The 144,179-nt window shown below is 38.1% G+C and overlaps 2 protein-coding genes across 6 annotated transcripts; both read right to left on the bottom strand.

The window, feature by feature from the left end:
* Positions 1-3,128: 3,128 nt before the first annotated feature.
* Positions 3,129-22,952, bottom strand: cdca2 (cell division cycle associated 2). 3 transcript variants are annotated; one of them, XM_065250864.1, is made up of 13 exons: positions 22,762-22,952; positions 22,260-22,442; positions 21,485-21,615; positions 21,203-21,365; positions 15,111-15,265; positions 14,839-14,950; positions 14,443-14,747; positions 14,217-14,277; positions 11,764-11,916; positions 11,005-11,102; positions 8,611-8,685; positions 7,948-8,113; positions 3,129-4,309 (listed from the first exon to the last, which is right to left on the bottom strand). In XM_065250864.1, exons 2-13 carry the CDS (start codon positions 22,411-22,413, stop codon positions 3,447-3,449), a joined length of 2,436 nt encoding a protein of 811 aa, XP_065106936.1. In that variant the 5' UTR covers positions 22,414-22,442; positions 22,762-22,952; the 3' UTR covers positions 3,129-3,446. The 3 variants fall into 3 exon arrangements, with proteins under 3 accessions (XP_065106936.1, XP_065106937.1, XP_065106938.1); XM_065250865.1 differs by having other exon boundaries at positions 7,948-8,110; XM_065250866.1 differs by having other exon boundaries at positions 11,005-11,096.
* An 8,357-nt stretch (positions 22,953-31,309) lies between these two features.
* On the bottom strand, positions 31,310-102,186 carry sema4c (sema domain, immunoglobulin domain (Ig), transmembrane domain (TM) and short cytoplasmic domain, (semaphorin) 4C). Of its 3 annotated transcripts, XR_010526788.2 has the most exons (17): positions 101,713-102,186; positions 84,502-84,616; positions 58,599-58,784; positions 45,573-45,727; positions 45,253-45,315; positions 45,052-45,150; positions 44,687-44,783; positions 44,171-44,290; positions 41,608-41,759; positions 41,150-41,325; positions 40,761-40,905; positions 38,406-38,619; positions 36,281-36,396; positions 34,835-34,992; positions 34,491-34,582; positions 32,439-34,397; positions 31,310-32,316 (listed from the first exon to the last, which is right to left on the bottom strand). XR_010526788.2 is itself a non-coding variant. In XM_065250863.1 (15 exons), the coding sequence occupies exons 2-15, from the start codon at positions 58,699-58,701 to the stop codon at positions 33,496-33,498; spliced, it is 2,592 nt and encodes an 863-aa protein (XP_065106935.1). In that variant the 5' UTR covers positions 58,702-58,784; positions 101,713-102,186; the 3' UTR covers positions 31,310-33,495. The 3 variants fall into 3 exon arrangements, 1 of the variants encoding a protein (XP_065106935.1); XR_010526787.1 differs by lacking the exon at positions 84,502-84,616; XM_065250863.1 differs by lacking the exon at positions 84,502-84,616 and having other exon boundaries at positions 31,310-34,397.
* Positions 102,187-144,179: the final 41,993 nt, after the last annotated feature.

Genomic DNA, 144,179 nt, shown 5'->3' with positions numbered 1-144,179 from the left:
GCCGTGGAAAACACGCAAATTGAAAAATCGGAACTTTGGAGGATATTCACGCCACGTTAACCAATCAGGAGCTTGCTCTAGTAGTGACATGATTACAGGGGTCGAGTAGAGTCGCAAAAGCCCCTCCCATGATATGAATTTTCGCGTCAATGTTTCGAATTTCACGCGTGAATGACTTGAGTAAACTCAAAATGTTCAAGCATTCAACTACGCGCAAATAGAGCGTTTTTTCCGCCTGTACCACGGCTGGTGTGAACACACTGTAACAAATTGTTTTGTTTTATGCTATTTAACACCTTTTGAGTTATTTTAATACATTATGTGTTATTTCGTGTTGATTTTGTGCTCAAATAAATAAAACAAACAAAGTGTGTGTTGTTCCAAAATTAACGGATTTAACACTTTTTTAAGAGTGTACCTTTATTCTGAAACTATATCGATTTTATCTGGATTTTACATGTCTCATAAAGGTATAAACATCTTTAAAAATCAATTTTAGGGGGCACATGCGTTTAAAAACCAATCAGATTTAGCGTGTAATGTCATTTCACATGCTTTCAAATAAGCAAATAATCTTGAGCTCCACGGGGAGAAATTAAATTTGTGATAAAAAAAGAAATCGATCATATGCAGCACAGATGTCCAGGGTCCATGTTCAAATAAAACCTGAGGAAATCCGAAACTGAAATTGGAGTCTGACAACAGGTCATGAATATTTAAACGCTGCTGAGATGCCGTTTCTCTCAGAGATACACTTCAGCGTCAATGCTGAGAAGTGATTCATGTGCATAACAGTAAACAACCTGATTTCAGACTGTTTTAGACAGTACTTTTGGAGTGTTTATGTATTGGCAGTTTTGTGTATTATTATTTTTCTATTATGTGGAACGGTTCGACTGCTAGATTTACTGGGGCCCTAATGCATTTCATTCACTAAGAGCATTTTTAGCTCTAAATTTCCCACTGGCTTTAAATACGCTTGGCTTTTTGCAGCATGAACTGCAATTACATGAGTGATGTCAAAACAGTCCCAGTTTAACCTCGCTGAGCGAATTGGGATTTATGCTCGGAAACGTTTGAGTAACGGTCTACTGCGACTTAACTCAGACACTGACATTGATTATATGAATTTTTCATGGTATCAACAAAAGCCTGAATGACTCACATCAAAGTCGTTCAAATATTTCAGCCAAATGTTTCAATGTGGGTGAATCATGTTAAGAACATGCAAGATGCAATTTATGTCGAAATCAAAAGAATACATACTGATATGGCTGCACGATATTGAATATGAATGCGGTATTCAATAACTGTCTAAATCATGCTATATACGATGCTTACCATTATAAAATCCATTATCCAAGTTTTAATTATTACAGTAAAAAGTAATCTAATGAGAACCGATTATTATTATAAAAGAAATAATTTACCATACCGAACATATCTTAAAAATGAATTGAAAATAAAGGGATAGATTTTCGTAAATTTATGGTAAAGGTGCATAGTGTAACTTTTAGAAAGATCTCTTGACAGTAATGCAATATAATATACATAACTAAATTGACAGTGGTGTATAAAGAATTTAAATAATGAACTGTATTGTTTTTATAACCTTAGAATAAGACTTTTTTATCTATGTACTATGTATGTCCTCTTCCATGGAAGTCGCCATTTTGCACCACCTTGTTTCTAAAGTAACCCTAAATGGACAAACTGCTCTATACAGCGCGTTTTGTCACTACGTTGTCTCAGACGACAACATGTTTGTCATGTGATGCTACCGTAGCTTTTCTATGCATTTCGAGAGGATGGGGTGCGCTGTGCGACGCGTCCGAAAACTCTTAAATGCTGCCTTTATAGGAAAGGCTTCCTGTGAAGGCTGTCCGAATGCGTTTTCAGGGGCTGCCTTCATACACCCAAAGTCATTGCCTCATGAGGTAGCGAGGCAACAAGTCAGTTGCCTAAGGTTTTGGATGCAGACGTGGACTGAATCATTGGTTGAAATTCACAATCCCACCGCTTGATGCAGAAAACTGATTTTTGAGTAAAATAAGATCCAGTCCTGGCTTACATATTAATAGATGTAGGGGCGGTTTCTCGGACAGAGAATAGACTAGTCCTAAAATAAAATCAATGGAAGAGCGGTCCAAACTGAAAACAACTTGCACTGACACATCTTAACATACATCGATGCCCTTAGTTTTGCCTCAAAATGCACACTAGTAATATTTTTAGTAAGGCATGTTTGATCAAACTTTTTATATTCCCTTATTAAACTAAGCCCTAGTTCTGGCTTAAATGGACACTCAACTTTTTTGGGAAAATATGCTCATTTTCCAGCTCCCCTAGAGTTAAACATTTGATTTTTACCGTTTTGGAATCCATTCAGCTGATCTCCGGGTCTGGCGCTAGCACTTTTAGCATAGTTTAGCATAATCCATTGAATCGGATTAGACCATAAGCATCACGCAAAAAAAATAACGAAAGAGTTTCAGTATTTTTAAAAGTTGCGATTTTCTAGGCAGATACGTCTAGGAACTATACTCTCATTCTGGCGTAATAATCAAGGACTTTGCTGCTGTGACATGGCAGCAGGAGGCGCAATGATATTACGCAGCTGCCGAAAGTAGTCCCCTTAGTAACTTCCAATGGCAGGGGACTATTTTCGGGCATTGCGTAATATCATTGCGCCTCCAGCAGCCATGTTACAGTAGCCTGGTCCAAGCAGACTCTCGTACATTCATTTCATTTGTACAGAGAGTCTGGCTATGCTCCATTGCAAAGCGTTACTTCCGTTAAGGAGGGTCCATTGTTAAAGTTTAAAACTATTGGATCTGCCCAGAGTCACTCAGGATCTGCCAAAGCCAATCGCTAACGTGTGGTCGTGACGTATACCATGCACCGAAACCGTCCGGAAACAACAAGTCAGAATAATCAGACAAACAAAACTTAGCAAACCTGGTTCTTGCTCCGGCTTTAACTTCTGTATATTCGGCAGTTTTGCAACAGATTTAAGATAATCCCTGTCTGGAAAACCACCCCATTATATTTAAAGTATGCGTTTAACTTGCAGCTTTTTTTGTAAATGACAAATAATTCCAATAGAAAGCATGCAGAGACGTTTTACAGTAGATGTCAACATTGTATTACACTTTAAAAATATAAAGCAGATAAATATACAGCAAAAGAAATTCATTGTTCATTAAACCAGCATTGTCATTTATGTGAAATAACATGAGATTATCACAGTAAAATCATCTCAAAACATCCACACATCACAACTGTGAAGATTTAATGAGCATTCTAGAAGTTACGCAATCTTCTTAATAAGAGGTCAAATTAGTCCATCCATACTGATTAAAATAATCCCACAAATGAAAACAATACAGAGTAACATTTTAGCAGAAAGTTCATTTAACAAACGGACACAATAACTTTGATGTTAATTATTCCTCCAGGTTTGGTGTTGGTTCTTCAGAGACCAGAGTCACAGATGGCTCTGATACTCCGCTGAGTCTGCTACGCCGCCTTCTACCCACCTTACCTAATTCTGGGGAGGTGTGGTCCACCCACGCCAGGCCCACAGCTTGGAGGTCCACGCTCCTCCGGTTCCTCAGGCTGCGTCGTACCGAACCCCGACTCTTCGCCACAGGCTTCAGGATGTCATCGATGTTAAAGTCATCCTGTTGCCAGGGGGCCAAAATGGGTTCTGCAGGTACAGCTTCACAGTCTGAAAACTCAATCCTCTCATCAGTTTCTACCACAACATTAATGTCAACACAAGATTTCAGGACTGTTTGGACCCGTCCACGTCTTTTAAAGCTTGGTGTCTTCTGTGCGGACTTCTCGTTGGTCACGCAATCTCCATTTAGCACCACGGTTGGAGTTTTACAGCTTACTGAAGCCTCAGGCTCCTTGTGCTCTGGACCATCAGGATAGTTTTGGTTTAAACTTGTAGCATCGTGTTGGTTATCAGTATCTTGTTCCTCACTTTTACCTTCCAATACACCAGTTGAGACAATAGCTGGGCGGCTAAGCTTCCGTCTCTTGGTTGTGCCGGAGCTACGGCGTTGGCGGGCAGGTTTTACGGAGTCACGTTTGGCTCTGAGGGCCATGGCCCCAGGGCCTTTATTTTCTGCGTGTGTCTCTGTGTCAACTGAGGAAGTCATGCCCATATCTCTTGAAGTCTGTTCGTCTCCATTGGTCAATGTGGCTTCAGACAAAACAGTACCACTTAACAGACTTACCATTGAGCGAACGGGCAGACTATGAGGAACGACAGGTGTCTGAATGCCATCTCCCTCTCCACCTGCGTGATTAAGTGAATAAAACGGTTACATTAGCTTGTTAAATGCACTCCACCATAATATAGTTTTGTCTTGATGGCATAAAGGCTTCATCAATTGTGCCAGTTATTTTGCATAAGCTTTTATCCAGCAATAAGTGACTAACAGGAGTCTGCTTATATGCACACTGGTGATAAGCATCAGCAACAGGAGCATCATCTCAAACCATATTACATCCTAGATTTGAACTATTAGCCTTTGGGGTACTAGCTTAGATCTTTTTCCATTAGATCTTTTCCGTTCAGACTGTTAAGTGTCAAGAACTTTTAAGTTACACAAGCTTGATATCATTTTACATCATCGTGGATGTCAGTGTCTAATTAACAAAGTAAATTATTTTTTTCTTACTGTTGCTACAAATGGTACAACAATGGGGAGCTACTTAAATAAATAAACAAACAAATTATTCGGTGTTTTGCAAAGATGCCCTTCTAAACTTGCAAAAAATTCATTTCAGTGTTTCCCACAGATCTGAAACATACTTGTGGTGGGAGCCGCTGAAAAAGGCCATCATTACCCACCGACAAAAATGTGTACTATACGCGTGTAAAACAACTAGTAATGTGTGACCATAACCCAATACTGAACACTTATATAATTTCGTAAATACAACCACCCCCAAACTCTCTTTGCCTTCTCTTTGGCATGAACAAAAGCAAATGCACTTTATTGGTTTTACACTGATATTTGAAGTAATACACGATGACCCCTTTGAAGTAGGGCTGGGTGGTATGATGGTATATTCCATTACCCTTAAATAAAATGTCAGATGTAACAGATTTAAGTGGGCGTGGCTAACTCTGCATTCCCACATGTTAGACTGATAGTGACGGAGAAAAGTAAAATAATCCACTAGTAATTTCGTGTAATTAAATAATAAGCAAACCAACCTCGTGTCTCTCTCGGGCGCGCACAAGGAGTTGCGTCGCCAAATAAAGAAAGCACTTCTCTCGCACATAATGCTAATAGTTGTAAAGTTTTATGAACTTCAAGCAAGCTAAGACAACCTTGCATTTATATCAGTGATACTTGCGCTGCTGGAGCGATGTAGTTTGACGTGCAATTCAGTCCCTCCAGAAAACCGTGATTTTGTGATCACATGATTCAACGGATAAGCCAAAGTCGGCATATTTATGCAGAGGCCACATTTTTCAAATACGGCTATCTTTCGCAGCATAAATTGTAGATTTCGTTGCGCCAAATATGCTGGGCTTGCATGATTTCATAATCCCCGCATTTTCGTAGCAAAAATCACATATCTCTTAGCAGAAAGTTGAAAAATTTTGCATTTACTTCACACAAGCGCAGCCATGTCCCCTGTTGCCATTGGAGTGTTATGAAGTGACGCGATTATGTGACATGAACCTCATTGAAAAGCTGCAAAAGCTTCAAACAGTTTTTGCAAGTTGCTGCAATTTCATCGCATAAAAATCTCACACATTCCATCGCATTTTTTAAGAAAACGTGTCGCAAGATCAACAATTTTTGCCTGCAACAATCACAAAAAAACTCACCGTGGAAGGACTGTATAGTACAAACATTTTTGATCAGAAAAACGAGGTCTAATAGAAAGTAAAGGGCATCAAGGCCTTAAAACCGACTCCATGGTCATTGCCTTATAGCACTAGCCTGGCTCCGCCCTCCTACGTGCTTCCGCTTAATTTTCATTTCGCTTCAGCAGTACGTCTAGGACTGCTCTGTAGAGTTTCGTTTTCTCCTGCAAAAATCTGCAGGTCCAATCAGCGAACAGAGGGGGGTGGCTAAAATTGATGACGTTGAGGTCGTGCATCAGTTTGAGTTGTAGTTCAGTAATGGCAGCGGAGAAAGACGTGAGAAAAGCTATTCGGTCCGTTGTTGCAAAGCTGACGAATATACAGAAGTTAAAGCCGGAGCAAGAACTAGGTTCGCTTAGTTTTGTTGGTCTGATTATTCGGACTTGTTGTTTCCGGCCGGTTTCGGCATATGATATACGTCACGACCACACGTTAGCGACTGCGTATGGCAGATCCTGAGTGACTCTGGGCAGATCCAATAGTTTTAAACTTTAACAATGGACCCTCCTTAACGGAAGTAACGCTTTGCAATGGAGCGTGGCCACTCTCTGTACAAATGAAATGAATGTACGAGAGTCTGGTTGGACCAGGCTATTATAGCACCTGTCATATTTATAATATCAATATCTAGAGATCCATCTCTCATATACAGGCATTTATCCTGCCTGTAGGTTTGTGCATATATTCATACTTTTAATTTTTTATGTACTATGTCCATAAATATAAAATACAATGCATATTATAGCATCAATGTTCTATAAAATTATTAACGGATTTAAAAACAAGATTCTATCAAGACTTAATCTATTGTTATCTTCTGAGCATTTTACTCTAACAATAACTTTAACTTGCCCATATTTTAAAACCGCAGTGAGCATTTAGTTAAAAGCTATAATGCATGGCAATTTTTTTGCAAATTTTTATATTCCAAAAACAACAAACTAAAGCGCATATATATCGTGAAAAACCATTCCACAAAATGAATTTTTGGTCATACCGACCACCCCTACATTGAATGGATTTATTAACATTGTGAGAGGTGTAAAACGACTATCAAACACTATAAAATAATAAGTATAGTATATAAATGATAGACAGTGTAGGTCTATAGATTAAAAATAGATCTAGAGATTATAAATGTGATATGTTTATGTAGAAGCAGTAAACGTGCAACTTTCTATTCCTTTTTTGTCAATAAAAAAGCTTAATCCAATCATTATTTCAGATTTAAAAGTCTACTTGCTGTCCCAGTGACGGTTGACTTTACATTACAGCTTTGCGTTTTTTTTATGTCTGGATTTATATATTTTATTTCATCTTACATAAGAACTGTTTGCCTGTTCGAGTTATGATTGTTCAGTGCAATGGGCTTGACATTAGCATTGCTTATTTGCAACCATCTCTGTGCACTCTGAGCAAACATTTTAGATATGAAAAGATGGTTTATTAATAATATTATTATTATGACAATGGGGAAAGAAAGTGCAGCGCATGGTTGTGACTTTCAAAACAAGAACCGGTTTTTATTGCCATAGAAACCAGAGGCGTGCTTGAGACTGCACATGTGTTTTAGCGCTGGCTGACTCTGATCACTGCCGGTAGTTCTCTGATCGACACTGGTTTAATCAGATTGGGGATCCGAAGTAATTAAACTGGAACTGACCAGGACCCGACTATCAATTTAAAATATAGATCCAGAACCGTATGGGTCCCTAAAGATTCCTAATGCATACAACTCGGCTCAAGTTCAGAAACATGGAATGATACAATGTGACACAGAGCTTGCTTTGCATCGCACCCAATTCATAGAGTAACAGAGAGCATGCAAACACACACCAAAATCATCGGGAGAGAAACGCACGTGCTCGCACGCAAAATGTCATTATTAAAGAGTGTCAATATCATGTAAGGCAACATTTTATGCCAGATATACTTGGGTGGTTGTTAATATAGCTGGGCGGCCCGCACAAGTAAAGTCAATGTGTGGGAAACACTGAATTGAAATGTATTGTGGGTGATTTTGAAAGAAAAGGCCTAGATAAAAGTACCTGTTGCTTTCCCAGACGGTGTTTGCGTTGGTGTGCCACTGAAACTAATAGACATCGTCTCAAATATAGGACTGAGCAGAGGGTTCTTGGAGGCAAAGTCTCGTTTGCCATATAGAGAACGATCCACCTCCTTATTGCCAAATCGCTTTTTAGCCCCCGAGGTCTTCTGGACACAGACACAAACATTAGATGAACATTCACCAACTGTGACTACACAAAAATGTATGTTTATATACATTATGATGAAATAGGCTGTGTGCTGCTGTTGGGTTTCTAATAATCTTTTCTGACTGCTATAATTTATCACTATATTTTTCATCTTTTGGATGGTCATGGGTGCAATAGTTGTTATTTTTGCAGCTGTTGAAGTAAATAGATATGCAAAAGTTAAATGTGCTATGGTCTCCCACATAATGTTACTTTACTATATGTGAACACAAATGCACACAAGGCTTTAGAAATGTGAAATCAAGGCAATAAAATCCACTCATCGGGGTATTTATAGATCAAAGGCTAAGTCCTAGTCATATCAGTGTTATTGTTTCAGGCTAAGTGTCAACATGATTGCAGCTTGAATAATCTGAGCTTTAAAAAGCCCAGCTTTATTAAGACTCTTCACATCACGTCAGCCTGATCTATAAATCCACTTCTTAAGCTTTATACCTTCATCTTTCCCGAAGCAGACGCCGCCGCTGTACGAGAGCTTCTTCTCGTCTCGCTTTCATTTTCTCCTGGTTGCTGAAACAAAGAAAAAGAAAGCAGTTTTTTCAACCCTTTGTACCACATTCAATATTTATCTGATGTCTGTGTTTTTTTTTCTGGGGCTGCTTGCTCTAAATTATAGTTAATTCAAAATGAAGAGACAAATAATTAGTCGTCTTAAGTGAAATCTGTTCAATATGATCAATGCCGAACAGCAAAAACTGATAGCACTTTAAAGTGCACCTATTTCATTGCTAAAAAAAAAACAATGTTATTTTGTGTATTTGGTATAATATAATGTGTTGACGTCGTTTATGGTTAAAAAAACAAACAAATTATTTTTCTCATACCATACATTTTAGTAGCCCCAGATATCCTGCATTCAAATCCATTGATTTTGTACAAAACTCTTATTAAACGCTTTTTTAAGATGTCAAATAAATCTTTGGTATGGTACTTATCCCCAGAGTACCTATGTGATGTTGTAACTTATTACACGGCTCTCTGGAATGCTTGATTCTGATTGGTCAGTTGAGACATTTGCAGGTTCGTTCTTTTCAAATAATAACCGCTCCAAAGTAATAACGCATAGCCGGTACTACTTGTACGATTAAAATCGCTCCGCGCCAATAAAGATTACAGTTTGGCGCCATCTTGTGACAAACACTGGACAACCACAATTAAGAATGGAACATAGAGCAATAGAGCATGACAGCTACGAAGCCAACACAAAAAAATACAGAATGGGCATTAAAACTTCTCAAAGACTGGCTAAAAGAGAAAAAAAATGGAGACAGACAAGCATGAAGCCTAGGATTTTAATAAGGTATTACGATCATTTTATGCATCTGTGCAAAGTTTCGCGGAAGGATAAAAATGTTAATTTAAAACAAATATGCCAATAAAATGTTTCAAATTCATATTCAAGTCCAGTTTTTTTCTTATGTGGCAAGTAGCTGTGCTTCGCGTCGGGTCCTGATCACACTGTCGGGGCTTATTTCCCGATAACTACCGGCTGCCTCTACATTATCCCTTACTTAAAATACCACACATATAATTTATTATAGCATGTTAAAATGTACCCTTTTGTGTGTGTCCTTTTAAATGCAAATGACCTGATCTGGTTGGATAGTGCAGATTAAGGGGCGGTATTATACCCTTCTGACATCACAGGGGGAGCCAAATTTCAGTGACCTATTTTTTACATGCTTAATATTAAATTGTACCTGTCAAAATAATTTGCAGCATCCGGGTTACCGTGTGTTTTTAGTTTTGAGGGGTTGTTATGTAAGGAATAATGTAGAGGCAGCCGGTAGTTATCGGGAAATAAGCCCCGACAGTGTGATCAGGACCCGATGCGAAGCGGAGGGTCTTGTATCACACTGAAGGGGCTTATTTCCCGATAACTACCGGCTGCCTCTACATTATCCCGCTTATTACACGGCTACTTGCCACATAAGAAAAAAAACTGGACATGAATATGAATTTGGAACATTTTATTGGCATATTTGTTTTAAATTAAAATTTTTATCCTTCCGCGAAACTTTGCACAGATGCATAAAATGATCGTAATACCTTATTAAGATCCTCTGCTTCATACTTGTCTGTCTCCATTTTTTCTCTTTTAGCCAGTCTTTGAGAAGTTTTAATGCCCATTCTGTATTTTTTTGTGTGTTGGCTTCGTAGCTGTCATGCTCTATTTTGTCAAGTTCAGTCTCAGTAAGCTCTCTTTGTCTTGTCGTTGTTCGTTCTTCTTTCCACTGTTTAAATGTGTTGTTTTTTCCGTACATGTTAAAATTAATGTCAAAATGTTGTGGTTGTCCAGTGTTTGTCACAAGATGGCGCCAAACAGTAATCTTTATTGGCGCGGAGCGATTTAAATTGTTCAAGTAGTACCGGCTATGCGTTATTATTTTGGAGCGGTTATTATTTGAAAAGAACGAACCTGCAAATGTCTCAACTGACCAATCAGAATCAAGCATTCCAGAGAGCTGTGTAATAACTGGGAATAACAAACCTGCAAATGTCGCGACTGGCCAATCAGAATCAACCATTCCAACGACCAGTGGATCTTGGATAATGTACATTACATTTGAACACTAGCCATAACAACAGACTATTCTAAATACACGATTGATGAACAATAACCAAGACTAATACTGTAAACATGGCTCTCAGACTTATTGCCAAAATGAAAAGCAAATACAGCAAGAAGTGTTTAAACAACTGTACAGAGAAACCTTTGATCAAGCTCATGCTGTTGTTCTTCTCGAGTTTTTCAGCATGCTTGCTGGGAAATGGAAGTCGATCGGGGCAGAATTTCCCGGTGAGAATGTGTTACAGAGAAAAACATACCTTTCTTTTCCTGCTGCGAGAGCGAGTGGGTTTAGTGCTGGCGTTGAATGAAAGCTGCTGCTCAGAGTTGCCAGCAGACTCCATATCGAGCTCTGCTTCTGAAAGAAAAAGTGTCAGGCTCTATAAATCAACACCAGTTAACAAGAGAGCAAAGCTGAGGTCAGCTTTCCTGCATACATATATATTCAAATTAGTACATGGTAGGCAAAGTCATGCTGAAGTGCTGATAACTTCCCACAGTTCAACACTGGGACTTTAATGTCCCAGTGATGCTTAAAAGGACAGTTCATCAAAAAAATTTTATTCTGCCACCATTCACTCACCCTTATGTTGTTAAAAACCTGTAAAAATGTATGTTCTGCCGAACACAAAGAAAGATATTTGTACTGAAGCAGGAAACAGGAGCACCATTTACTTGCATAGTAGGAAAGAAAAATACTATGGAACTTGAGGGTGAGTAAATGATGACAGGATATTCATTTTTGGGTAAACTATTCCTTTAAGGGGGCAAAACAACATAAATGCCAAATTATAGTTTATGTACATATGCATGTTATGCCAAGAAGCCTTTTCAGGATAGTAGTAAATAAACTGTTTGAAAAGCTTATCATCAAATCTGTGTAGGTTTATATGTACTGCCCACTCAATCTTCATGGTTATTCTGCCTTTTGGCTAAAACCTTTCAGCGCAGAATATAAGTTGGACAGAAAGCGCTGTGAGAAAAACAGCAGGCAAACCGAGTAAAGAAATGCATCTCACTGGAGAGGGCCGACGGCTGATCACTAGTGGCTGACGGCAGGTTTTCCTCCATCTGTAAATCTGACGGTTCATCCTCACCCACTTGAAAAGCAGCATTCATTACTTCAATGCCTTCAGCCTGGGGCTGCCCTGGGTCTTCAGCCGAAAGTATATCTAGAGTTTCAGATACATGATTGCAATACATACAGACAAGAGGAAGGTTAAGCTATTATATCGCATTATGCTAATATTTTTCCGTTTTTTACAATATACTGTATTTATTATAATGATGCTCTTGCTTTTAATTTTTTTTAAAGGATAATCTTTTTTTAAGGGAGACCTCATACACATTTGTGACCAAGTCATAGGTAGCACAGGTATATTTGTAGCAATAGCTAAAAAAAACATGGGTTAAAATTATAATTTTTTATGCCAAAATCATTAGGATATTAATCAAAGATCATGTTCCATTAAGATATTTTGCAAATTTCCTACCGTAAATATACTGTATTTTCCGAACTATAAGTCACACTTTTTTCATAGTTTGCCTGGATCTGAAACTTATAGTCAGATGCGACTTATACGTCAAAATAATTTCATATGAACCAAGAGAAACCAATCTCTGTGCTGCTCCTGTATTTATGTAATTTAATGGATTCAGTGATGTTGAATGACTTCGGGACCTTTTTGAACTTGATTTGGGTTATGGTGTTAATTTCGCCTATTCACCCTCCCAGATATGTTCTGTATGCTATTGTGTATCGTGTGCTATTGTTTAGTTGAATAACTTGCCTTTCCAGATTAAATGTCTCTTCTTCGGCATGGATTTTGTGCAATAATTTTCTAAATAAACGTGAAGTATAGTCCAATGCGACTTGTTTTTCCTTTTCAAAACGCATTTTTAACTGATGTGACTTATACTGCGGAGCGACTTATAATCCAGAAAATACGGTATATAAAAAATTACTTTATTAGTAATATGCATTGCTAAGGACCTTAAAGGTGGGATGTATGATCTCTGAAAGCCAATGTTGATATTTGAAATCACCTAAACAAACAGGCCCCTACCCCAATAGAATCTGGACCTTCTTTTGATAGACCCGCCCGATACATACGCAACCCAGGCAACGTTGTTGGTTAGTAGACACGCCCCTTACTGCTTAGGGATGCACCGAATATTCGGCCACCGAAAATTTTCGGCCAAAAATGGCCCAAAAGAGCATTTTCGGCCGAAAGACATTTATCACCGAAACAATACTACAGCATAATAATTTTTTTAAGCAACATATATGCGGAGTGGATGTATTTAACCGCAAAAAGGCGCTAAAGTGAGCAGTGGCACATGCGGTTGAATGTGTCCGGTCCAGACGTGATCATCACAGTATGACCTTCAAAGATCAGAACTCTTGGTGTATAAACTTAAGAGAGACTCGCACAAATGTGTCTCATACTGTAGTCCATTAACATACATTTGCCGAATAAAGCAATGAAAAACAACGTAACGTTTTTATGCTGCGATGTTTGGGATTCGCCCTTGGTCTCTGTGTGCGCGCGTTTAAGTGCCCTCAATAGTGCACACACGAGTGAGACGCAAACAAGCTAACATAAAATCTTTCTATTATTGACAGGACACATATATACTAAATTATCTCCACAGTATTCTTTTTATAATAAAAACAATTGTTTATGTCTTAAGTGTATGTATAGATTACAGTCAGAAACCAGTCTCTGCTTATTTGGTCTTAAAGAGACAGTAACCTCAATAAGTCTGTGTCATTAATGTTAATCAAACAACCCAAGACAAAGAGAAAATCACGTCTGTAGCTCTAAAAATAATATTATATTTAATTTAAATACAAAGACAGTGTTATGACTCATTTAATTTGATTTTTGTACCTAATGCTAAGGTTAGCCCTTATTAATGTGCAACTTTGTTCTTTTTTATAAATGTTTGCAATTTCTTTGTTATTAGATTTTCCCCACCCCTTTTTGCTAATCTGAAAAATAGTCCGATCCGTGCCTCAAAAACTATAATGTGATCCGAACCGTGAGTTTTGTGATCCGTCACACACCCCTAGTAAAGTTAATACACAGTGATAGCCATAAATTAATTTGTACTAATAACTAGCATAATAATTTATTTCGGTGTTTCGGATTTTCGGCCTTGGTTTCCTCTTTTTCGGTTTCGGACAAGAATTTTTATTTCGGTGCATCCCTATTACTGCTGATTGGCTACAAGTGTGTTTTGGTACTCAGCCCGATTCCCTTTTCCAAAGTGTTTCTCAAAAATCATGCACACCGCCTTTAAATGTGATTTTCTCAATGTTTAGATTTTTTTGCACCCTCAGATTCCAGATTTTCAAATAGCTGTATCTCCAAATATTTCAGACGATGAACAAATCTCCAGGGTCCAAGATGTTTTTCTGCATTTTTCAAGCTCTTTCCTTAACCTTGAAAATCATTTCATAACTAACCTTCGCAATTCTCCGATGGTCTGTTTGATGGAGACTCTTCATCCATACTAGGAAAACATATCTGAGATACGAATACACAATAATTTAGATTTGTGAAACTTTGCAATTCAAACAAGAATTTCACAGGCAGCACAATATTGCAATGTGACTACCAACCACTCCAGGAATAAAAGCAAAAGAAGTTAATGTGAAACAGTTGGTTTAGTAAGGCTGGCCAAGGACGCACCTTTTCAAAATCTTCAAATACATCATCACTGAACACAAGTCCAGTATTTCGTCTGTCGATAACCAGAACAGGTGAAGCTCCAATTCTTTCAGGACTGTTGAAGTCAGGTTGGGGAAGTGGGGGCTCGAATCTTTGAGGGGTCTTCAGAAGAGAGAGTTTTTTTGCTGTAGATGATGGAGGACACATTGGAGTTCCCCCCTTTTGCAGCGGGGTACTGGGTGGTAGGGTTTTGTCGAAGAACTCTGGGGAGAGCGGTGCACCAAAACGGACCCGCTTCTTCTTACGTACAGATGAGATCTCGACATCTGCAGGTATGGATGGGGGGTTAGAGAAAAAAAACTAAATGATTTAATAAACAAATGCATTTTTAAACATCCAAACACACATTACTCTCACCTGTTGGCTTAGTTTCTGGTTTCGAAAGCATGGGTAAGGAAAGAAGCCCATTCTTTGAATCTGAACTCAATGCTGGTACAGACGTTTGGCTCTCAGGCTCAGAGCATTTCATCTGTAAGTGCAGAAAAACACACAATGCTGACTACAGCGGTCACAACACACTAATGCAGACCATGAAGTCTCCTGAGCACTTTACCTGCATCATTTTTTTCAGGCATCTAATGCTACTTTTAAGAAACATCATTATATAGGTGAAACACTGATGTATTTACCCCTTGCTCTTGTTGTGTTGTGAGAGTGGGACAGGGGAGTGGCGTCTCTGTAATCTTGTCCTCACATTCCCTTGGTGGGGCCCTGCAGCGTTTTTTAGAAGGAGGAGGAGTCACAGAAGGGGAGGGGCTTTGAATTGTCAGCTTGTTTTCTTTACCTGTAGGACAGTCAGGAGCAAAAAGAGATGCTTGTTAAAAACATAATGACACATAGATATACAAAAGAGACTAAGGCCATGTTTACATTAGAGCATTTGCGTTTTAAAACGGCATTTTAAAATGAAAACGATCCTCGTTTATACTGACATTTTAAAAAGAATCTTCATCCACACTATACACCACCATAAACGCATGAAACATGACCAATCACGTAACTGGGCATGCGCATAAAAGTGTAAAATAACTTATTACTCTAATAATAGCTTACCTTTGCACGTTTATGCAGCCTAGGGGTGTACGATATTGACAAAAAGTCATACATGGGTCCTTTGCTGGCAACTATAACAGACACTATTTTTGAACCTGTAAAAATGTGTTTGGGAAAGTCTTATACTGTTCTATTTCCCTCCTACAACATATTAATATGATTAATAGGTTAATTTTTATTTTATAACTAAACAGAAAGGTCTTTATGATTTAAAAAGAAAGCATTCAAGTGAACAGTACTAAACAGTAGCGGACTTGAAGCAAAAATAAATTTCAGCAAATGCAAACTTCAATCAAACATAGTAAGAGGTGAAGTATTGCTTTAGCCTACCAGAAATGCATATTGCATTAATTTTAAAAAGTGTGCGAGGTCCGTGCACGTCCTCCGCTAGCAACACACAAATAGCTAAAAGCGCAAGCGCCTAAACGAGCATTATATTAATGACGTTGAGTTTATTGTTTTTATTAATTTATATTCACAAAACGTATCAACAAAACATCGATTAAAATTAAGAGACAAATTATCTGAAACGAAATTCATTTTAAAGTAGCAAACAAAACTTACAGTAAACTGGAAAATAATGTCTGACCCATTACAATTCTCCCTTCATATTGGCCTTTACAACGCCTATATGGAGTTTAAAATTACAGTCTATCTTTCGTAAGCTAATTAAATTTAAACAAAACATAAGCACTTATACTGTTCTAGCTCCCCCTACAACATATTAATATGATTAATAGTTTAATTTTGATTTTATAACTAAACCGAAAGGTCTTTATGATTTAAAAAGAAAGCATTCAAGTGAACAGTACTAAACAGTAGCGAACTTGAAGCAAAAATAAATTTCCTCAAATGCAAACTTCAATCAAACATAGTAAGAAGTGAAGTATTGCTTTAGCCTACCAGAAATGCTTATTGCATTCATTTTTAAAAGTGTGCGAGGTCCGTGCACGTCCTCCGCTAGCAACACACAAATAGCTTAAAGCCAAGCGCCTAAACGAGCATTATATTAATGACGTTGAGTTTATTGTTTTTATTAATTTATATTCACAAAACGTATCAACAAAACATCGATTAAAATTAAGAGACAAATTATCTGAAACGAAATTCATTTTAAAGTAGCAAACAAAACTTACATTAAACTGGAAAATAATGTCTGACCCATTACAATTCTCCCTTCATATTGGCCTTTACAACGCCTATATGGCGTTTAAAATTACAGTCTATCTTTCGTAAGCTAACTACATTTAAACAAAACATAAACACATTAAACCCAACAATACTCAAACATTAATATAAAACAGACATTATCTATAAGGATACATGCTAAAATAATCCGATAGCGTTTATAATAGCTGGTTGGTAGATGTTAACTATTTTTGGCAAAACCTCCCTTGCAAACCAACATTTACATGAATAAAATACTTTTTACTTTGAAAATGATGCGCTGTCACGTTAACGTCAGCTGTTCGTTTACATAAGACTCCGTCTACGTTCATTTACACTCAGAGCAACGTCTGAGTTCTCAAACTAAAACAGGGTCTTCAGCGTTTGCGAACGACTCCGTTTATGAGGGTCGAAAACGGTGATGTAGTGTAGATGAAAGGCGTAAACGTAGCAAAAGTAACGCGTTTTAAAGCATAAACGCATTAATGTAAACATAGCCTAAAACCCGTTTGTGTGCTTGCACTTATATAAACTTTGCGTTCACCTAATAATTAAAGGAAAATAAGTCATATACATCTGGGATGGCATGAGGGTGATTATGCAAAATGTAGAAAATTTTTGAGAATATCTGGGTCCTGTCGTTAATAGCTGTAAATGGGAATAATAGTAATAAATGGGAAATGCATGACTGGAAAATTGATGCTTGTGTGACTAAAACGATTAAATGTCATAAGGTCTTCAATGTAATAATGTCAAATTACAACAATGGATTTAGTTAATTATCCTTAATAAATCATTTTTTTCTTCAGTCCCTAATCATTCTCATTCCTAAATTTTTCTTAAAGACTACTTGAAAATATCTTAGTCCATGAATAAACACTAAACAAGTTTACAATTTGTAGTTCATCTAAACACTACTCCAGGGTTCCCACACCTTAGCAAACTTCAAATTCAAGGACCTTTCAAGGACTTTCCAGGTCCAATACCCTCAAATTCAATAACTAAATGGGGGGACACATTTCTAGTGAGAGCAAGGTTACATCATGTTACCTTTTAAGATACATTGTTACAGTTTGAGGGAACTTGTGCTGCATCACTGCAGGAAGCGTAGCAAGGGAGACGCAGCGTCTCATTCCATTCTCAGGGAACAACAGTTACTTATGTAACCAGAGACTTTTCATGGGTCAAACACAACTATGCAAAAAAGCATTTTGGTATGAATCAACATTCGCATACAGAAGATATAAGCATTTAAAGCGAACAGCTTAGCAGCACGTGTGCTTAAAAAGTCTAGAATTTTTATGATATTATCCTACACTACACAGGGAATAGCATGGATTTTTTGCAATCACCAACAACGTTGCCTGGGTTGCGTATGTGTCGGGCGGGTCTATCAAAAGAAGGTCCAGATTCTATTCGGGTAGGGGCATGTTTGTTTAGGTGATTTCAAATATCAACATTGGCTTTCAGAGATCATGCATCCCACCTTTAAGGTCCTTAGCAAGGCATATTACTAATAAAGTATTTTTTATATACCGTATTTTCTGGATTATAAGTCGCTCCGCAGAATAAGTCACATCAGTCAAAAATGCATTTTGAAAGGGAAAAACATAAGTCGCAGTGGACTATACTTCGCGTTTATTTAGAAAATGATTGCACAATGACCTGTATCTATGTATGTAGATTTTCAAAAACTTCCCAATTCTTGTAAGAATTTCAAGGACCCGTGGGAACCCTGCTAGTCGTTTGCCGGTTAAAATTTTGGTTTACATAATATATGTGGGTGTACCGTGTATAATAATTATGTGTATAAATACATGCATGTACAGTACTGTGCAAAAGTCTTAGGCCACCATGCCAGAATTTGTTGTTTTTGCAATGTTATAGTGATCATATATAATTGGTTCTCTGTCTCTTCAATAGAATACATCCAGAAATTACAGGAAATGTGTGTATAGTATTAAAAACTGTATAAAAATGTAAACGGATGTGTCAAGTTTTTAGGGTAAACTCCCCTTTCACTTGCGCAATAGCAGGAAACTGCAGGATCTCTTAAACCTAAATAAAATTAAATCCTAATTTCTAATTCTAAAGAAATTAGTCTTTTTACTTTATTCTGCTCAAAAAAGCTCAAGATGTGTTTAGTGCCAAGAGAGGTCACACTAAAGACTGACACTGATGCCTAAAGAAGATTTATTTGTTCATATTTCCTGTATTTTCTGTTTGTATCTTAAAAAAATATATTGAAAAATAAATATGGATGGACATTAAAACATCTAAAACAACAAGTCTGATGGTGGTGGCCCAAGACTTTTGCACAGTACTGTATACTATTTAATTAAATATATAATTAAATAAATATGTTTGTGTTATAGATAAATATTAATTATATTAATATTTTTTTCTTAAAAATATACATGCATGTGTGTGTGTTTATATATAGATAATTATTATACACATATATTATGTAAACAAAAACTTTTAGTTCTGCAAAGATCAATAACGCCCTACTTAACACCACCTACAACTGTTTATACCAACAGCACTCCTGTCAAAACACATGAAAGAAAATCATTGTGTTTCTCATTAAAAAAACATGTCTAGTAAATTGGGACACATCAAACCGACTCTACCTGTACCTCTAGGCATCTTTGGTCTTTTATTGTACCTCTAGGCAGTTTGGGTGGTTTTATTGGAAACTAATTTGATTCACAATATCAAAAACATCTCAAATTATCACTGATTACTTGGATTAGAAATCTGGATGGGCATGTATGCATACTTTTAAATAACACAAAAGCATTTCCTTAAGTCCCATATTTATACAAGACTCATAAACGTCTTGTGATTTATTCTACACGTCATCTTGCTGTTCTCTAACTGGGATCAGAGACTTCACATCAAACGTGCTTGGCATCAATTTCACCTCAAGTACATTAAGCAGAAAATGCAAGTGATGGACCTAAGCCAATGTATATGGCATATTTCATTTTTCATGTATTAAATGAGACTGAGGTAGAGTCTTGGAGGGTTGTAGCATTATTCATTTTGCTGTCAAATGTTCAGGCCAAGCCGCATTGACAATATGTCTAACTAGCCTAAAGCCGGGTGCAGGGATGCAAACCTCTCAGAGGATTATGTTTAACATTGACTTTTGCATGTATTAAAACTTGAAATGTGAAAAAATTTACTTGTCAGTGTGTGAAATTTCATCTCAGAAAAAGTGAATTTACCAAAAACTTATTGCGTGAAATTTAGGTCTCAGGACTACTATACATCTACCACTCTATGTATTAAACATGTCCCATAACTTGGATAAAGCCCGGATTATAGAGATCCTTATAGTTTTTTTATGTGTATGCAAACTTACGCGCACAGTGAAACGCACAGCCAGTTTATTTGACTCGGATGTGTACATAGATGTTGGAAGCCATATCCCATAAACCCATAACATGGGAAAGGTCATATATGGCTAAAGCAAAATCTGATGTGACAGAAATGTAGATTTCTGTCCATAACCCCAATTTTTGTAATGCCTTAACCAACTTTTTTGCAATGTTGTCCGTGTATGCATGTAAAAGATAACCATCACAAACGGAAGTAAGCTTAAAGTAACACATAAAAATCTGCTCTTGACTCATGCAGGTGACTGAAAAACTGCAAAACTAAAAACTTGTGTTCCATACAATAACTAGTAGGGATATAAGAAAATATTGATACATTCGAGCATTGTGATATTTTGGTCGGCAATACTGATTAGATTTTTAAAAAAGCAATATCCAGGGTTCCCACACCTTAGTTAAAAGAATAGTCTACTCATTTTCAATATTAAACTATGTTATTACCTTAACTAAGAATTGTTGATACATCCCTCTATCATCTGTGTGCGTGCACGTAAGCGCTGGAGCGCGCTGCGACACTTCGATAGCATTTAGCTTTGCAACATTCATTCATTGGTACCAATCAGAGATAAAGTTAGAAGTGACCAAACACATCAACGTTTTTCTTATTTAAGACGAGTAGTTATACGAGCAAGTTTGGTGGTACAAAATAAAACGTAGCGCTTTTCTAAGCGGATTTAAAAAAGGAACTATATTTTATGGCGTAATAGCACTTTTGGGAGTACTTCGACTCGCCTGAAAAATCCGCTCCCCTTCTCCCTCTCATAATGGGAGAGGGAGGGTGTTACTGCGACGAGTCGAAGTACTCCCAAAAGTGCTATTACGCCATAAAATATAGTCACTATATAGTTCCATAAAATATAGCGCTACGTTTTAGTTTGTACCACCAAACTTGCTCGTATAACTACTCGTCTTAAATAGGAAAAACGGAAGAGATATAATCTGTTTATTTGTGCATGTAAATGCACTCAATATAGCATTTTTTTTAACTATTCCTTCATGTTCATCTGGTACTAAGGACTTGTATTAGTGTGACTTTGGTCTTTAGTGAGATTTTAGTTTTGTGTTAGCAACAATCAAAAGTTTAAGCAGAAACTGACCATTTTGAGAATCTTGTGCCGGATTGTTTTTTACACTCTCCTCTTTTTTTCTCTCTTCATTCATTGCTTCTTCCTCGTCATCTTCCTCCATCAGGCTCTGGAAAGCAGCCATCTTCTTCTTTAGAGAGTCACAGCGTGAAACAAAAGGACTTTCCTGCAAAAGCTTCAACAAGAGAGAGCATCAACTATGGGCCAATAAATAATAATAATAATAAAGATGCATTTTTCTCTTCAAGCAACATGCTGTTCTGTTATTCATCAGGGACAGCCCCTAACATCTACCTGAGGGGTTCGAGGTGGTGTTTTTGCTACTTGTTTGGCTCTGAAGCAGATGAGAGAGTTTGTTTCGGGAGATCCCCGGACTCCAACTGAAGATCTCCTCCTTGCCTTCAGCTGAGCCACTCTGGATTTATCTGGGGGAGAAAACTTGGTGAAAAATGTGCTCATTCAATTGAATTTAGCATGCAGTATTTACATTTATATTGGCCAAGCAACTGATAGTTGACATGCTATGGTATATTATACTGTATGGGACATCTATCTGCTCCATCTAACAACATTTTCCTAATTCTTTAATAAATAACATGCATGCATCAAACTTATATTAACTTAAATTTGTCACACTGCAGAACTATTCAAGACAGCAAAAATAAAAATATGCATCACATAACATACACTTTCTCTTACATATTCATATAATTTTTAAATAAAAAAGCTGATGGGTATGTTATGCAAGTTGTGGTGATTAGAGTTTATTTTATGCATTATGTATTATAGCTCGACCTCAAGTCTGTAATAAAGTTTACAAACTAAAAAGAAACAAACTAATCTGAACTGGTAGAGCATTGTGTTAGCAACGCAAAGGTTGTTGGTTCGATTCCCAGGGAACTATACAGACACAAAAATGTATAACTTTATCTTGAATACCCTGTAGGTTGCTTTGGATAAAAGCATCTGCCACGTGCATAAATGTAAACTTAAGGTAAACATTTACACTTATAAGGCAACATCAAACAGTGTCGGCTCTGCAACAAATCTCGTTTAACGTGTTACTTACCCTTAATCTTTGGGGAAGGTAAGAAACTATTTGTTGATATGCCAAACTGTGAAGTAGTGAGTTTGGAGAAATCCACATCAGTCTCATTGTTTTGCTGGGATAAAGACAAAGCTGCCAGTGGTGGTCTGCTGTCTACGTCTTCAGCAACCTCCATGCTTGAGTCCAGAACATAAGCTATGAGATCTGATTAAAAAAATGAATGGGAGATAAGATAATGTTATCATAAACCATCGGAAAGTGTGACAATACTATCATACACTTCTTCAGTAACATGCAAGTTACTTTATTCACGTCTGACAACAACAGCAGCGATGCCTAACAGCAATTTTGTGAAAGATTAACTTACATATCTAAAAAGTTAACATTTAACATAAAATAGGCTAACACGGTAACAAAAACGCGGGTTATATATCAAAATAACCCATAAAGTAGATAAATAAATACATAATACTAATCTGTTAGGTCGCATGGAGTGAACGACGGTTCAAACTTCGCTCCTTACCTCACGTTACAACGGCACAAATATCCTTCCGCTCTCGTGTGAAACTAAAACCGCCTAAATCTTACGGAAGTCGTCTTTTACTAAGACACTTATTAATAATTATGGATGTAAATAGTAATAGAAATTAAACTTAATTAGATTTTTGGGTATCTAAAAGCGGCACTATCTCACCCAACTCAACCGACTGTACATCTAGGAACAACCCACTGTCGTATGAATCAGCCAATCAGATTTAAGAAACCGAGTCTCGTGCTTCAAAGCGGCCAATCACCATCGGGCGTGTCAAACGCGCCTGTTTCTGCGTTCCAGGCAACCTGTAACCCGTAAATCACGACTTCAAAACCACGACTCACGACTCTGAACTGGGAGTACATCGATCTAGTACAAGTTCACGGGTGGGATGTCACGGGTCTGACTGCCGTTCCAGTGCATTTTCACAGGTAAAAGGTTGTAAAAACACGGTTTACACTCAGGCTGCCTGGAACGCATACTCCCAGTTCAGAGTCGTAAGTCGTGGTTTTGAAGTCGTAATTCACGGGCTCAAAACCTGCCTGGAACGCAACATTAGTTTAGCATTGAGATCAAGTGCTAGGTGCTAGGTACAAATATGATTATGTTAACTAATTTCCTATTTTATTTTTTACATTTTATGCATTTAACAGACTATAAAGTGCATTCAGTCAATACAACAATAGAAAACCAGATAATAAACATTATTACAATATATACACAATATTTTAGATAACCACACTATTATGTGTTCTTCAATGGATAGTTCACAAAAAAAAACGAAAATTCTGTCATCATTTACTCATCCTCGTGTTGTTTTAAATCTGTATGAATTTCTTTTTTTCTGATGAACACAAAAGAAGATTTTTGAGAAATGATGGTAAACACAAAGCATGTAGTGTCCCTTGACTTCCATAGTAGGAATAAAAAAATATGATGGAATTTAATTGGTACCGTCAACTGTGTGCTTTCCATCATTTATCAAAATATTTTCTTCATCATTTATCACAATACGTCCAAAATATTTTTATCCTACTATGGAAGTCAATGGACACTATGCTGTTTGTTTACCGTCATTTCTCAAAATATCTTATTTTGTGTTCATCAGAATTAAAAAAATCATACAGGTTTAGAATAACTACTCATGAGGATGAGTAAATGATGACATTTTCAGTATTCCTTTCAGTTGGTTTGAATAGTTGGTTTAGTTATAATTGATGAGGTAATTTTAACTAGTCGATTCAAGGGAAAGCACTGCTTGTGTTAGCCAGCCTTGGTTTTAATGGATTTTTAAAATGTTTTTCAGAGTTAAATGTCTAAAAAGAGATGGTCGCTTATTTAAAGCTGAAGTTGCCCACTAGACAGCAATTTGTGCTTTCTTACTGTGCCAGTCAAAACATTTTTTGAAAAATGTGGAAAACGATTTAAACCTCTTTTAAAAGTTGCACCAATTTGAAAATACCATTTCTAACCATTTAAAAATACCTTTGAGTTCATGCACCTGTAAGGTTTCTTTGGTGAATAGCTGCATTACTTTACACAACCTACATGGTTTGTTTGCATGCGTAGCATTGAACTAAAAATAAATTTGCATAAGAAATGCATAAAGAGTAAATCCTTAACTTTAGCTTACGTACACTATAACATCTGTCATACAGAACAAATCATCATAAATAACAGACATTAACTATAATCTATAAACTAACGATGCATTATATTATAACTATACTGCAAAGTTCATCTGAAATGCTGTCATCTTCACACCTGCTGTATCCAGGACTCAGTTTTTCCCACTGATGAATACAACTTTCTTGGTTATTTTTGTGCACGTAGCTCACAGCCAGGTTACAGATTTTCTGCACTTTAGGGGTTGCCAGAGGGGTTAACAGATGTGCTGTGCTTAGTGTTAATAGAAGTCCGTCAGTGCTCACAGATATAACGTTTGACAGATGCATCATTAAAGCTTTGTCCTGTTTATTTGAAAGGCTCCTCCTCTGGCAGATGCATGAAGGGATGTTGAACTGTGCCAGGCTGGCATGAAGATTGTGTTGAGTCCCACTGTGTTAAATGAAGAACTGAAATGCAAACAGGATTCTGACGTGGTATGTGCCAGGAGAGCCCAGGTGTTTCAGGACATGGCAAGTCCAGGCTGCATCACTGGCTTCCTCATAAACTGGCATTTCTCGCAGATGTGTTTTTGTAGTGACAAATAATAATGAATACACTTCATATTTCTTTCTCTTTTTAAACTTGAACAGATTAGCATTGCTCGTTATCCTTCCCCAGCACCCTGATCTTTGTGCCAAAAAAACCTATTTCTGGCTTAAAACTAACTGGAATAAACTGTACAGTGTCCAAACAAATGCCAGCAAAGGTCAATGAGACAAAAACGTGTAATATTTGCAAAGATGTAATTAGATAGCACAGATAGCAAAGACAAAACCTTCACAGGCACAATCAATAGTGCGGTTTTAATACAGAATTAATTAGGCAGGGTAGGCAAAAAATTTTTTCTTCATCCTTATAGCATTCACTAAGTAAAGTGATATATAAATATATTTATTTTCCTGAAGTTATACAAGAACATGAAATGTTCACCCAATAGGTTGTCCTACTTGCCTGTCAATTTATGTATTTGCATACCTGCGTGCACCTTGCTCGTGGACGCACAGTCAGGGTAATCCTGCAAAATTGGTCTACTTTTTAATTGTTGCTGCTGGTTGTTTAATCCAGGGTATACACTCACCTAAAAGATTATTAGGAACACCATACTAATACTGTGTTTGACCCCCTTTCGCCTTGAGAACTGCCTTAATTCTAAGTGGCATTGATTCAACAAGGTGCATTCTTTAGAAAGGTTGGCCCATATTGATTAGATAGCATCCTGCAGTTGATGGAGATTTGTGGGATGCACATCCAGGGCACAAAGCTCCCGTTCCACCACATCCTAAAAATGCTCTATTGGGTTAAGATCTGGTGACTGTGAGAGCCATTTTAGTACAGTGAACTCATTGTCATGTTCAAGAAACCAATTTGAAATGATTCGAGCTTTGTGACATAGTGCATTATCCTGCTGGAAGAAGCCATCAGAGGATGGGTACATGATGGTCATAAAGGGATGGACATGGTCAGAAACAATGCTCAGGTAGGCTGTGGCATTTAAACAATGCTCAGTTGGCACTTAGGGGCCTAAAGTTTGCCAAAAAACCATCCCCCACACCATTACACCACCACCAGCAGCCTGCACAGTAGTAACAAGGCATGATGGATCCATTTTCTCATTCTGTTTATGCCAAATTCTGACTCTACCGTCTGAATGTCTCAACAGAAATTGAGACTCATCAGACCAGGCAACATTTTTCCAGTCTTCAACTGTCCAATTTTGGTGAGCTTATGCAAATTGTAGCCTCTTTTTCCTATTTGTAGTGGAGATGAGTGGTACCCGGTGGGGTCTTCTGCTGTTGTAGCCCATCCGCCTCAAGGTTGTGCGTGTTGTGGCTTCACAAATGCTTTGCTGCATACCTCGGTTGTAACGAGTGGTTATTTCAGTCAAAATTGCTCTTTTATCAGCTTGAATCAGTCGGCTTTTTTTACCATTCTGACATTCAGTTTGGAGTTCAGGAGATTGTCTGACCAGGACCACACCCCTAAATGCATTGAAGCAACTGCCATGTGATTGGTTGATTAGATAATTGCATTAATGACAAATTGAACAGGTGTACCTAATAATCCTTTAGGGTATTACTCCCCGTCTGCTGTTAATCAGCTGTGAATCTTAAGGGTTGGTTGATGGAAGGCGGGACTTCCTATTTTAGAGCAGTCATATTTCTCTAATTCAAAGCAATAGCAGTGATGCATCATGTGTAAAATATCTTCTTTGCCACAAGTAACAAGTTACCAGGGTAATAGCCTACAGTTTGACATGTACAGTACTACAGTAGTGTTCTGTCAGATGTCTTTCAGATTTATGGTACATCAATATTAACAATATTGAGTATTAAAATCACCAAGAATATCTAACAGCTCATATTATGATGGTTTAAAGTGCCAAATCTGATTGACATTAAGTGGATAAGAGTTACTGTTACGAAAGAAAGTGGTGCTAGAAGCCTTGACATAAATCATGCAAAACCTAGAGTGTTGGTTTAGCATCAGTTTTACCATAAGCACTGCTGATATCCTCTAATTTGAATTCAGTGACAGTTTCGGCTGAGTCACTGGCTCTTTGACATGCACTCACTGTGCGGCCTATTTCTGTCAAATATTGTTGTGTTTTTTTCTCATTAATTCTTTAATGCCTCTGGTAGCATTAAGCTGCGGACTATTTCTTATAGTGAACACGCACACACATTTAAGTACGTCTTGTTAGCAGGGTTTTAAAGTTGAGCTGATAATCACATTATATCCCTGATCTGTTATTTAGAGACAGTTTGTAATTATAGATTTTACTATGCATAGCTTTAAATGTACTGTAAGTTCCCTTGGAAAAAAGCTTTAGTCAAATGCATTGGTGCAATGTAATGTAAATCTCCATTATATATGTGTTTATGTATGAAACAGAATGACACCCATATGGCAAAATATATATATATATTTTTAAAGGGGACAGAGAATGAAAAACCATTTTTACCTTGTCTTTGTTGAATAATGGTAGTCTACCCACATTCACAAACATACAAAAAGTTCTAGACATGCTAAACATCTCAGTCTCATAGAAATTCCTCTTTTAGAAATGTCAGCCAGAAAACAGCCCAATCTGAAAAACTGATGCTTATGACATCACAGGCATCTCACTGCCCCTCCACTTTAAAATAATTGGCTACATTTTTCAGTGGCAGCAAAGTCAGCCAATCAGTAATGAGATTGCAAGTTAAGCCAGTAGGGGGAGCCAAATAGGTACAAAACCACTTGTTTAAAATCCCCCACCCTAATAGAGCTATCTGAGAGAGGGTTTTAGGAAGCTTCAAAGGCATTACAGACCCAAACAACATTTTTTTTTTGTCTACAAGTCACATCACAGAACAAGGATAAATACCCCGTTCAATCATTCTATGTCACCTTTAAATAGATTTCAAAATATACAAAACATTTCCAAAAAATATATGTGCTGAAATAGATTTTTCACCATTTTGTTGTTTTTTTGTATATTTTGAAATATATTTATACAAAAATTAGTGCTAGGCAATTAAAGATTAATCGCAATTTATCGCACACAAAATAAAAGTGATTTTTTTTTGCATAATTTATGAGTGTGTGCTGTCTGTAATTATTGTGAATATATAAATTCATGTATTTATTTAAGAAACATTTGTGTTTGTGTGTGTGTGTGTGTGTGTATATATATATATTCTATAAAAATGATATATAAATAAAACATTTCTGAAATGAATATATATGTATGTGTGTGTGGTTAAATATACATAATAATTACACACAGACAGTACAGATACATATATTATGCAAAAAATCACTTTTATATAGTATGCGATTAATCTTTGCCAAGCACTACAAAAAAATATATATTTAAAGCATTTAAATTCACATTGCATTGGAACTTTGTATGTCACAAACCTGTAAACAACAGGTTTGAAAAGGTTCAAATTAAATGATTTTCAACTGCAAAAATTAACTTATAATTTTATGTTATACATGTTTATACATTTTATACGTATACATTTAATATAAACTTTTATATTTTGGCCAGGAAACATATCTTTTTGCCATATGGGTTGTAAAATATATTATCAAAATTTATATTATATTAAATATATTATCAAAATTTATTTTAAACATATTTTTGGCCAGAGAAATTAATTTTTTGCCATATGGGAGAGTTACAGGACCAGAAGCTCCTTAAAAAAAAAAATTTTTTTTTTTTGAGAAAATGTAAGCCTTCATCTCAAAGATAATAAATTGTTTGATCAAGAAATAACTTGTTCTGTTATGACTCAAGGTGTCTATTTGCAAGCAGCTCCGCGTGGATGTCAGAAGTTGTTGTTCTGTATCTTCTTTAAACTTTGATGTCTGCTACAATTTTTATATTTCCTAGCTTTGACTGATCACCTGAGCTACAGGACGTAACTAGTTGATGTAGTTTTTGCAAGCCATGCCTTGTGTGGGTGTTGGTCGTGGCATCTGAATTCACAATTCAGGGTTTACTGCACATCTGTCTCTCTTCATTTCCAGGAGGTACTTCAACAAAAGCTGTCCTTCAAGTTGTAGGAGAGTTGGTTTGTGAGAACAATGCATCAGGAATGAATATGTGGAAGCAGCAACATTCATACTTTATAAAGCTTTGCGCTAGCAAAGCCAAGGTCACAGGTCTGTGTCCCAGAGATTGCATATTCCAATAAAATTACATGGTGAATTTTTAAAAATTGATTTTATTTTTTTACAAATTTTTTAAACTAAGAGCAGTGCTTGGAGCAGTCATGTGAAGTCTGTGCCAACTAAATAAATGTTCATTTAAATAAAAAACGATCTTTTAAGTAAATACTCTTTTCACTTACTGAAGGACATTCAGAAACAAAGTCCTGAGATCTAGAAAGCCTTGAAGATCAAAAGTGTGAATATGTTCGGGCAATGTTTCCAAAAGAAAAAAAATGCATCCACGGATTAAAGTCAAATTCCATCCATGCTTTCATTTTTTCATCACATGAAGGATTTTACTGTTGCTACAAAGATAAAACCATGAAGACTTGAAGAGATGTTGCTGCCTTCATGTCTTTTTGTATCTTGTTGAGTTACATAAGATTCATTACAAGAAAAAGTTTGCTTGAGACAAGTGGCCGGTTGCATAAACTATATAGTCTTACAAATTAGTCATAAGTTTTTTTCTACAAAACTGATCATAACTGTTTTAAGTCAGTTACATAAAAATTATTGATCTCATTTCAAGGATTAGCCCTAACTAATTCCTAGTTGGTCAGACTAGTTCTTAAGACACAGTACCGGCTATGTTTGTGTACATTGCTTAAACTGATGCATCTCCTCAATGAATGGCATTGGTAGTCACGACAGCCCTTTGAAAAGAGTCAACCTGTATGATCGTTATCTTCATCATGACCCAGCAAGCAATAACCTTCATTTTATCACCTATAGATTAAATAGACCCAGTATAGTCCGTAGAGTAACCCACTTCTAGCTTAAATAACTTGTGAGATGTGTGATATTTCATCATAAAAGTGATTACAAGAAGTGTGGTTTCATTTTTTATTTTATTTTTGGGCTATGGTTAGACTACTCAATTTTCACTTACAGTCCAAACTTTGCCTTGTTTTAGCCTAGATGTCTGGGCTGTGTTTTGACATGTTTTAAATTGCAAGCTGGGTAAGAAAAAGCACCTGTTTCATCTTAGGCTTACAGTATACGATGATGTCATCAACAGTAGCAGGTCACATGACAGCTAATAAGAAAAACAGGACTTTAGTGGGAGATCAATCACAAAAGTCTAATGGAAATTTCAGAGCCAGACTCCCTACAGAGCTGTGGATGTCTGCAGAGATCTTGGCAAACCGGTTAAGTGTCAGGTCAGTCTATTTGGCCCAGAACTGTTTGGCTGAACTTTCTGTAACCACATCTTGGATATCTTCCAAATGATTCAAGGTAACAGTTTTAAATCGGAAATTGCTTTTTCAATTATGCAATGTACCATATTAACAAACGAGTCGGAATATTGAACAAGAACAACATAGGCTGGGAGTATCCACAGGAAACAGATTGGATGGCGGAAATTGGGAGTTTTATAACAGAGGCAGACCTGCAGATATCGCAGCATGATGACAAATGCAGATGTTTTTATATCTGATAGGACTGCAATCGAGTTATCTTCACATTTGAGCATTAAAAAACTGATGGGACAGCCGTACCAGCCAAGCACAGAACGTAAAATCCAATTTCGTGTAACCTGAAAGCATTCAGGAGTGAAATGCAACCGTTATTCCTCCTTTAACGTGTAAAAACATTTTATCAAAGGCATAATGAAAAACTTTAAGAGTATTACACTTTAAAAACAAATATTTTTCGGAAAAAAGCTGGATAATTTTCAACCCAGCGTTTGGTCAAAAAGAGACAAACCCAGCAGTTGGGTTAAAATAACCCAGAAAATTTTTATATTTGACGCAACAATGGGTTAAAACAACCCAGCATAGGTTAAATTGCAACCTAGCGCGTTAAACAAATAAACCAGCATTTTTATAGTGTATATTACCGAGCTCCTAAGGTGACATTGGAGTAAAAAAAGTCTAAAAAGTTTCGTTTCATGTGCTCACGTAAAACTTTCATGTGCTCACACAAAACCTTTATGTGCAGAATTTTTTTAAAAAGTTTAGTTTCACGTGCAACTATCGCGTTTAGTTTTGTGAAACTTTTGCATGCGCACACAAAACTAAATGCGATAGTTGCACATGTACGCGCGATAGTTGCACATGCGCCCGCGAAACTAAACTTTATTTCATTTTTTCTCCATGTCCCCTTAGGGGCTCCGTAGTATATCATTATATCAGGTAATATGAACACAAACACGCATAGTATGCAAAACTTGCAGATTGTGAACTGATCTCTACTTTTATTTTCTGTAGATATATACATATATATTAAAAAATAAGGGCATATGTACAATGGTAATAAATATCAACTTTTTGTACAAGCAAAATAAGTTAAGTAACATATCCATCCAAAGAAAAAACGGCAACAAAAAATTTGAAGAAAACGTAAAATGCGAGAAAACTGAAAATTCATAATACACAAATTAAAACGGCAACCATAAAGAAGTCGAAAGTTTAAAGCCACGTAAGAAGAAATGATTTGAGATGACCGTATTTTTCATCGAGCAGTAAAAAAATACTGGACAGTATAAAAAAGCCATGCATGATGCAAACAAACATACGTAACACTTCTGTTCGCTGTGAAATTACATTGGTCTTAAATCAACGACTTTTTAACAAAGCAGTTAGTGCTGTAAGATTTCAAGATTTCGAGTCAGAAGCCCAACCTGAGAAGTCCTGGCAGAAAGGAGTCTGTCCTTGTTAAACAATGTACAAGTTCTCATCGTACAAAGACCTTTTCAACTTCCCTCTTATACTGTGTGGCACAGCTTTGATTACAGACAACAGAGCAAATGACATAGAAAACTGCTTAAGAGGATTGTAAAGCTTTCATGCCATAAAATAGCATTCCTTTAAAACAAAGATTTCAGACGACACTTAAGTTCTGTGCAATGAACTCCATAACATAAGAAAGAGAAGTAAAAAACAAAATCAGAGATAGAAGAAACGTGTGCAGTCTGCTTTGGCGTCACCCAAGGTGAAGAGGCACAGGTATGACACATGTCATCTTTTTAAATATACAAGACTCTTGTTAAACTTTACATTTTGCAAAACATCATGCAACAGAGTATGGACCATCGGGCACCAATCGTAGTGCCTCTCCACCCGCAGGGTCATGAATATGCATATCTCCTTCATTTGTCTTCACAATCAAGGTCAATGGAATGAATTGTCCTCTGCGTTTCACCCTGTTTGTATTTTAAAAGTTGCTAAGCCCACGCTGAAAGAGACAAGAGGGATACAGCCTGTTAGTAAGTAGTTTAACATGTTATTCGAACAGAGACACCGAACGCCAATCCAAGTAAAATAAAGAAACTAAGCGTTTATTTGGTATAGTCTTACTTGTGTTTGATCAGCCGTAGCTTCTCATTAGTCGCTTATCCTGGACTTATTAACAAGCTCAGCTCATCAAAAAATCCCGTAAATCAGCTTTAACACATGAACAAAGTCTTGTAAACCGTTCCGAACGCAAAGTTCATTCCACCGTGTGGCTATTATCATGTAGGCAAACACTGAAGTTGAATTTATTTGGCAGTTTGCGCCAAATATCTACAATAATGCACTTGCTGTCGTACAGTCTTAGTACGACATTCACAACTTCCTCATGCTACCGTCAAGGACTTCCAGTCCCCTTTCACATTTCAGATAAAACCAGTAAGGAAGAAAAGCAGTCCATCCAACGGTTGCAAGAAGTCGAACAATGTATAAGTGCTGGAAATCCCAAAACACTTTTTTTTTTCAGAAAAAGACAAGATTAAAAAAGTTGGTGAGCTGTAAGGAAAGAAAGGCAAAGCATTCGTCCATTGTTCGAGTTCAGTTTCTTCGCTTCTACAGCTCACTCAAATGTTTCTCTATCTTCTCTTTGAAATAACTCCAGTTTTCATCCTAAGAGAAGAACGTGATTGTCATCTAGAGACTTGTCCTCCTTGTCACAAAAAAGCACAAGGATCCTGTCCAAACACCTGCCTTGAGTGAGGCAAGCAACTTGGGCGTCAAAAGCTTGCTGTCCTCCAGCTTGCCAAATGGTTTTGATCTGTAGCCAGAACTCTGCTTAACGCAGATCTGACTGACAGCTGCATTTGGCCGGTCGGGTTCCTCTCAGAAACGTAACTGTGTTTGCCTGTTAGCCATGCTCAACACGAGGCCGTGTCATCTGGTCCTTCAAATACAGACATTTACAAAAGTTATGCTAGATGTGTTCAGTCTCGTTTAGTAAGTGTGAGAACCAGAACGATCCGAGAGGGAATGTCGTGAAGCACGTTGCGGCGTGGAAGATGTTTGCCACCTCAAAAGTTCAGGCAGAACGAGTGTTGGCAGAGAATGAGTAGGTCGCGAGTAAAGTAAGATGGAGAGAGAGTTCCCCAAGCAGGAGGTAGGTAGGTGAGGTCGTCTGTGGATTTTACACAGAAGACTCCTCTGGGTTTGCGTCGGGCAGGACGCTCCTCTGCTGCAGGGTTCTCCGGAGCTCCTCTTTAAACGGACTGGAGTAGTCGTTATCTCGGCCGCCCAGCCCAAGTCCGCTCCCCACGCCTATTCCCGCTCCTCCGTTTGCTCTTTCCTCCACTGCCGTGCTCAGATTCAGCCGGATGTACCCATTGGTGCCCGAGTTTCGGATGTTGGTGAGGCTTAACCTGCTCGGCGAGTGAATGGGTTGACCTGGAATGGTGCTCGGAGAGGCCGAAGTGCTGGTGGAGCACATGGCGTGCCCGGGCACGATTTTAAGGGACCCATCCGAGTAATAGTAATTAGCCCCCGTTTCCCAAAATCGATCTTCATCGTTGGCCATCTTGCTGGGCACAAACGGCGGGCGGCTGCTCGGCTCTTTCGGTAACGTAATGGGGTACACTAAGGTGCTCTCAAGCGGCTTCATTTCCGCCCCTTTGCCCAGTGCCAGCTTCAGTCTTCTGCGAAGGTACAGGGAAACAACGAGCAACATCAAGCAAGCAGCTCCCAACGTAATCACCAGCACCCAGAATAAACCCATGCTGCCGTCAGGAGCGCGGGCCTCCATGAAGACAGGAGCGCTGGCCACCACGGTCACCTGGTATCTTTCGGTCTGAAACTTCACTCCCTGCTCCTCAGAGTAGCAAATGTAGCGGCCTGATTGAAGGGAACCGGCTTGAGGGATAACCAGGGAGCGAAGGGCTCGGTCGAATCGAGGTCCAATGGCTTCACCCTCCACAAGGGCGAGCTCGCGCTCGTTGATTTCCCAGAATGGCTGGGCCAGATTAGAAACCAGCTGGCAAGGCAGTACCAGGTCCGATCCGACGACCACCGTCACATTTCTTACCCTAGAATGATCTGAAACAAAAAAAACACAGCTTGTAAAACATTTTTAATTTATTAAACATACATTTTCTTCTGCCTGCAGGGGGCAGTGTATGTCAGACGTACCGGGGCTGGGAATGGGTGCAGTCTTATCAAGCTTGGGTTTTCCTCGGTTGAAACTCTCCAGCATGAGGTCCTGGAAGAGCGTGGATGTGGAGCTGTGGGGGGAGCGCAAATATTGACGATATGTCAGAAGGCTGCTATAGTGATGAAGCTTAAAAATACAAAGGATGAGCAGTGGAGAAACTGATAGGACTGAGCAGTAAGGAAAAAACAGTGGTACATAACAAGAGAAAGGAAATATGGAGAAAGAAAGTGCACGGATGCCAGCATAAGAATGTTAGCAGACTCATCCGGAGAGGGATAAAATGAACACTCGCGGAGGACAACAAAGAAATAGATGGCTTTACCCGCGGTGGAGGTCGATGCGGACGCAGGCGCGTCCCTCTCTGTCCCAGGCACAGTACGGGTCTCTGGACAGCAGGCAGTCTGGCTGAGAGTGATACCGGCTGCAGTTGGCCAAGGGCAGCTGAAGAACCTCAGAGCGCGAGCCAATGTACAAATACTTCTGAAGAAAGACAAAGCAAACAAGATATGGGAAGCTGTTCATATATATAAAATATCACTCGTAGAATTGCATTGGATATTTTTTCACATATAACTCCATTCTGTTTGCTTATTCTATTATGGTTTTACCAAAAGTAGTTAATGTAAAAAGATGGGAATGTTCTAATGATAATTGACCATGGTTAAACTACAGTTTCAAAGGTAAAATATGGTTATCACAAAATAAAAAAAATTGGCAAACCATGGTTAGTGTAGTAAAACAATGTTTTTGCTAATGGTAATTACACTGCAAAAAATGACTTTCTTACTTAGTATTTTTGTCTTGTTTTCAGTAGAAATATCTAAAAATTCTTAAATTAAGATGCTTTTTCTTGATGAGCAAAATGACCTTAGTAAATAAGTCTAGTTTAAGACAAATAATATACAATTTAAGTGAAATTGTCCTTAAAACAAGCAAAATTATCTGTCAGTGGGGTGAGAAAAAAAATTATGAAATAAGATTTCTTTTTTCTTAAACACTTAATTCAAGTAAAATTTTCTCACCCCATTGGCAGATATTTTTGCTTGTTTTAAGCACAAATTCACTTAAATTGTATATTTTTTGTCTAAAAACTAGTATTATTTTCTTAGGTCATTTTGCTCATAAAGAAAATATATCTTGATTTAAGAATTTTTAGATATTTCTACTGAAAACAAGACAAAAATACTAAGTAAGAAAGTCATTTTTTGCAGTGTAATACACAAAAAAAACATGGTTAGTACACTTTTGCCACAAAAATGGTTAATTTTCGTGGGGGTGTGAAATACTTGACCAATTGAACTTCATTATTCTACTTTAAAACATCCTTCACAATATTTAATTTGAATTTATTACATTTTACTCCTTAATTTAGACAAATTTAGATTTTAATTATTTTATAAACTACATAATTCACTGGTAAACATGACTGAATGCATGTATTTTGACATGATGCATGATGCACATAGGTTCCCATGACGCGCCAAACATATTTTGACGTGATGAACCACATACATGATGGGCTACATAGACATACATGTTTTGAAGAGCTTCGCATTCGTGCACCCTCGAAAAAGAAGTCACAATACATTTTTAAAAACAAATTAAATCATTAAGTGCAAATGTGTTTTTGGCAGAATTTTTTAACTGAATACGATCTTGACACTGCGCCCATACTTTCACTTAACTATCTTTTCTCCTTATTTCACACCTTGGCAGTAAGACAGTATAGCTGAATGGCTTATCGAGAGAGGAGAGAACACAAAATTACTTTGCTGTGAGAGATGGTGAGGCTGTCCACCGGTTGCTGTCTTTCAAACAGCTGGATTTCTTCAATCACATGGGCCTCTGAACCCAAAATCACGACACGCTGGAGCCATCCATCCGCTGAACAGCGAACAAAAAGGAGGGGAAGAGAGATGGGGGATAGATTACATTCAGTGGGGGAGAAGTAATGGGATGAGAGAGAGAGAGAAGGCAGAAAAAAAGGCGAGAGAGGAGAGACAAATAGTCTATTAATACATCATCAGTACATGCCATATTTTTCTGTCATTGCATTTTAGGAACAAGGTTACACGAATTATAAGCAGGAAAATTGAATAAGCCCCAGCTGGTGCCGTGACCCGGCATAACTCTATGTGTATGTGTCTGCTGCATTTTGTCCTGTCACACGGAGCTTGTTACAGATAATGTCCCACAGACACTTTTCAGTCTAAGGGGAGTGTGGAAAAGGGATCACGGAGGAGAGAACTACAGGAGGTCCTTTACAAATCCACCCTGCCACTTTCCTTCATGTCAGAGTATCTGTGTTCCTTTCTTAATCCCCGATCCAGGACTCTGGAAGTGTCTCTCACGCACACACCTGCAGTCCTTCATGTGCTGCCTTTACTCTTAATGGCTAAACAAACCTCCAGGCCATAATACCAGACTTTTCTTTTCATCCAATATCGCCTACTTCCATACTGTATACTATATGTATACTATATGTTAATATGTAGTGTGTACGAGACATATATACAGAACGTACTGTTATAAAGTTCGATAGGTAAGCACTTCGGCACGTACTGTCACACTCAGTATGTGATTTCAGATGCAGGACCTGTCCAGGTGTGTATTTTGTGTTTGTATGAAACCTGGCACAAAGTACACGCGCACAAACATTTTAATGACCGACACTGTTCTGTCGACTGTGTAAATGTGAGTGAGCCAAGGCCAAATACATCATTTAAAGTTTTACTTTGAGAATTGACCTTCTTGTGCGACGGGAATCAATTGACAGATGTGACATTTCTACTTAGATGCAAAGCATTATAGCTCCTAAAATGGCTTTTTTGGCTGAGCTATTCATATTTTTGGACAGCGGGACTCAAGAACAAACAGGACAATGGACAGCATTGTGAAATTATCCTTTTAACAAGCAAGATGTCCCTGTAGCTTAATCGGTAGTGCATTGCGTGAAGAATCCAAAGGTCATGGGTTTGATTAATAGGGAACACGCATACTAATAAAAAAAATGGACTACACATTGCAAAAAATGTATTTCAAGAAAAAAAAATTCTTAGTATTTTTGTCTTGTTTTCAGTAAAAATATCAAAAAATTCTTAAGATGCTTTTTCGACCCAAGAAAAGAAGTCAAGTTTTTAGACCAAAAATATTAAATGTAAGTGATTTTGTGCATAAAACAAGCAAAAAAATCTGCCAATGGGGTAAGCAAATTTTTCTTGAATTTAGTGTTTAAGAAAAATGTTCACAATTTTTTGCTTACCCCATTGGCAGATTTTTTTGCTTGTTTTAAAGGAATATTCCATTTTCTTAAAAGAAAAATCCAGATAATTTACTCACCACCATGTCATTCAAAATGTTGATGTCTTTCTTTGTTCAGTCGAGAAGAAATTATGTTTTTTGAGGAAAACATTGCAGGATTTTTCTCATTTTAATGGACTTTAATAGAGCCCAACATTTAATACTTAACTCAACACTTAACAGTTTTTTTCAACGGAGTTTCAAAGGACTATAAATGATCCCAAACGAGGCATAAGGGTCTTATCTAGCAAAACGATTGTCATTTTTGACAAGAAAAATAAAAAATATGCTCTTTTGAACCACAACTTTTCGTCTAGGTCCGGTCGTGATGCGTCAGCGTGACCCCACACAATACGTCATGAAAGAAAGAAAATTGAATATTCCTTTAAGACTTATTTTCTTGGGTCATTTTACTCATCAATAAAAAGCATCTTAATTTAAGAATTTTTGGATATTTTTACTGAAAACAAATGTTTTTCTTGAAAATATTTTTTTGCAGTGCAGAATGTTGATTTGGATAAAAATGTATGAATGTAAATACAGACAGGCACTGATTTTCATTATTATTTTGTGTTTAACCAACTAAAACATACCTGTGCCTATGAAGAGCATGTTGTATGATCTTTGATCCAGCGAGCTCACTCTGTCCACAGCTATCCGGGTGAAGTTAATTCCTTTAGTGAGCAGAAGGGGGCGAGCTTCCGCCCTGAACTCCATCAGTGGATGCTTTTTGGCAAAGTTCAGCGTAGCGTCGGGCAGCTGTAGAGAACTGTTGTAGCCGTTTTCTCGATCAAAGTTTGTGATGCACTACGAAAAAAACCGGAACAATATATGTTTATAATGCTTTATACGATTCAGGTGCATTTTCGAGCAATTTTTTTGAGCATCTGCCAATTAATTTGCATTTCATAATGCAACTTTAATCCAGAATGGCTTTTTTAATGACCCTTTCCAGTCAAATGTAATTTATAGCAGCTTACAATAAAAGCTGGTGTTATAACATTGAGTTTTGGCCGTGGGTAACGCACATGATCAGATAACAAATTTTGCTATGCAAGGGTTGGTCTGTAAATCTAAACTACCCTTAGATTTACAACTACCTGGCAACCGGACTGAAACATGAATTCTCTTTCAGTAGCATCCCTAATATGCCATCAATATAAGCCCATATGTGACCCCGGACCACAAAACCAGTCATAAATCGCAGGGGTATGGGTCAAAATTATCGTTTTTTTATGCTAAAAATTATTAGAATATTAAATGGGACATATTATGACACTCTTTTTAAAGATGTCAAATAAATCTTAGGTGTCCCCAGAGTAAATATGTGAAGTTTTAGCTTAATATATATATAGATAATTTATTATAAAAGGTTAAAGTTTCCACATTGTAAGTGAGAAAAAAATTGCCATTTTTTGGGTGTGTCGTTTTGAGATGCAAACACTGATGGTGGTTTGTTGAAAATTATCTCAATTGTACTGTTAATTATTTTCTCTCTCTCTCTGTCTGCACTAAATGGCAGTGCCATTGTTGGATAGTGCAGATTAAGGGGTGGTATTATTATAACAAGATCCCCTTCTGACATCACAAGGGGAGCCAAATCTGAATAACCTATTTTTTATGAGCTTGCATAGTTTACCAAAACTAAGTTACTGTTGTTGTTTTTTTTTAGGTTAATAGACGCACTGGGGACCCAATTATAGCACTTAAACATGGAAAAGTCATGATATGTCCCCTTTAAGTAAAAGCATCATGTTCTATGGAGATATTTTGTACATTTCTGCAAATATATCAAAAATGTATTTACCATCACTATAAAACTTTAAAGTATAATTTCTCGATTTTTGCAGATTACATATTTTCAAATATCTCTGTGAAATATTGTCCTATTCTAACACACTATACTTAAATTGATATTCAGCTTTCATATGATGTATAAATCTAAATTTTTTAAAAATGACCCTTATAACCGGTTTTGAGTCACACATAGTAGTGTAAAATATTTGATATAAATGAACATTTTCTTGGCAAAGTCAAGTCTGCTTTGTGGACTGCAGGTGCAAAGACCATAAAGACTTGTAGACTGAATTTTGACATTTTTTAAACTTGACTAACTCTCGGTCTGTTACAGCAGGTCAACTTGACATAGTAGGACAGTTTCTCGGAAGAGGCGAGACAGAGCTGTAATCACAATTTTTAGGATTGCAGAGAACCAAATGTAATGTCTTCAGAACCTTCCAGTGAAGACCCCATACTGGATGACAGCTTAACGTCTTACAAAATCCAATTATTTTAAGGGATAGTTCATTCAAAATGTATTTACTGACAGTCATGTTGTTTCAAACTTGTATAAATGTAATTGTTCTGTTGAAAACAAAGGAAGATATTTGTAATGAAGCAGAAAACAGAAGCACCATTGACTTCAATAGTAGGAAAAATACTACTATGAAAGTCAATGGTGCTCAAAAATGGTTTGGTTACAAACATTGTAGATATTTTGAGCAATGTTTGTAACCAAACCGTTTTTGAGCACCATTGACTTTCAAAGTAATATTTTTTCCTACTATAGAAGTCAATGGTGGTTCTGTTTCTTTTGTTCATCGCACAAAGAAATGTATACAGGTTTGTAGCAACATGAAGGCGAGTAAACAATGACTTTGAGTTTTCATTTTTGGGTGAACTATCCCTTTAAAGGTACCATCAACCTAAAAATTTTAAACAAAGTCTGACTCCTGGATAAAAAACTGTCACCGAGGCCTTGACCCTGGTTCAAATGTCGATGTTTGTAAAATGAGCACACACTAAAGTAACCGGTCAAATATTAGGTTTGCTTTTTGGCGATGAAAAATTACTGCATATATTCATATGAAAAGCTTGGGTTATTTTTATCAGACTGCTTAGTCACGGGCGCCCTCTCGCCCTTCCATCTCGACGGCTGCTCGGCTTACCGCTCCAGGTCGCGGACTGGGCACGGTGCCAGTGTATCGGCCCCAACGCTGAGACGATTCCCTGTATTCTTTATACGGCCCGTCGAACACCGTTTTCACCTCTCCGATCTGGTACTGACACACAGCAGACACGTCCACATCTCCCCTGAGAGAAAGCGGAGAAGAAAGAGTCAGTCGGTCTGAACTAAATGACTTCGCTACATTGGCTGGTTTATTACTGTAATAGCTTTACTGTCAACATAATGACAGTGCAGCATTTTCTAAAGTTGAGGAACACGGCTGGGTGTTTGGCACTGAGAGGCTTTATATAAAAAGCAGAGGACAGAACGACTTTCATAACTACGTCAAAGAGGGGAGGTGAAAACCGAAATAATATTTATATAACACACCACTGTGCGTGGAAGATGCCGTAGAAACTCGTGCCCCTCCAATCCGCCCCGGGTAGGGTGAAAACGGCCCGCAGGTTGTTGAAGGTGATGTGGCGCTCCGGTAGAGAACAAATCAGCCGGGCTTTCTGGAAGGTGGTCCACTTCTTCTGCAGGGTCCGCGTGCCCCCCAGGTCGCCCTGAAAAGTGAAGAGAGTAAGCTGTCATATTAAACAGATCTTTTAATCCGAAGCAGTTTGTAAAATACTTATTAATATACGAGCAAGCTTAAGGGCACAATAGTGACAGCTTATGCAAATTGAGAGTAATCACCAGCCTCAAGCTTTACTTAATCACACAACAACCAGAGATGAAAATTCAGGCCATTTTTAAGTAAACAACAACTAATGAGAATTAAACAGTCTGGTGTGTTTTTTTTTGGTTTATTAGCGCTGAAGAAGTTTGGTGCTTTTCGTTCTCACCTTACACACGCGTGCCACCCGTGCCACGGTCAGATCGCTGTCACAGTCAAGCTCCACCGCTCTCTCGCTAAAGAAGAAATAGATCTTATCGTCATCTCCATCTTTACTGTTACGGCTCTCCCGGACCAACGCTGAACCTACAAAGTTTGGCTCTGTGACAGATAACAAAGAGAAGAAAGGTGTGAAGTGAAACAGCAAGTCAGAATCGGACCAGATAATCATCAGTCATGCTTTTGATGTAACAATGAAACATTGTAAATATCAACATTGTAAGAATGTTTACTGAGCTCATTTCAGATAAAACCTGCTGAAAAATCAGTGTAATTGGATTGATAAGGTGTTTAGTGCTGGTGAAGCTCATTTGGATTACTTTAAAAATCCAGATAATTTACTCACCACCATGTCATCCAAAATATTGATGTCTTTCTTTGTTCAGTCGAGAAGAAATTATTTTTCTCATTTTAATGGACTTTAATGGACCCCAACACTTAACAGTTTTAATGCAGTTAAAAATTGCATTTTCAAAGGACTCTAAACGATCCCAAACAAGGCATAAGGGTCTTATAGAGCGAAACCATTGTCATTTTTGGCAAGAAAAAAAAATGCACTTTTAAACCACAACTTCTTTTCTTCCTCGGGCTGTGTGTCGAGCCAGCGCGACCTCACGTAATTGCGTAATGACGTCGAAAGGTCACGCGTTACTTATATGAAACGCACATTTGTGGACCATTTTAAACAATAAACTGACACAAAGACATTAATTACTATCATTCAACATACAAACATCAACGCATACGTCATCCTTGACCTCTTGACGTGTTTATGTATTACATGAGGTATTTTTTAGATTTTCTTGCCAAAAATGACAATGGTTTCGCTAGATAAGACCCTTATGCCTCGTTTGGGATCGTTTAGAGTCCTTTGAAACTGCAATTTTAAACTTCATTAAAACTGTTAAGTGTTGGGGTCCATTAAAGTCCATTCCATTGAGAAAAATCCTGGAATGTTTTCCTAAAAAAAACATAATTTCTTCTCGACTGAATAAAAAAAGAAGACATGGTGGTGAGTAAATTATCTGGATTTTTTTTAAAGAAAATTGACTAATCCTTTAATGATAAATGAATGTGCTTTATGGAGCTTCGTATATATATATATATATATATATATATATATAAAATATGTATAAAAACATATTTACATGTAAATGTTTCTTTTAAACACAAACTTTTATTTTGAATGCGATAAATCATGATTAATTGTTTGACAACCCCTAATACAATTATTTGTTTGCTGAAAAAACAAACATATACATCTAGGATTGCATGAGGCTGAATAAATTATGAGTGGATTTTCATATTTGGGTGTACTGTTCCTTTAACTCCTCCCCGGCATTTAACTCTTACCTAACTTATAAAACACTAATGGTGCGTTCATACCAGACCAAAGAAGTGTTAAGTGTGAGTGATAACCATGTTAAGTCAATGCAAAGACGCGATAGACATCCTGTGGCGCGATTCGCGTGAATCAAGCAATTAACAAATCTTAACTTTGGCAGATATTCCAATCGTTAACCAATCAGGAGCTTGCACTAGAATGATGTGATTACGACGTTGCAAGTGGGGGGGGAAATACAAAACAAAAATGGAGGATACAATCTTCGTACTTTTATAGAAAAAGGAATAAAAAGGATCTTGCTTGGAAGAAAGTCAGTGAGGAGGTCAGACAATCTGGTAAATTGTAAAAAAACTCTTTTCTCAATTTGAGCTATATACTGCATATACATATTGAGACTACAAGCTACCTAAAGCCGGCAAATTGACCATATTCGCGTCTGAATTTTACGCGCGAATGAAGTGAGTTACCTCAAAGGGGCGGTTTCCCGGATAGGGATTAGACTAGTCCTAGACTAAATAAATGTAAGAGCTGTCCAAATAGAAAACCACTTGCATCTTAATATACATCAGTGCTCTTTGTTTTGCCTCAAAATGCACACAAGTAATGTTTTTAGTAAGGCATGTTTGTTTAAACTAGTTATATTTCCTAATTAAACTAGGGAAACCACCCCAAAATGTTTAAGCGCACACTACGCGTAAATAGTTTGATTTATTCGCGTCTGGTATGAACGCACAGTCAAGCATCGACGGTTGTAGAAACAGTAAAAAATCTGTGTATATTTTGATCATTGCTCTGAATCTGATCTCTAACAAAAGTCCTTTACAAAAATACAATTATATCATCTTTTGTTTGTCTTTTTGAAGAAACCTCCCATATATGAAAGGTGATAAAAAGAAAAAAAATGACGATAGGATGAAAATTTTTTTGTTTTAAAGCAAAAGGTTCGTTTTTTTTTTTCGTTTGATATACTGTATGTTTATATATTTAAAGAACATTTTCCGAAAGGCATTAAACATTTGTGAAAATCATAAAAAATGCTGCAGCTGCCAGGCAACTTTTTTTTTACGTTGGCGGGGAAGGGGTTAAGAGGTCTTGTGGAGACACATGCTTTCTATTGCGTAACATACGCTGGTTATTTAGCGGGTATGTGCTATATTTGTGGACTTACCGTTGAGCCAAGCGGGCAGATATTCACTTTTCATGCTGTAATGCTGTTGTCCGAGGTTCCTCAGGATTACGGGCTCTGTGCCCAGGAAGTTATTGAGGGTAGCGGAGTACAACTCCTTGTCTATAACAGAGGAGAAGTATGTTTAGATCATGAACACACACACACACATACACACCTGTCTACGACCCCTCGCTTATGGGACACAACTAGTCCCTTTTTAATTTCTCATAAGGAGAAGGGGAAGAGAAGAGATATATGTGCGTCTACAGACAGAGCATCCTCATCTAGAGGACACCCAGGGGCGCAAAAAATGACTATGCACTGTCTGCAATGATACTAGGATAGTGCTAAGATTACATGCAGGGGGATTTTGGATAGTGGAGGGTGAATAAGGGTCAACAAACAGCAGGATGAAGAGTGCTAAAGTTTTTTCTTGACAACCACGCACAGACACACATACAACATCAATAAGACTCCAGTCTCCATGTTGAAAAGACGTCGGCATATATGACTCACCTACAATAAGGCCTGTATGACCTTTGGCAGGGTCGTAAGGGCACTTTCCCTTTCCATCCTCCAGGGCGGCACTATCCAGAGTAAAGTGATCGGCATTCTGTCAGATGAAACACAAACAGTCCGGTTTGAATGCACAGGCATGACCTGACCTCCACCCCGAGCCTTCAGCCGTAAGTTTCAGCTAAACCATCATAAAAATTTGATCTTTTACCGTCTCATGCATCATAACACAACCTCATTTACATTAACTATATTTCATATTAAAAACCACCAGAGAAGATACACAGACAAACATTTCTACGTCTTATCACTTTATCGCGACAGATTTATCACGGTACCAAACAAAGATCAGATGGGAGACTCACGATGAGAGTGCATTTGGGTTGGAAGGCGTACGTCCCGCATGTGTACAGGTGAGTTCGGTTGTAGCTCTGCAGGAAGCGAATGTAGTTGAAGCACTCAGTCTGCGATAGAGCGACACAAAGAGAAAATGTGAGAGGGAGAGCAAATGCATTTCGTGCAAAGTAAAGCTGTTAAAACATAAAGGATGTGACATCAACCAATACCTGGTTATTCTTCCCCTTCGCCGCACACTCTCGTTTCTTTTCTGCAGGAGCGGACCACTCAATCTGAGAGAGAAAGAGAGAGAGACAAAAAGACGTGACTTTCGAGAGAAAACAGCACTTTGCATGGAAAATGTGTGCTCTCTATTGACTGCCACAACCGGCAATTTGCTTCAAATGGCTTTGGCGTTGAAAGAGTGAGTCATTCGTGAACGTTGATATTTTTGAATGATAAATGCTAATGCGATCTTTGGTTGGTGATTCGAGGATTAATGTTTATTGGGTGCTGTAAAGTGAAAAATTGTGCAACAAAAAGTCGGTACCTGCGGTCGGCGTTGGCGGCTGATGTCATTGGGGTCCAGGGCGAAGATGTGCTCTCTGGCTCCAACGTACAAGACCGTCTCATGTTCGGCCAGGGTCAACATGGTGTAGTTCCAGACCCCGACGGCGCGAAACCTGGCCATGCTGTCATGCGCATCTGAAGAGAGAGAGAGATGATGCAGATATTTATTAGATATAATCCAATATGACTTTTGAGCCTTGAAAATCACACATTTATCATTTTGACCAATATCCCAGCTGAAAAGGCCAACTTAGACAAGCATGAATTCCCACCGAACTCATAACCTTTGTTTAAACTGGCTGGCGGTGTGATAAAAATATGAATTCAGGGGAAATATGAATTTTCTATGCGGAGCGGCTTGCACTAAATAATACTGGATTGGAGCTGGTGCACCAGAATATCCAAGCTGCTTGCCGTACTTTAAAGGGGACATATCATGAGAATTGAACTTTTTCCATGTTTAAGTATTATAATTGGGTCCCCAGTGCTTCTATCAACCTAGAAAATGTGAAAAAGATCAACCCAGTAACTTAGTTTTGGTAAACCATTCTCTGCAAGCATGTGAAAAAATTGAAATTTGGCTCCTCTTGTGATGTCAGAAGGGGATAATACTGCCCCTTAATCTGCACTATACAACCACAGCACTGCCATTTAGTGCAGAGATCAACTCATTTGCATTTTAAAGGACACACCCAAAACGGCACATTTTGCTCACACCTACAAAGTAGCAATTTTAACTATAATAAATTATCTATATGATATTTTGAGCTAGAACTTCACACATGCACTTTGGGGACACCAAAGTTTTATTTAAAAATTGCCACTCGGTCAGACTGAGGTCTAATTTTCTTTGTTTGTCTCAGGCCGGGTCTTTCTTTAAGCAAAAAAAGTCAGCTTTGGGTAAAAAGTCATTCTGGGCAGGTACATTTCTTTGGACCTGAGAAGATTTTCTCCCACAGGCCAAAAACCAATTTGTTACCAAAGTTACCAAATTGGAGATACCAAATTCCCCCTCCCATAACCTGTGTATGGATTATCTTGTGTGGATCAACTTGTGTATGGATTAACCGGTTCTTTCTATGAATACAGCCATTGATGCTGGAATTGTGTGAAGTATACCGAAAGAAAACGACCCAGCATTTGCTACATAAAGTAGTCGTGCTAATAATAAAAGCATGTGACCCTGTCTGCGAAAGCCAAGCTAAAGTCTCATAATCCAATGAGGAGATTAGTAGCATCAAAGCATGTGGATCAAATCCATGACTTTTGTTTTGGTAATGCAAAGCTCTAGACCTCGAGGAGACCCCAGAAAACACAAGAACACACTTTTCCCTCATCTGATTTATTGCAACCGTAGCAGATGGATTTAAAGTGGAGAGAGAGGGTTACAAGCAAGTCCTCCAAGAGAAGATGAGAGAGCATACATCCTGAAGAGATGCTGTGAGTGGCAAGGGCTCTGGCAATAGAGAAGTGGAGAGAGTGTGTGGTTATTAGCTGGAGAATGCCAGCTTGTTAGAGTCTAAGATGGCTGGATGAGCAAAGAGGAGAGGGGAAACAGATGCCCGCAGGGGGGTTGAAGAACATCTGCTGGGTTGCAAACAGCCAGGGAGATGTGACAGGGAACACGAAGATACACACATATGCTTGCACTTCTAAATACCTGCATAATCACTCAAATGCCTCTCTGCATTCAGAGAGTTCGGTGATCTTTGCGTGGAGCGTCACGTCAAATAATTATTCGGAGAGCACAGCGGGACAGGATGCATTGACTAAACCTGACCAGAGGGTGGCAGCGTTGGGAAACCTGTACTCTGTGGTGGTTGTTGTTTATATGTGGTGTGAAGTTAGCAGTGATAGGTTCTCATGCTGGTCAGTTGGTTTATGCATTTTAACAAAGCTGGTTGACCAGCATGGTTTTCCGGTGATGCTGGTTGACCAAAGATGTTCTGCTGGTTAAACTAGTAAAGACCAGCGTCCAACACTTTCCCCCTTTAAAATATATGTACCATTAAGGTACAGATACGTACACCAATTATGTATCTCTGAGGTACTAAAATGCACCCTTAGCGTAAAAAGGTGTACTTTTTGAAAGGGTACTGCCCAGCTTCTGTACCTTTTCTGAGAGTGTTTGGGATTGCATTCAAAATACATAGGTTGTTGTGTTACAATCTTAAAAATGAAGGTGCTACAAAGAGTTATTTTTGGTTTCTTAAAGATGTAGTCTTAAGTAGAGGTTTATAAATTTTATGAAGGCAGGGACCCCACATACGATGAACCTTAATTTTATATGAAGAATCATTTAAACTGTGTTAGATAAATAGTAAATGTGATATTATAATAAGACAGGGGTTTCAAACTGTGGTACAGGGACCCCCCAAATGCTTACAAGGGGTCCCCAGAAAAGAAAAAGCAAAAACTGTAAAAGTCTAGTGCAGGGGTCTCCAACATGGTGCCCAGGGGCACCAGGTTGCCCGCAAGGAGTCTGTGAGATGCCCGCCAAAGCACGTTCTATTAATAGCCTCAATTTTAACTCATTCCCCGCCAGACTTTTTTTTGAAAAGTTGCCCGCCAGCATTTTTTGTGATTTTCACAAGTTTCACAAAATGCCTTCCAGGAAAATTTTCTTCTAAAAATTTATAAACATACAAATATATCAAATGAAAGAACAGACCCACTGCTTTCAAACAAATGGGAAAACTGGAAAAAAGTTTCATCCTATCTATATTTTTTTCTCTGCGTATAAACTCTCTGCTTCTATTTTTTAGCAAAAAGCTGAAATAATTGCATTTTTGTGAAGGAATTTTGTTAGAGATCAGATTCAGCACCATTATCAAAACATACACGGAGTGTAAATTTAATAAATATTTTTTTGCATCAGTTTTTTTTACAAATTGGGTAAGTGTGCCATCTAGTGAATAACATATAATCGCGGTATTACAGATAACCATAAAAAATTTCATGCAAATGTCTTCTCTTAATTGACAAGATAACTTATATTAGATTGGCTTCTTGAATGCATATTGACATTTTAAACAATTGTAAAACAACAAGTAAAATGAAATAAAATCAACAAGTAAAATAATTGTGTTTTTTTTTAGTAGATCATGGATCTTCAACGGGGAGTCCGGGGCCCCTTGGGGTTCCATGGTGGTATGACTGGGTGTCCACCAAATATATAAGGTTCCCATATAAAATTATATAAAATGAAATTTAATTAAGGTTTCCCGATTCAAATCTATTCAGTAAATTTAAAATGTCATGTAATATTTTGTATCTGTTTATACCGAGGTACAACCTTCTGATCTCTCTGATGAAGCCAATACGGAAATGATTTAAACTGCAATTCATTGACTGGCCGCTAGAGGCAGACTCCAAAAGGGAGTCAATTCCCATAGACCTCCACTTTACAGTAGTAAATAATATGTTTACAGCCTAGTACAAAAAAGTGTTTTTGCTCTGTATAGCTAATTTTGCCCTTCATGACAACTGTGAGGGGGTGACTTTTTTGTAACTCATCCATTTAAATTATATTATTATCACCTATGGGCGACGTCACGGACCATACGCCCATCTTTTTTTACAGTCTATGGTTTATACAGATTTGTTACCATCATAAAGTATGTAAATCCAGTCTCAATTATTTGATAATGCCCCTGTACATAATGTCCATGCTCCTCCTCTCTTTACAAAAAGAGGTCCTTGGACTGAAAAAGTTAAAGACTTTTGTAGTAGATTATATCAAAAACAAGCCCTCCAGATGGTTTTATCTATTGTGGTAGCTCACAAGAAGGCTGGAGACCCCTGGCCTGGTGTGTACCCAATTATCTAAGTCTGTAAACAATTTGCTGTCTTTATAGTATCACAAAACTTATTTAGCTAGCACAGTCTACATGTTTCTTTATACAAAATATGGATCTATATTTAGGAAAGTGATTCTTCAATAAAGATTAATCATATGTGGGGGTCCCTGCCATCATAACATTTGAAAACCCCTGTAATAAGACACTAAATTGTTTACAAACTTAAATAATTATCTATGCAGTAGACTTTTAACATTTTTGCTCAATTTTGACGTATTGCGGTCCTTAGACCTCAATTTGAAAACCCCTGGTCCAAAGAACCATTTTCTCACATCAATGTATCTTTTATAAAAAAGAAAGGTTCTTCTAAAGGTTCTTTATGAAGGGACATTTTACAAGACTTTTTCAATATGTCAAATAAATATTTGGTGTCCCAAGAGTGTGAAGTTCTAGCTCAAAATACCATATAGATAATTTATTATAGCATGTTAAAATGGCCACTTTGTAGGTGCTAGCAAAAATGTGCCATTTTTGGGTGTGTCCTCTAAAATGCAAATGAGCTGATCTCTGCACTAAATAGCAGTGCCGTGGTAGGATAGTGCAGATTAAGGGGAGGTATTATCCCCTTCTGACATCACAAGGGGAGCCAAATCTTAATTACCTATTTTTTCACATGCTTGCAAAGAATGCTTTAGCAAAACTAAGTTACTGGGTTGTTCATTTTCACATTTTCTAGGTTGATACAAGCACTGGGGACCCAATTATAGCACTTCAGATTTTCATGATATGTCCCCTTTAAACTATTCTGTTCCCATACTGAAAAAAAAACAAGAACAAATAATGTAATACATAAAAATATTGAAATAAAGAATTGCCTGAGAACAACCCTTAGTAAACAACTGTGCCTTGAGATCCTCTTAACAATGATAAATGAATCAACAGCTTTAAGTTTTCTTGGAAAGAGTTCCACATCTTAGCACAACAAAGAAAAAAGACCGATTCACCACTTTACTAAAGTGTTCTGGGTAAACTATACACTGCCAAAGTGTACTGAACACCACGAGTACTTTAAAAACTAACCTACGTTAAAAATCAATTCAGAGCTGAAGTGAAACAAGGAGCATGCCAAAATGGGGGAGAAGAGGGAGCGCGTGGTCGAAAAAAGACAAGCTAAAAATAGATATCACTTCCAGATGTGAGCAATCTAATGGGAACAAAGGTGAACTTTATGCATAAGCGCTGCGCTGGGTTGACTGAGAAGGCGATGGACGGATGAGTGAGCGCCGGTTGAAAGAATCGAGCCAGGTTTGTTTCAAGGCTGCTGTGTTTCTCTCTGATGTTCCTTACAAAGCAGCTTTACTATAAATACAGTCTTACTCTGCTTATAGCTCATAACCGCAGCACTCCAAACACACACTCTGCTATTAAAAACCTATTTTAAGTCCTTTGAAGCAACGACATGGATATAAAAAAAATGAGTTGGAAACACAGAGAACGAATGCACACGCTAATTACAAAGAGAATGGATGAGCGAGCGTGTGCGTGCACGAATATACGGGGTATAAAAACACACCCATGATCGCTGGGACAAAGATCCAGAGAGGAGGTGACACACACGCACAGGCAGAATTAAAGATGAAGAAGAGAAAAATACATGAAGAAACAAGCAGGTGCTGTGTTTGGGGAGACACACACAGAGCGTGAGAGAGTGGGCGAGTAACGGGGGAGAAGGGAAGTACTGTAATTGCAGTAGTTTAGATGAAGGAGTGGTGCTGCAATGCATTGGGAAGGGAGGAGAACGCAACTCGGCACAGGAAATGGGAAGAGTAGATTACCACAACAAAAGGGAGAAAGAGTCAAAAAGAGAGAGAGAGAGAGAGAGAGAGAGAGAGAGAGAGAGAGAGAGAGAGAGAGAGAGAGAGAGAGAGAGAGAGAGAGGAGAGGGGTGGTGCAATAATTTAATATCTAAATGATCTTAAAAACGAGATTAAATGGATAGCAAATGTAAAAGAGTTCAAGAGTTTTCCTCCTGACCACAAAAAAGACCACAGAAAACCCAAACATGTCTCTAACATTTTACATTTATGTATTTGGCAGACACTTTCATCCAAAGCGACATAAAGTGAATTCAAGCTACACGTTTTATCAGTATGGGTGTGTGCCCTAGGAACCAAACCCAGGATTTTTTTTGTGCAGCTAACGCAATGCTCTGCCAGTTAAGGCACATTTGTCTCCAATGCTTCTACATCGCTCTTTAGTAGTCTTTTTTCGAACAGTTTGTCAGCAGTGGTGGAGTATGTGTTTTATCAGCAATGTCTTATGCAATATTACAAGCTCTGTTACAAAAATACAAGGAATTCAAAACATAAGGCACTCACTGTATGGCTGTAAAGAACCATGGTTTTACTACAGTAATTATAGTAGTACAAATAGCAATCAATCCGCCAAAAAACTTACTACTGTACATACATATGCAATAATAAACCAAGATTAATTTTTTTCAAGTCCATTTAATGTAGTATTAAAATATGTGTTCTGAGTTTGTAACATACAGGGGCTGTTTACACTTGGTATTAAGATGTGTTTTCATCGATCGGATCACAAGTGGACGAGAGAGACACATTACGTTTACACCTGGTATTTAAATCCGTCCCTTTTGTCCACTTTCTACCGCTTCTGTCCTGAATACTGTGAGGGGGCGGTCTGTGAGACGGTGGGCGAGTCTCTCTGCTGTCATTCAAACGCGAGCGGGAGTAATTATGAGTTTATATGGACGCAAACTAATATTATGTCGGAGTCCTCTGCTTGTTTAGCAAGTATACATGCTGCACAGTGTTTGTATGTTTATATGTTGGTGCTTTCTCTGAATTTTCAGTGCAATTGTTGAAATAGGATCGCGCAACTTTCACGCTTTCAAAACGAAACTACGGAGAACACCCGCAGTAGTTTTATCAATGAAAGGCTAAAAATAGCGCTGTTCACCGTATGTTCACACCAGAAGTCAAAAAAAGAGGTAAAACAAATATCGCTACAACCTAAATGGATGTTCAATCTCTCCATCAGCTTTCCATCAAGATAGCTCTTTACAAAATTAATCCACCACTTCACCTTCTAAAGAAGCTAAGCTGTTTTGTAAATTATCGCAACTAGGTAATATGCAGTTAAATAGAGCTAGCAAACTAAGGGTTGTGGTATCTAACGGTTATGAATGCTGATGCTAATGCACTCTAGTTATTATAGTCTAGGCACGCCCAAAAAACTCAAAAATGGTGCAAAACTTCTTAACTCCAAAATTTAGTCCTACATGGTTAACAGTATTTGTAAAGGGTTTTAGGAATGCATTTTTAACATTTAGAAATTCTCTTCATGCAGACTTTATGGGCCTGCAGTCTTTTTACTTTCCTGTGAATCACCATAATTATCTTAAAAAGCATGCACACCTATTTTTGCCACGATTAGTGGGAAGTTTTAATACAATGTGTCAAGCTACAAAGTATCAAAAAGTAAAAACACCAGAACAAAAGTTAAAACTTAAAAAGAAAATGCTTCTCGGAAGCTGACAACTTAATTTCACAAAGGTTCATGAAAGGCAGTCATGTCTTCTTGCCAATATTCGGCACGAAAGTCATTCTTCAAAAAGCGGCTTGTAGAAATGACAGTGACATGGCGTTTCAACTTTAGCTAAGGCGAGCAAGCGCTTTCATTTCATTTTTACATGCCCCAATAACCTGGATCTTAAAACACAACCCAAAAAAATTATATATAATAAATTTTATCTAAAATGCTGTTTTTCTTAAAGGACAAGTTCGGAATTAAAGGCCTGTTTTCAGATTGTTTATGATAAAATAGAACGTTTTGACTGAAATTTGGACATATGATGCTGGTCCGAGAATTTTCGGGTGTTTTTTGTATCACCCGAAAAAAAAAGCCTCTGATTGGGTGGGCCAGGCCCACCCTGGCCCCCCGTGGAGCCGGGCCTGCTGACCACGGCTGTCAATCATATCAGTGGATAATGAAAGTTCAATCTGTTTTTCACACAAAGCTGTTCAATGTCAATAAAAGCCATTACAGTGCTTTTATTGTATTGCATTTTAGTTTTAGGCGATCGAGTGGCCTAAAACCACTTTCATTGTAAAGAAGAGAGCCACTCAAAAACTCACTTAAAAGTTAGATGGGTTTGCAACAATGTGAGTTTAACTTCTATTCCTGTAGCTGTGCTGTATAGCACTGCAAAGGTCACAGGTTTGACACAAATACTGATAATATACAGCTTGAATGCCCCCGTAAGTTGCTTTGGATAGAAGCATCTGCCGAATACATAATGCAAAATGAATGTCAAGTAAACGATTTAGTTGAACTGTCCCTTTAGAATGTAAATAGGAAAAAATTTATTTCCAGACTGACTTAAAGCCTCCCAAGCTATGACAGAGCAACATCTATCTGCCTCTGGGCCCCTATGGAGAGTAAATGAGGGACCTGCATAAAGAGCACACGAGGTGAACTTACTGTGAAAATGACTGAAGTGGTATTGGCATAAAAGAGCGAGGTGAAAAACGGGAGGAAAAAGTGGAAAAGACAGAATGACTATAGAAGGAAGACATGTGTGAAAGATTGGTGAAATTAGGCCGGTGTTTGACAACGTATGCAGTCGAGAATTGAGCTCACAGCTTGTACCGAGCGTGACCTTTGCACAAAGACTTTTTTTCACATCCCCTTTAACAAAAAAAGGAACGTACAGGTCTAGAAAGGGTACGGGAGACAGATTTATTGAATGAAAAAGAAACACAGTTTTTCGGAGAGGACGTCTGTTTATATCCCAGTGTGTGTTATCTGTGTTTGAGGAGGGGTTCTGCACTGATATAGGCGATAGAAAACCTTACATAAACATACACACACATTCACTTGGCCCGTCTTTTGCAATGTAGGCCATCATTATAGTAATTGGAGGGTAGAGAGATTTGCTGGCCAGGCAGTCTTTCTCTCTTTCCGTCTATCTGTTGCTTTGCCATCCTCAGCGCTGGACGTTGCGCGTTCTTGCTATTCCTTTAAGTCAGCGGGTGTTTCCTCCGGTTTGATATGCCTTTAATTTTCCGTCAGATTTGCTCTCGGTCTCTTTCTCTTTCTGTGGCCACGTTGTGATGCTTTGCTATTGCAGTCGGTCCTCTGCAGGCTGTGGAAAGTTATGGGGTGGGGCGCAGAAAGGGCGGGGCCTCTGACACAACTTTGAACTCTTAAAGCTGTTTTTAGTGGGCCACAGGGAGAGCGGTGGGGCGGCCCACTACAAGCGTGAAAACAACGGTTTAACGGTCACCGCAACTTAACTCGTGGCTCTTTGATGATATATGGAGAGACAGAATGGAAACAAATAGACACTTAATTTCGAGGAAGACAGAGAGACACGTGTTTGCGTTTGGTGAGTCCCTAGCGCCTTTAAGTCGGGGGTAATTGTGTAGGCGGAGTCTTGGGGGGGGCGGGGGTGTGGAAAGTAGTGGGTAAATATTATCTCTGCTGCGATCCAACTCCCCACCTCCAACACACACACACAGTTGAACATTACTGGAGCTCTAAATCCCTCAGACTGCCAGTCTAAGCACTCTGTACTCACACACATGAACATTAAAGCGCACACCAACGCTTTGCCTGTTTATACAACTTTCATCCTCGCCCAAAAGCATGTGTGGTGCACAGTACTACTGTTTGTGTAAGTTAGGACCCATACGAAGTCACACATGACCTGAAACAGTAGTTTAACACCCACTGCACTTTTTTTCCACATCACTTATCTCGGTAGAGCATTGTGTTAGAGGTGCTAAAGGTTGTGGGTTCGATCCCCAGATGGCACACACACTGATAAAATGTATAAGTTGCAATGCACTGTAAGTCTCTCTCTATCTACAGTAATGGCCAAAGTAATGTTTGTGGGGGAGGATTTGTACAATGTTTCTGGTACAAAATGAACAAAACACTATGCACATGGTATTTGTTGGACAAAATGATTTGTCAAAAAGACTTTGCACAGCATATTAGGGGTTAGGGAATCTGTGTTTTATTTGAAAACACAAAAACTGTGTTGAAAAATATTTATTGATCCTCTTTTGCACATATTATAATTTTATAAATTAGAATTTAAGTTCACACTGTAAAAAATTTGCTGTAATTATGCAGCTGATTCTCAGTAACTTACTGTAGAATATAAAGACTGAAAGGGCCCTATCTTGCACCCAGCGCAATTGACTTTGTCAGTGACGCATGTATCATTCGTATTTTGCACCGGCGCACAGCGGGTTTTTCTCTCCACAGACGCACGTCGGCAAACTAGGGAATGAACTTGCGCTCCCTGGGCGGTTCAGCGCAAAAAATGAGGCGTGTTGTGGCGCAAACCATCCCTGATGCTATTTTCCAGTTTCAAAAAACAATTGGGCCACTGACCAAAAAAACTAGTCTAAAGTCAGTGGCGCGTTGCGCGTTGTTCATTATGCTATTTTAAGGGCGCATGCTTGACCATAATGTATAGCGTGCACAACGCGCACACACTTTGCTTATCTAATCTACACAGATGCAACAGTTATTTTTGCAAATCATAAATTGTTACAATAAAAAATATTAACACACGAGATAAGGGGAATCATAGTGGTGAGCATTGTGGTGATAGTTTTTATTTATTGTGTGGCTTCGTTAAAAAATTCTCATGCAAATAACGATTAAAATATTTTCATAAGTTTGTGTGGCTGTTTTACGTTTATTTTATGTAAATAATAATTAAAATGTTTTCATAAGAAACCTTAATGTATATGAACTGGATTTGTAAGTGCACTTTGGGGTTGGACTGCTTGCGTTTCTTGAGTCCGATTTCAAAGCCCCCAAACCGCCTTCAACACTTTCAGCGGTGAGGGTGGACGCAGCGATGTCCTCTGCTGGCGTCAGGTAATGTGTGGAGGCAGATCCACCTCCCGTTACACGGCGTGCCCGATTTATGCTGGCAAGCTTGGGATTCCCCCATCTCCTGACATCATTGTAGCGCTTGGTGCAACGTCCTGGGGATGCCAGCTGATGAGACAATTGTGACTATTTCCTCCCACGCCTGTTTAACCGACGCTGATTTGGGCGTGTTTCTCCTATCCCCATACACAACAACTTCTCTGTCTTTGACTGCTCTTACAAGAACGTCGGTCTCCTCGGCTGTGAACCGCTCCTGGCGTGCGCCTGGTAAATCCGTCATAATAATAGCAACCCGCCATGGAACTTGCGCCCTTGCGTTTAAAGGGAATGTTGGATGACGTTCTGATTGGTGTATTTAACGTTACGCCCAAACCACACCTATGAATAATGAACCTACTTCAGACCAACCCCTTATTGATTTGCGCCTGGCGCAAGAGTTATTTCTCCCGCCGGGAAAATAGCAACAGCGGCCAAGATCCGCCCACAAAGTCACTTGCGCTTTGCGCTTCGCACTTGCGTTTCAGATCGTTAAAATAGGGCCCAAAATGTTTAATGCATCTTTAATAAAATAAAATAAAAAATGCAATGATCTTAATTTTCCTAAGTTGGACATCACTTACGACCACTGCTGTATCTATTTTATATTTATTTAAAATCACTGCAAACCAACTCTATGTGCTGAGTTTTTTTTTGTGCATTTTTCCAGTTACCTTACATGTGCATGCATGCATTTGTCGGACGCTTTTATCCAAAGTGACTTCCAGTGCATTACTGGAAGTCCCTGGGGATCGAACCCACAACCTTTTGCACTGTTGGTGAGGGTAATGCTATTTCATGCATTCTGACTTATAAACACAGTTAAAGAGTTGTAATCCTCATGCTTAACAAATGCAAAGTGTCAAAAAAAAAAAACAGTTGAGCATGTGACAGACTATTTCTCGGCCAAATTCACACCTCCTAAAAGTTTCGGAAAGTTTTTTACCCGTTATGTATAATTGACCCCATATTCCTTTTATGGGCACTTCCCCTGTAAAAGCACGCCCACACGTCAATCAGAGTGAAAGCGAGAACGAGGACGCTCATTAGCATTGTTTCTTCAAGTAAAATTCACAGGCATCACTTCCAATGGCAGCTTTGTTTTATATCAAGACTCAACAAGGGCACGAAAGAAGATGTGAGTTTTTGGATGTACGGAGAAGAAAGCCTTGTTCAGCTTTCCAAGTAAGCCAGCCTCATGGGAACAATGGATATAGTTTGTTTATCCGGGGTAGCAGCGGAGTTGTGTGAGTGTTTGTTTAATGCTAGATTTCGTTGAAATGGGGCGACCCCAAGCTGGGCCATGAGTCGCAGGCGATAAGTAAAACTGCATCAAATGTCTTTGTTGGTAATCGACATATAATGTAAACGACATGAACATGTGAATTTTATGTTATCCAGAGATAGTGTGATAATGTCTTGTGTGCGTTACTAGCTCCAGACTTGCTTCTCCCGCTGGACGCCTCTGGGATTTCGTGCTTTTACGGAAACAATCGCTAAAGCTAATCTGTCTTCTATAAATCTCTAAGTTACAGGAACACAATAGTAAATATTGTTTAATTTTCATCACAAATGTAGGTAATATTGGGGGGGGGGGGTCTTTGACAAAATGATCATGTGATTTTGTACATTAGATGCGTATCTGCTCAAAGTACATTTTGTTTCTGAATGCTAACAGGCATGGACTAAAAGCCACAAAACTCTGATTTTCCAATGTTTTCATAAAGCTTTTGTTTGATTTTTACAGCTGTGTGTTTCCAACCCCAACTCACTCTACTCCTGGGGATATTATCAGTTAATGCGTGTGTACATATAAAATTATGCCTACTGGTAAATGTTTACTTTAACCACTTGGTTGATCATCATCAGCAATTTGGTTTAAAACAGGAAACCAGAAGAAGAGCAGCGAAATGCAAACAGTGTGAGAAAGGGAGGGCAGGAACAAACGGAGCAAGTGTAAATGAATGGAGATGCAAGCACTTTTCAATAACACTTTTCTAAAACCCTGCAGTAATGTGATATCTCTGTGAATTCAAAGCTGGAATCGCACCTCTTATCCCTAAATCTGCATGGAGAATGAAGGGAGGGACGGAGAGAAGAAAAGAAGAATGAGACGGAGAAATAAAGGAAGAAAGAGTGTGGGAATAGGGACACAAACAGTGGGCTCATGTGCTCTGCAATCACCGTTGGGAGGAACAAGTCACATTTCAATACGGTCATTAGATACTCACCATTATATTTAACCGTCTTGCGTGGGAGGGGGTTCCAGTTGACGCAAATCCCCTTTTCAAACCCGATCATGAACATCACGAGAAAGACTTTGGCGCAGCCCATTTCTCCGCTCCTCTTTTATTTCACTCCACAGATGAATCCTGATTGGTCGACGAGGTGCGTAGGATCCAGATGTACTCGGGCTCCTGTCGAGAGAGATAAAGAAGACAACAAAACATAAACAAAAGTGATTACGAGATGGGCTGCACCTCCCCAGAGCCTCTCCGTCACGATCCCAGCGGAGCTGGAGAGACAAACACGGTGGCGACAATTTAATGACAGACTGTACACTGTTTTTAAAAAGTAATGCGTTTTGGCAGACCACCAGCTAAAGCGTGCACGCTTGTCAAAACGTGGCAGCATCAACGCGACTCGCGCCCAGTTATGAGAAACATGTCACATATGGAGAAAGGCTTGTTTCTGACAGGCGAGGACAATGAGAAATGCGTTCGTAATTATAATTGGACGTTGCGTTTTGCGAGGATACATTGTGATGATGCCTGAAATGAGGCTTCAAAGGAAAACCTTCAGCATTAGCCATTTTTACACATTTACTCTAATCGTTCAGTCACACCTGTTTCTTTCCATTAAAAAGGAAAATTAGGGCCTTGATAGTATTCGCTGATTTGAGAGCAAACCCATTGACTTTTAAATGTGCGTCAAATGTCAAATGCTATTTAGCGCCGCAGATAACAATATAAAACCGTTCTGCGTTTTATCATTCAGCCCGAAAGGTTGTGCGAATTTAAATGTTAGGGGTGATAAGCAACTTTGGAGGGGCGACCTCTTACCGTCACTGAATAGAGATGGGGAGCAATCTCACCGCCATTGATTTCTGTTTTTCTTTTTTCATTAGCATGAAAAAAGAGAGACAGAAAAGCGGCAGATAACAGAAGTGAGAGATTGTGGCGATTTGCTCCAAATGACTTGTCCGTAATAGTGCGGCTGCAGTATGGCAATTCGATGACTCGCATCTCCACTCGCATGCCAGTTTTTTATTGGATCGATGTGACGCTGCTTTTATCTCAGTTGCGACAAGTGGACAAGATTTGACAATCCAGATTTATTGGTTCAATTAAGTGATTAAGGAGATAAACAAAAGCTTATTTAAAAATATTTGTTTTTTATATGAAATCATATTAATTTCTAAATGTATAGCAATAAAAATGCTTTTATTAAAACAATATTTTATCAAAATGCACATAATGAACACACTCCCTTTATGTTGCCTTCCATCTGGTTTATGCACGTGCGTTATTGTTATTATTGCGAATAATCTTGTTATTGCAGCCATAACTATAATCTTCCCTTTATCTCCCAAAAGCCGTCACTGTGAGAGCTCTGGCTGTTAGCTATGAAGGGTTCATATGTCCATACATGAACTGCAGAGGGATTATCAGCAGAGCTCCAACAGCAACAGAGCAGAAGGGAACTCAAAGACCCTGTGCTCAGTCTCTGGAAAACAACCCTGAAGTCACCAAGAGCCCTGAATAAAACTCACTAATCATGTGTGAGGCTCAGCTAGCCTGCAGATCGTTTTACAATTCAATCAAAGGAATAACTTTTACAGTTTTGTTATTTAGACAAACTGGAGGTCATGCAAGTATGCATACACACATCAGATTTTGGGAACACTTTACAATAAGGTTGTATTTGTTAATATTAGGTAATGCTTTGCTAACATGAGTTATCAATGGAGAATACCTTTACAGTATTTGTTAATCTTAATACATGAGACTTTGTAGCATTTACTAATGCATTTATAAAATAAAAATTTGTAATTGTTAAAGTCCGTGTAAAGTCTGATATTAAGTCATTCCACCGCCAGGCTTTTTTTTTAATTGCCCGCCAGCATTTTTGTGATTTCAACAAAATACCTTCTAGGAAAATGTTCTTCTAGAAATATAAACATACAAATACAAATTTTCGGACTATAAGCCGCATTTTTTTCATAACTTGGCTGGTGCTGCGTCTTATAGTCAGGTGCGCCTTGTAAGTCAGTATATGAATTCATTTTGATATTTATGAGGCAAGAGACAACATTACCGTCTACAGCCCCAAAAGTCCGCTATATGCTGCTCCTGTATTTATGTAATTCAATGGATTCAGTGATGCGGAATGAGAAGTCTGCGAACTTCACGCTAGTTGGCTTGTTCGGTTAATTTAGTCTATTCAACCCTCCAGGTAAGTCCTGTATGCTATAGACGTTTAAGCAGTAACAACATAAACAAGCGGCTGTCGTGGTCTGCACGTAACTTCCGGTAAACCCCGCTAAGAATAAATAACAACAAAGTTCTTTAAACGTAGTTTATTTATATAACAAGCAAAAAAAACCACAAAGATTACCTAGGAAACCAAAACATTTGTTATTTTCGATGAGGCATTTGTTCAAATGATCAGGGGTGCGTTTCCCAAAAAACGACGTAACTTGTTGCTGAACGACCATAGTACGATGCATCATTGGAGAAACGAACTACCTTGTCACGACTGTTTCCGGAAAGCATTGTCACTTTGTCGCACATTCGTCGTTTGAACAATGTTGGAGTCTTAAAGCTCGTAGTGCTGCACATGCGCAGTTTTCAAATGCAGCGCTTTCATTCTGTTTACAAATTTAAAGACGTAAAATAAAATTTTAATATATTTCGAATGATGGATATAGACTGTACTACATGTTTTGTGCTTATTTTGTTCAAAAGCATAAACGATGCTTCTAACGACAGGTGAAGAGCTGTCATTCCAACGACACAAGTTACAGATGCAGTTTGCGAATGTTCGTTTGAACGATGGTTTCGGGAAACACCAAATCGTTGAACGATGTTAGTAACGATGGAACTTACGATGTCCGTTGGCTAACGATGCTTTTGGGAAACGTACCCCAGTTTAGCAACTAGTCAGACCATTAAAAAAACGAAACCGGCAGTAAAGTTCGGATCCAGGTGCGTATTGCGTCAGCGGACCTGCGTCCAATGAAACCGTCTTTAGTTTATCGTTTAAATAACTGAAAATATTACTTTAACGTACAGACATCTATTCAACCTGATGTTCTGTCCGCTATTGTTTAGTTGAATAACTTGCCTTTCCAGATTAAATGTCTGTTCTTCGGCTTGGATTTTGTGAAATAATTTTCTAAATAAACACAATGTATAGTCCACTGCAACTTTAACTATATATAAAAATTTCGTCTTAATGACGCATTAATGACGCAAAGTGTCATATTATCTATATTTATTTTCTATATAAGAAATATACGTGTAAGTAAGTGTTTTGAAATGAACTCCTCCCATAAGAAAACACACAAATGTGTTTTCCTGTGTATTTGATGGATGTCCGGAAAAAGGTCAAAGGTTGAGTGATGACTGGCTTTCTGAGTCTAGAGCGTTTCCCATGTCCTTTCAATCTGTTGCTCACTCGCATACACTTCCTCTCGTCTTCCTGTCAATAATAAGGTCTTCTCTGGCGCTAATGTCTAAACCCTGTGTTCCTCATGTAAACTACGGTCTGTTGACCCCCCGAAGACAGCAAATGTCAAGGCAATGGAGAGTTCATGACAGCTGAACGCGGGCTGTAAAGTTAATGCCTGAACATACAAAAGATGGAAGTCTCCACCCCTTAGCACATCTAAACATATCTTTCCAAAATAACACAAAAAAGATATTTCTTCTTGATCTCTCTTTTAATGAAAATTAAACAAAATCCCGTCGCATGTCAGTGGCCGGAATCACAGGAAGGAAATTTCCCAACATCCTGCCGGCCGCCGCTATCTCTGTACCGTGACGACAATTCCAGAAAGCGACCACTTAACAGCTCAGCATACTGAGAAAACATTTGCACCAAGCCGAACTCTCTGAAAGTCATATGCAATGTGCATACTGCTAACCAATACTGCATTTGGCATATGATCTGTTTATTTTTGTGTAAGATCAGATGGCTCTAGTCAAAACATGGCAGCGTGCTTTCAACCCCTAGAGCAGCAGGCAGGAATCTTTTATAGCCACAGAAGTGGGGCAGTAGGTACCCCACCAACTGGCCTGCGGTAAGAGACGCCACAAACCATTTCAAGGTCTCAGTCCTGCCCTAAACCCTGCTGGTTGCACTGGTATGAGGTCTTCAAAAGGAATCTCAGGCTTTTGGAAAGGGTGTCATATTTTTGGCTTTCAGAAAGCATCTCTGGCTTAGAAACTTTCACAAATAGTTTCAGGATTTTCTCACAGAGACAGTTTTGGGATTTCAGCTTTGACATTTAAACAAAGTCCCTTTAGGCAAGTCACCCCACCATTTTGATTAATGCATTAATGTTTTTTTTTAAATCAGTGTATATCACTAGTCCAGACCTGCCAACCTTGGAAAAATTTTTTGAGTACAGAAGCATCGTCCGAAAGGACAGAACACGGGTTTTTAACATATAATTTAACACATGCACGCGCACATGCACACACACACCTCTTGGTAACTTTCAAGGTAACATGCTGCACATTGCACTCACTTTTTCCCCATCCTGCCATAATCTGCTTTAAAAATAATTATAAATGTGAATAAAATCATGTTTAACTAAATTTGCCATACATGGTGATTAATAACATTATTAATGTTAAATACTGTATTCTCCAAAGTTTAGCATGTCTGCACAAACACTGTTAAAAGTGATATTACTGTTAAATAGTGGGAGATGGTTAACCCACAAATGACATTCTGTTATCATTTACTCAACCTTATATTGTGTCTAACCTTCATGATTTCTTTCTTGAGTGAAACACACAGACAAAAAAAGTGAGATTTTTTTCCCCTGACTAGCAAAACATACAATGGAGTGGGGACCAGACACTGTGGTTATCAACACTCTTTAAAATAACTTAAATAACTTGTGTATCACACAATAAAGAAACTCAAAAATGTTTGGATGGTGTGTTCTGTTATGTAAACTATGACTGAATTACATGTTTTAAGTTAACTATCCCTTTAAGACAGTATTTTAGAGTTAACACTGCTTTAAATTCAACCATAACTGTGACAGTAGCATAGCTGCCAACTTCTGAGTTCAGCTTGGAGTGAGATTTTTTTTTTGAGGGGGGGGGGGGGGGGGGGTTGTGGTAATAATTTTTAAGTCCTTAACCAATTGATAATAGTGTGGATTTGAGCTATTTCTGTATAAAATAGTTGGAAAAACTGCGTAAAAATGGATTACAATACAAATCTAATCATATTTTACAAATTAAATTGAAATAAAAGCTTTTACTGAGTTTAAATGACTGAAATTAGAGTCTTTATTATTATTTCATACACTTCTATTATGCTTTCCTTCTGATAAAAGTGCCAAAAAAGTTCTTAAAATCTAATGAATAGGCTACTGGTCTCTGTAAAATGTATAACTGCAGATAACAGCAGCTTTGATTCAGTTTATCCACTGAGAAAGAAAAGCATAAAGTGATGATTTGTGATTGATTGGTGATAGAGGGACTGTCACAATCAAATAAAACAAATTAGTACTTTATATTAAACTAAAGCAACAGATAATGTGCATGTCAAGACCATATAATTATATTTCGTATATATTATGTTTATAGATGTCAAATATCAATTGACTTTTTTCTCTTTTATTAAAAACTGTCACAGCAAACATCACACAGGCTTGTACTGATTACAGACATGCACACGCGGGTGAGGGTTGATTAAAATAGCTGTTTTCTGAGGGTATCTGTGTGCGCGGAATCCGGGCAGGTCTCTGCTTCTCATCCAGACCTTGACGCTTTGTGTGTTCGACTGGTGCGGCGCTGACTGATCGGCTTATGACATCAGAGTAACGCGAGAGCAAAGGTAAAGGCGGACCCTTTTATAACATTTCGACTTGCTCTCGCGGTACTCTGATGTCCTCGCTGCCGAACTTCCTGCGCAGCGCCACATAAAGTGAAATGCTCTTTGACTTTTTGCAGCAAAGTACCAGCAACATGAGAAGTGGTGGGACGCAAAAGACAGTGAAGGTACGCTAAAATATAAAAGTGTCAGTACTGCGAGCACTGGTTTAGCTACTTACATCGTGCGTTGCTCTTTCACCATCGCGCAGCCGCGCACTCGCTCTGTAGTTTGTAGCTGGCGCTCCGGCATCTGTAAACAATAACTCCACCTTCTTTGATTTGATTGGCCTTCGCATCATTTTGACTTTGACGAGCGCTTTATGTTGATTGAGGCACGCCAGATAGAGATAGCTAGGCGTTTTACAGTAAGTACAATTAGGTATATTAGGCAATTATTTCATGACTTTTATTAAACTCAATGGGAATGTCAATGGTGGGCACGAGCCTGCGTGAGAAAATGGATGTGTGGCGTGAGAGCGTGAGAATTGGGTCAATTGCGGGTGTCTCACGGTGAATGCGTGAGAGTTGGCAGCTATGCAGTAGTGCTGTTAACTGTATGTCTGTCTGTAATTTATTGTAGCTTTGTTTACAGTACAGTACAGTACACGAGATATTCTCCATTTATAAAACTTTATTTGATGTGGTTGGTTTGTATATGACGTTTTATTTTATTGACAATTATCAAGAGCGCGTTATTTCAGAACGCATTTAATCCGCTTCACTCGGATGTCAGGTGGATTCCCTTCACTGAGAGTGAACTTTCCGGTTTTTTTACTAAAACTGGATGCTCTCCCCATGGTAAAATCATTGTACTTTTTCGTAAGCGCTCAATTATAAATGATGCCCATTTACAAATCAGAAGTAATGTTAGCGCATCTTGCGGTCAAGTGCACGTTATGAAATGGAGCCCGCGCGACCGTCGACTTCATAGGATTAAGCTAATGCATTATTTCATTATTTGCACATCCACCCTTACCAGTTTACCTTAGCGGGTTAGACGTCTTGACTCTCCGTTGAAAAAGATGGTCAGAAACTGCGGGTGGAGGGAGGAGATCACGCTGGATTTTGTGATTCCATCGATAGCAGACTCTTGTTACTGATTGGCCATACGACTTGTCAATCATACGCACTTTCTATGTGGTGGATAAGCCCAGTGCTATGATTGGACATATTTTTCTTTTTTCTGTTGCTTCTTTTGAGTACTTCGCACGGCAAAGGGCGTCATCAGGTTTTTGCGTAGTTTAGAGTGACAAATCGTACCACCGTACTTTGAGGTCAAAATGAGTACCTGCTACGCAAAATGCGTACAGGTTGGCAGGTCTGCTAGTCAACTAAATGAATATAACATGGCAAAGATGAATGCACATTTATATATTGATTCAATGGATTTATTGCATTTTGCTGAAAAAATAATCAGATTTTTATAATAAATCTTTGAAAATCAAACAATGGATTTGAATTTTTATGTTATTATAACCTAAAGATGCTATGTGAAAGTTTGTAACAGAAAATAGTGGTTTTCATCTTGTCACTTTCTTGGTATAGAAAACACATTTTTACCCAAATTAGTCAAAATGAATTTATTGCGTTTTGGAACCAAACTCTTCATATTTATACGTTAGTGAGAAAAAAAGTAACACTTAATATTCTGAGATTATGTAGCAATCGACACATCTTGTATGCAAAGACAAAACAATCATATGAAACCCGAGAACCGATAAAAATTATTTGTTTGTGTAGGAAGCAAGCGTGGCGCACAAGCCCTGAAAAGTGAAGCCAAAACGTCTCGATCGCCCCCCAGTGACTGGTCCCAGTACGCTATAGGTCATAAACCCCGCCTCCCCATGTTTTTCAATGGGACTTGAGACCAACTAAAAAAATGAATTACACTTCAATTATCTTTTTTCCGAACCTGGTTTCTGTCATTTATTGTAGTTTTTATCACACTGATGTAAATTCAAAAGTTTGTGTTTAGTTAGTTATTTAATGATATAAAAACGATGGTGTCACGTCATGATTGACAGCTGTGATATCGTGTGATATGCGCATTCTGCGAGAGCGAGGGCGGGGTTTTGATTTTGCGGCTTCACTTACTGCTCACTACTGCGCATGACTGGTCCTGAAATCGCTACTGCGCAGACTCAAGACCCAAGATGTCAGCGCCATATCGGGACACTGACGGCTTCACTTTTCACCAATGGAAGAGAGCGAACAGGCGTCGTCCATCTTTTTTTACAGTCTATGGTAGAAAGTAATATGGCATGGGAGTAAATCATAAATAAATCTTAATATTTAGGTGAACTATTCCTTTAAAACTGACTGGTCATCTTTGTTGCGACAGCAGCGCCTGCAGTTGGCATGCATGTGTTATCTGGTGAGTGTTTTTTGGTGGAAGAAAGTGTGAAAGTTGTTTTTGGTCAAACTGTATGCGTGCTGTAAGTGTGAGTGATGATGTTGAACGTGAGATTGTGTGAAAGAGTGGGAGGCAGACAGCTCGTGTGAGCTCTCTCTCTCTCTCTGTGTGTGCGTGTCTGTTGTCGGACAACGACAGGCCGTGAGCTGTTTCATTACTGAATGAGAAGAGATGAAAGTCTGATAATCAAAAGGAGTTTGATCAGCTGCAGGCCTGTAGGTGGTTACAGACACATCCCACTTCCTGTTCCCCGGGTAAACCTCTATCATCTCCCATCACAACCTGAGGAAAACATCTGCACTTCAAGTTCAAAGCACTTTATGGCCAAACCAAAGACGGAAAGAGAAACCGGACAGGGTCGTAGTGGGTGAGAAGATGCCATTTTGGATGATCTGTCTTTAGTTGCAATTATTAAGATCTCACCTTTTAGTTTTATTATACTATATAAAGGATCAAGCAGAGTCATCCTGGCATTATCACAACATTAGCCCAGAGGAAAACGTTACGGCTCACGACTTGCCCTTTTTTAACTTAATAGCACATTTAACAGCATTTCCTTTAGGTATCAACTTCATCTCAGATGTCACTTTTGAAATGGCAGTACGATAAACGTATAACGTTTGAAAATTAATGTAGGATAGCACAAATAAATCGAATGTTTGTACGTGTTCATATTGCAGACTTTGATATCTTAAATATTAAAGAGATAATATTTATTTTCTACTGGAAACCCCAACAGGGGGATTAGTATAAATTTCCCTGACTGTAGGTTTTTGGCTCATTACCTGATAAGTAAATAAATGTATATGAAACGTGGATTAGTGGTGACATTTTGTAAGCATAAAATAACTGCAAAATGATACGAGAGACTGACTAATCAAAAGCATGCATGATATCAGACAGCCATGTATTCAAAATCTCTCATTTTTCTCCTCGCTCTGTCAACCCTTGATCTTTTTGAATGCTCTCCATCTCTGACCTTGTTCCTGTTTTAATGATCAGTTTTAAGTAGAAGCTGATGAGTGAGTGCCGGGTAAGGACGTGAGTTGAAAATCGGCGACAGTCACGTGTTGCCCTTCTCTGCCCTATGCCCCCAGGAGCTGAGGATGCTGGGATACCCTCTTTGACCCATCATTAATGCTGCATGCGTTCCCGATTCAATCAGCCTGATTAAAAACAACCCCGTCCCCTTGTTACCCGGCCGGTTTCACGTGTGTGTGCATCCTCGTGACAGCTAGTTTGATTTCATGCGGCAGTACGTCAGCAGCAACACGGCAATTAGCAGACACATTCTGTGCATATGGTCCCATAGAGGCTTTTAGGAGAGATGTGTTGGCCGTTGCAATTCTTTTCAAGACAACAAAGATCAGCACTGTAAATAGCTATATGCGACAGGATCGGATTTAACATTATGCAATAACGATTACGGCCGTGTTTTGCTTTTACGATTTTACCAATGACTGGTAGAGCACATAATCATTTTAGCAGAGAGCTGAAGCATGTTCGAGGAGCTGGCTCAGAGCCTAGGATGAATAGTTCGTATTTTGCTGTGCCTGTGATATTTTACGGGGAGACGTTTCTATACACGCATATCTACATGCACAGATCCTACTCTGCTGTATCTGTGATCGTACAAACCCATAAAATATGACTGATAGTTAAAATCAATCAAAATAACAGATGAATAAGGCCATGCGGTACACACAGACCTCCCACTGTCTATTATGTTGCTAATATTAATCAAGAACCAATGTTACTGTGAATAACAGAAAACAACCACTGCTCTTATTTTTATTTTCTTGGGTTGTTTACCCAAATGATTAGATTAAGAGCTAAAGCAATGATTACTGCATTAAGGAATACAAAGGCTAAATGCTATTGTTCTATTAATTTGTCATTTTTTGTATAATTATTTAACCTTTTCAAGTACTACTTCAAAAGCATAATGTGTTCAATAACATTATTTTGGTAACAGAGAGATTGATAAAATATATTGATGGATGGATAAACAGACAGAAGGACAAAAAGACAGACAGACAGAGGGATGGATGGATAGACATATAAGAATGGATGGATGGATGGATGGACAAACGGATGTTTAGAAAGACAGACAAAGGGATGGATAAATAGGCAGATAACAATGGATAAATGGTCAGATGGATGAATAGACGGACACACAGACAGACGGATAGATATAGGGGCAGTCAGACAGACAGACAGAGGGATGGATAGATGGACAGATGGATGTTTAGAAGGACAGAAAGATAGACAGACAGAGAAAGGGGTGGATGGACAGGCAGATAACAATGGATGAATGGTCAGATGGATGAATGGATGGACACATAGACAGATAGACTGGCAGTCAGATAGACAGATGGACAGATGGATGTTTAAAAGGACAGACAGACAGATAGAAAAAAGTGATGGATGTATAGGTAGATAAGAATGGATGAATGGTCAGGTGGATGGATGAATCGACGGACGGACATCCAGACAGATGGATAGATAGATGGCCATCAGACAGACAGAGGGATGGATAGGCAGATAAGAATGGAAGGATGGACAGACTAATAGATGGACAGACAGACAGATCGACAGATAGATAGGCAGATAAAATGTATGCATGGATGTACAGACAGAGGGGTGAATAGACTGATAAACAGACAGACAGATCGATAGAGGTATGGATGGACAGACAGATCAACACATAGACAGACAAGACAGATATATAGTTAGATGGAGGAAATGAACAGACAGACTCATGGACAGATAGAGGGATAGATGGATAGACAGATGAGAATGGATGAACAGACTAATGGACGGACAGACAGACAGACAGACAGACAGAGGCATAGATAGATAGGCAGATAAAGATGGATGGATGGTTAGACCAATCGATTGACAGGACACACAGACAGATAGAAAGATGGATAGACAAACAGACAGACAGAAAGGATAGATAGGCATATTAAAATGAATGGATAGAAAGACAGACATACAGATGGAAAGAGAGACAGACAGATAAAAGGATGGATAAGCAAATAAGAATGGATAGATGGACAGGAAGGAAAGATAGACAGATAGAGGGATAGATAGATGGTTAGACAAATAAGAATGGATGGACAGACTCATAGACGGACAGACAGATAGGGGGATGGATGGATGGACAGACAGAGAGAAAGATAGATCAACAGATAAACAGACAATACAGATATATAGTTAGATGGAGGAAAGATAAGAATGAATGAATGGAAGGAGAGGTAGACATATATAGGGATGAATGGATATGCAAATAAGAATGCAAAGATGGACAGACGTACAGAATTAAGGAAAGATAGACGGATGGGATGGATAGATGCTTAGGCAGATAAGAATGGATGGATGGTCAGACAAATGGATTGAAAAACAGACAGACCGATAAAGGGATGGATAAGCCTATATGAATGAATGGATGGATGGACACCAGTACAGATGGAAGGAGAGAGATGGATGGATAGGCAGGTAAGAATGGATGAACAGACAGACAGACTGATAGACGGACAGACAGATAGAGGAATAAATGAATAGGCAGAAAAGAACTAATGAACAGACGGACTGATGCACAGACAGATAGACTGATAAATAGACAGACCAATCAGAGATGGCATAATTCAAATTCAACACTAACTCTGTTATTGTGTCTCTGTGTGTGTAGCTGTGTCTCACTCAGGCTCAGTACTTTTGTATGCTAATAGTCTGGAAGTGCGTGATGCCCGCTGTGTTCCCTCAGGGGGTTAATAGTCCTGCACGGCATACTTTATCCCTGTCTCTCTCTTTTCTCTGCCCTGCTGTTCCTGACAGCCGGAGGTCCCGGGGCCAGAGGTGGAGAGGCTATTTGTATCTTCCATTCATTGACATCCATCCCATCTAGTTAAAATGAAGTGAAGTAAGAGCAAAAAGGCGGCCCACAATCCACCTCTGCGCCCCTTTAGTGTTTCCTGTTAGCAGAGTTAATAGAGAGCCGTGCGGTGGTGTTCAGTAGTTGTCTGATAATGCTGTACGATATGAAACCGACACCTTCGATCTACACGACACTGTTCAATACATAAAGAGAGAGAGGAAGAGAGCATTTTAAGCCGACGACAAGCGAGATCAATGAAAGATCTGGTGTTGGTTTGGCTTATGTAAACAGGAAGGATCTGAATGACGGAAGGAGGCCGGATCGGGTTTAATCAACATCCAGCATGTTTGTCTCTTGGAACGCTGGGATGCATTTATGCTGATTTGCAATGTAGTCGCATTTCATGTTGGGACAAATTAGTTTTTTAGTTTTTTCCCCGCTGGTTTTGTTTTTCCTTTACAGAGTGGGGTCTGTTTTAAAATGCATCTATTTTGAGTCCATCTTCGCCTCCGTTAGGTTTGGCATGCGTGCGTGTGTTTGAAATGCATGTCTTTGCTGTCATTGATATGCGGCCACAGTAATCTTCTCCCCCTATGACTTCTCTGTCTCTGTAGTTTTAGCTTCTTGTCTTCTGCACTATCTCTCCCCAGCCCACTTCACTTCAGAGTTTCCTTTCTTCTTGCAAAACCCCACATCCCCCTTTCATAGTCTTTCTTCCCGTGTCTCCTCCTTCTTCAGACGACGTAAAGCTATTTATGATCAGCAACCAATAGCCAGACAAGTCTATCCATTCTCTTCCTGTAGCCAAATGAAAGCTTTCCAGATAAAGCGAGATAAGCAGAAGGAGAGAGAGGATTGTTGGCGGTTATTTTTACTCTTTCTGTTGATTGAGCGAGAGCCCCTCTTTTGTATGCGAATTGAAGCGAGCGACTCGCCTTGTTTTCGTGACACTGTTATCTGCGGCAATTTGCAAAGTCTGAGGTCTTCAATTTAACCGAATGCTTATTCTATCGCGACAATTGCCTCGCAAAACAATCATTTTTGTCTGATTTCTCTTGCACGCCCCACTACCCCAATTTTACCCAAATCATCCTTCTTTCTCTCTTTCCCTTCATTTCTACCTCTCTCACCCCACATACCTATTTGTTTCATTGCTTTGTGGTAGTCAGGAGAGAGAGAAAGAGCTATCTCCAAAATAAATCACTTTTTCTCTTTGACTAGCTTCTCTATACCTGTAATTTTCATCTCATTTGTGCTTCCTCTCTTTTCCTTCCTGAACACTTTATCACATTTTTCTTTGAATCTTTCTTTTATTTGTATCCAAGTAAAACCTGTCCTATTATTTTTTTAATGATTCTCATTTTTTCAAAAATGTCTGTTGTGGTTTACTAAAACTAAACTATTTCTTTGAAGTTGTACTAGTTTGATTAAATTGTGATGTAGAAATGGTTAATTTCCAAGACAGGAAAAAATCTATTCCTTTGGCTTGCTGTTTACTGCATTTAAGTTAAATGGGACATAATGGGAAAATGTGATTTTTTCCATGTTTAAGTGCTATAATTGGGTCCGCAGTGCTTCTATCAACCAAAAAAACGTGAAAAAAGGTCAACCCAGTAACTTAGTTTTGGTAATCCATTCTCTGCAAGCATGTGAAAAAATAGGTCATTGAAATTCCTACTATGGAAGTCAATGGTTACAATCAGCTGTTTGCTTACCTTCATTTATCAAAATATCTTCTTTTGTGTTCATCAGAAAAAAGAAATTCATACAGATTTAATAACATGAGGATCAGAAAATTATGACAGAATTTTCATTTTTGGGTAAACTACCCCTTTAAGCTAATCGCAATGAATTCTGGGATTGCCTTTGCTGCAAAGAATACATGCAGTAATGCCTTAAAATAGGTAAGGAACCCACTGGATTTCAAGCGGAGCTGAAAAATGTATGTGATTATGCAAAATTGAATGAATTTTAATATCAGGCTGAATTTCTGTTTCATGTTAAATATATAACTCTCTTTATCACTCCTTCTCTCTGTTCTTCAGAGTACCGTTACAAAGCGTTCGACCATCTTTTCCCAGAGTCTCAATACTGAATCTTTGGCCTTCTGCTTTTTACGGAAACTACCAGAGGACCTTTTTACACAGACGTTCCTGTGGGAGCGTAAGATACACACACAGACAAGTGACTGAAGGTCACGCTCGCCCGGGGGTGAGGGGTGGGCGCTTTCAATCAGGTTAATGTTTCTCTCTAGAGTCTGATCTCTCTCTCTCTCTCTCTCTCTCTCTTTGAGATCCACATGAAAGAAGAGAGAAAGCGAGTGTAGTTAGAGATATGCTCTCATGGCAAAGCTGTCACAGCATGTCAAAGGCGCGTTTAATACATGCATGAATCCATATCATAATGAGAGCGTGGCGCATGAAAGATGAGATGCTCAAGTAAGATGGGTATTGAATACGACATGAGAGGAAGTTTAAAGAGATTACGTTTCTGAATACTAAGTAAACCCTCAACCTTACGATCGATTATAAGATATAGTAATACACGCCAAATCACACAGAATCACAAGACTTGTCCCTTCAAATACGATAAGGCTTGTATAGCCACACAATTTTTTTTTACTTTTACGTATATCTCATATCAGATTACTTTAATCAAATGACCTGCAAACTCAATTTAGGCCCATAATTAGAAGCACGGCCCATCTGGGAGAGTTATTGTGTGTGTGTGTTTCTGCTTTAGCCTGTCTGTTAAAACATTTAACCCCAAACTGAGAGTCTCCGCCTGAAGCTGAACCTTCCACACTAATCAAAAAAAGCCCAATGGCTTTACGATCTGTTTAAAAAAAAAATCTAGGGCACGTCGGCAACTAATGCAGACTTCTTCGAGGAAAGGAAACACCACACTGCTAGTGGTTAACTGTATGGAAAATAAATACGCACACAGACCCACGTATGAACACAATGCCAAGCTATCAAGTGTTAGGTGTTTGCTATTGCACTTAAAGCTGCAATCCTTAACTTTTTGGGGGTTCAAATGAAACAAATATCAGTTACTGAGCCAAGTACATAAATAATCAGTCAAGAAAACATACACCACAATTCACAACGATTAGCTTAAAATAAAGATTTGTAAGTTGAGCTGTTGGGTCGGATATATTATAACCCTAAAATACACCAAAGTTAAGCACACACAAGTACTTTCTGTCACTCAGATTGCTCTCATCTCTCACGAATCAGACACGTGTAGCCCGACATGCTGTTTAAAATCGTTCGTTTAATAGAAAATCGACTATAGGCCCCTGTGAATGAGTTTCTAAACTGGTGCCATCGTAAAAGCCTCGGCCATGAATAAATTCACTCCGATCTGACCACCTTTTCACCTTCGGTAAAACACACAGAAAGCAGTCAGGGCTAAATTAAAACATCCTTTTATTACGGCCTGAAATCGAGCGTGACAGTGGCACAATACGGATGATTCATTAGCTGACGACGCTAGCGCTAATCACAGCCGTACAGAGGGAGACACTGCTGAGTCATATGCCTTCTGATGCTTATCTGAGACCAGTTTTCTGCCAATGGTCCTGGCATGGGTTTTGATGAGGAACTGGTCCCAGATCAGTGCTGAGTCTGGTATAGTGCTGACTGCATTAGTTCCTTATCTGAGGTCAGCCGCGCAGCTGCGGTTTCGACTTGAGGCAGTGGTCTGAGATCTTAGCTGACCAGTTTAGGGGTGGCAATCTGTGATTAAGTGCCTTATTCGAAAACACAATGGTGGTAGTTCATGGTTCACCCCTTGAAGGCTATGAACCCACAACCTCAGACTTTAACCACCGGCTATATGCGATTTGCTAATTGCATGAGTTTTAGACTGCTTCAGTCCCTGGAGTGCAATCATCCAAGTCTATTTAGTACAAAAATAACATCTGTGCATGTACATAAGCACTAGTATTGACCACTAGTTATTGTGTCCTTCAGTTTTTACAGGCTGCATCTGCACAAGGTCAGTCGTAAGGCCATAAAAGTCAGTTGCACATAAGAGGGTCATTGTGGATCAGCGAGGCCGTGTGTGTGCCGCTTTGTAGAGTAACTGCACTCTTGCAACGACCTTTGGCCTCCAGAACCTTCTAGAAGCTAATTATTCATGAGGTCACGGTGGGCGACCTTCGCTTTAAATTAGCCCGCTGTCCAGCTGACCCCCGCCATCTCTTTAAAAATAGAAGGAAACTAAAATGAATATTAAGTTAGTGCAGTCCCGATCAGAGCTGCATTCGTTATATTGGTTTTGGCTGTGGAGCGATGTGATATGAGGGCGTCTGTGTAAACGCCGTGGGTTGCTTTTATTATTTCTTCGAGTGAGCCAACGTTGTGGGGAAAGAACCACGAAATACCCTCCACCTGCTGCTGGGCCTGGCATAAAATTAACAACCCGCCAACAGGGCAGGCACGGAGACGCTTATCCAGACACACGCACACCATGACTAGACAGTGAGTGGGCTGAAGTTTTTTTGGAGACGCCGGTTGAAATTCAGTTTGGGTAGTCTTCAGTGCCAAAATAGTTTTACTCATGCTGCACCTTTTATAAGTGTCGTGCCCTTGGAGGTTACAGGCATTTCCGAGCAGAGATGGATAAAATGAATGGGATTGAAGTGGATTTCTAGCAAACAGAACGTGTATGTTGTGTTTGATGTGAGCGATTTTAATAGCATTTCAATTTTGCTATGTGTATATGATTGGGTGACCAAAAAGATTTATGTAACTTTTGCATCTAGGCCCTGATCACCCTGTCAGTATTTATTCTGCGATCGTTGTAAAGTTATCGGCAAGCTGTACATTATCTCACTTATTACATGCCAGTGATTTATAGAGGCCGCACGAATATAAAGCTCGTCAAAACATGTATTTAGCCCGTCGTGGCATCTCTTTCATCATAAACCCTTTTGACGCGTGTGCAGCAGGCACATATTTTGACATGACGCATCAAACACATATTTAGACATCCTGGGAAAGAGAAGACACCGGCCGCCACTGCTTGCCACATGAGTTAATGTATAGACCCAAAGGGCCCTATTTTAACGATCTGAAACACAAGTGCGAAGCGCAATGCGCAAGTGACTTTGTGGGCGGATCTTGGGCGCTGTTGCTATTTTTCACGCGGGAGTAATAACTCTTGCGCCAGGTGCAAATCAATAAGGGGTTGGTCTGAAGTAGGTTCATTATTCATAGGTGTGGTTTGTGCGTAACGTCAAATAAACCAATCAGAACGCTATCCAACATTCCCTTTAAACGCAAGGGCACAAGTTCCATGGCGGGTTGCTATGACGGTTTACCAGGCGCACGCCAGGAGCGATTCACAGCCGAGGAGACCGACGTTCTTGTAAGAGCAGCCAAAGACAGAGAAGTTGTTTTGTATGGGGATGGGAGAAACCCGCCCAAATCAGCGTAGGTTAAACAGGCGTGAGAGGAAATAGCCACAATTGTCTCATCAGCTGGCATCCCCATCGTTGCGCCAAGCGCTACAATGATGTCAGGAGACGGGGGAATCCCAAACTTGCCAGCATAAATCAGGCACATCGTGTAACGGGAGGTGGATCTGCCTCAGGACCTGACGCCATCAGAGGACATCGCTGTGTCCACCCTCACCGCTGAAAGGGTTTGGGGGTTTTGAAATCGGACCCAAGAAACGCAAGCAGTCCAACCCCAAAGTACTCTTACAAATCCAGTTCATATACATTAAGGTTTCTTATGAAAATATTTAATCGTTATTTGCATGAGAATTTTTTAACACAGCCACACAATAAATAAAAACTATCACCACAATGCTCACCACTATGATTCCCCTTATCTCATGTGTTAATATTTTTTATTGTAACAATTTATGATTTGCAAAAAAAACTGTTGCATCTGTGTAGATTAGATCAGCAAAGTGTGTGCGCGTTGTGCACGCTATAAATTATGGTCAAGCATGCGCCCTTAAAATAGCATAATGAACCACGTGCAACGCGCCACTGACTTTAGACTTTAGTTTTTTTGGTCAGTGGCGCAATTGTTTTTTGAAACTGCAAAATAACATCAGGGATGGTTTGCGCCGCAACACGCCTCCTTTTTTGCGCTGAACCGCCCAGGGAGCGCAAGATCATTCTGTGCGTCTGTGGGGGGTTGCGCCGGTGGAAAGTGGAAAATATGAATGATACATGCGTCACTGACAAAGTCAATTGCGCTGGGTGCAAGATAGGGCCCTTAGACTTCAAAAATCATAAAAGTTGTGTTCATCTTTGAAGACGAATTCATGGAGAAAATGTGTAAGTGTCATAAACTTTTGTTACACACAGAACTTATTTTTTGCAATAATCCAAAAGTCTATGGGAAAAATTAATGGGTTAGTGGGAGGACCAGTGTCCTGCTAACTTCCGGCCTACAAAAATACATCATCCCGGCACATGATCTTGGAATGTTGCGAACGGCCAATCAGAATCAAGTATTCCGAAGCACCATGCAAAATGTCTTCAAAATTTACCAGAAATGTAAATTTGTCTGACACTATCAAAAAATTGGGTTCTAGAAAGGTTCCTACAGCGATGCCATAGAAAAGACAAATTTGATTCTCCAAAGAACCTTTAAAGTCAATTTTTTTGACTGTTTCGTAACGTCTTTCCACTACAAACTTCTGTTGTAAATGTTAAAAGTTCCACATGGAACCACATAGCTCGACAAAGACCACTTTCTGGAAATGTTTTAATTCTATAGTTTCAGTTGTTAGGCTCGATGAGTTCATCCGTACTATCTTCAATGAGTTTCCAGACAGCATCATTGGCTCTCAATCGTTTGTGGTTCCCAAAACACATTTGCAGGAAGCAAAAGTCATTTTCGCTACTGCGATTTGCTGATACATTCATTTTAAGACATCTCTCAGCAAATCAGCTTCTGATCAATTTGGTTGCCATAACGATAACTCCACGGGTTTGCTGCTGAAAATGTTTTCATAGTCCATCTGTTATTTTTTGTGCACCGAAATGCAAGCGGGTTCATCCAGTTGGAGTTAAAGTGTGTTTATGTTTCACGAGTCTAGTGGTGCACATAGTGTTTGGTGCATCTGTTTGTAATTCAACCCCTTTAAAGCATGTGCATCTGTTTTAATCAAACTGTACGGAGTAATGAGTGTTTAGGGTGTTTATAAACAGGACATGATGTATTATAAAGCATGTCAGATGATCTGTGGCATATGAGACTTTACTGGTATGCATGTACAGTTTGTTGCTTTTATAGTAGTGGGAGGATCCCAAACTAACGCTCTGGCTCCATTTTAAGTCTTTTCACAACAAACCCCAGGGCCAAGATTTATCCGACAATTTTCCTCATAATAAAGTACTAACCAAACAAATAAAAACAAGAGATAGAACTCAAACCCTGGATTCGGGTCTGCCTCCTGCAAACAAACATTATGTTTTCTGGTTAAAAAAAATGCTTTTACAAATTGTCAATTTCCTCTGTCTAAAGCTCTCGTGATGCAAATCATTTGTTTGACAGGAGAAATTACAATGTAAAATATGTTGCCTTGTTAATTGACGTTTTCATAAAGCTAAACTTTAGCACCCTGAATTACACACATTGTTCTCAGGGACCTTTTTTGACAATGGCTTTAATTGTGTTGTATTTTGTTGCATCTTTTTCTAAACCTCTTTAAAGAGAAAAAACGGCACTGAGCAAAAACGGCAGATGGTGAGTTTGTATGGTGCATAAAAACAACATTAAGTAATCTGGTTCCTTTTCTATTGTTTCAAAATCATCTGGCCTTGCTTATCACACATGTCCAGCTCTGCTTTAACAATCTGTTATACTCTATCAGAAAAAATTGCCAAAAAATGGTCCCTACTTGTCACTGTGGTGGTACCCTTTTAAAAGTACAACTTTGCACCTAAAACCATAGGCGGAGCTTGACATTTGTGTTTTGGGGGGCAGACTGGTCTATTTTAGTATCTATACCGGATACTTTACTGCAAACTAGATACTTAAAATAAATGAAAACATGTTCGTTGACTACATTAAAATAGCATAGCCTGGATGTTAGATAAGAATATGATAATGGATTTAATTTTTTTGTAATTGTAACACACAGTTAAAAGTTTAAAGTGAGGACCATTATTTGTATTTTTATTAATGATATTAATACTATAATCAGTGAAATTACTCTAACTGTAACCATTTTTTATTCAATGATCAATATTGAAGCATTCCAAGTCATCATGAATTACCCAAAAATCCCATTGTCTTCACTTCAACACAAGGATAAATTAATATGCAGTGAACAGTAGGTCATTAATTTATACAATCTTAAAGGAATATTCCATTTTCTTAAAAGAAAAATCCAGATAATTTACTCACCACCATGTCATCCAAAATGTTGATGTCTTTCTTTGTTCAGTCCAGAAGAAATTATGTTTTTTGAGGAAAACATTGCATAATTTTTCTCATTTTAATGGACTTTAATAGAGCCCAACATTTAATACTTAACTCAACACTTAACAGTTTTTTTCAAAGGTCTATAAACGATCCCAAACGAGGCATAAGGGTCTTATCTAGCAATACGATTGTCATTTTTGACAAGAAAAATAAAAAATATATACTTTTAAACCACAACTTTTTGTCTAGGTCAAGTCCAGCGCGACCTAACGTAAATGCGGAGTGACGTAGGGAGGTCACGTGTTACATATATAAAACACACATTTGCACACCATTTTAAACAATAAACTGACACAAAGACATTAATTAGTATCAGTCCACATACAACAACGTAGGAACGGTCCTCTTTCAAGACGCTTGTATACACTGGGACGGAGTTTCGCGTTCGTCCTCTGTGACCTCTTGACGTCATGACGTATTGAGTGGGGTCAGCTGGCGCATTACGACCGGATCTACATGACGAGAAGTTGTGGTTTAAAAGTGTATATTTGTTATTTTTATTGTCAAAAATGAAAATCGTTTTGCTAGACAAGACCCTTATGCCTCGTTTGGGATTGTTTATAGGTCTTTGAAACTCCGTTGAAAAAAAAACGTTAAGTGTTGAGTTAAGTATTAAATGTTGGGCTCTATTAAAGTCCATTAAAATGAGAAAAATCCTGCAATGTTTTCCTCAAAAAACATAATTTCTTAAGAAAATGGACTAATCCTTTAAGGTAAAATCACAAACTGCAGGTTTTTAGGTGGATGAACACCCTAGCACTTGTACGCTGATGTGCTTGGGTTGCTATACAAACATCCGCCAAAGTACTGTCTTATAAGTCTCTGATTTCACAGATAATTTGTTTAATCAAAGCTCACTAATGTTGTGGCAGCACGGGGTGTTAAATAGTAATCGACAAGCTTTATTAACTTTTATGTTGCTGTTCATTAGTAAAGGCAGAGGGGCCAGCTCCCCCCCAGCCCCCCTGCAAGCACCACATATGCTAAAGACTGCATATTAGAACCTTAAAAGTACTTATTGATACCAAATGTATACATATCTGTACCTAAATGTAATAAAAGGAACTTTTTTTAAGGGCTCCGCCCCCGTGACAGCTCAAGACCATTTTTTGATTGTTTTCTGTCAGTGTTGAATAAATAACATTCTCTTAACAATGTTTAGATGTTTTCCCAAGCATTGTGAAGGTTACTAACATCTCAGCGCTGGGACTGAAGAGACTAAACATTTTACCGGAGTTTTATTCATGAGCATGAATAATAGAAAAACGCACATCCATTTCAAATAAGCTCATACTAACGTGTTTTATTGAGCGTTAAAAATGCGATTGCACATCTTCACAAACACACACGCACATAGAGGTGAGGTAAGGTTGAGGTGAGCTCATATGTTTATCTCAGTGTCCATCCCAAAGGTAAAAGAAGCGCCGCACAAAATAATGAGGAAATAGTACGGTATCCAACGCAACTGATCACTACGGTCCCTAATGCACCTTAACGCCCCTTTTAATAAAATATGACATCATACGCAAACATCTCTATAACCACATCATGCCATAAAGCTGCCGGGTACTGATCCCCACAGCAATAACTCTCACATATGGCGGGTTTTCTAACATGAATCAACGTTCAAACATCAGGTAAACACTTTGATGGCAGTCTGTCAGCGAAAGCTTATACACTCAGCAGCATTAAATCAAAGCAAACCAGCTGTTGTTTATCATTTGAATAAATGATGCAAACGTGATTGTAAGGTTAATTATGATTATCCCAAACATACCGATACTCGGCAGGAATTGAGGAATAAACAAGCTAAATGATTCATGGACGTGTATGTATTTGAACTGCATTTTAAATGCTGGTTTTAATAATTAAAAAGGATTCTAGTGAGAATTATCGTTCATATTTTGGTAATAAGCCTGTTTTGATATTGGTAGGGCATTGCGTTACCTGCGCAAAGGAGTGTGTGTTCGTCGAATCCCAGGGAACGCACATACTGAAAAAAAAAATTTAATTGCATAATGTAAGTGTCTGCCAAATGCACAAATGTACAATAATTTTGTATTATTTCACATTCAAAGGTGTTTTAGGTCCACATTTCACTTTGTGTTTTCCTACGAAAACCATAATCTTGGTGTCGCTAGTGCCATGCTCTCCAAACTACAGGAACACAATTTTGCGCCTTGTTTAAATATGACCTCGATGTGTGAGATTCATCAAGGTACATTGGAGATGTTTCTTTGTGTTCGGAGAGACCCACACAGACAGAATACGAGAGTAGAGCCGAGCATGTGCCAGCCAGAGAGAGACGAGAGGCAGATGAAAGGAAGAGACAGACTCTGAGAATAAAGACAAACACAAAGAGGGCAGATGGATGACACACAGAAAAGAAAACACAACAAGAACACAGAGGAGAAGAGATGCTGAAGAAGACAAGTTATGAAAAAAGTATGAGTGCGAAGAAAGAAGTGAAAAGCAAATGAAATTCACAGAGGGCGAGTCAGAGAGAGAGAAGTTCTCATAGGACGCAGATGAAGTCATCTTTATTAATAACATCTCTACTAATACACACGGGCAGACCAGTGGGTGCATAGACAGATTTAATGGGACAATATGCTCATGTGTCCCCTGTGTTCACGCCCTGTTTTGGGAGTGACAACCGCATTTAAATACAGAAGTCTTTACAGAAAAAGACTTGCTCCTGAAAATGTGACGATTGACATATAGGTAACCATGGCAACGTTCTGCCATCTCGCGTGGTTACCGTTCACCAAAATAATATTACAGTGTTATGTTCTGCAATTTTGATCAAGCTCTTGGCGTTGTGTGTTGTACACATTTGTGAGGGGGTTTCACAGAGCGCTGTCTTGCAGTGATGCAATGTCCAGGTCTTTTTTGGGCTTACATACTGTTGTGGCACTTAACCATTTATGGCTTTGGCTCATGAAGTTTTTGGTTTTGTTAAAACCGGTCTCGATATTGTAGTCTTTGAGGTAAAGCTTTTGGATTTATGGCGGATTATCATGGGACTTTTTGATGGTTAAGTGGTTTTCTATGTGCAAGATCTGGCAATACAAGTAAGTTTACGCTTGTACCTCTAGAATCTTTTGGTAACGCGCATAAAGAATATTTATTTTAAGGCATTTATTTTGTAACTAGTATTAACTCGTACAACCACATTCAAACATTTTTGTATGATTCGCCTTTGCCCCTGTGACGTTGGGGTTAGGGGCGGGGTTTCGTTATTGTTTTTAATGATAATCATACGTTTTTTCGCAGTTAACTTTGTACGAATTCGATTCGTTCTTTCGATTTAGCCAACATGTAAAATATGTACGAATACTCTTGAGATCATGCCAGCGACTTCTGTTTTGAGGGGGCCCGCGGTGTATGTAGATTAAAATGGCTCGTTCTAAGGTAATAAAAACATTACGGTTCACTATGTAAGGTCTTATAAACCATAATATATTATATACCGCATTTCTTTCAAGATCATTCAAATATTTCCACAATGCACCTTTAAATGAATAGTTCACCCAAAAATGAAAATTCTGTCATCATTTACTCACCCGCATTTTTATTTTGAAAAACACAAAAGAAGATGTTTTGATAAACATAGTAGGAAAAAATATTTTGGAAGTATTATTAAGTAGATATTTTAATAAATGATGGTAAGCACACAGATGATAGTACCATTGAATTCCATCATATATTTTTATTCCTACTATGGAAGTCAACGGTTACAAAAGCTGTGTGCTTACTATCATTTATCAAAATATATTTTTTTATGTTCATCAGAAAAATGAAATTCATACTGGTTTAGAACAACATAAGGATGAGAAAATAATGACTGAATTTTCATTTTTGGGTGAACTATCCCTTTAAATACTAACTACATCAACAACAAACTGTTCAGGGGTGCGTTTCCGGAACAATGACGTAACTCGCTGCTGAATCACCAAAAGTACAATGCATAGTTGGAGAAACTAACTAGCTTGTCACGACTGTTTCCCGAAAGCATAGTAACTTTGTCGCACATTCGTCGTTTGAACCATGTTGGTTTATCAACAGCTGACGATGTTTAATACGATAATACGATAATTAATCTGTGCAAATCGGTTTAATGTCAGATTATTGCTGTAAATAACATTATTATTCGGGAAACACCAAATCGTTGAACTTTGTCAGTAACGACAAAACTTACGACAGTAGTTGGCTAACGATGCTTTTGGGAAACGCACCCCAGTTCGGTTCTTTACATACTATGCAGAGTTTCTGTAAGCGGGGGCGTGCACACCAAAGCTTTTACGCCGGTGACCGTGTATATGTTTTCAATTGTTTTCAATGGAAACTTGGCTATTTTCAAAAAAGCCAGCAACTGGCATTTTTTCGCACTAAAAGCCGACTCTCAGAGATTTTCAGTGCTCGGCGCTAAGTGTCGAGAGTTGAAAAATCTTCAACTTTGGGTGAAAAGCTCAGCTTGTCAATATCAGTTCTCACACGGCCGTCCAATCACAGAGGAGGAGGGGCGGGATAAACATCACAACAATCCACAAGTGCATTGTAAAATGACTCATAAACAAAGCAGAAGTATCACAGCAACTAAAGCGCTCAGCTAAAGAAAGGTGTTGGTCGCCTGAAAAAAAGCTGGCAGTCGGTAAAATCCTTTTTGTGCACAACCCTGAAATGTGGTTTTCACTACCTGTGTTTTGCGGTTCATTTGTTAGTAAACAACCGAATTTAGCTGCAGTGTGAACGATCTAAAACGCTCTACGCAGGCAGCAGATGTTTCAATACAGGTGATGTGAATGGGTATGCTGCAAAAACTCAACGTATATGTTTTACGTTTTGTTTAAAACAATTCTTTTATAATCAAGTCTCAGTTCTCAGTGCCTTTTTGTTTTTGTTTTCCCACTGAGCTCGCCTCAATGCATTATGGGATTCCCCTCGGCAAAGTATATTGGCAATGGTGGCCTAGAATTTGGAAAAAAGGCAGCATAATTAAAGTGTTAGTTCAACCAAACATGCCATCATTTACTCAGCCAAATGTCATTTCAGTCCAGTATGAATTACTCTTTTCCATTAAATGCACGAAGACAAATCCTAAATATCGTTGATGCGGCTTTTCCCCCCGTGCAATAAATGTTAAAAATGGGAATTGAGGCTGTCAGTCCCTAATATCTCTTCATATTTTCCACAGATGAAAGAAAGTCAAACACAAACAGCACTGGATGAATGGATGAACTGTGCCCCCAACCTGCCTACCTTTTGAAACGCACTTTAAAATGCAGACTACGGAGGCAGCTCGCTAGCTTTCGTGTCTACGTGTAGAAGAACTTTACCCTGGTATAACTCAGCAGGGCTGATATGACAAAGAAAGCTGCATAGAGAAAAGAAAGAAAAAGAGAGGGAGAAAGAAAGAAAGAGAGACAGAGGTTACACAGGGCCACGTGGTGGTTGAAAGCTTGGATGGATTAGCGGCACATCTGTCAAAAGCTGAGAGAGAGAGAGAGAGAGAGAGAGACAGACAGAGAGAGAGAGAGAGAGAGAGAGAGAGAGAGAGAGACAGACAGACAGAGAGAGAGAGAGAGAGAGAGAGAGAGAGAGAGAGAGAGAGAGAGAGAGAGAGAGAGAGAGAGAGAGAGAGAGAGAGAGAGAGAGAGAGAGAGAGAGAGAGAGAGAGAGAGAGAGAGAGAGAGAGAGAGAGAGAGAGACTGCTTTATTGCTTTACTGCCAAACCAACTGCATTTGTGAAGCACATACATAAATGTTTACTTTTTATGCAATGAAAGTGAATGGTGCCCCAACTCCAAAATGACAAAAAGCAACTTACATTTATCATAACAAATTGTGTTCCAAGACTTGTGTCACGTGAAAGCTTTGTGTGAGCAAAAGACTGAAATTTAAGTCTCGATGATAATCTACAAATGACAAAAGTGAAATTGGAGAGCCGTGGTGTAAATGAACAGACTTCAGACTGTTCCTCCCCCAGAGTTATCGTATGACTTCAGAAGACTTTTACCGCACGAGTTGTATTAAACTATTTTATGGGGCTTTTAAGACGTTTTTAGAGCTTGACAGCCCCTGGTCTTTATTTATTTTCATTGTTTGAAAAGCAGCATCAGCATCTTGCCAAAACTCTCCTTTTGTGTTTGACAGAAGAAAATAAGTCATACGGCTTTGAAACACCATCAAGGTGAGTAAATAATTGCAGAAATGTATTTTTCTGGCCGAACAATCTCTTAAAACCACTCTTACCTATAGCTAAGGGCTGTGTATCTCTCTCTCTCTCTTCAGTAAAAAGGATTGAAACTCTATCTCAGTTCCTTTATGGACTGCTAGTCCAGACTTCTCCAGACTGGTAATGGATCTCTAATAGGTAAAGAGCTCAAAAAGAGGAAGCGGAGGCCTCGTTTTGCTCTGCGGATCCCGTACAGACCTCTCAAACCCTCGCTGGAAATTTATTTAGAGCTGCTTTCGGTCAATGGCTTGCTAATAAACTGCTGGTAAATGGTGTTAAGTGTAAAAGGCACTATTAAAATCCGCAACGGACCCAGAACCAATCAATGACTGTGAAACTCGCAGCGTGGGCACTTCACGACTCGCATCTTTAAATTGATACGTTCGGGGTGCGAGATGATTGTGTTATGGGCGAGCGGGCCTTTCTAAATGAGAATGTATTTTCCGTGAAACACAAAGAAGATGGCGGAGAGCCAGGATGAGAAACGAATAGAGATGAGAGAAAGGAGAAGATGGGAAAAGGAACGCCGGTGGGCTGGCCTGGGGTCAGTGCCATGAAGTACAAAGCAAACGAAAAGCAAAAACCAACAGAGGTGTAGAGCACTCCAGGTTCCCACCGGAGACAATGCAGGACACCTGGGCAGCAACCTTGTTTATAATAGTAATAGGGAAAGCCAGACACACACATAGGACACAAACACAAAATATATATATATGTATGTATATATAAATATAAATATATATATATATATATATATATATATATATATATATATATATATATATATATATATATATATATATTAGGGGTGTAACGGTACGCAAAAATCACGGTTCGGTGCGAACCCCGGTTTTGAAGCCACGGTTCGGTTCATTTTCGGTACAGTAAGGGAGAAATGCAAACATTAAACTGCAGGTTGTTTATTACTATAAACTTTTTTTTACAATTTGTTTACACTTTTTTAAACACTTTTTATTAAAATATAACATATAAAATATATATAAAATGAAAAAATAATAAATAAAAGACTACTGCAAAGTTCTTTTTTACATTATTTTATAACAGTAGGTAACTCTTTTCTTAACCTTCTCTTAAACTTTTTCTACTAAAACCTTGAACTAACAAATTCAATTCCTGAATACATTTATGAACTATTAGCCTACATTTTTGCCACCAAAAATTTTCTGTTTTGATTTATTTTGGATTGTTTAACCTCACAGTATTGAACCATCTCTGTATAAAAATAATATTACTGCTCTATGTGTAACTGCATAGCAAGCAACATGATGATATACTTATTATACACTCATTTTGAGATTAGTGAGCTGCATACATAGCCATCTTTGATCTTTTGCACGTTTCTCCTAATCTTTGCTTGTGTCGTCAATGTAAGCTGTGACTTTACTTACGAACCCCTCCGCAGCTGAGTAACAGCTGAGTAAGCCCGGGTTACAGCTCTTCTCTGTCCCGACCAGCTGATCGCATTGTGACAATGATATGATTGACGTGAGGTGCAGATGAAAAATCTGATCACGCATGCCTTATTCTCGCTGTCACAGAAAGCGCATCTCATGAATGCGTAGCAACGAAAGACGCGCATCCTCTCACGCATTTTGAAAGAACAAAGCAGCGCGTTGACACGCGTTTAACATGCGCTTTTAGATACGACACGTAAACATTTACATCAATAATCAAACGGATATACAACTAAGTAAATAAAAATCTTTCTGCGGGCCGAACTATGTTATATGTTTGACAGAAGACTTGCGCTGAACGCGGAGACTTCCGCCACTTAATATGTTCGTGCGGAAACCCACGTATTATGTTCCGCACAGGCGCACACAAAATGCATTCGGCCATTCGGTGCACGTGTGCACCGTGCCGAAAGCCCTGAACCGAAACGGTCCGGTTCGAATACACGTACCGTTACACCCCTAATATATATATATATATATATGCTTAAATATATATATATATTTTTAAGCGTATGACTCGCTTAAAAATGATACAAATTGTACCCGCTGTGTTGATTGTATCTTTAAATAGTTTACATAATTCGAATCACAAGAATTTCAGCTTTCCACATAAATGTGACATGTTTAGCTTTTTGTTTTTGAGTTGTTGTATTTGATGAAGTTTTCTGTCAAATAATGCAGTGTCCCTCCCACGGTACACTGGAATTTTTATGGGCTCCTATGATGCAAAATCCACGTTTAGACATAATGCGTGTTGTGTGAACACAAACACCCTATGATAAAAAAATCCATCCGCTCCTTGTTTTTTTAATCCCCATTAAACCAAAGCAGTTTCATTAGACATGCCATTTTGATTCTTTTATCAATATGAGGTCACATTGATAAAGCCCCGCCCACTTACAGTCCTGCATTACAATAGTTTCCATGCTCAGCGAGTTCTGAGCTCTGTCCACTAGATACTATTGTCTCATACTGTGTTAATCAGAAAAGGAACGCCGGTGGGCTGGCCTGGGGTCAGTGCCATGAAGTACAAAATAAACTAAAGCAAAAAACAAAAGAGGTGAAGAGCACTTCAGGTCCCCGCCGGAGACAACGCAGGACACCTGGGCAGCATCCTTGTTTATAATAGAAATAGGAAAAGCCAGGCACACACATAGGACACAAACACAAGCTCTGGGCCGAAATCACAAACGTACACATCTAAATTTACATTTCTCCAAGCACACAACCACCCTACCATAAAAATCCATCTGCTCCTTGTTTTTTAATCTTTATTAAACCAAAGCAGTCTCATTAGCTATGCCATTTTGAATCTCTTATCAATATGAGGTCACATTGATAAAGCCCCGCCCACTTACAGTCCTGCATTACAATAGTTTCCATGCTCAGCGAGTTCTGAGCTCTGTCCACTAGATACTATTGTCTCATACTGTGTTAATCAGAAAAGGAACGCCGGTGGGCTGGCCTGGGGTCAGTGCCATGAAGTACAAAATAAACTAAAGCAAAAAACAACAGAGGTGGAGAGCACTTCAGGTCCCCGCCGGAGACAACGCAGGACACCTGGGCAGCATCTTTGTTTATAATAGTAATAGGCATAACCAGACATACACATGACACAGACAAGCTCTGGACCGAAATCACAAATGTACACATCTAAATTTACATTTCTCCAAGCACACAACCACCCTACCATAAAAATCCATCTGCTCCTTGTTTTTTAATCTTTATTAAACCAAAGCAGCCATTTTGAATCTCTTATCAATGTGAGGTCACATTGATAAAGCCCCACCCACTTACAGTCCTGCATTACCATAGTTTCCACGCTCAGAGAGTTGTACTCTGTCCACTAAATACTATTGTTTCAGACTGTATTAATCTATTTTAACTAAAAAAAACCCCGCTCACTATGTGTTTGTAAGGAAGTGTGGAGCTGTAGCTCATTTGCATTTAAAGGTACGGACAATAAAATTTGCGTTTTTGCTAATGGGGCATTTTGGACATGCTATAATAAATGATCTGTGGTAGGGCTGGGATAAACGATTATTTTTTTAACGATTAATCTAGCGATTATTTTTTCGATGCATCGATTAATCTAACGATTCATTTTGTCAGTCCGATTCGACTTCGATTCGATTCGATTCTCGATTATCTCCCCATTAATTAACTAATAGCAAGTTATACATGTTGATTTACATATCTGAATGTAAACATTTCAATATATCTTTATTGCTCTTAAAATTTAAAATAAAAAAAGACTATACAAGTGCAAAATAATGCATTCTTAGACAGAGGTAGCATTCAAAAAAGCATTTGTACTGTACATACTGTGCAGTTAAGTAACCGTATAAAAATCTTAAATTCAAATTACTTTATTTTACATGCATTTATGAGCAAAACCTCTTCAATGTGCCTTTTGATGGTCTGTGTAATTTTTATAACTACATTTGTTTAATCCACATTGTTTTTCTGTCCATTTAATGACAGATATAAACACAATTATTTTAAGAAGCACATATATTATTAAATCTCTTTCTCTTAAGTTTATTAAGATAGATGAGGACTCATTTACTGCTGGACAGAGAGTGAATGAAAGCGCAGTCTTCTGGCAACAGTGACATATTTCATTGCTTTCTGTTAAATTGCTCAAATGACTGTTTAAAACACACTTGGCATCACATTCATGATTTTATGGTAAAATGACACTTTTTCGCGTAAATCCACGAGCATTTAAACCATAAACAAAGCACTTTCACTTTAATTGAGCGTGAGCAGCGCAGCAGAACCACGCAGAAACGATTGCAGCACTGTTGCTACAGAGCCGCCCAAGTATTTGCAGCTGGCTCCGACCTCCGTTTATATCCGTTTCGAGCCGCAAGCTCGCGCTGCTCATGCGGCGGGGTGCATGCTTGTGAACATTGGCGCTGAAAAAACCACGCGCCGCGCGGCCGCAGGCACTGCTCACCCTTGCTGTGTGAAACCGGCGTGGACTGAAGCCAATTGCGTTGCTACTACTGCGCCGCCTTTTTGGGTCTGACGAATCGACGCGCATATTTTGCGTCGACGTATTTTTTGCGTCGACGTCGTCGATTACGTCGACGCGTTGTCCCAGCCCTAATCTGTGGGGTATTTTGAGCTAAACCTTCACAGACACATTCTGGGCACACCTGACACTTATATTACATCTTGTAAAAAGGCCATAATAGGTGCCCTTTAAGTCAAAGTTTTAGATAGATTTAGATGCAGATAGCAAAGAGACTGATGGGACATAGAGAGCAAGCGTTTCTTTTCCCAGATAAAATTAAACATTATTATAAAATTTTCAGTTGAAGTATATTTTATTGTACTATAGGGATGCATAACGATTAGTCTATAGCAGAATAAAAGTTTTTGTTTACATTATATATGTGTGTGAACTATATATAATAACTTTGTATAGATAAATGCACACACATGCATGCATATATTTAAGAAATGTTTACATGTGTATATACATTTGTATATTTATGTATAAATTATTATATATAAAATATAAATACTTAATATATATTTTTCTTAAAATTATACATGCATGTGTGCATATTTATATATTATATTCATATTTTTATATTTTATTCACAGTTTAAACACATATGTGATGTAAACAAAAACTTTTATTATGCTCTAGATTAATTGCCATGCATCCCTATTGTATTGCAAAGTTTAAGCTTTATCGTGTCGCATTTTGCATAGTGTATTGCATTATTTACCAAGTATCACATTTTCAGTATTCTGCAGCACTAACAGATACAAAAATAATTGTATCTCATTAATTTATTTTCCCTGTTCCTGTGTTCGAACCTGGTTTAAAAATATACCCTCTCACACTCGTAATGGTCAAATGATATGAGCGATATGGATTTTCACTGCATAATATATATTAAGATACTCCAGCCTGCTTCACTTATCCCACGCCAATATGTAACTGATATCTCTACTTGCACGAGTAAAGAACTGCAGATCGCCCATGACCGCCCTTAACATAGCTTAACCAGCGACAATAGCCACTCGCACAATACCGCTTTGTTAGCGCTGGCAGGAGAAGTCCACCGCATAATACGAGTGCACACACGGTGATCACAAACGTGCCAGCCGTGGGAATCATACTGCCAGACAAACACCTATACACACACCTGCGGTAAGTGTTTTAATGGTAAGCCTGTGTTATTAATTAAATAAAAGCTCCCAATGGGAGGGGGGAGGTGCTTGGATTGTGCGAATTTAATCAGCACACATTTAACAGCTTAGAGAGAGAAGAAGAGAGAGAGAGACAGAGAGAAAAAGCATCACACTCGTTTATTGTATCGACACTGCAAGCAAAACTGCATCACTCGCTTTTAATCTTCACAAAATGATGCAACCAGATTTCTCCCATTTTAATAAACAAAGAAAAAGTGTGATGCAAACTAGTTTAATCATGCAGCACAACAAAACCAAGATCTTTCCATTGTATTGCATTGCATTGTGATGACTCCTATTAGTCAGTGAAACATCTACAATGCAAGGTAGTACTACAAAAATATTTTATCCAACAAAACAGCACTCATCCCATTATAATCAATACAGCAGTCAATACAGAAATCACACATCGATAACAATAATGCCATACCAGCAATACAATTCTGTTGTGCTTGGTGAAGATCATCTGCTTGACTTGAAGTATGGGGGGAAACAAAAAAGGGCCGGAAGGTAACCGTGGGACTTGGTTGGTTTCTCCCACACGTCTTTCTCCATTAACCGTCAACCTCTTTTAAAAAGGTGCTTTATTGATTTTCTCACGCGCAGCAAAGCTGTGGCTTACCGGGGGGTTTCTCTCTCTTACCATTTTATTTTTTTCGCCGCGATGCCATGCAATCGTAATAAAGAGTTTTTCTCACTCCGACTTTTTGCTCACTGCAGGAACTTAATAGGCGCAAAAAATAAGCTTCTAGATAAACTGTTCCATGTGTGCTGGAGAGGTGAAATAGAGCTGAAGCGAATCACAGAGAGAGAGCGAAGGCAGCACGTGGAAAGAGTCTATTACAAACACACAGGAGCACTCGGCACAAGGAGCGAGGGGAAAAAAGAGATGGAGAGACCCTGAGAGACGGAGGAGATTGATGCTGTATTTGCCGTCTGCTGGTTTGCCGTTATCTCCGTTTCTCAGGTCCAGCGTTTACGGGTTTACTTTCTCTCTCTCTGGCCTCTCCTGGACAAAAAATCATCTTCTCTCACTTTCTTTTTATGCCAGACGTGCTCTCCCTCTCTCGCTGTTTGATTTTCAATTTTAGCTTTCAATTTAAATTTGGTTCCTACTTCATTTCTAGCTGCAGTGGAGTACAAGGATCGAAAAATGCTTCCAATATGCAGTTTTGTTATTTGGTTGGATCAAAGAATGAAACACAATCATTTGTTTATTAAGTTGAACATTTTTGTTGTGTTCCTCTTCTATCTCCATAAGTCACTGTAGAAAAATATTTGTTGGTTCAACTTAAAGAAAGTTACCTGGTTACCTTAAAATTTTGAGTTGATTTGACTTAAAAATGTTAGTTGATTCAAAAGTTGTGTAAAAATATAGTGTCAACGTTTATTTTTTTTATTTTCATTTTTAAAGTAATAGTCTAACCTTTTGCCATATTAAACTATGTTATTACCTCAACCTAGACGAATTAATACATACCTATCTTTTTTCAATACGTGCACTGTACAGCGCGTTGTGAATGTGTTAGCATTTAGCCTAGCCCCATTCATTCCTATGGTACCAAAAAAAAGTTATATTTTGTGGCACCATACTTACTGGTAAACATGGAAGTGTTTGGTGGCTTCCCTGTTTGGTACCATAGGAATGAATGGGGCTAGGCTAAATGTTAACACATTCATGACGCGCTGTACAGTGCACGCATTGAAAAAAGATACATGTGTATTAATTCATCTAAGTTGAGGTAATAACATAGTTTAATATGGCAAAAGGGTAGACTATTCCTTTAAGGCAAGCAGGTAACTTACTTTTTTAAGTTGAACCAACATATAATTTTGTACAGTGCATAAGAAAGAATCAAGAAAATGCATCAATTACAGGTATATAACCTTGACATTGATGAGAACTAAGGTGCTTAGTCTCCTTCGTCTCAGATATTTTTTAAGGTCAACTATTGTACGATTCACAATTTTACATTTCCTTTGGTGTGTAAGTGTGTATTCGTACATGTTAACGATATGCAAAAGATACAAACCCCAAAGTAAACAATGACGCGAGTTAGCATCTCCAACGTAAATCTCTTTTCTTGGACTACAACAAAGACACGGATTGTAGGCAACAGTTTACTTCCTGGGATTGGTGATGTAGACAAGACCGACATTATCATAATTCCTCCCGCATGGACTTACAGCCTGTAATTAACTCCTGTTAGCATTGCATTGTGAGCGAATCTTTCAAACATGGTAAGGAGCGACATATTTCCGGTTGGCGTCAGAGGTATTCAGGCCAATCACATTGTACAGATTATCTGGCCAATCAGAGACACCGCGCTTTTCAGATCGATGAGTTTTGTACAAAATCAATGCGTTCGAGGAAGGCAGGATATCTGGAGCTACAAAAATGTACGGTATGTGGAAAATAATGTGTTTTTGAACCATAAACCATGCAAACACATTGCATTATACTAAATACACTAAATATTTTTTTTTTGCAACGAATGAAATTTTTAACACTTTAATGCCAAAAACCTTAAAATCTCATTAATGTCTCCATTGAAGCTTTAGATGAGACCTTAAAGCGATACTCCAGCCAAATATAAAAATTACCCCATGATTTACTTACCCTCAAGCAATCTGAGATAAATGTGCCCATCATCTTTCAAACAAACACATTTGGAGTTATTTTAGTAAATGTCTTGCTTTTCCAAGCTCATAATGGGAGAAAACAGGGATCAGGGAACAACTTTTGACCTACCTAAAAAGTTGCATTCATCCATCACAGAGGTAATCCAAGAGGTTAATAAAAGTCTTTTGAGGGTATTCGATCGATTTTTATGAGAAAAATATCAAATTTTTAAATTGTATAACTTATAATAACTAGCTTCCGGTAACAACGCCATCTTGGACTCCTTGAAGCCATGAGGATAACCTCTGTGAAGGATGAATACACTTTTTTAGGGTTTAAAGGGATAGTTCGGCCAAAAATGATATTAAACCCATGATTTACTCACCCCCAAGCTGTCCGAGTTGCATATGTCCATCGTTTTTCAGACAAACACATTTTCGGATATTTAAGAAAAAGTTTTAGATCTTTCAATAGATTAAATGTAATGTTACGGGGTCCACGACCTTCAAGTCCAAAAAAAGTGCATCCATCCTTCACAAAATAAATCCAAACGGCTCAAAGGTCTTCTGAGGGTAATCCACGCGGTGTTGTTGTAGAAATATCCATATTTAAAACTTTATTAATGTAAATAACTACCTTCCGGTAGCACCGCCATCTTAGACTCCTCTGTATTCAGGAGAGAGTATTAGCGTAGTGTACGCACTTTTCTTAATGACGTATGACAAATTCGGAGGGCGGGGGCACAGAGCAGCAGCAGAGTAGCCTCCGTAGTCTGCGTAAGCTCTCATCCTGAATGCGGACGCGACTAAGATGGCGGCGCTACTGGAAGGTATTTATTTTCGTTAATAAAGTTTTAAATATGGATATTTCTACAACAACACCGCGCGGATTACCCTCAGAAGACCTTTGAGCTGTTTGGATTTATTTTGTGAAGGATGGACGCACTTTTTTTGGACTTGAAGGTCGTGGATCCCCTAACATTACATTTAATCAACTGAATGATCTAAAACATTTTCTAAAATATCCGAAAATGTGTTTGTCTGAAAAACTATGGACATATGCAACTCGGACAGCTTGGGGGTGAGTAAATCATGGGTTTAATATCATTTTTGGCCGAACTATCCCTTTAAAGTCAGAAGTTGTTCCCTGATCACTGTTTTCTCACATTACACACTTGGAAGAGGAAGGATGTTTACTAAAATAACTCCAAATGTGTTCCCCTAAAAGATGATGGACACGTGTATCTCGAATTGCATGAGGGTGAGTAAATCATGTGGTAATTTTGATATTTGCCTGGAGTATCCCTTTAACAATGTCACAAATGGGGTTCAGATTTGCCAAATCACATCCATTGTTTTACTTAATTTTACAGCTGTAATGCATTTTAACAATAGTCACATTTGTTTATGTCTCCTGAACAATTTTAGGACAAACATCTGTGCACTGATACTTAAATAAAACACAATTTAGTTCTTGTCTCTTTTTATATCGATTTTGAGTCCTGAATATAAAGTTTGAACTGCTGGACCTCACTATGTACTTTCTATCTCTCTCTCTTTCTGAGTGACAGAGCTGGTGTTGCAGTATATAAGAGACGCAGTAGGAGGTGTGCAGCATGTAGCGATTCAAGGTTAAAGGTCGTCCTGCAGAGAAGGGGGATGGTCTCTCTCTCTCTTTCTCTCTCTCCAGGGTCTAATGGTCCAACAGCCTCGCTATTGTTTGTTACCATCCTGTGAGTTTTGCACATCTGGGAGATCTGTGTTGGCAGCCCTCTGATAGCTCTACAAATGGGCAGAGAAGCCGCTGTACACCAGGAGGCAGCAGTCTTGGGGTGGTCCGGGCACTGAGAAGGGAAGTGCGAGGGTGGGGGGGTTGTAGCCAAATCTCCTGAGGGAGGGGAAGGGGGTAAGGGAAGGGGCCGAACCCAGCTGTGGAGCTCATTCCCTGACCGTTTCTATCCCTGCGGCAACAAACAAGCACTTTTATGATGTGCTGTTTCTTACTCCCAGAACGAGTGCGTGTTGGTGAATGCTAGCGTGCATGAATGTTTATTCCTCTGCTTGTTTCCTGGTGCTAATGGTCCGGTGTGCGAGTCACACGGGAAGGCATTATGTTCAAGGGGAAAATAACACAAAATGAGATAGATATTGAAAAAAACCCAAAATGCTTGCTTGTTGCCATGTGGTTGCTAGGGTGTTCTCTGTGATATTTAACTTGTTGCTATGGACATACAAAAAAGTGTACGGGTGGTTGCTTGTGCATTGCTACAATTAAAGGTCCACCAATATATTGCCGAGGCCGATTTATCTGAAAATAAGCAAATATATAACTTAGGCTGTGCAATTGTCGTGTTTTTATCGCTTTTATAAAGACAAAACAGGAGAACAGACAAAAATCTTTTTTGGTCTATTAATATATTTTTAACTTTAAAAAGGTGAAACAACCTCTAACTGAGTTAAGTATAATAATTCAATTAATTTGATAATATTAAGGAATTAAATACTATTTTTGCCATTAATTATAAATGTTATCTTAATCTATAAGCAGTAATTATTTAACCTCATTATAATTTTTACCTCATTAAAAGTTTTTTTTTAAATTAAGAGAATATTGCATAAATTTCACTAATTGTTTGTATGTTTCTCAGTTTCTATGATGATATATTTTTAAAGGGGACATATCATGAAAATCTGACTTTTTCCATGCTTAAGTGCTATAATTGGGTCCTCAGTGCTTCTATCAACCTAGAAAATGTGAAAAAGATCAACCCAGTAACTTAGTTTTGGTAAACCATTTTCTGCAAGCATGTAAAGGAATACGTAATTGAAATTGGCTCCCCTTGTGATGTCAGAAGGGGATAATACCGCCCCTTAATCTGCACTATCCAACCACCACACTGCCATTTAGTGCAGAGATCAGCTCATTTGCATTTTAAAGGACACACCTAAAACAGTGCATTTTTGCTCACACCTACAAAGTGGCAATTTTAACATGCTATAATAAATTATCTATAAAATATTTTGAGCTAGAACTTCACATATGTACTCTGGGTACACCAAAGATGTATTTGACATCTTAAAAAAGTTTTGTGAAATCGCCCCTTTAATATCGTCTTCATATCGGCCATCAAAACCCATATCGCTCCACCACTAGCTACAATATTAAAAATAAAGATGCTACTGATGGTTCATTACAGTGATGTCATAGAAGAACCATTTTTGGTTCCTCCAAGAAACAATCAGTCCACTAAAGAACCTTTTCTTTAGTTCTTTGGAGTTTTTTTCTGGGTCCATACAGCTGAAACTCATTTTTCTTTGGCATGGTGTAGCAAGTGTAGCTTACTGTCTCCAAATCTGATATTCTGGTCAGTAGATATGACTTAGATTCCATTTTCAAAGTAAGCCTGTTATTTTTTTTGTGTACATTTTATCATCCACAAGGTGGAAGTCATAAGTCCTACAGCTTAGGAAAATAATACTTCACATCACGTCAAACAAACCGCATGATTTGAGGTATCACTCTTGTCCGTAACACAGACGGTGCCGGATAAGTTACGTGGTACAGTTTAATACTCAGGATTAGGCGTTTGTTCAAATCCTCAAATCCTCGCCTTAACAAGCAGCTGAGCACTAATAATACAAACCATAAAGCTAAACTGGAGAAAAAAACCGAACGCCCCCAACTGCTTATCTGCACAGATGGATCTAAAACACTGCCACGTTTACATTACGGCTTGAGCTAGATTCACCGTCCAAACTGTCCGTGAGTGATAATGCACTTAAGCAAATGGAAATTTTAATGAAAATGCATTTTGTAATGAAAAACTCTCTTGCACGAATTCCAGGTAAAGTGGGATATGAAGCCAAATGCAATAACTAACGCTACGTCAGGACAAAAAAAAAAAAACGAAAAGGGAAGCAAAGACTCGTGATTGCTCTTCTAAACAACATTTTTATAAACACCAGGTCTTTTCAAAACGGCTGACACAAAAGAAAAATATCGGCTTTTTAATGCAATCCAGCTCCTACCTGTGTCTGCCAGGACTTTTTGACCCTAAATCAAGACATCACGATGACCAACAGGATAAGAAGACGTGCGGTCACGTGACGCTCTCATGCATAAACAAAAAACAGCACAGCTTGAAAAAATCACTAGCGTGGCCTGCAGCGAAGGACACTAAAATAGCAGATGGTCGATATCGGTCATTTGCTAGCAAACGAGAGGGCCTACGCTCTCCACCTTTCCCCTTTTCGTGGCCATCCATATGTGGCTCATAAAAAACGTTGAATTGGCCTGATGGATCCGTATTAGCAGAACAAGCCCCGAGGTGAAGAATGCAAAGCGGGGCAGAATGAACCGCTATCAAGACTGCTTCGTGCGTTGATGAACAATGTATTTTTAATGTCTTTGTCTATGGGAACCTGATTTGTATGCGTGTGTGAATGGGAAACAGTCATGCCTGTATCACTTTCACGGCTCGGTGTGGTTGTGTTTCACCACCTCTGGTCCACAGCTGCGCACACACATGGACAAACACACACTTAGTCAGACACACAGCATCACATCATTTCGGCATGTGTAAACATAATGGGGGATGGCGGAAAAACACACTACACTGTCAGAAAAAAAGGTCCCTTTTTAAAAAGTACACCAAAAGTGGTCCTATTTGTACCTCAGAGGTACATATTGGTACCAAAGGGTGCATATTAGTACCTTAAAGGTACATACTAGTACCTATTTAAAATGTTACTGACTTGGTGACACCTAAGGACCACTTTGACTCTTTTTTGAGGAATTTTGCATTATTGGGGGTTTATTAACCCCTAATGACGTTCAAAACTTTACTGTATACATTTTTTAGTATCTCTTATGCAGGTTTTTCAATACAATTTCTGTTCAAAGCACCCACAGCTATCTATTTCCAAAAAGGCACCATTAGAAGTCCACATGACTGCAAATCTGGCCCTCCTGTGAGCTGTTTACTGCTGTGACCAGATCATTGAGTCACTGAGCTGAACAAATCATTCGGTCCTATTTGTGAACCTCATCAGCAGGTCTATTGCAAAGAACCATCTCGAATCAACGATCCGTTCCGTAATGTGGTTCCTGAGTTCGATTCACCGAATCAATGATCAAGACGAACAGATGTGGTCACTATGCACTGAAAAAGCCTCCTATTGCTTTAAAACACATGCTGCACCTCTATAAACACACACTCTCGAGTCTCAAACCAACACAAACTCTCTTATATTTGCACTTCTCATCCTCTTATCTAAACATCACCTGTGTCCATCTCCAGACCCTGCTGGTTTTACTCCGCCTGCGTCCACTCTGGACCACGGACTCGTGACCTGACTGCATGACCTTACACGCCTCACACCTGGAGCACCATTCACCGCATTACAAATACAGGTGGACGCAGGGACCGGCATACACAGCAGCATGCGGTGATGGAAAATAATAAGGGGTCTAGTCGAAAGGTCAATATGCGCGGCTACATCACATCAACTCCCAGCAGAGAGAGGACAAATAACCCTTGTGTGGCTTGAATAGGGAGCACTTTCAATAAGCCAGGGGATGAGGACGGCGTTACGCAAGGTGAAAGTTTTGCAATTGCAGATCGATTTCCGTCGTTTCGGAAAACAGAAGCGGTTCGTGGAGGCCGTCGCGTCGGTGCTAATTGTGTTTTCGTGCGCAACGCAGCCAGGCAAAATTGCGCGATGCTGATCGTAACAAGACAGAACATTTGTTTTGTGATGTCAAGGCTGTAATCCAATAATTCATTCATATGATAGGAGCTCCTGCAGGGGCAGATAGTGAGAGCTCTAAGGGTTTAGAGAGCTTAGAAGAGAGGCTTGTTAAATCAGTACAGGCACTGTGCAAATCTATATGCTTTTGACATTACGATGTGCGTTTGAAGCTCAGGTAGCATCAGAGTTTATTTTGATGGCATCTACAGCGGTGTTTTAAAGGGATAGTTCACCAAGAAATGAAAATTCTGTGATAATTTACTTCCATGCATACATTTCTTTGCATGCAAGATTTTAATAACCAAACAGATCTGGGGCACCATTCACTTAGTATTCTTAATTCCTACTATGAAAGTCAATGGTGCCCCAGATCTCCAGTGATGTTAATGACAAAATTGTAACTTTTTGGTAAACTATCCCTTTAAGAGTTGGATTAAATTCAGGATTAAGAGTCTATATTAGATACTGGTATCAAAGTGTTTACTTTTAACACTTTAGATTAAACATTTGTTTGAATGCCAGAAAAGCAATTGTCTTTCTCTGTCCCTTTGAATTCATCCTGCCAATCTAGCAAACCCTGTATGGGAATGTTTCTGTGCTTGTCAGAATTAGGTACTATTGACTAAGGAAGGATGTGAGTCCATTGTAACACAACAATGCAAAGATCTTCCCTCCCGGAGCTCAATTTGACTCTCAATGGATTTGAGGAACATCTGGACAGAAGGGCTAAGAGTCCACGCAAGCTATTTTTTGCCGGTTGCATTTAATGCAGCAACACTATGCAGACCTGGCTGGAAAACAAACATGAATGAAGCTCAATTATACAGTAAGAGCTCTGCTCTCCCTCCACCGTTCACTAGCAGACGATGACGAGAGGTAATGACGGGCTCGCATCACAAAATAGAGAGCATTGTTAGAGGCGATTGTTAGTGTTTCAATCACTGCATTGTAATAGACAGTGACGTCACGCACACAGTGATTACCTCATTATTCTATTCTGTGACGTCATAAAGTAAGGTTTGGTTTAATTTCCATTCACTATGTAACTTTTTTTGTACAGCTGTTATTGTATCATACAGCATCATGTTTGACATATGAGTGCATTTCTCTGTACTTTGCATATATTCTAAAGTAAAATATATAAATGCGCATTCATATGGTTTGTTTTAATATATGCTAATTATAATAAGCATCTTACCCATCCATGCACCTTTTGGAATTGTACGAGTTTAATTATGACATATTGTGGCATTTATGATCCTCCAAGAATGGTTTTACAGTCTCTCTGGAAACGATTTGGGCCCACAAGTGTAAGAAATTCAGTACACTTCACCTTTAAACCCCGTATGTTAACAATTTTTCCGACTGAATGAACACCAAGCTTATGAAAACACGAATGTCCACTCCACGAAGGCTTGGTGGTCACGCTGTAATTATTGCAATCTTGAGTACGCAGCGCGCACTTTCTTTATTACAGGCGAGCAGTCACAGACAGAAACACGCGCTCTCTGTTTGTGTCAAAATATCTGACGGTGGTGGGTTCACATGATTTTGTGAACGTTATTTTTACATTCAAGTTTTACAGAATAACGCGCATCACTCCTTTAGATAACGATAAAGTGATTTTCTCATCAAATACACTCTCGGAGAAGAGCGCTTTTATTGTGCTGCGAACGTGGCAAGACATACAAAGAAAGTGCGGATGTTTTGCTTTAATACTATCGCATTGCATTGCTTAAACGAAACAATAGTTTGTTTTGCGATAAAAGCGTTTGTTGCCTCACTCGAACCTTGTGCGTAAAGATTTGAATGTAACGTTATTTTGGCACAGGGTGTCCGTTTTATAAACCCGCACTGCGCGTTTGCCAACTTATATCCACCGCTACAAACTGCCATCGACAGTGTAACTACTTTGATCAAAATCATGTTCAATTTCACCCATAAACTTTAACTAAACAGAAAAAGGCAACAGTTGGAGGTCCGCCGACTGACTTAATGACGGTATCAAATGTCTTTTCCTCCCCCATCGCGTTCACAATAAACTGCCACACAATAACATTTTAAATCCATACAATTCGTTTCATTGCATTGTGACGTCACTTTATAGCGAAACATATTAAACTGAATGTCACAATAACCCAGCTGTATTTGTACGAGAGGTGGCAAACTTACCTTTGGCGAGTCGGCGCGTAACACACACGGGCTGTCAGCGCGTCCAAAAACGCACAGAAACACACTCGGCGCTTCGTCTTATAACGCCATTTCAAAACGTGACCAAAAATCCCACATTTTCCCACAAAGGCGCTCAGTTCCTTCTGTTTTTCCTCATGCTTTCTGTCTCTGACGGCTGAAGGAACGTGCGGAGCGATGCTCGGTGTCGGTTACGCAGCGGAACTCTCTCCGTTCACTCCCTTTGTAGTAGTTATAGAGAGGGAGGCTGTACGAACCCGTCCAGATCCACTTCTTTATAGCAGGTTCACCTCCGTTTTACCAACTCGAACCCGTCACCCTCGTTAAAGTGAGGATCTTTGATTTAACAACCAGAAAGAAACGTGGCTAATGGAAAGCGCAGCTCCAGTGTACTGCATTACAGGATATACTGCCTCCTGATGGGTATCCGTGAGCGATGAGGCGGACCAGTGCCTTACAAAGCAGTACAAACAGGTCTCCGCCCCAATCTCCCCTGTCCTGTATCGGGAACAGGAGCGGATATCATCATACAGATGAAGTAGAACATATTCTCACGTGCTCCTTAAGACATAGAAAGATATCCAATACAATAATAAAACATTTATTATAATAATCAACATGGTGCTAATATTATTTTGGAAGGCTTTTATAAACAAAATATTGGCCTTTTAATCATTATCAGATGAAGTAGAACATTTGCCTTTCCCCTATGATTTTTACTATAATACACAAATTTTTTTGACAGACAAATGGACAGACTGTCATGCAAACATACAGACACATACACTGTAAAAAAAATCCTTGTTGCACTTAAATAAAGTTAAATTAATTTAAGTTTTTATTAACTTTATGTTTTATAAATTACTAGTAAATAAATTAAATGTATTTAAACTTACAAATGTAAGTGCAACAAGGAGTTTTTACAGTGTTTAAGGGCCATTCCACCAAATCTGTGCCATTTTTTATATTTTTTTTTAAATCTAGTAACACACATATTTTAATTTCAAAATGAGTATTGGTCAATCTCAGGTAACTAGTTTATTTTTTTTAACATGGCTTCTTAATGGAGCATGGAGGCATTTTGGTAACAGGACTGAAAGTAACAGGACTGAGTTTTTAGCATAGATTAAAAAAATACCAGTGGCGGCTCGTGACTGCTCTTCCAAGGAGGCAAATTCAAAATAAGTGTTCAGAGCGTCATGTATGTTGCTTGTGTTTTCAAAATATGTGTTTGTTGCGTCATGTGCATCATGTGTTTTGCCAAAATAAGTGCCTGCTGCACACGCGTCAAAACGGTTTATGATAAAAGAGACGCTCACGTTCACAAAATACACGCAAGACACTCCCTTAACAGTAAACTCTGATTATGCATGAGATTATGCGAGTATCTGGCAAACACGAGTGTCTCTTTTATCATAAACCCTTTAGATGCGTCTGCAGCAGGCACTTATTTTGACAAGACAGATGATGCACATAGGTTCACTCAATGCACCAAACACATATTTTGAAATTACGAATCACACACATAACGGGCTACATGCATGTTGTGACAAATTTAAAATCGATGCCCATGATAAAAGAAGTCACCGGCCGCCAGTGGAAAATACATAAAATATAGTTGCATTAAATATGTGCTAATAACATTACAGAAGCTAATGAAGCAAATTCTAGTGATTTACTTTTTTATTTTAAAATAAACCGATAACATAAAAATAATATCAAGACTGAACATTATGATTGAAAAGCACAGTCATAGCATCAATATCATAAAATATACAGAAAAGAAAATGAGAAAAGTAACATTTGATCTTCACATGGCCATCAGAAGATCCAGATGATGTCACTTCCTCTTCACAATGTGACTTGTGGGACATTCCTAAATTGTCAGAGGTGGGGACGTGCTGGGTAACAGGACTGAATTAAATCCTGTGAACATGACTAAAACCCACACAAAATACAAAAAATTAAATAAATGAAGAATTTTATGCTTTATTTTTAAAGGAAAAGTATAAAGATAGAGAGATAGTGTTTTATGTAGTTTTTATAAGTGTTTTAAATTAAATAGTTTAAATTTGGTATTAGATTAACATGCAGGACACTTTGCTTAATAATAAAATGTATTTTAGAGTTAGTTTTCTTAATTTTTTTTTTACATATAATGTCCCGAGAACAGAATTGGTACCAATTTGGTGGAATGGCCCATAAAGACATTCATTCACTTATAGACAAACAGACATATCTAAATTTAAACATTCAGCAAAAGCTTTTATCCGAAGTGAAATACAAAAGGAAGGAAAAATTATTATTTCAATTTACTCATTTTTTTTAAGGTAAGTGGTTGCAATCAATTTATTTAAGCTACATTTAAACAAAAGTATTTTGTTTTGTTTTTCTCTATTTTTTTGTTTGTTTGTTTAAATGTAGCTTAAATAAATTGATTGCGACCATTAAATATTGAGTAAATCAAATTCATAATTTTTCCAGTGAAGAGGGCAACAGTATAAGACGACAAGAGACAGACAGACAGACAGACATACATACAGACAAATAGTGTAAATAAAATAAGTATTGATTATAATAATAAACGTAACGATGATTAAATATTAAATTACATTTAAAAAACAATGGCTATGAATATTAGACATGCATGTCTGCGGATGTGATTGAAAGATTACTCCGAAACAGCAGGGAGCAGGTCTCGGATTAATCCTGTATAGTTTCATTTTAGTGGATTCACATGGATTATGGTCAGTCTCTGATTTAAAACACAATAAATCTGTCTGTCTGTATCCTGTCCGTAAAATATACTCTTATAGACAAGTAACAGGTCTGGCAAATTCCAAAATAATTCACTTAATCTCCATATAAGATTAGCCTACATCACAGATACAAATCCTGACTGTTTACAAAAAAAAAAAAAAAAAAAAAAAATATATATATATATATATATATATATATATATATATATATATATATATATATATATATATTAATGATGTCTCATGTCTATAGATTCATCTGAAATATGACTGACGGTCTCAAAAGGACACAGGTGATCTGTTTGAGTTCCCTTTCTAGAAGCTTCATCTATAGCCTGGGTTAAGGAGCTCATCCTCTCACATTGCTTAAATGTAAAACTGTAGTTCTCGCACTCAATTATAGCCATTGCTTCCTCTGAGCAATCATAATGGAAATCTTCATTATGTTTGTGAGTGGCACAGGCTACTTAAATAATAGCCAGCCGCCCCAGAGGCACCTTATTTTCAAGCATAAAAGCCCAGAGTGAGGGGCAGGGAGCGAAGGAGGCATAGATATCATTTAAAATCTGTTTGGATGAGGATTTACTCTGGAATGGATAATGGACAACGGTCCATGGCAGGGCCCAGGAGAGCAGATTCAAAAGAATCTATAAAACCTTTCATATTACAACCAAAACGGTCTTCATCCGTGCCAACGAGTCACAGGTTGAAATATGAATTTTAATTTGACGTGACAAGAATGTTTCGATTTGTGTTCCTTCTCAATGAGACGTTTAAACGATTATCTGTTAGCAACATTTGAGAGCCTGCAATGTATTAAATGTAGATTGCAATTATCTTCTTTGTGTTGTACTGGTAATGAATAACACAGCGTATGTCGCTTGTATGCCTGTAGCGAGCGACCCTTACCAGGTTTTATTTAAGTGCAGGATCTGACCTCAATAGAAAGATTACAGGGATTATTCTATATTCAGATCAGCATAAGGACACAAGAGTTTTATTAATGCAAGCTGAACCAACACGAGAGCTGAAAAAACACCTTTCAGCAGTCTACTGAAGTGCAAAATCACCCTGCAAAACTAACTTTCTGGTCACAGCTCCTGCATGCTTCAGCAAGGTTGTATTAGTCATGTGAAACAGGAGCAGCTCGGAATATAGCACAGCAAGATGACAAATGTAGAAACTAGGCCAGGACAAAGAGGTACAGTGTACACTCATTACAATGGGGTTCAGAGGTCCCATCCCAACAGTTAACAGTGCTTACATGCTCCAGATTAGTTTTGCAAAAGCATGCATGCTCATCAATGATTGACTTAAAGGGATCCAAGTGACTGAAGTTACAAACGTGTATTTATTACTTCGTTGTTTGTTGAACACAAAGAATGATATTTGTAAGCAAGCAAGAAACAGGAGCACCATTGGCTTCCATAGCAGAAAGAAAAATACTATGGAAGTCAATGGTGCTCAAAAATGGTTTGGTTACAAACATTGCCCAAAATATCTACCTTTGTGTTCATCAGAACAAAGAAATATATACAGCTTGGTAACAGTGCTGTGGAAAGATTAATCGTGATTACAGTAATCGCATACAAAATAAAAGTGATTTTTTTGCATAATATGAGTGTGTGCTGTGTGTAATTATTATGTTGATATAAATAGATACAAATTCATGTATTTACACGTGTATATATACTTTTTTATATTTTTATATATTTTATATTAACAATAAAAATGGATATATAAATAAAAATGCTCTGAAATGTATATATGTATGTATGTGTGTGTGTGTGTGTGTGTGTGTGTGTGTGTGTGTGTGTGTGTGTGTGTGTGTGTGTGTGTGTGTGTGTGTGTGTGTGTGTGTGTGTGTGTGTGTGTGTGTGTGTGTGTGTTTAAATATACATAATAATTACACACAGTACACTACACACACATATATTAGGCAAAAATGCACTTTTATTTTGTATGCGATTAATCGCGATTAATCTTTGCCCAGGTCTAGAGACAACATGAGAGTGAGTAAATTAATAAATAATAAAATTTGTTTAATAAAAGTCATAAGTAAAATTAAAATACCCAGTTGCCATGACTTTGAATATGCCATCACTGTAGCATACACCTACAGTATTTAGATTAAGTACTTTAAAATTTTATTTTGTCTAAAAATTTGATGCGCTACAAAACATTTTTTATGCTTGTTAAAATTATTCTCATTTGATAGCAATCACTACATTATGTTAAGTCAGTGGTTCTCAAACTTTTTCAGCGTGCGGCCCCCCCAAAGAAAATTTATGACAAGAAACTGTTCTATAACTCAACTTTTAATTAAACAAAACATATTAAATGATACAAAGTAATGCTTTTGATTAGTAGTTTTATTTTTTAGGTTGAATTGCACAAAATTCATGTTAAATTAATTTATTTTATAAAATGTCATAAAACTGGGGCCCCCCTGGCACCATCTCGCGGCCCCCCTGGTGGCCCTGGCCCCCAGCTTGAGAACCACTGTTTTAAGTGACCTAAATGTATTATTATAAAATATATAATCTGTGAAGCGAACAGGACCATAAAATGTTCAATAATTGCATTTGGTTCACACCCGTTCACATATGCTCTTCTTCGCCCGCTTTTGGTCTGCTTAATGCGTTTTAAAGGGGCGTGGCTTTAAATCGCGATTTGCATGAACGGGGGATCGTCTGCCTCCGATGCTATCAGGCTAACGTTAAAGATGCAATTTGTATAATCCGATAGAAGGAGCACAATCAAAACAATAACAATGACATAGATTAATAATGCTTTGAAGCAGTGTGGAATGATGGGATTTGTTGTCTTTAACTCAACCGCTGATGGCCATCAATCAGATGGGAACGAAAAATCATGTTAACACATGAGGTAAAGTAATCAAGTTTTATAAATGTTGCGTTTGATGACATCATTTTGTTTCATTATGCAAGGTTTCATGTAATGTTCAAAACGCAATAGTCATAGATGTTACAGTATTAGTCCAATACGATGGTGTGTTAACACAGCACAGAATTGAGTGTTCAGATGAACAAATTTATCATAAACAAGCTAGTTGCACGACAGACGCTATTACAGCCGCACTGTCCAGTGTCACTATGGCAATTCTTTAATCTATAATTTACAAATAGTTGAAAATATTACAGATGTTGTTAGTAATCAACTGGAAAAAATATATAACACTGGACTAGTGGTTATTGGATATTTTACTGCAAAAATATCTTACAAATTGTACCTTTAAACATTTTCCAAATCACAGACACCTTTATTTTAGCTCCTTTGAAATTACTTCATGATCTCGTAATTTTTATGAGAACTGCACATCATGAAGAGCAAAGTGCCAAACTAGGCCCAGATCTACTAACAACTTCCACCAATGCAAACCATCATTTTGGCATTACTGTATATATGATTTCAAATATACATCTGCATCGTCGTCCATCAAACACAAACACATACTGCTGGTAGGCAGTATCCACACATGTAAGCACAAAAGCCGCAAAAGAAGCAGCAGCTTGGTCAGAAAACCCACAAACGAAGAAGAAGCAGCAGCTTGTTTTGTATGTTTTGAGAAAAGTCAGCGAGTTTTGTTGCAGTTTGAGTTAAATCACTCTTCAACTTGGCCCATCTTTGTTCTCACTGACACAAACAATTTTTTTAACCTAACAGGAGGGGTTCTAGGCAACCAATTACAGCGCTAGACCAGTCTACAACGTAGACCTTATGCACGACTATAACTTGGGCTTTAGTAGATCATTCACCTGGGAGGTTCTCAGAAGGCAAAGCACTGCGGTGTGACTATATAAATCACAACACATGAAAATGTTGGCGTTATTTTGTCACTTATGGGAGCAGTTTGCTATGTGGAGCCATTCACTTCCAGTCTTTGTGCTAAGCTAAGCTAGCGGGGGTTGCGTCAGACAGAGTTACAGCACGCACGGAGATGAGAAAGGTATGTATGGACTTATCTAACTCTGGGGGATACGGTGAATAAGCCAAATTCCCAAAATGTGTGGGTGTTCCTTTAAGAAAAGTGCAAATTAGTTCAGGGTCGCAAATAAGCAGAGGTGATTTTGAGTTTAGCACCACGAACATCGCAGCAGAAAATTTGGGGTATGTAAAACCCAGCTAACGAAGCCATAATACATTGAAAAGAAATTGAGGACAAAAAATAAAGGTTTACAAGAAGTTTTGAAACGTCTGGTATTGTGCGACTTCTCCTAGTGACTCCTATTTTATTTACTTCAGCAAATAAAAAAGAACATGGCTTGGCAACCAATATTTTTGAACATAAATGTTCCTCTGGTATTCCAAAGAAACTGTTACATGCTAAAAAATTATCTGCATTGTATTACGCGTTCTTCTCTGCTCTCTGTAATGCAATCTCTTTTTTTTTTGCAATAATTGCAGCCATTTAAACCGCAAATTAATTTAAGACATGCTTTTTCGCCATTAAATAGTGGCACAAATACAGTCATAACACACGTGCAAACATTAGTTAACCACGCTGCATGAATTATTTAAATAATCTTCTATCAAAAATGTTGCGTCTGAAAGGGATACTTCTAGAAATGCATATTATACACTCAAATGCAAATATACACTCTAAAAACAAACGGTGCTATATAGCACCAAAAGTGGTTCTTTGCTCGTAATCATAGAAGAACCGTTTTTAGTGCCATATAGCACCGGTGAAGCACCAGTGAAGCACCTGTGAAGAACCAAATAGTGCTATGTAGAACCATATGTGGTGCTATAGTGGTGCTATATGGCTCCTATATGGTTCTACACAGGTGCTACACAGGTGCTTCACCGGTGCTATATGGCACTAAAAACGGTTCTTCTATGGTTACGATCCAAAGCAACAGTTTTGGTGCTATATAGCACCGTTTGTTTTTTTAGAGTGTAAGGTCAGTCGCAAAAATGACCAGACCACACCTTTTCAGCGCTAATTATCCACTGCACGTCTTTGGTAAATCCCGACATCGCTATTTACCGCCAAAATAATGGGTTGCAGTGGTGGAAGCTGTTAGTAAATCTGGCCCTGAACCTGTTATTGCATATCGTTTAAGGTAGAGGGACTCATACTGACCTCTCATTAAACAATCAGCAATGCAAGTACAACTCTCAAATGGTCAAACAATATCCCTATTTATTATTCATGTCCCAGACAGATAGGACTGAACAAAACCATTTCTTTCAGTGTAGGTCTTGTTGGCTTAACCGAAAAACTTGAGTATGCTAAAGGAAATGTTTAATATTTAGAGCCCAATATTTTTTCACAGCTGTGTTTTGTCTTTCATTATTTAACCATCTCTCCGTGGCTGTTCAACCTTGTTTTGAAGGATTCAGTAAAGCCTTGATTATCTTTCAACAGTATATAATGAGTCTGAAGCATGCACAATATGCATACAAAATAGGCAGTTGTTATGACAGTACTTGTATGAATGACAGCTTGTTTAATAAACAACATTTTAATGTAAAAATGCAACAGGATCACACAAAGATGGCAGGCAGTTTCAGTGTTTCTGTATTTTTACTTTTAATGGTAGCTGAATTTAATTTACTGATTTATTAATGTTTATTTACGTTAAATTTCTGATGTTTCTATATAGTGTTTTTTCATAATTATTTAAAGTCCCCCTATGGTAAAAAAAGTGAGGTGTTTTTAGTAGTTTGAGACATGGATTTGTATGGATGCTGCTAGACTCGCCACTTAAACGATCACAGCACTGCTGCTTCAGCTCTACTTCTGTGACTGTGACTACTGTGAATGTAGCATCTATGTACATATATGTCTATGGTCTTGAGCTGGTGCATTGAGTGGAGGTGGGGACTAATTTGCATATTCATGGTTCATGTATACTAAATCAGAAAAGGGTGTAGAGTTACATTCAAGCTCTTTTAAAACATGAAGAACTTTCTGTAACAATAAAAAACTTTACATATGCTATTATGATGCTCAGAGATGATAAAAAATTTAATTTTAAGTGAAAAAAATATTGACTAGAGGGGAACTTTAAAGGGACACTCCACTTTTATTTTGATAAATACAAAATTTTCAGCTCCCCTAGAGTTAAAGGGATAGTTCGGCCAAAAATAAACCCATGATTTACTCACCCCCAAGCTGTCCGAGTTGCATATGTCCATCGTTTTTCAGACAAACACATTTTCGGATATTTTAGAAAATGTTTTAGATCTTTCAGTTGATTAAATGTAATGTTACGGGGTCCACAACCTTCAAGTCCAAAAAAACTGCGTCCATCCTTCACAAATTAAATCCAAACGGCTCCAGGATGATAAACAAAGGTCTTCTGAAGGTAATCCGCATGGTGTTGTTGTAGAAATATCTATATTTAAAACTTTATTAACGAAAATAAATACCTTCCTGTAGCGCCGCCATCTTAGTCGCGTCCGCATTCAGGATGAGAACTTACGCAGCCTACGGAGGTTACTCTGCTGCTGCTCTGTGCCCCCGCCCTCCGAATTTGTCATACGTCACTAAGAAAAGTGCGTACACTACGCTAATACTCTCTCCTGAATACAGAGGAGTCTAAGATGGCAGCGCTACCGGAAAGTATTTATTTTCGTTAATAAAGTTTAAATATGTATATTTCTACAACAACACCTTTGTTTATCATCCTGGAGCCGTTTGGATTTAATTTGTGAAGGATGGACGCCCTTTTTTTGGACTTGATTATTACGCCAGAATGAGAGTATAGTTCCTAGCCATATCTGCCTAGAAAATCACAACTTTTAATTTTCCGTCGGTCTTAGTACACGATGTAACTACAGAAGAGTCAAGTTTTAAATATGAAAAATATCGAAACTCTTTGGTTATTTTTTGTGCGATGCTAATGGTGTAATCAGATTCAATGGATTATGCTACAGTAAGCTATGCTAAAACTGCTAGCACCAGACCCGGAGATCAGCTGAATGGATTCCAAAACGGTAAAAATCCAAAGGAAAATGAGCATATTTTCAAAAAAAGTGGAGTGTCCCTTTAAGATAAGCTGTAAAAACATTACATGTCATGGTATACTGCATATAAGTTTAAATATGAGTCAGAAATAACACAAGGTTGAAAACACCAAACTGAGTGACATGCTGCAAAATATAGCTAGGATGACATATCCTTGCAAGTCTGGGCAGGTATTTTTAAACTTTCTTAAGTCTTTCATAAGTAACTTTATCCAAGCAGCCAAATAAATCCAGTGTGACTAGAGCATTTCCATAGCACTCTGACTCCCGGGAGCGATGTGGATAGTCTGGCCGTGCCTGTCGTCCAACTCTATTTACCTGCAGCTGAAACAGGACGGATGCCAGGTTCAGCTACAGTTCAGGGAGAGAGCCAGCACGCTCAGTTCTGGATGACAGGTCTGGAATTGACTTGCACAAGCGCACAGCAGGAAGATGATAGGAAAGCTATTGCAATTGTTGCTACGAGCTAATCTGAAGCAATTAAAAGAAAACAACGAAAGAATGCGAAAAGGCAGTTTGAATTATATAGCCGGTCAGAAATAATGCTCAGGGCTGCAGAATTGGAGGGAACACAAGAAGATCAGGGACGGTGTATCGCTGTTGTTGAAGGATAAAAAAGAGCTAAATCCTAATGCCACCCGCAGAATGATTTCATCATACCAATGCAGAAATACTTTTAATGCAAATTAATGTGGATGAGAACCAGGTTTAGGAAATGTCACAATACTCTTAACACTCATAGCGATGCCATAGAAGAACCATTTTTGGTATCTCAAAGAAACATGCAGTCAAAGGTCTAAAACTGCTATTTTAAAGAACCTTTGACTGAATGGTTCTTTGAGGAACCAAAAATGGTTCTTCTATGGCATCGCTACGAAGAACCTTTATTTTTTAGAAGCATATTTAACACCTTTTTCTCCAAGAGTGTAGGAAGGAGAATCTTGCAAAGGGAATTTGGCTGTTGCTAATGCTTCATCTACAAATTGGGAGACTTTTCAGGACACCGTGATGGCTTTGGACAGCTGTGGTAATTCCTTCTGCTCGCTACGAACTTCCTGCCAGAGCGGTGATGAATTCATTGAATGCTTGAGTAAGTTCAGATATGAAAGGTTTTGCCTGAGATGTTCTGCCAAAAAGCAGCTCAGATCATTCGGTTCATGTGGATCTCTGTCCAACTTTTGAGGAATCATGCACAAAGTGCACTGGCACCGTGAATGGACGAAGCTGTGAGAATCTTCCAAGAAAGTACAGACTAACACAAGTTATCTTTTAACCCAACACAGACCAGGAACTGCAAAGTCATCCAAAAAGGATCTAAATCTAGTTTTACTGTTTCTATTTCCATACATTATATCTTAAATAGAAAGGTTCCTAAAATGTTCTTTGTCAGCCTGTATGGTTACATAAAGAATTTTAAATGTGTTAAAGGTTAATCGTACTAGTAGTTTTTAAAAGACTATGGAAAGTTAAGAAATGGATATTTAAAAAACTTTTTTTGGTGGTTCCTCTGTTGCATCACTGCGAAGAACCTTTTTTTTTTAGTTTTTGAGTGTGCCACTATTCAGACAGGAGTGTTCATTAAAAATCTCAAACAGTTTTATTAAAAGAGAGTCAATAAGGGAAAAGTGTTATAAAAAGAGGTAACATGAATTGTCATTTACCAACAAGAGCTTTTCATTTGAGATAAGACTTTTAGTAACACTTAAAAAGACACAGGAGCCTATTTTAAGGCCCAGTTGGTTAATGTCAATGTGATTCTTATTTATTTATTTCCACAGGTTTTGTGTGTACATGAATGCTGAAAAGAACGGTGTACAGTTGAGACAGCCAATGGCAGTTTATCACACCAGAACTAGACAACTCAAGGTCCATAAATAAGGAAAAAAACCACTTCCACACTTACTTGTGACTTATAAATAAAACAAGGTCTGAAACTCTAGTCACTCAATTGAATGTATTTGCTTATGGTTAATAATTTTGCACAGTAATATGACAATAAATTTGGCACACCCAGACTTTCAGATGCACACACACAGTTTCTTTTCTGGCTATGCTACTGATTTGTACAGTTTTTTGCAATACATATTTTCACACAGAATAGCAGATTACAAATCCTTCAGTAAACAAGCTGTGATACTTAATATTATGACCCTTCTCTCAACCACAGTTTGATCAAATTTATGTGATGATTTTTGTATTTGGAAGTTTCCATCCATAAGAAGTTAGCAGTTAAAGTCCCCATAAAATTAAAACTAACGATTATTATATTTTTTTATGGGAGTGTTCATTACGAACAATTTATCTGTGTGGGTCATTTCTGTATTCAAACGCCCTAATAAACGTTAATCAAAATCTGAAAATGTACTTCTGTCCTCTTGTGGCAATCATTGTCTGATGACATCAGCTTGACAGCTTGGGCGACATCCATTAGCCCCGCCCCCTCCAACTATTAGTCTGCTGCGAGTTCCATTTAAGAGTTCCTACTTTTCTATATCTAATTCACAATCAATTCACAGTGGTTAACCCAAGCCGAACACAACTTTTATGAATTTTGTCTAAATGCGTTTACAGTGCATTTATTAGAAATAAAAAGCTAACCTTAGGCTACAGGCGAACTAAACCACGTTCTTTTAACATCAACGTCATTACCATCCAGTTTCCGACAACTCTTTTAACTTCATTCAAAACATTTAAAAATATGTTTCATGATAAGGAAATCCTCTGTGGATGAATCGTTGTGGGAATTGTCAGCCTGATCTCACAAATATACATATTTTACGAGTTGGCTAAACGTATGAATTCATTTGAAGTTAATTGTGCAAAAACTTACTGTTATCAAACACCATTTTTATAAAAATATAAAAAAAAATATAAAAAAAACCCCTAACCTCAACATAACAGGGCCAAAGACAAATCTAACAAAAATGTATTTAATATATTCTTTATGATTTACCTGCTGGCTTGATGGAGCTTTGAATTCATGTTTGTAATGTTGAACTGCCTTTAGCAGCCTCCCTTTCCGTTTTCTGTCTTTATTTTGTGAAGGCATTGGTGTTTCTTTTATTTTTTTGTCTACAAAGTGTGCCAACAACAGCAAATTTAGTGTTAACTTAGATCTGATCGTGAACATTAAATCCATTAGACAAGCATTGTAACGATAATACTAAGAATATGGATATTTTGTTGTTGTTTGCTTGCTAGTTGTTAGCACTTTTAGAACACCGAGAGCAAATCATTACCGGAAGAAATACATAAACAAACTTCCAAATGAGTAATTCTGCGGTTTAACAACTGATACAATGTAATAAATCTACCTGTTAATGCAACAAACTTCAGAAACCGTCGTCTTCTCTCAGAGAGTGGACAAAGAGATGCTGCGGAGCGGGCGGGAAAACACGAAGTGGATTAGCGGAATCAGTGGATCTTTAGCGATCTTTAGGACCTTTTTATGGATCACAACCTTTGCGTGTGAAATTGCGTACACACGTTTCCAGTTCCACTATGTTAATGAGGCTAGTGACAGAGCTCAGATTGGGAATGTTTTTTTATTACTCCGCCTGGGAATTATTATTTATATACGGAAGATTTACAGGAAAACACTAATACGGGAGGACGGCGGGAAAGAAGGGTAAAATACCAGATTTTCCCGGCCAAAACGGGATACTTGACAGGTATGCCACTGTAGTCCCAACTTGTTAGCAACCACAATTTTTAAGAAACGTAAAAGCTTTAAAAAGTGGGAGTATCACTGTTTATATGTTGCAGAATAAAATGTGAAAATATCTTGGCCTTGTGATAACCCAATATCTTATTAAAAGGAAAACACCACCGTTTTTCAATATTTTAGTATGTTCTTACTTCAACATAGACAAATTAATACTTCATTATGTTTTTTCAATGCGTGCACTTCATTTTTGCACAGCGCGTCGTGAATGTGTTAGCATTTAGCCTCATTCATTCCTTAGGATCCAAACAGGGATGAATTTAGAAGCCACTAAACACTTCCATCTTTTCCCTATTTAAAGACTGTTACATGAGTAGTTACACGAGTAAGTATGGTGGAACAAAATAAAACGTGATTTTTTTAAGTGAAAAAAATTTGAACTATATTGTATGGCGGAAAAGTAAAAAATATTGAAAAACTGTATTGTTTACCTTTAAGGAGTTTAACCAAAACCCCATTCAAAAGACTCATTTGCTGCGTCCGAAACCGCCTACTACATACTATATAGTACGCGAAAAGCAATAGGCGAGGTGAGTAGTATGTCCGAATACATAGTATTCGAAAAACAGTATGCGAAAAGTACCCGGATGACCTACTACTTCCGGTTAGATTTTGCAGTGTGCATACGATGGACGCTTCGCTATCCCATGATGCCCCGGACGAGGAGTTATCCAACGAAGAAGAAGAGGCACGCGGCTGTTTTCGCGCTGAAATGACATGACGTGATGACGACGTATGTCACGTGATGTAGCAACATAGCGGATGTAGTACGTCCGAATCTCATTCATACTACCCGGATTCACTCTATACAGTACCTACTGTTTTAACGTCAAGTAAGTAGGTACTTTATCTAATTCAGTACCTACTATACAGTATGCGGTTTCGGACGCAGCCATTGACTTCCGGATGATGTACCAGAAGTGTTAAAATGCTAACTGGCTTCCGGGTTTTGCCAACAAAAATACGTCATACCTGCTGCACTTTCTTGCATATAATGAATCTCGGATGGAGTATGGTCACTTTTGTGCCTCGAGTGTGACTACACATAGTAATTGCAGCAATTACAAAAATTGTAAAATAACAACAAACAGCAGAAATATCAGAGATTGCTTGTTGCGTCCTACAAAATGCACGCGTTCTTAAGAACATCTAAGACTCTAATATCACGTTTCTACTACTTAATTCAACCTCAACCATTACTGAGGTGAAATTTAAAACTAACATCAGCTCAACAGAAAGCCTGTGGTGCTTTTGTTTAACTGTCAAGGGCCATATGTGTTTCTTGTACCGGTTTTAGTGCTATTGAATAAGTCCTGCAGGAATTATTGAACCCCAGCCGGCTTTGTAATGGTTATACGCCATAGATCTCTGACTCACAACTCTCTCCTGTCATCTTGACATAGAGCACCTGTGAATAGGTCAGCTGCCACACCAAGCACATGAGGAGATTTCTTTGAAGAGATTTAACAAGGAGGCAAATAAAACGTTTATTTATTTATTTACTTCCTTTCTCATTAACCTGCGAGACATCTTGATGAATGGCCCTGTAATGTTTCACAGGTGTCCAATTTACTCACTGTTTTCTCAGCAGTGTCATTTCGGATTAAATCATCACTCATTTACGCAGCACAACAACGCAATTAATAAAATATTCCATCTACATTTACATTTTTACGAATAACAGATATACCGTTAGCCGTGAACCATACGGGATGTTACCGTATGGGCAGTAAAAATAAAACTGTGCACCCGATATATCTCCTCACTTGTGTGTGTGTTTTTATCGCTACACTGACTGTCTGACAGGAAACCAGGTCTCCTAAAATGACAAGCTGTCACTTGACGTTATATAACCAATTGAAGTGAACTGATTTTTTCATGCGGGAAGGGGCTGATGCATTCGAGAGGCGGGTGACATTATTCAACATTGGCAGAAAGCACCAAAACTCATTACATCTGAAAAAAGCATTAAAAGATGTCGGAAGGAGATGAGTTAGACACTTCACCGCGGGCCGAGCAGGAAATTACATGTTGGCGCTACACGTTCATACGCGAGCGGTGCGTTCCCTGGATGTTAAAAAACATGACATCTCGCTTTACAGCCACTTTCACCGTGAAAGATTGTAAAAAACGACAAACACACAGCTGGGTAGCTGGACCGATTCCAGTGAGAAGGCCTACAATTACACAACTCTAAGACTCTGTTTCAAATTCATTGAAATTGATTAGAGGATGTTAATTCTATTTGATAGTCTTAAATTAGATTTTAATATGCAGGGATGCTATTAAATATTGTACAGAGTCATTTATTCATTAAAGTCGCAACTTGAGAGAATTCAACACTATCCCGCGGCTGTTATGCGAACGTCTTGCGGGATGCAACTTGGAAAGTTCAAGCAGGTTTGGTTGGAGAGTTACTGGGTTGAATCCCCTCATTGTGCACCACAGTGAAAAGTGCTGAGGGCGGCATGTCGGGTATACTCGGGGGGATACGGGAGCTCTCTCTGTTCCTCCCTAGCCGGCCCGTCTCTGGCTGTCTGCTCGCTTTAATGAGCTCGCACACATACACGAACAGCTTCGTCACATCACACGGCACTCTGATGATAACAAATTCCATTGGAATTCAGCAAAGCCCGTAAGTTCTGTTAGGACTTCAAAGAGAAAACGTTCTTAGTTTATAACTCGCTCTCTATGAGTGGGCCGCCGATGTTTGGGGCAGATGAAATTTCACCTGTGAAGCTCGGGTGGTTATGTTAATGTACGCTTTTTCTTCCGCAGATCAAAACGGTGGCCGTTTTTTTGCTGAAGCTCAGATTTCGCCTGTGGTCGGCGTACGAGAGGTCTGGCTTCATTTAGTATTGCTTGGTTACCGAGCTGAGAAGAACAAATTACAGTCGGCTCTAAAGTTAGATCTGAGAAATGCATATATTTCGTAGGTGCGAAGTCCCAAGCAACTGACATTTTTCCACAAATAACAACACTCTTTATCTTCAGATACAGAGGTGGCGATTTAGAGATGCGCTTTATAAATAACTGTTCTTCAGCTTAGATGTGCAGATTTTACATGAGTATTTTTGGCGGCACTGAAATGGTTTTGCATCAGGAGACAGGTTTTACATTAGATGTCAAGCGCTGACCCAATATTGTTTAGTAAACAAGATATTCTTATATCCCAATGTATTCAACACATATTATGGTGAGCGCAAACCACGTTTAATGTCAGTATTCCTGTAGCTCAGTTTGAAGACGAAAATGTATTTTTTTTATTCTTAACGCCATTCCAGCATTTATGGCTTTATAGGTGCACTTTAAGTAAGAAAGTTATATATATGGTACCTTTACAGTTCATGCAATTACCAAAGGATACAAAAAACGTTTCAAGTATGACATTGATGTCAGGACATCATGGTTAATTTTCGTAAGGGTAGTATTGTGTTAGCAGTGCAATTGTTCAAAACCCATGAAACACACATTCTGATAAAAACGTATAGCTTGAATGCACTGTATGTCACTTTGGATGAAAAGCAATAAATGTAAATGTACATGTAAGGTAAACTTGGTCTATGTAATGTTGTCTGCAATTATCAGACAACAAAAGATATAAGCATTCTCCTCTCCACTGTGATAGTATAAAGTGTCTGTTTTGCTATCATTGGTCATACTATAACTTGTGAGTCTAAATTTGCATTTAGCATTGATTTCTCCTGCTGTCTGTGACCTTAAGAGAAAAGACCCATGATCAATTTCAGGTTACGATACACCAGTTGAGAACAGCTAATATTACTCTTTGTTTGGGATGTTGCAGATATTTGGACTTGGATGTTTTTGGAGATTTGTTTTGCACAATCACCTTAATATATATATACTACACTCAAAAAAAATTAACTTTCGCCTTTGCCAGTTTTACTTAATCCTTTCATATTGTGATTTATTTAACAACGTGAACTTAATTTAATTGAGCTTATTCAACAAAAAGGTGTGTCTTGTCAGCTTTACTTAAAAATTATTTGTTCAGCCAACATAACAGTGTTGTGTAAAATGAACAGATTAATAAAACCAATACAAACTGGCATCTCATTGGCTGATGATGTTGCAGTGTATTATGGGTAATTGTTGTTGTTCTGGCACCCTCTTGCAGAAGTGTAGCACCATTAGTTAGGTACCTGTGGCCAACTATGCGTGAATTAACTTGTTCTGATATATGATTAGAACAAAAACAAACAAATTAATGGTTTGACATGTAACATTTCATTTCAAATATATTTGTGATGTACTTGATAAGTTATAATTAAGATGCTTATATGATTAGTTGTATTAAGCAGCTGCACTATGATTGGTTGATTGACTGATTGATTCAGTGTTAAGGAGTTATTAGATAAAAGGGGTGGAGTTTATAAAATGGCATTATTCAAATTTTTTGTCATCATTAATAATTTTTTTATGTACAATCAACTCAACTGTTGTTTGTTAAGTTTACTTAATCTGCTTTCGTTAAATGAACCAAATTATTGTTCGTTGAGTTTACTTAACAAATTATGTGGAACCTGTTGACAAAATATTTTTAAGTAAATCCAACATTTCATTTTTTTGAGTGTTAAAATCATTATGGACAATTCTTATTTTTTATGTAATATTGTAGTTTTTTTATTTTTATAAATGATTAATCTGTGCACTTATTTTTGTAAAAGTACCACCCTACACAGTTAAAAATTTTTTTTCATTTACATTTTTAAGTTTAATCAACTTGGATTTATAAGTCATTTCAATTGGATTGATTAGTGATGAGTTGCTGTAACTTATAAAAAAAGTTGATTTAACTAATGTAAAGCAAATTCAATAAGTTACAGCTACTCATCACTTGTCAAGATACAGTAGTTAAATTGACTTGTAAAATCTAGTTGATTAAACTTAAAAAATATGTGTAAAAAACCGAAGTTTTACAGTGCAGAAACGTTTCACGCTTTTTACAATATATGTCACAGTATAAAGAAATAAAATCGCAACTTCCGTTTCATGCCGACTTGAAAAAATTACTCCTGCACCCAATATTCCAACTAAACTTTATTTTAACAACAATATGGCTATATGGTAGATACCAGTTAATCTATACAAAAGATAGTCTTCACAAGTTGAGGTAAATTTGTTTACCTTAAAGGGACACTCCACTTTTTTGAAAATATGCTCATTTTTCAGTTCCCCTAGAGTTAAACATTTAATTTTTACCGTTTTGGAATCCCTTCAGCTGATCTCCAGGTCTGGCGGTACCACTTTTAGCATAGCTTAGCATAATCCATTGAATCTGATTAGACCATTAGCATCACGCTCAAAAATGACAAAAGAGTTTTGATATTTTTCCTCTTCTGTAGTTACATTGTGTACTAAGACAGACAAAAAATTAACTATACTTAAACTATATTCTCATTCCGGCGAAATAATCAATTGGACTTTGCTGCCGTAACATTGCTGCAGTAGGGTGACCATATGTGCCATTCTTCCCGGACGCGTCCTGGCCAGGATTTCGGGTTCGTCTTGCGGAAGTCGTATTTCTCGGCCGCATACGTCATAGAGGATTATTATTATTATTACAGAAAAGCAACCGTTAAATTTCAAGGTAAGAATGAAACTACATAAATTTATGTTTTTGACTGAATGGTGTATGCGGTCAACAAATACGACTTCCGGAAGATGCACCGAAATCCTGGCAAGGACGTGTCCGGGAAGAATGGCACGTATGGTCACACTAGCTGCAGGAGGTGCAATGATATTACGCAGTGCCCTAAAAAGTAACCAAGAAGACTATTTTCATGCGCTGCATAATATCTTTGTGCCTCCTGCAGTCATGTTACGGCAGCAAAGTCCTTGATTATTACACCAGAATGAGAGTATAGTTCCTAGCCATATCTGTCTAGAAAATTGCAACTTTTAATTTTCCGTCGGTCTTAGTACACGATGTAACTAGAGAAAAGTCAAGTTTTAAATAGGAAAAATATTGAAACTCTTTGGTTATTTTTTAGCGCGATGCTAATGGATTCAATGGATTATGCTAAGCTATGCTAAAAGTGCTAGCGCCAGACCCAGAGATCAGCTAAATGGATTCCAAAATGGTAAAAATCTAATGTTCAAATCTGGAAAATAAGCATTTTTTTTTTTTAAGTGGACTGCCCCTATAAAGAGAATGCAAGTGGAACCATCCTTTTGTTTTACACCCCTTTTTTTTAAAGAAACTGATCTCATGCCCCCCCCCAGAATGCAAGCAAATGGGCTTCGAAGATGCCAGCACATGCCAGTCCTTTATATGGCACCAACTGTTAACATACATGCCCCTCCTTTAAAGAGCATTTTATATTGCCATGGGCCTTTTGATAACCCCACCCTACCTTAGGCAGGACTAACAATGGCCACAATTGGCCTTTCATATCAATAACAGTCTGTTTTGCTGTGCAGTTGGGAGTCAGCTGAAATCCATAGGCATGCACACAGGCTTAAAGGGCAATTTAGTCATCTGTTGAATGTTCAGCCAGTATTCTTCTATTTCCACTAATGCCCACTGGCCTGAGAGACATTTCTTCATCTGTTTGCAAATGTATTATAGAGAACTGATGGTTTCTGGAAAGCAATTTCAATAGAAAGAGATGAGACGCAATCACTTTAATTCGTTATTTGCTTTTTCTCCTTAAAGATTCATTTATACGTTATTAATCCTTTGCTTTTTGGCTTCAAATTTGTGTGCCCTTTAAATATCCACCTCAGCAGGTGCACAGGATCTCTGCTGACCTGTTCGAATTAAAAGTTTAATCAGTATTCATGTGGCGCAGATCTCCATTTTCAAAGATGAGGAAACAATCAGACTGGAGTTTGAAAAAAAACCCTAATTGGTTAATGTGGATTGAAACCTTTCGGCACTTGAGTGTTTTGTGTAATTTGCGAGATGTCATTTGTTCAAGCAAGATACATTTTTGGGTCAACATCTTTTGGTTAATGTGGAATTTCTATTAACTAGCTTTTGGTAACAATAGACACCTGTTCACTAGAGAGTATGTCTGCAAAGTATTACATAGGATGTAGCGTACGAGACGTAGTGGTTTAGTGACAAACGGTGAAGCACAGAAAAGCAAAAAAAAGGGGATTTAAAAGACAATGTTGAAGGATTTTGATATTAAACAAGAGGCTAGGGTTTTTACCTGTGGTACTGCGTTCTTCACTACATCTCGTACACTACTTGCGTCATACACTAGAAACACACTCTCTGTGGCTAGTTATTTTAGTTTTTAAATTTTTTAAATATTGATATATTATTTTTACACAATCAAATTGATTGTCCTCAAAAGGACTTTATTAACCCCCTGATGCCGTGTGGATTATTTATGCAAAGGATGGATGGACTTTTTTGGGCTTCGAATCAGAAGCACCATTTACTACCATTATAAAGTTTGGAACAGCCAGGACATTTTCTAAAAAACTCTGATTGTGTTCATCTGGAAAAAGATAATCACACACATCGAGGATGGCTTTAAAGTGAGTAAATCATGGTGTAATTTTCATTTTTGGGTGAACTATCCCTTTAAATTGGTTCAAGTTGAGAGACGCGTGACATTACGGAGTAAATTGAGTTAGTGTAGCTGAACTACTTGGCCCAAAAGTAAAGTAAACTCAAAAGAACCGTGCAACAAGCTGCTTTGAAATTTTAAGTCAGCTTCTCATTTTTACAGTGTATATTAGAGATAGTGGTTTGGCGGTACCACTTTTAGCATAGCTTAGCATAATCCATTTAATCTGATTAGACCATTAGCATCGCGCAAAAAAAGACCAATGAGTTTCAATATTTTTCCTATTTAAAACTTGACTCTTCTGTAGTTACATCGTGTACTAAGACGGAAAATAAAAAGTTGTAAATTTTCTAAGGTATATGGTTATGAACTACACTGTAAAAAAATTCCATAGAAATTGCAGCTGGGTTGCCGGTAATTTACCGTAGATTTACATTTATGTTATTTACTGGCAAGAGTTTGTTCAAAGTTAAATGAACATTAAACATTTACAAGTCTTTGTCTTTACAGAGTAAAACTAAAAAAACAGCATCAAGCAAAACATTCTGGGAAACAAAATCTGAAGCAAAAAACAGAAAAAGGTTGATGATGATTTCTGATTCCCAGAATGCTTTGCATGAGGCTGTTATTGTATAGTTTTATTCTGTGAAGATAAAGACTTGTTAATATTTAAAATTTATTTAACTTTAAACAAACTTTTGCCAGTAAATAACATAAATGTAAATCTACGGTAAATTACCGGCAACCCAGCTGCAATAACATTGAAATTTCTACTGAATTTTTTTACAGTGTATACTCTCATTCCGGTGTAATAATACGGACTTTGCTGCTGTAACATGGCTGCAGCAGGCGTAGTGATATTACACAGTGCCCGAATGAGAATGAGAGAATAGTTCCTAGCCACATCGGCCTGGAAAATCGCAACTTTTAATTTTCTGTCTGTCTTAGTAAACGATGTAACTACAGGAAAGTCAAGTTTTAAATAGGAAAATATTGAAACTTATTGATCATTTTTTTGCGCGATGCCAATGGTCTAATCAGATTCAATGGATTATGCTAAACTATACGAAAAGTGGTACCGCCAGACCCGGAGATCAGCTGAATGGATTCCAAAACAGTCAAAATCAAATGTTTAACTTTAGGGGAGCTGGAAAATGAGCATATTTTCAAAAAACCCTAAGATCCGATTGTTGTTCCCAGAACAACATGGATGTTTCATTTAGCAATTTTTAAGTTAGTAAAAGTCATCACTCTCTCTAAGCGAAACCTATTTCTAAAACTAGAGGGAAAATTATTGGACCTTAGTTCCACTTTAAAAATAAAAATATTGACCCAAGGATGTTAATTCAGGAACAAGTCCTATTTGGCCGAATCGTGCTAAGCTTTCAATGGGACTTTCAGTTTGTGTAATAACTCAGATACCCCACATCCACTGTGAATAAGTTATTCAAACACCACCAGGTCATAAAGACCCCCCCACCCATATATTCACATTCACCGTTCTGCTGGCTGAGAAACACAAACACGCGAATGCACGGTGTACATTGCACAACCACAACCACTTTTCCAGTAGGATGTATGTCTGGCAGTCAAGAACAGATGGTACAGTATCAGGGTACAGTTCAGCTTTTGTTTGAACATGAATTGTGCATTTAATGCGTTGGAGCGAGCGGCCCACCCCCTGTACACCCACTAATAAAAGCAGGATTATTACAAAACTCATAGTGTATTACTGTAATGGGTGTTGACTTTACAGGCCTCTTTTTAGATTCTGCTGAAATACTGTAACACAATTTCCTTGTACCTCCGAGGAGCCATTTTCATAAGCATCGCTCTACCGAGAGGGGAATAAATGAAGAAGCCCACAAGACCCAATATAAATCTGTTCGGCTTTTCATCAGTTTCAGTCTTTGACTTCTTATTTAACGCGCCTCGGCCACTTCAAAGAGCCTGTGCAGGTTATGCCTACTGATCAAAAATTCATCACAGTGTAAAAGAATTGAAGGCAGAGCGTTTGATCAGAGGCAAGTTCAGTCTGTTATGATTTGTATCCACAACGGATGGAAAGAAAATGCGAAAGCTAATTCTGCCGTCAGAGAAAGAGACGGGGAGGAATAACAGGTCAAAGCGGGTTAGAACAAACAGTCGCTTCTGGAAACCGAACCGTAACGGGTAGCGGGCGTTTTGTGCCTGTTTGAAAGTCAGAGCCCTGAGGGAAAGAAATGGGGGATGGCAGAACGAGGGCGGGGTTCTGTGGCACCGCTGCATCAGCATGTGTGTGCAGTAATGCGATAGCAGCATTCGCCACACAAAGAAAACACGGCTTCTTCAACACACCCCGCTCTGGTCCCCGGGGGTCTGAATAAAGCTCTGCAGTAATTACAGCACTAAACCGGGCCCTGTCTACTAAAGGTGCTGTGTTCACTGCAGCTGGACTGTGTTGAAAGCAGTCAGCTTCACTCCAGATGTGTTTGAAATCGCACGGTCACTCGTGTGTCGAGTCCACTGGGGCCGTTATGAACTCCAAATTAGGCGACTCTTTTCCAGATGCTTCCGCCACACCGTACAATGTATTACACACTTGTAATTCACTTCCATATACTGTCTTAAGGTTTCATTTGTATTATGCTTTCTTGACATGATGCAACTTTACCTTTGAATTACAAAAAGATCATAAATTACTACAAGTATTGTTTGAAAATGTTAAGGTTTTTAAATGTGTGAAATAACAACATACAATAAAAGTAAGTACACTGTAAAAAAAAATGCAGTATGAATTTAAAACAACTTGGTTGGCAAGTTAATTTAACCTACGATTTTAAGTTTTGACCTGTGATAAGTTGACATAACTTATAAAAACAAGTTGAAATTGTTTAACTTAATTTTTTAAGTTAAAGTAACATAAAAATATATGTTGATTTTACTAACACAGTCTCACCCCATGTCGTCAATATTTGACGACACTTGACCATTCGTCAATATGTTGACGCGGAGGGTATACCTTTCGCGTCATTTTTTGACGAACTGGGGACTTCAATACTATTACGTCCGTTGCATTCTCTTCTCCTATTTTCTTACCATTTTTCGCGTTGGTTTAGGGTTAGATTACGCAAAATTAAACGGTGTACGCGAAATTAAACAGTGTACGCGAAATTAAACAGTTGTCACCTGGCGTTGGGGTTAGAAACAGTTGTCACCTGGCGTTGGGGTTAGAGTTAGGTTTGGGTAGGGATGTCATTATGTAAATCTAACCCTAAACCGACGCGAAATTGGTAAGAAAATAGGAGAAGAGAATGCAACGGACGTAATAGTATTGAAGTCCCCAGTTCGTCAAAAATATTGAGGAATGGTCAAGTGTCGTCAAATATTGACGACATGGGGTGAGACTGGGTTGATTTTACATAAATGATGCAATTTTATTTTTTACAGTGTACTGACAAATTGCCTGTAAAATCAATGGGTAAAGTGTAATAATTTACCCACATTTTTAAGTACACTCTTAGACAGATGTGTTAAAAACAACACATTAGTGTTGATTCTGGGACAACACACTAAATGCGTTGTCCCAAAATCCACCCATCTCTGTGTTATTATTGAAACAACACATTTTGTTTTATTTTAACACTAAATCAACAGAAAATGACACATAATGTGTTAAAAGCATAAGACAAAAAGAAAACTAACAAATTTAAATTAAATTAAATTTTAAGAGTGTATAATCAACTTCATTTTAACTTGAGTTGCTGCAACTTAAAAAAAATGAGTTTATGCCATATGTGACCCTGGACCACTAAACCAGTCATAAGTAGCACGGGTATCTTTCTATAAAAAAATATCTATTTTTTATGCTAAAAATCATTAGGATAAATTAAAGACCATGTTTCATGAAAATATTTTGTACATTTCCTACCATATTAAAAATGTATTTATCATTAGTAATATGTGTTGCCAAGGACTTCATTAGGACAACTTTAAAGGCGAATTTTCTCAATATTTAGATTTTTTGCACCCTCAGATTCCAGATTTTCAAATAGTTGTATCTCGGCCAAATATTGCCCTATCTAACAAACGGAAAGCCTATTTAGCTTATTGTAAGAGTTTTGTATTTGTCAAGGATTTCATGGTTCATGTCTGGATTTATATTATGTTTTGTTTTATTAAAGTTTTCATCTGCACTCAGATCCTGCCTTCATCTCATGTTTGGACAACACACGTTAAATTTTTTTTATTTATTTCACATATTTTAAATCTTATTGGGATGATAAACAGACAAACAAACAGACAAATTTTTCACTCTCAAATATAAAATCATTCATGCAAGCGATTTTGCAGCCGTCAAAACAGATTAACGATAGGCTTGATGTCATGATGTTTGGTTACAACCCATACAAGAACCAATGGAAATATTTTATGTTATCAAGCTGTGTGGAAAATAGTTATGTATTGGTTCTTTACAAATTTCATTTTGTGTTCCACAGCTAAGAGTTAGTACATAAGTTTTTGTTTTTGTGAAACAAAGTGCATCCATCCTTCACAGAGGTAATCCACACGGCTTCAGGTTGTTAATAAATTTCTCAGAGTAATCGATGCGATTTTGTAACTATTAATACGTAACTAGCATTTTTGCTGAACCCTTTAAAATAACTTTTAATTTGATATATTTTTATTTTTTAGTAAATATTGAAATAAACATGAGCTAAGATTAATAAATGCTGTAGAAATATTGTTATTTGTAAGTTCATGTTAACTAACACATCAACATATGTTAACAAACGCAACCTTATTTTAAAGTATTAATCAAGTATTTATGTATAAAGGATAAACTTAAAATGCTAATAACAGCGATGTTTTAATAATGGAGACAGGGGAACTAACCCAGAGTGGATTTAGTTCGGCCCCCCGGCCCCAGCGAGCTCTCATGTGTCACAAACACGCACAACAAAATAAACAGTTTTCATCCATAGTCTCTGAGGGGAGAGGGGGAAATAGGAAAGTGTGTCGTCTGATCTATTCCATATGGGATAGATTCAGAGTGCATGTGACATAACACGGGTCACATGACTACTCACAGTTTCTTTCATTTCCCTATGAGGAAAAAAACGAGGAACAACAGATTCAGACACCCCACTTAATAGCCGCAAACCAATTCTGTTCCTTTAAAAAGTCATGCTCTGTTTTTCACAGGGAATATGCTAAATAAACTTTGTGTGAAGATAAATGTGTGAACAGGTGTCTTTGTGTTAAGCAGTGCTATGTCAAATCTGGAACTCTTTCATAATCCTGCATTAAGCAAAAGAGTCTGTGAAAAGGGGACGTGTGTGGATAATGGATCTAATAGTGTGAGGGTTTTAAGGTAAAAGAGACAGAGGCAAAATGTAACAAACTACATTTTTTTAAGGGCATCTTATTTGTGTGTTACAGATGACTGATGGACAGATTCAATAACGTTCTGCCTCTGTCTGAGAAAAGAAAATGTTTTTACAAAAACTGATTTTGCATAACAAAACAATTGTTGGATTTATCTGAATATAAAGTTATATGTTTTTTATTTCAAGGTTGTTGGATTAAAAGTTTTCCAGGATCACAGATATAACGCTATTGCTGAAAGCTTGTATTACATTATCTGATAAGGAAAGCTTTGAGGATTATGAAAGTTTTTTGACCGAACTGAATCAGAATCTACTTCATTAAATTATTTGATTACAAATCAACTTATTTCAGATCATTATAATGTAAACGAATGTGTAGGATTATACCATATTACAATACGCAATAATATTATAATGTAAAGATGTAATCCGTAATTTTAACTTCTATATTGTCATTTATGTTTAAAGGTGCCAAAGAATGCATTGATACGGTACAATATATTAAATTGTTCTCTGCTATCTTAGAAGGTATGTAGCTTTATAAAGTGCAAAAATTATCCAGAGATTGTTTTACATGTCCATTTACAACCCTAGGATTTATCCTGTTCTATCCTGAAATAAATGACATTTTTGCCATTTCTTGCCTATTTGCAAGGGTAATAAATAATAATGTTGAGCTCTGCTCTGATTGGCTGTTTCACTGCGAGGCTCATGCCAGTAGTAGAGGTCTACAAGGGTCCAAAAATTTGTACCCGAACCCGAAGAGACCCGTAAATGTGCTACACTGAACCAACCCGTACTCATCTGTTATTTGTAAGTTGGACCTAGAACCGACACGGACCCCTAAATTATTTAAAAGCTGGACCCGAACCCGTCCGGGCAGACGCAGACCCGACTGGACCCGGTCGGCAAATATTCTTCGGCTAAATGCTATTCATAAGTCAATAAACAAGTAGCGAAAATTAACTTTTTGTCTTACCCATCATAGCCTTCTCCCTCCTTGTACCTGATTGTGATGCACAATCCTCCTTGCCAAGAAAGTTTTATCCATGTCATTCCTCTCTCTTGCCGATTAAAATGCTTTATGTTAATTCAAACATTATTTTAGCTTTAAAAGTCCACTTACAGTCATGGTGATGACTAACACAGTTTTGCATTTTTTGTTTCTTGAGTCAACTTGCATAATAATTTAGACTGTTTACCCATTTGGATTATAATAACGATTGCTCGTTCAGTGCCATAGCTGCTGACGTTAGCTTTACTTTTACTTTGAGTCTGCGCGGTCAATTTATAATATAATAATAATAATAATTTAGAAAGTGCAAAGTAGCCTACAGTGCAAAATGCGCAAAATGGATGAATAAGTCCTGCCTTCTAAATTAAAGACCCAATTGTCAAAAGTAAAGTCATTGCGTCAGCGCATTAGCTGCCTGCCTGGAGCAACCAAATATCAACTTTTTAGCGCAATTTGAGTGTCATAGAAAAATGTATGCGACAGTTCATCTAAGATTTTGTTGTATTTTTGAAATATTTTTATAAATGTGGGTGTGTGTTCTCTGAGTCCGATCGACTCGGGTATCACCCACAATGTTAAACAGACCCGGGACCCGAAGCAATAGATTGGGACCCCGACCCGGACCCAGCTGACATTTAAAATATAGACCCGAACCGGGTCCTTGGGTCTCAGGGTCTTCCGTGTAAACCTCTAGCCAGTAGCTCACATTAGTAAACAGACCTTATGTTTGAGCCTGTATCATATAAAGATACAAATTTTCGAGGAACAACCCATTGTACGAAGATTGTTAATGGACGTTTTTGAGTGGTAAGTTTGTGTTTTTTTTCAGTATGAACCTGCAAAACGTATCTGTAATGTCAAATGTCAAACCTTAAAGCATTAATTAGCATATATTGCTAACTCAGCCGTTACAACATAGTTTTTAGCATTGTAACAACATTGTAATTAATGTTTTGTGTAATTAAATGTTGTAGACATACTTTCCGACTGTAACGTCGGTTATATGTTGAGATTGGCCTGTTTTTCAGTGGTGTTTTGTATGTATTTACATAAGAAGGAGAAAACAGTCGTGTTTGATTTAATTACCATGTTATTATTCATCTATGCCTACACTGTAAAAAAATTCCGTAGAAATTTCAATGTTATTGCAGCTGGGTTGCCGGTAATTTACCGTAGATTTACATTTATGTAATTTACTGGCAAGAATTTGCTCAAAGTTCAATCAATTTTAAATATTAACAAGTCTTTATCTTTACAGAATAAAACTATACAATAACAACCTCATGCAAAGCATTCTGGGAACCAGAAGTCATCATCAACCTTTTTCTGTTTTTTGCTTCAGATTTTGTTTCCCAGAATGTTTTGCTTGATGCTGTTTTTTTAGTTTTACTCTATAAAGACAAAGACTTGTAAATGTTTAATGTTCATTTAACTTTTAACAAAATGTTGCCAGTTAAAAACATAAATTTAAATCTACGGTAAGTTACCGGCAACCCAGCTGCAATTTCTACGGAAGTTTTTACAGTGTAGGTAAATACAGTATTACATTATATAGCACCTTTAAAGGGATAAAAAATATTTTCTAAAAATATCTGAAAATGTGTTTGTCTGAAAAACGATGAACATATGCAACTCGGACAGCTTGGGGGTGAGTAAATCATGGGTTTAATATCATTTTTGGCCGAACTATCCCTTTAAGGCTCACAATATTCCATTACCGTGTTCTTATTCATCTATGCCTACAGTATTAAATTCTAGAGCACCTTTAAAACATCAAATTGGTTACTTTGCACACTTATAAAATGTGGATTGAACTCAAATGATGTAAAATTCTGTGAATTCGTATACTAGACACCTCAACTTATAAATCATTTTAATAAGCTTACTGTTGCGAAACAGAATAGTTTTGAATTGTTTTATGTATGAATTTAGTTTATTATTAACCCAAAAGTTACAGATTTCAGCTTTAATCATCTTCTAAAGTTGGCTAATATCATTTATTTTTCAAAAGTTAGAATTTCCATCAACTCACTCAGACATCTTATATTACATTTATTATGATGATTTAGTCTTTCTCATAATAATTCAAGCAATGGTACACTTACTTTTGACACATATAAATGTTTCTTATGCAAGGAGATGGCAGGTAGATTTGTAGTGGTGGGTGAGTTATGAAGGTAAAGGTAAAAAATGATACAGACACCTCCAGCCTCTACAGTACTACTGAGCCAAAGGCACAGACTTTGTGTGTCTGTGTGTGTGTGTGTGTGTGTGTGTGTGTGTGTGTGTGTGTGTGTGTGTGTGTGAAAGAAAGAGAGACTGCAGTGGTAGAAACACAGGGCTAATTGTTAGGATCTTGCAGTGCCAGTCCTGCGACTGAAGCTTAACTGTGATTGTATTTAGGCTGAGCACATCTGGGCTGGCAGCGTTCTGAGACATCATGGCACTATATTATCCCTGTGTCAACTCTAACAGAGCGAATCGAAATGAAAAACATCCGGATGCGTTATCTAGTCGCTTCTAGATGACTTTAGGGCAATTTCAGTTGCATTATGTATTAGTTGTTTTTTCTTCTTCATCTCATTTTCATCTACAATATTGCCGTTGCTCTAAAGATCTAATATGATGCACTACACGCTATTAATGGGAGTTTGTGTTCATATAGCGATACTACAGCCAAATTTCAAAATTACCCCATGATTTACTCACCCTAAAGCAATCCCAGATACATCCATCATCTTTCAGACAAACACATTTGGAGTTATTTTAGTAAATGTCCTTGCTTTTCCAAGCTTATATCAGTAGAAAACAGGGATCAGAGAACAATTTTTGACTTTGAAGCCCAAAAAGTGCATCCATCCTTCACAGAAGTAATCCACATGGCTCCAAAGGGTTAATAAAGTATTTTGCGGGTAATCGATGCAATTTTGTTAAAAAATCCATATTTTAAACTCTATAAATTATAATAAGTAGCATCCGGTAAAGACGATTTACGACAGTCACTGCACAGCATACCCTACCCAGTCTCACTAAATTATGTACCTATAGTTACGTAATTTTTTTAATTCTTTTTCGTGACCCTGTCACGAATTTCTGCATTTTTTTCGTGATCGTATCACGAATTTCTGTTTATGTGTCATTGTCACGTATTGGTTACTAAACTGCTTTTTCCTATTTTCACACCATTTTCGCTTCGGTTCAGGGTTAGATTTGGTGTTTGTATATCCCGGCGCGGAGTAATACCGTACCTCACAGCACACCTAATACAAGTCAATGAAGTTGGATAAAACTACGATAAAACCTGTTGTAATGTGTCTTTTGCAGTGATTTTTGTGTGAGCATATCAGTGAACACCCATGACCACTCGGTGAGTTTCACTTCTTTGTAAACGAAAGTTTAATGCATTTTAGGAAGGATTGTTCCTGTGCACCCATAAAGCCATTATAGAGGTGGGAGGTGATACAAGAAACACCCGAAAATTGTCGGGCCAGCATCATATGTCGAAATTTCAGTCAAAACTGTTCTATTTCATCATAAACAATCTGAAAACAGGGCTTTTAGTGTAAAATACCGAACTTGTCCTTTAAGAAATTAGAACAAAACAGTTAAGTAACCAATACGTGACAATGACACATAAACAGAAATTTGTGATACGAACACAAAAAACACCGAAATTCGTGACAGTATCACAAAAAAGAATAAAAAATTACATGACTATAGGTATGTAATTTCGTGTGACTGGGCTGGCATACCCATGGCAACCAACACTCACTACGCAAAAACTCATGAAACTCCCTGATCTCACAATCTTGTGAGTTAAAGATGGCGTTTTTACATGAAGGTAGTTATTATGTTTGAAATATTAAGTTTAAAATATTTATATTTTTCTTACAATATCGCATTGATTACCCGCAGAAGACCTTTATTAACCTCTTGGAGCCATGTGGATTACCAGTGTGAAGGATGAATGCAAATTTTTGGTCAGAAGTTGTTCCCTGTTTTCTCCCATTATAAAGCTTGGAAAAGCAAGGACATTTAATAAAATAACTCCAAATGTGTTCGTCTGATTGATCTCCGATTGATTGAGGGTGAGTAAATCATTGGGTAATGTTGATATTTGCCTGGAGTATCCCTTTAATCGGTGTTGGTGTGTGTGTATTTGTTTACATTACACATTTAGTAATTTTTATAAACAGCATAAACTTTTATTTACAGTGTGATGAATAAATCAGGGAAAAGTAATATTAAGTATTAAGATTTTTATTGCATTTGATAATATTTATTAAGATTAATGATGCAATTCAACCAAATTTATTTGAAGCAAATGAATTCCTTTTGCTGAATTAAACATGCAGCCTATGAGACAACAATGTAGCACAATAGACAAAAAAAATGCTGGGTTGTTTTAACCCATGGTTGGGTAAAATATGAACAAACCCAACCACTGGGTTAAATTAACCTTGAAAATGTGACCCTGTCTGTGAAATTCAGGCTTAAGTCTCAATCTAATGCCAAGATTAGGAGCATCAAAGTTTGATTTTACTCATTGATTTCAATCTTTGACATGACTTTACTCAGTCAATATTAAAGATATCAAGGTTATATTTTCACCGAATGTTCTCTACATTATGTTGAATGATTTTATGTAGAAAATAGTCAGTCACAAAAACAGGGTTTTCACAGGCTGGGTCAAAATTATGATCATATTTGATCACATCAGCAAACTGTTGGGTTTGTCCATATTTGTCCAATTTGTTTACATTTAGTACTGTATAACATTGCACACTATAAACCATCTTGCAGCATACAGGGTACAGTAGACTTAAAGCTATATCAAAGCATACAGAGTATGCAACCATTTTCAGAATGTTTGCCTGCTGGACTAGTTCCTGATAAAAACAGTAAAATCCCAATTAAACTGTAAGTTATGCCCTGGGAAAGAAAAGATCTGAGAGGTTGACATGATATGGGGTAAAGGGGGTGTTGAGATAACTTTAACAAATATTACTGTATCCATGGCAAGTATGACAGGACAGCTGAACACAGATTAATCCCCAGGAGATGTGTATTTGTGTGAGTTTCCCTTAAGATGGCCGGAGGCTCTCTTCTTTTCCATCTCATCTCTCTTGCACTCAGCTCCATGTGATAGGACTCTAGCCAGGCCTCAGATGGCGATATGCCTCGCGGTTTAACAGATAAAATGCTGCACTCAGTAGGGCAGCCTGCCCAGATGCTTTTTTTAAATAATACACCACAACATGAAGAAAAAAGACAATGGAACAGCAAGAGCCAGACAATCGAATAGACACAATGGAACGCAGGATGTAAATATTTAATGGGCTCAATGCTGCATCAGTGTCTAACATAAAAATGGGGCAAAACCTCTGCAGTTACTATCAGGCTATTAGGGCAACAATCTCCCTTAGACAAACACACATGTGTAGAGGACATTTTTTTGCGCTCTCAGAGCTTACGGCACTTAATGGAAATCTGTTTATAAATATCGACTCTGATGTTCCCTCTAAATGTCCTCAGGAGAAATAAGAAAAAGCACAAATAATGTAATTGCAGACGTGCATTAGGAGTATAGAGCTATAAAATGAATGTGAAAAGTGTAGGTCAGATAATTTGGTCTGGGGGGAATTTTGTAAGAAATGAGTCCATCAATACACACACACACACAAAAACCTGACACCTAACAGGTTCTTCCTTACACAGTGGGTTTTCTGACATTAAAGAAAAAACGAACAGCTGAAACGAATAACCTGTTAATACCGTTATTTTTTCGTTCTTTGACAAGATTTCTGTGCAATATGACTTGGTGAAGTTCACTTTGGGTCATCGTTGACTCATCGGAGAAATGAGAAGCTTGCCACCAGCAAGTAGCCTACTCAAGCCCAAGTCTCTAATGCTCAATCATAATGGCGCATTCACACGGGGCGTAAGCGTTAACGCTTAATGGAAGGCTTGTCTGAAGCGTGGCCAACAGCCAGTCACAGTGGCCGCTACACATGCTCCGTTCTTCCATAAACGTAATTGGCTGGCTTTGCCTAGGTTATTTGCATAAGGCGATCTGATTGGCTGACGCACGCGTTGCCGCTTGAAAAGTTGAGAAATGTTCAACTTCTGCCGCGAGCAACGGCACTGACGTGGCGCCGACGGATCCACAATTCAGTTCGCCAACGCTTGACGTCACCCATTAAAAGTGAATGGGAAGTGTCAACGCTTAAGCCCCGTGTGAATGCGCCGTAAGAGGGAAACATTGTAGGCTACCAAGTATCTCAAGGTGTGTGTGTTTTTAATACTAATTAGTGGTGTAACGGATCGCAGTTGATCCGTGATCTGTACAGATCACGACCCACGGTCCGGCTTGCATGCGATTCGCGGATTAATACGCAAATTTAAATAGGGTGAAAGTTGATCATTTGCAAGTGTTTCAACGGCTTGCAAATGTTAACACTTAAGTGATTTTAAACAATTTGACCACAAAAAAGTGCTAAAGTGAGCCATTTTCGCACTTGCGGTTGAATGTGTTTGCTCCAAATCAAACGTAATTATCCCTATGCCCTTTAAAGATCAGAACTCTTGATGTATAAACTTGAGAGAGAGTTGCGCTACTGTGTCTCATACTGTAGTCCATTAAAATATATTTGGCGAATAAAGCCCTGAAAAAAACGTCATTTTAACTTTATGTGGAGCGACTGTTTATGTTGCATCTTCTTACCGAAGCGCAGTTTGGAAATTGTCCTCCGTCTGTGTGTGTGCGTTTAAGTGCACTCAAAAGTGCATACACAGAGAGACGCGTTTTAAAAAGCAAGTGAACAATCGTTCTGTTCTTGACAGGATACATACAAACAAAATGATCTTGAAATACCACAGTATTCTTTTTCTAATAAAAACATTTGTTTATGTTGTTTGCCAATAAAAGACATGGCAGAAATTGTCCTTGTCTTAATTCATGTATAATGCTGAAACAAATGTAGGCAAGTCAGAATTACAGTTAAGCTGCTTACATAATGTGGCCTTTTTAATGTTTGATGACAAGATAGAGACTTAAGGAAAATTATGTAGACTAATAATTTAAGTTTAATGTCTTAATAAACCGTTTTACTTTTTTTTTTGTTCTAACTGATTCAGGAATGTCAATTTTAGGGTTGAACCGAAAACCGGAAATGGTTTCTGTTCAGAACGAACCAATTGGGGAAAAAATCTGGTTCAAAGCCCTGGTTTAATGTAATTAACTTTTTTTTCAGTGATATGGACCCACCGCTGCATGGCTTAACCCATTATTGTACTGTTTTCATTTATTTTAGGTGATTTGGTCACCAAATGCAATACAATATAATTTTATCAATTTTAATTATTATTATTATTATTATTATTAAATGATTGATTTTATTTCTTAAACACATGGAGGAAACTTAAAAAAAAACCATTATGAACTGAAGAATATTCATGACGTAGTTATAAAACTATTTGACAAAGTATTAACAGTTAATGACATTTAAATGACAAATGATATTTGTACCACTGTAGTTGAGGTCAAGAAAAATATCCATGACGGAATATTAACACTTAGAGTAGGCGTAGTCCACACGGACATAGGTATTTTTATAACCATGACTTTTTTATGCGGTTCGGCCGTTTGTCCACACAAAAACGCAGTATCGAGGCACTGAAACCGAACATTTTTGAAATCCCCTGCCAGGGTGAGGATCTTAAGAAACGCCGGTAGCAATGTTGTCGTGTAGACAGTAAAATCGGGGGGTTTGCCTTGCGATGTCACTTTTGCAGTTACTATCAGGCTATTAAGGCAACATTCTCCCTTAGACAAACACACATGTGTAGAGGAAACTTGTTGTGCTTTCAGAGCTTACGGCACTTAATGGAGATCTGTTTATAAATATCGACTCTGATGTTCCCTCTAAAATATCCTCAGGAGAAATAATAAAAAGCACAAATAATGTAATTGCAGACATGCATTAGGAGTATAGAGCTATAAAATGAATGTGAAAAGCGTAGCTCAGATAATTTGGTCTGGGGGGAATTTTGTAAGAAATTAGTCCATCAGGGTTGCCAGGTCTGCGTAATAAAACCAGCTCAATCAAAAATACACCAATATTCAAAATATGCATACCTAAAATACATATTTTATATTCACCATTAAGCATTACACACAATTTCTTTAAAAAAAAACACTGTTTTAAAGTAATTATAAACAGTTGAATTTAATTAAAAAGATCCTTCCACCTGTAACCCGCGAATAAAAACAATCCGTGGCAACAGTCTGAAAGCAGTCTGTAAACTTGGCAGTACCCACTGAAATCTCTGACATTTAAGAAAGACTTGGTTTTAAGACAGACTGATTTCTTGGCTATCTGAGAAAAGCTTATGACATTATTAGGTACTCTAGAGACACTACGAATAAATGGAGAATGGAGAAGTAGGACGTTTAGAAAGACTTAATTTGCTTTACATGTTGTCTATAAGAAACAGTTGAGAAAGACTCCAATAAAGCAAACTGCTTAAAAGTTCTAAGGCTTTAAAATCTTTTGGCTTTAAAGCCGCATGTTAGTGTACTCCCAAAAGTTGACAAGCGTTTTGCATAAACATATTTAAATCTGGTAATTGTCTTCTGGGAAAATATTAAAACTCTTCACGACATGCTGTAAAGGTTTCTTTCAAATCAAATGCTCTCTAGTTAATTAATACTCGGTATAATTGACCTTTGCCAGTGATTCATATTGAAACCTTTGACTTTAAGACAGATTTTGTTTCTTGGCTAATCCGAGCGAGGCCTGTGACATTATTAGGATCTCTAGAGATTCAACGACAAAAAAATCGAAGAACGGCAAAGTAGGACAGTTTAGCAAGTCTTCTTTTGCTTTCCATTTAATCTTATTGCTGTCTAGAAGAAACGGCTGAGAAAGAGCCCATTAAACCAAAATCCCTAAAAGCTTTGTTGCTTTAACTCTACATCTTTTGAAGCAATATGTTAGTGTACTTCAGCATGATCTCATGAGTATTCTAATGTATTTTATTAGTTGACTAATATGTATGATTTCATGAGAAGGGAATCATACAAAAACATATGATAATTAAAATAAAAACAAGAATGAAACCCCAACCTTAAATCCGCCCTTAATCCCAACGTCATGGGCTGAAAGCAAATTGTACAAAATTTGGTAATACTTTACTAGAAGGGGTGTTCATAAGACAAACATGACACCTTCATAATCATGACATAACACGTGTCATAAAAATGAAAAAGATTTTATGCACATTTATGACATCATGGGCCCTATCTTGCAGCCAGCGCAATTGACTTTGTCAGTGACGCATGTATCATTCGTATTTTGCACCGGCGCACAGCGGGTTTTTCCCTCTACAGACGCATGTCGGCAAACTAGGGAATGAACTTGCGCTCCCTGGGCGGTTCAGCGCAAAAAAGGAGGCGTGTTGCGGCGCAAACCATCCCTGATGCTATTTTGCAGTTTCAAAAAACAATTGCGCCACTGACCAGAAAAAAAAAGTTTAAAGTCAGTGGCGCGTTGTTCATTATGCTATTTTAAGGGCGCATGCTTGACCATAATGTATAGCGTGCACAATGCCCACACACTTTGCTTATCTAATCTACACAGATGCAACAGTTATTTTTGCAAATCATAAATTGTTACACTAAAAAATATAAATACACGAGATAAGGGAAATCATTGTGGTGAGCATTGTGGTGATAGTTTTTATTTATTGTGTGGCTGCGTTAAAAAATTCTCATGCAAATAACGATTAAAATATTTTCATAAGTTTGTTGTGTGACTGTATTACGTTTATTTTATGTAAATAATAATTAAAATGTTTTCATAAGAAACCTTAATGTATATGAACTTGATTTGTAAGTGTACTTTGGGGTTGGACCTTGCTTGCGTTTCTTGGGTCAGATTTCAAAGCCCCCAAACCCTTTCAGCGGTGAGGGTGGAAGCAGCAATGTCCTCTGCTGGCGGCAGGTCCTGAGGCAGATCAACCTCCCGTTATACGGCGTGCCCGATTTATGCTGGCAAGCTTGGGATTCCCCCGTCTCCTGACATCATTGTAGGGTTTGGCGCAACGATGGGGATGCCAGCTGACGAGACTGTGGCTATTTCCTCTCACGCCTGTTTAACCGACGCTGATTTGGGCGGGTTTCTCCCATTGGTTTATGTCAAGTTGTCATAACAAAGACATCTCAAACAATGTCATCTTTGCATTAAAAATGACATAATTAAACAATCAGTTGATTAAAAACAATTAATGACAGTTGTCGTAAATGTGCATAAATCTCCTTCATGTTCATGACACGTGTCATGTCATGATTATGAACACCCCGTCAAGTAAAGTGTTACCAAAAATGTATACGAATTAGCCACTTCATAAAATTTGCATGAATTACCACTCCTTAAATTTGATAAAATGTTTAACATATAAAAACATTTAAATACAGCAATCGACTTCTGGGGAAACAAACAAATTTTCATGACTAATGTAGAAGTTTTCTCAAATCAAATGCACACCATCAGAAAAAATGTCAAAACTGGTCCCAAGCTGTGACCGGGGCAGTACCCTTTTAAAAGGTCCTAGGGGTGGTTTCCCAGACAGGGATTGGCTTAAGCCAGGACTAGACCTTAGTTTAATTAGGAAATATAACATGCCTAAATATAATATGCCTTACTAAAATATAACTGGCTTGCATTTTAAGGTAACACAAAGGGCATTGATGTATGTTAAGATCTGTCAGTGTAAGTTGTTTTCAGTTTGGACAGCTCTCCGGGAAATGTTTACCATTTAGGTATAGATATAAATACCTTTGGTACTAATATGCAACTTTGATGTACTAATATGACCTCTTTAGGTCCAATGGTGTCATTTTTTTAAGGGTACCACCACAGTGACAGCTATGGGGCCATTTTTTCTAATTAAAAAAACCCAAATTAGTCTAAATGACCTTTGTCAAAACAAAAACGACAATATTGTTCCTCAGTTAATAAGGTCTTTAAAGAAATCCTGTTTTGATTTGACCTTCCTATGGGAGACTAAGTGTATCAGGTATAAAGTGATGGTGAAAACTGAGGTTTGGCCTGTGCCATCTGTGTGTGTGTTGAAGGATCATGTTAGAGATCTCATTACCACCAGTTGCAGCATCATCCGCTCTGTCAATCCCTGTTTAAGCCCCGAGTAGACACTGGTACAATCTTTCTCTCTTTTCTTCTTCCCCTCCCTTCTGCTTCCTCTCTGTCTCTCTCTCTCTCATTCATTGTCCAGACACAAAGCGTGGTGTGAACAAACAAGGTCCAGCTGTCCACTATGCCCCCCAATGGGTTATTAACCCCCCTTTCTACCCTAACTAACTATGCTCCAATAACATCTGCTGCGTCCACTCATGATGTCTCACAAATGAAAGTTTATAGAGCGCGAGAGGAGCAAAACTGATGTGGATGCAAATCGAACAAGACTTCCTGTGCCCACACTGTCTCAGCGGTGGGGTGGTGAGTGAATGAGTCTCTGTTCTGAAAAGCTGTTGTCCTGTTCCCCCCTCGCCATTTCCCCCACGCCTGATGCCTACTGCTGTTGTATGACATGCCTGTACACACACACACACATTAACCTCTGAAAGCGGAGTATAAAGGCCCATTCACACCAAGCACATATTTACCACCACAACTTCTGCTGTGTCATGCCTTTAATGGAAAACAATGTGTCATTATGAACCCCTTCCCAACAGGGTGGGAACATTTACAGTTGTCTTGTAACAAAGCAACATTTTCTTTGTTTGCTCTTTGAATAAAAACTCACTGGCCAACTTTATACTGTATATAAGGTTTATATGGTTGTGTGTGAAACAAGTAGGGGAGAACCGGGGCAAAAGTACAACCGGGAAGAATGTAACAACACGATTTTCTCCAAGCCCTGATAACATTTGCATCCCAAACTATGACAGCATCTTTAGCACATAAACCCTTGACAGACCAGGCAAATATTGCGTTATTTACTCACCGTTTTCCGTGTGTAGATCCAGAAAGGTATTTCATATTTTTCAAGTATGACCAACATGGGCAAGTCTTATAATTAAATGAAAGCTCTCACTCTCAGGAATATGGCTACATATCAATTATCATCGCAAATCCAACAATCGTCGAATGAATAATGAGGTAAAAAATGGTCTTTTGTAAATTTACTCGAAACTTGAGTGTGAACTGCTTCAGATAGCACAGATAGCCACAAATACTACATCATCTTTTATCTTAGGTTCTACTCTACTATGTAACTTCAAAGGGTTTTCTTTAAAATGATATAAAGATATTGCATTTATTCCACTGTATGTGGTTATGGGGACACTTCAAATGTTTTTAGGCAGAAATTGTATATAAAAAGGGTATTATTCCTCTCTTCAGTTGGAGTAAAATAACGTTTGCATAGATTATGATAGAGAAAAAATTCCCTTTTCTTCTGTGAGCAGACATTTGCTGGAATCAAACAAAACTGTCTTCAGGTTGCTGGAGCACCCAGGTCCAGAGTTATACACTTTCAAATAAAGACTTTAGAAAAAAAACATCCAAAAGCTCCTATTTATTTTTGTGTTTACAGTATTAGCGGACTGACAACACATACAACCATGTTTAGCACTTTCACCAGTGTTTTATGTAATTTCAAAGGGTTTCCTATAAAATTATACCAAACTTTTGTAGGTAAACCTCTGCATGTGGGTATGGGAAACTTTTAAAATTGGGTACGCCAAATAAATAGCCTTTATTCTCAACAATTTTAGATTGTACTTTAGTTGTACAAATTTGGGTGTTTGGATCAGCAATTTTATTTTGATCAAATACCTGAAGGACACAGTAATATTTCAGTAGTGAAATGAGATTTATTGGATTAACAGAAAATGTGCAATATGCATCAAAATGAAAATAGACAGTTGCATAAATTTGGGCACCCTTGTCATTTTATTGATTTGAATACCTGTAACTACTTAGCACTGATTATTTGGAACACAAATTTGTTGGGTGAGCTCATTAAGTCTTAAACTTCATAGAAAGGTTCATTCAATCATGAGAAAAGATATTAAAGATGGCCAATTGCAAGTTGTTGTTTTCTTTGACTCTCCTCTGAAGAGTTACAACATGGAGGCCTCAAAACAACTCTCAAATGACCTGAAAACAAAGATTGTTCAACGTTATGGTTTAGGGGAAGGCTACAAAAAGTTATCACAGAGATATAAGCTGTCACTGTGCACTGTGAGGAACATTATGAGGAAATGGAAGACCACAGGCACAGTTCTTGTTAATGCCAGAAGTGGCAGGGCACGTAAAATATTAGTGGCAAAGGCGAAGGATGGTGAGAACGGTGAAAAACAGCCCACAGACCACCTCCAAAGACCTACAACGTTAACTTGCTGCAGATGGTGTCACTGTGCATCGTTCAACAATTCAGGGCACTTTGATGCAAAAGAAGCCTTTTCTGCACACATGCCACAAAAGGAGTCGCTTGATGTATGCAATACACATTTGGACAAGCCAGCTTCAGATCCCGAAAATGAGGATTGTTTTGCTAAATAAAACCCTTATGCCTTTTTTGGGATTGTTTAGAGCCCTTTTAAGCTGCATTGAAACACACACACACGCACGCACGCATGCATGCATGCACTTTGTCCATTGAATATTTATACTCAGTATTAATTCAGACAATCCAATACAATCAATACAGTTCAGAGGTTAATTCCTTTAGTTTCTATGTTATTCCAAGTTTAGCGAAAACACAGTGGTTTATCTGATAAAATAACCTTAGCGTGTATGCTTACCTTCCCATGTATTTCTGGATGAGTTGTCTTTACAGGCAGTCTTGTTGTCATATTTGAAGTGCTTAAAATAATATTTTTCGTCATCGTCTTCGTCAATGAAATTAACACTGATAAACATCTTGGATGACATAAAGATTAAAAAGTTAACAGTTTTTTTTTATAAAGGTGTAATATTCCTTTATGTGTGTGTAGTTCAATTGTTAGAGTATTGCGTTAGCAGCACAAAGCCCACGGGTTCAATCCAAAGGAACACTCATGCTGATAAAATGTATGCACTGTTGGATAAAAGTGTCTGAAAATACATTAAAGTAAAGGGCCTTTAAAGTTAACAGTCCACCCCATTTTCTACTTTACACTACAGTACGCATAACATTTGCCCCTTGTGGTAAAGCAACATTTATTCAGCTATGTAAAGTACATAAATTCTTTCCAACATTTTTCTATCGGATCTCTCTCCAAAGAGCAAAAGAAAAACATTGTCATTTTTTTACTACGTTGTTATGTAAACATAGTCTTAATCTATACATTTTATTCCGTTTGCCTGTTTTCTGGGAATCAGACCTAAGCTACAGGAACAGGTACAGACGCACACACAGAACAATACACTCGCACATACATGATTACACACAAACATGCAGACACACACAATTTCACACTTCACCTCATTTTGCACAGGAATCTGTGAGACACGCACATACACATCTCACCGAAACACACTGGTCTGATTCACAGCCACTTGAGTTCTGTAGGAGAAAATAACTTGTGTATCAGCATTCAGGTCTCGGCGTCATCGTCAAGCCGCCTCTTCATCCTCTCTGTGTGTGTGTTGTTGTTGTTTGGTTTGTGTGCCATCAGGCTCACAGTAAAACTATTGGAGGTGCTGATGCTGAGCTGTCGACCCCCATGGGGAGTTCAGAAAGGGCATGGCTCCTGCCACAATGGTCCTTGTTTTAAACACCTCCCCTCTCCAGGGAGGTCCGGCCGGCACTCGTGTGGAGCTGGGGTACGGATCGCTGGTTGGAGCGCAGAGCAGGCGCACACACACATTCGTCACAGGTTTCACACACACATCCATCAGTTGCTAATCTTCCATTCACACTTTCATCACAGCAGTATTCCTCTGTGCACACAACACACATACACACACAGCCTTAGATCTGAAGACACCAGGGAAAATGATGTGAGTGTGTATCTAAACTGCCTTA

Source organism: Paramisgurnus dabryanus, chromosome 5 (assembly GCF_030506205.2).
Source record: "Paramisgurnus dabryanus chromosome 5, PD_genome_1.1, whole genome shotgun sequence".
Classification (NCBI taxonomy): domain Eukaryota; kingdom Metazoa; phylum Chordata; class Actinopteri; order Cypriniformes; family Cobitidae; genus Paramisgurnus; species Paramisgurnus dabryanus.
Note: the sequence above shows the minus strand (reverse complement) of the source record. Positions and strands in the feature narration are given on the sequence as shown.

Coding starts and splice junctions, on each gene's coding strand:
- cdca2 (XM_065250864.1), bottom strand. CDS start 22,413: ATGGAGGTTGCTGAAGACGTAGACAGCAGACCACCACTGGCAGCTTTG. Junction 14,278..14,442: donor TATTTGAAGATTTTGAAAAG/GTGCGTCCTTGG, acceptor TTCGTATCTCAG/ATATGTTTTCCTAGTATGGA. Junction 8,114..8,610: donor CTGCTTCGGGAAAGATGAAG/GTATAAAGCTTA, acceptor GTCTGTGTCCAG/AAGACCTCGGGGGCTAAAAA.
- sema4c (XM_065250863.1), bottom strand. CDS start 58,701: ATGGGCTGCGCCAAAGTCTTTCTCGTGATGTTCATGATCGGGTTTGAA. Junction 40,906..41,149: donor GGCATCTTCCACGCACAGTG/GTGTGTTATATA, acceptor GCTTTCTCTCAG/GGGAGATGTGGACGTGTCTG. Junction 34,583..34,834: donor CGCATCGACCTCCACCGCGG/GTAAAGCCATCT, acceptor CTCCCCCCACAG/CTCCACATCCACGCTCTTCC.